The sequence below is a fragment of the Centruroides vittatus genome, unplaced genomic scaffold, assembly GCF_030686945.1.
Source record: "Centruroides vittatus isolate TY-2023 unplaced genomic scaffold, ASM3068694v2 contig_82, whole genome shotgun sequence".
Taxonomy (NCBI): Eukaryota; Metazoa; Arthropoda; class Arachnida; order Scorpiones; family Buthidae; genus Centruroides; species Centruroides vittatus.
In genome coordinates this window covers 760,399-865,655 of record NW_027122533.1, presented here as the reverse complement: position 1 = coordinate 865,655, position 105,257 = coordinate 760,399, and the positions used below count along the sequence as shown (strand labels likewise).

At 34.3% G+C, this 105,257-nt stretch overlaps 3 protein-coding genes and 1 long non-coding RNA gene across 4 annotated transcripts; all 4 read right to left on the bottom strand.

The window, feature by feature from the left end:
* Positions 1-5,553: 5,553 nt before the first annotated feature.
* Positions 5,554-9,423, bottom strand: LOC136982329 (uncharacterized). The gene has a single exon (XM_067278804.1). It carries the CDS (start codon positions 9,421-9,423, stop codon positions 5,554-5,556), a length of 3,870 nt encoding a protein of 1,289 aa, XP_067134905.1.
* A 1,971-nt stretch (positions 9,424-11,394) lies between these two features.
* LOC136982328 (ATP-binding cassette sub-family C member 4-like) lies at positions 11,395-73,925 on the bottom strand. Its single transcript, XM_067278803.1, has 12 exons — positions 73,808-73,925; positions 65,446-65,532; positions 63,703-63,894; positions 57,168-57,262; positions 53,537-53,623; positions 53,379-53,475; positions 49,105-49,278; positions 45,578-45,750; positions 44,250-44,530; positions 26,892-26,971; positions 17,378-17,528; positions 11,395-11,576 (listed from the first exon to the last, which is right to left on the bottom strand). The coding sequence occupies exons 1-12, from the start codon at positions 73,904-73,906 to the stop codon at positions 11,395-11,397; spliced, it is 1,698 nt and encodes a 565-aa protein (XP_067134904.1). The 5' UTR covers positions 73,907-73,925.
* Positions 73,926-73,974: 49 nt separating this feature from the next.
* On the bottom strand, positions 73,975-77,285 carry LOC136982314 (uncharacterized). Its single transcript, XR_010881876.1, has 3 exons — positions 77,207-77,285; positions 74,327-74,452; positions 73,975-74,057 (listed from the first exon to the last, which is right to left on the bottom strand). It is a non-coding gene; the product is annotated as an uncharacterized lncRNA (long non-coding RNA).
* A 22,859-nt stretch (positions 77,286-100,144) lies between these two features.
* Positions 100,145-100,750, bottom strand: LOC136982326 (protein FAM200A-like). The gene has a single exon (XM_067278801.1). It carries the CDS (start codon positions 100,748-100,750, stop codon positions 100,145-100,147), a length of 606 nt encoding a protein of 201 aa, XP_067134902.1.
* Between the last annotated feature and the right edge of the window lie 4,507 nt (positions 100,751-105,257).

Genomic DNA, 105,257 nt, shown 5'->3' with positions numbered 1-105,257 from the left:
GTGTAATTTTTCTACAAGTGGCCAGTTAGTGCATCTTATGATAGTGTGCTTACAAGAGAATTTAAGGCATATTGCAGATTCAGTTCCAGATGGCTTTGCTGTAGGCAGAAGTGATTCTGGATGGATGATAAGTACTACATTTTATGAGTATGTTGCAAATGTCTTCTACCCCTTGCTTCTGGATAAGGATATTTTGTTTCCTGCATTATTGCATCTTTATGGACATTACTCTCATATAAAAAAAACTGTATACTTTCTGTGTTGAGAAAAGAATTATACTTTTTTGTTTGTTGCCAAATGCAACTCGTATTATCAAGCCTCGTGATGTTGCAATTTTTCGACGGCTTAAATGTCAGTGGAGAAATGTCAGAAAGCACCAGCAAAATCATCAAAATCAGTTTCTAAAACTAACTTTGCAGCTTTATTCTTTGAAATTAACAAGAAAACTTTGCAATATCCAGTATGGTAGCTGATTTTTTCTCACTGTGTATGTATGTTTCTTTAATAAATATTACATTCGGTGGACTATCACAACAGCTTTCAGGTTAGGTACTTCTTTTATTGTTTTTCCAAATGCATTTCGGGCTTATTTAATTTCTAAGCCCCTCTTCACTATAATACTAAAAAATTTAATAAAAACAATTAGTAATAATACAAATTTCACGCGTGTAGATCATATTTACAGACATAAAAACTATCATACCAAGAAAAGGGGGTGACACCGACTTTCCAATTTCACTCATACAATACTTCTTGGTTCTGTTTGTTATAAAACCGTGGGTGTATATCGCAAAAATGATTTTCATACAATACAACAACATTTACAAAGGTAAGTTTTCCTTTTATAAAAACAGCCGTAGAGTTACTGAAATAATAGTAATATTATTACAAAATATTTAACCACGTTAAAGGTTATAATATATAAAAAATACATACCGAATTATCATATTCCAACACGAATAAAAAGAAAAATTTCGGAAGTACAATTTTTTAAAATTCTTATAAAAATGTTGTGTTTTCTTAAACTCTTTACTATAACTGAAATTATAGTAATAGTTTATTACAAGTTATTTACATACGGTGAAATCAATTATTTAAAATACAAAGAGAATTTACTCACATTATCATTACATTACAGTGTATGACATTTACATTACTTTTTACTTCCCTGCCATGCCCTCTATCATACTGTATCACTCTTGATCAATTTGCATACCATTTGCAATGTTTATTAAATTTTTACTATTTTATTTTATGATTTCAATATGTTCTTTAAATTTACGCCTGTAAATGTTTTTTCGGAATAAAGTATTTTTATGTTATTTCTATAGATCTGGAAATTACTATTTTTTATATGATCAAACCACGGAGAATTATTATATTTTAATCGTATTGCTGCTTCGTGTTCTTTGATTCTTAACTCTAAAGTCCTACCAGTTTCACCTATATAATCTTTTGTTTTTTGGCAATTACAATTAATTTTATATACCACTTCTGATTTTTTCAGTTTTTCTTCACTAGTCTTGTATTTTTATTATCCTTATGAACGTTGGGTGAAATTTTATTGGTCAAAAACCTATATATAAGTATTTTTAAAAATTGTACTTCTGAAATTTTTCTTTTCATTTGTGTTGGAATACAATAATGTCAGTATGTATTTTTTGGTTAATGTTACCTATGGTACAGTGGCGTGCCGTGACATTTGATGATAGGGAAGCTGTGTTTCTGTAAAAAGCCGACTTCCAGGGGAAATCAGTTAATTGCGCGTCAGTGATGTCTAGGGTCCATTCGTAAGTGCGTGGTGGCAGAAGAGACGTATCTGACAAAAACCGACAAAAAAGAAACATAAAATAAACATATACTATGTACTGTACAAAATAGTTTGCTCAGCCGTTCGGACATCCTGGGCGTCGATGTGGTTCTTCGATGGTCGATCGAAGGTGGCCCTGGGACAGTGGCGTTGACAAGTCTGTAGGGCACGGAGAGACTTCGTCTGTTGGCGTCGGGGACAGGGTCTAAGTCCGAAGTGGCACGAGTTACAGGTTACGAAGTGAGACGAGAAACTGCTTTTATTTTTGTACGTTGACACACGGCGTTTTGATTATTCGGAAGGTTAACCGAGTGCCAGGTGTCCTCGATTGTCGGAGAGTATCTCAATCTCCGTTCTTTCTTTCATCCATTTCAATTGGTCGTTCTCCCTCAATCACGCTTCCCGAGTGGTTGGTCCCTGGTTACTAAACGTAACGAGACTCTTACCTGGAGCGGGAGAAAAGTCAAAATCGAAGACGAATTCGATCTTCCACCGATCATTGGACGACTTCTTCCGTGATTTATGGTTTCTACCTGGCAGTTTGATATAAACCATGAGTGTCCGACTACAAACGACTGTTTCCTATGTTTTTTTAAACTAATAAATTTTTCTCTAAATTAACTGTTTTTTCGCGTCTAAATTAACTCTTTCGTGACGGGGTCAGTCCTGTCCGGTACATGACATTTCCATAAAAGTTTTTAAACAAATACTGGAAATGACAAAAATAAACAATTTATGTATTTTAGTTCTTAAATATTGATACAAATAATACATGCATAATACAAATTGATATGATACAAACAATGATAGAAAAACTTGTTTTTTTAATTTTTATAAACTAACTCTATTCGGCGATTTTTTCGGCAAAGTCCTTAATTACTTTATCATAAAAGTCGCTGGTCGTCGACTCCATCAACGTACAGTCAAACCTGTTTTATGCGCTCTTTTTATGTGCGATTTTTATTTGTGCGATTTTTTTAATGCGAATTTTTAATTTGTGCGGTATAGTTGGCGACTAGTCTCGTGCGATTCGTTATGTCTCACGTTGACTTATTATAGCTAAATAAACTTATTATAGCATAAATGCACTTATTATAGTAATATTATTGCATGAATATGCGAAAAATGAAATAATTTACTTTAATTAAGTCAACAAAACACCACCTGGACAAAAATATGTAAAACAGACGATAGACCAGACGATGCAGTCAAGTGCTGACATCTGTTGTCAATAAATTCTATTTCGTACGGTTTTGAGTTATTTTCTATGTGAGACTTTTTTTATGCGGTCCCTGTTGACCGCATAAAAAAATATATTTTTTAATTGTGTTGCGAAAACTATTATTTACAGCCATTCGTGAAGTTTCGTGAGATTTTTTTTTAATGCGTTTTTTTTAATGCGGTCCCTATCCCCCGCATAAAAACAGGTTTGACTGTATTTAAAAGTTCTTTTTCTATCGAAAGCAACGCTAGCGACCGACTGGGTGTTCCTGGTCAATGTATGAATTTGCTTCGTGGTCGAAAAACTGCGCTCAGCAGACCCACCGGTAGATGGTACCGTAAAAATTCATAATATTAAATCATATAATTCTTTTAGTACGTCTTTGTTCGGATCGACATTAATTATAATATGTTTTATGTCTAAGAGTTACTTGTCAATATAGTCTGGACACGAATATAAATATTGCGATTCGCTACGTAATTTAGATAAATCAAAAAATTTCCCATAAAATTTACTTATTTTATAGAATTAAAACACGCTTGGAAGAATTGTTTTTCATAAAATTAAAATTATTAACATCTAAAAGTGATAAAAATTCTAACGGTTTTATGTCTGAAAATCTGTTGATATAATTACAGTATAACTAAAAGAAAATTATAGTTAAATATAACTTTGCAAAGAAACGTACATAAAAATAACATTGAATACTCTTTACTTTTTAAATCTTAAACAATTTACTTACTCAGATAGCTCCCTACCAGTGGCTAAGGGATAGAATCGTTGGAAGCGTTACACGTGTGTAGCTTCCACCAGCTAAACCGGGTGAGGTCAGTGCTCTGTAAAGCGCATGCGCAAATGCCTATAACCTGGCTGCTTGGAAGCAGACCTGACAATACAGCGCTTCCATTCTGCCACTGATATTCGAATATACAATAACAATCTTATCGTTTTTTTTCCACATGTAGTATAGAAATTTGTAATAAGGTACGTAATGTGGTTATAATAAAATATTAATTAATTCAAAGCACGTTCAAATATGAAAATAATCGCCCAATATGAATTTATATTTTGGAAAATACAAGGGAAGCGGCGCTTCCACCGCTTCCAATGACGGCACGCCACTGCTATATGGTAGCAAACATGGCGGCTCGTCTCTGAAACAGTGGGGACGCACGTTCTAACCTAACCTATTCTAATAAATTACCCCTATTCTAATAATTTGGTTGGCAATAATTATGGTAATTTATTAAAATAGGTTAGGTTAGGTTAGAATGTGTGTCTCCACTGTTTCGGAGACTATGTTTGCTACCATAGGTAACACTAAAGGTTATAATATATAAAAAATATGTTAATGTGGTGAAATAATTTGTAATAATATTACTATCATTTCAGTAACTTTACGGCTGTTTTTATAAAAAGAAAACTTACCTTTGTAAATGTTGTTGTATTGTATGAAAATCATTTTTGCGATATACACCCACGGTTTTATAACAAACAGAACCAAGAAGTATTGTATGAGTGAAATTGGAAAGTCGGTGTCACTCCCTTTTCTTGGTATAGTTTTTATGTCTGTAAAAATGATCTACACGCGTGAAATTTGTATTATTACTAATTGTTTTTATTAAATTTTTCAGTATTATAGTGAAGAGGGGCTTAGAAATTAAATAAGCCCGAAATGCATTTAAAAAACAATAAAAGTAGTACCTAACCTGAAAGCTGTTGTGATAGTCTACCGAACATAATATTTATTCGGATTAAAGAGACATACATACACACAGTAGCGTGCCGTCATTGGAAGCGATGGAAGCACTGCTTCCACCTTCCAAAGACCTTTCCTTGTATTTGTAAGATACCTAATGCAGTTATAATAAAATATTAATTTGAACGTACTTTGAATTAATTAAAATTAATATTTTATTATAACCGCATTATGTATCTTTTACAAATTTCTATACTACATGTAAAAAAAAAACGATAAGATTGCTATTGTATATTCGAATAATTCAGAAACGGAAGGAATGTCGAAACCTGGTCAGTTTCCAATCAGCCAGATTATATAGGCATTGGCGCATGCGCTTTACAGAGCACCAACGTCACGGTTTAGCTGGTAGAAGCAACACACGCATATAGCATCGAATTTTATATCCCGGACCGGTTCTGGGCTGTTAGCCGCCTGCGTGCTAGATTTTTAGCCACCCTCGCTTCATTATGTGAATCATGAGTAGACTGGATCAATGGCGGGCAACCCCCGGCCCGCGGGCCAGCTACGGCCCGCGAAAAGTTTCTATCCGGCCCGTGAGATCTTTAATAGATTATTAAATTGGAAAAATAACTAATTAATAGTTATTTTTCCAATTCTTTGTAATTTTCGAAAACGATAAGAGAAATAAATGTAGTAATTAACTTTTTATTTATTTACTAGCTTTTGCCCGCGGCTTCGCTCGCGTAAAGAAGTATTATTATTAATTAGGTATAGTTTTTGCGGCTTTACTTTTGTTTAGCATGTGTAAAAAATTAGGGCCTACAAAACTTCTTTGTACACAATATTCTTAACTAATCTGTCATTAGGCGCTAAAACTATCAAGCTATTGGGTGAACTCACTCGTGAGCAAGCAACATAAAACTGTCCATGAGAGAAGCAATGTTCTCTCAAGTCAATATCCGCAAATTTGAGAGTTTGCCCCTGAGACTTGTTTATTGTCATGGCAAAGCAGACTTTTAGGGGAAACTGTAATCGTTTAAATTCGAACGGGATATCATTAGGTATTAATGGGATTCGTGGTATAAATACAGTTTCCCCTTTCGCACACCCAGTTAATATAGTGGCTTCCACTATATTGCGATGTAACGCTTTCACTTGCAGTCTCGTACCGTTACAAAGTTTTGGTGGTTTTAAATTTCGCAACAACATAATTGGAGTGCCCACACGCAGAATAAGCTTATGATAAGGCAAACCTGGCGGTTTCAATGAATTTAAAAATTCTACAGGGTAATTAGTAGCGTCATCTGTATTGACCACAGTATCAATCGAAGTATAGACCTTTTCTTCGCCCTCAAACGACATGAGCAGGATATCGTTGATAGCTGCTGCTTGATCGTTCTTTGGAGTAAGTATGGCACGCTCACATAACCATTCAATAGGCTTGTCATGTATATGAATAATGTCTGGATAAACTTTAGACAGCAATTCTTGAACCGTAGTAACAACTGTGCACAATTCTTCCGGGATGGTTATCATTCCATCAAACGATGGAAAATCACCATTACCGATTTTAAAAAGGAGATCTGAAAATCTACCAGCAGACTCATCCCCGCCCAAATGTGCTCTCATATTTTTAGAGAGCTTAAGAATATTAACCTGGGGCCACAAATTAGATTTCTTAATGCATGACTTTACTTCGTCAGCTCTGGTTCCTTTTGGCACGACTGGTAGAGTCTGCCGAAAGTCTCCGGCCAGCAAAACTGTTACGCCACCCATTAATTTTGTATTACCCCTTATATCCCTTAGTGATCTGTTTAAGGCTTCAATACCACCTTTATGAGCCATCGTTATTTCGTCCCACACGATTATTTTTGTACTCTTTAAAACTTCAGCAAAATTACTTTGTTTGGAGATGTTGCAAATGGGAGTCTCGGCAGTGATTAAATTGAGTGGTAACTTAAAAGTAGCATGAGCAGTTCCACCACCTTCGAGTAATGTAGCAGCTATGCCGGACGACGCCACAGCCAGGGCAATGCCGTGAGTACTTCTTACTTTCGCCAAAAGTAAATTAATAAGGAAGGTTTTACCAGTTCCACCTGGAGCGTCTAAGAAGAATATTCGACCGTCATTTGCATCTACACTTGTGATAATTTTATTGTAAACTTCCTGTTGCTCGTCATTCAAGGATGCTTCATTTTTTCTTACTGCGTCTTCTAAGGCCACTGTATCGTAACTGGTCTCCTTCACGTACTCTCTATTTTCAAAATGTATTGATGTTATTGGCTGAGGTAATCCATACTCTTTAAGAGGACGGCCGCCTAATGATAATACGGCATCCTCTAATACCGACAGGCATTTGTTAAATATCAGGTCCGATGAGTGCTCTACATCCACGTCACCTTGCCTTTCCAGTTGTTTTTTAAAGTCTTCAGAAAGGTATTCTTTGTATTTTTCCCAAAGACATAAGGGGTCGGAAACCTGGCAGAACAATAAAATGATAGCAAAAAGCTCTCGAATCATATGCGGTGTTTGACAAAGTGCTGCCTCTTCAAGAGCTGAATCCAAATGCCGATCATCTTCGAGTAGACCTAGAGCCTTGCACGCGGATTGGAAAGTGGGATGTAAGTGACCATCTACAGTTTTCAACGCTTCAAATGAAATTGGGCCTCTGATCTCATGTAGAAGCATTCGAAGGTGGTAGCATTCTGTATTGTTTGGATGAACAGTATAAACCCTACCTAGAACGTATTCTTTTTTGACCCCTGACCATCCTTCAACATTCACTCCTCTCTTCCTTCTCTGAAACGATCGCTTGTTCCAAACGTAATACACAGGGACTTCCGAGTATAGCAATGTTTTTGCAAAGTCATCCACGTTACACAGATCGAAAAAGGAGAGGAGTGTAGTTGTAGGAGGACTACTCAATTTGTCGCACAAGTTCTGCTCATTAAAATAAATTCTCTGTCCATTTAGAAAATGGACAGCAAGGTGCACTACAGGTGGAAAACGCTCATGTATTGGGAATTCAAGGATTCGCCAAACTGCTTCAGCTGAACTTATATATCGACCACTTGCGTAGGTTGTAACTTCATCCTTCCCATCCTTCCCGTTCTCTAAAGTAAACGTAGCCTGATCTGACCCTTTATTAACATATTTGCAAACGTATTTGATTGACTTCACTGAATGGCAATACTCTACGTTCACGTGAGCGTTACATGTTCTTAATAGCACTGGATTATAAGGAATCACCCAACGATTATCTATTGCAACACCCTTGATATTGACAGAGAATCCACCGTCATCCAGAGAACGTCTCCTGTACTGCGGATAACCATCATCACCGGTTTGAGTTTCCTTAATAAGAGCCTTAGGATAACGTTTGCTGCACGAATTATCTTTCATGCATGGAGAATTTCGGTTTAAACTTCCACAGGGGCCATGTATCATATTACTTTTAACAATTTCGTAAAGCTCAGGATCACGATCGGGGTTAGGTATTTCAGCACAAATAATATTGTCAATTTGATCCGGAGTGATGCGATGTTGAAGCCATAAAAGTATATGAATATGCGGAAGACCTCGCTTTTGCCATTCCGTCGAATACATATAGCATCTCACTTCACCGAATATTTTTCCTTTTATCAACAAATCCATGACCTTTTTTACCTTTAATCGAAAGACACGCGAAATAATATCGTATCGATCATGAGATTTTTGTCCTGAAAGTAAGTGCTCATTTATGTCACTCCAGCGTGGGTTACATGTAAAAGTAATAAAAAGGTCGGGACGACCGTAATGTCTAACATAGGTCATGGCGTCTTGCGTTTTTTCGTGCATGTATCTTGGTCCACTAGTAAAAGATGATGGAAGTACTACCATTTGTCCCAGCTGATTTGCTTCAGTATCTTGCCGTCCAATTGCATCTTTTAAATGAATATAATTATCTGCGCGCAATTTGGCTTGATTGTTTTTTATGTAGTTTAGTCTTTCAGTTTCTATTTTTGCGTATTCATCTACCAAATATTGACTAAAAAGAGCGCGATATTTAACCAAAAAGTTATCTTCTCCTTTTCTGATCATTATTCTGTATGAATAAAAACTTACAGCAGAGACTGTTTTTTTCAAGGGCAACTTAGTTGTGGGATCGCATTGTGGTATGTTGATTGAATAGCCATCATCCCCCCAGCAAAACATCAACGGGTATTGCAGCGCGTCATAAGCTGGATGTATCTCACTGATACGCTGAAGTGAGTTACTTCGGCTTTCGAGAATAATGTCTCTTCGGTCAAAATGCTGATCTACCAATACAACAGCCACTTCATTTGCCGTTGGTGCATTAAATCTGCCTCTGTGTTCTCTTTGTGGTTTTTTATCTGCATGTATTACGACCTTGAATGACTCTGAAGGCGATATTTTATCAATGGCTGTTTTTAGATCTTTTATGTATGGGTTCACCTCATGTAACATAAGCTGCAATTGTTTGATTAAATTTGGTCTCAAATCAGGAAATTTAGAACATCGAATATTAGCTTCTCTATCATCTTCACCGACGAAATAAATTTGCAGAAACTGTGCATCCTGCCCAGGTTCCGGTAATATACTTCCAATTAAATGATAGACTTGTCCTTGAACTTTAAAAGTTGGTGAAAAACCGCCTTCTTTTATTTGTTTTCCACCAAAGGAAGTCATTTGAAAACAGGCATTATATTTTCGGATATTATCCATGAAGTGTACATGATTTGGGTGTAAATCATTAACCAGACTGTAAAGTGGTTCAGGCAGTTGTTTAAACGGCTCAAGTTGTACTTTACCGGCGCTACAACACATGCCAGGTGTCTCATCTTTCTACTTCAAGGCATTACACCACTGACACTTGTACGTCATAGAACCTAAGACTACACTGCTGTCAGTTCCATAAGCAATATCTGGGTCATACGCCAAACCCGAAAGCAACTTGCTTCTCCATACACGCTGAATTGCATTTTCTCTATACCGTGACTGAATCACTCTATGCACATCGGTATTACTGACCTGATATAGTGCAGCAGATTGCCTATGTTTTTCAGTGTTTGCAGCCTGGTAGGTGGCGACAGCTTGCCTGTGTTTTTCAGAGTGTGCAGCCTGGTAGGTGGCGACAGCTTGCCTGTGTTTTTCAGAGTGTGCAGCCTGGTAGGTGGCGACAGCTTGCCTGTGTTTTTCAGGGTGTGCAGCCTGGTAGGTGGCGACAGCTTGCCTGTGTTTTTCAGGGTGTGCAGCCTGGTAGGTGGCGACAGCTTGCCTCTGTACATCAGGGTTTTTTTTCTTATATTCAGACACAGCTTTACGGTGGGATTCAGGTAGAATCTGTCCATATTTTTTTTGTGCCTTTTTTATTTGATTTTTTCGTGTGTAATTAGTAAACCTTGCCCTACGTTTGTTTTTCTTTTTTTCTATTAATGTCACAGACTCAGATTGGGACAATAAACTTCTTATTAATTTTTCATCATAATTTATTGAAGATACAATAGGTGAATGTTCACGCTCTAAAACAGGTACCTCCTGACAACCCTTATCAACTTTAAGTTGCGAAGGTGTATTAATTCCAAAATCATGTTCTTCTACAGCTACCTCCATACGACGCCGAGTAATTTTCTGTGCTGCTATGGGAAGATAGGCATCAAAATGCCCACTGGACAAATCTTGGCTGAATCGTAATCGCCTTACCGGATAGTCGTTAGATCCAGATTCCGTATATATATGAGACCGTTTCTATAAACTTCAAACTTAAATGGGAATATTAATCCTGCTGCTATTAACTCACAAAATCCGCCATAAGTAGCATTTTTCATCATATCAGCAAAATATTCGTCAGGTGTTACGTAGTTATCACCATTCCTGTCGTGGGTCATAATTGAAAACTTTCTCCAGTCATTAACCACATATCTGACAATTTCTGAACGCACCTCCATCGCTCTATCTTGTGTTCCGTACATTAAATAAGAGAGAGCACAAAACAAACATGCACCGTCACCAACAATAGGGACGACAGTACATTCTTCAACTTCTCCATTAACGTTCAGATTTTCTTTAGCCATTTTAAAAAAAGCTAACCGACAAAACCTACTAACGCCATCTATTGTCAACATTTAGAACTAAAATTATTTTGTTCGTCTTAATTTATTCGTTCCATTAGGTACTGATAGGTTCAAACTAATACATTTACATCCTCCATCATCCCTTATTTTATCTCCATGGGGGTTGAATTTATCAAAATCCTATTTAAGCGGACGTCTTCGTCATAGTAGCTGCAATCTTTAATTTCAGTTCAATCAGTCGAATATCTAAGAAGATTTATACAAACTTTCATCCCCTATTTTATCCCCTCAGGGGTGGAATTTAGCAAAATCCTTTCTTAGGGGATCCCTACGTTATAGTAGCTTTATGCATGCAAAGTCTCAGCCGGATCGGTTTCATACAAACTTTCATACAAAGTTTCATACAAACTTTCATTCCCTATTTTATCCCCTTGGGGGTAGAATTGATCAAAATCCTTTCTTAGCGGATGCCTACGTCATAACATCTACCTGCATGCCAAATTTCAGCCCGATCCGTCTAGTGGTTTGAGCTGTGCGTTGATAGATCACTATGTCAGTCAGTCAGTCACCTTTGAGTTATATATATTTAGATTATGTGACCGTATATAGCAAGCCATCGATTTAAAGCCACGTAAAGGAACCACGTTGCAGTGTGCTTATCCTGATACTTATTAAATATAGATTTAAATTTACTTTCAGCATTAAATGCTCTAATTGTCGTCAATCCGTAAAGAGATACACTCAGATGAGAAAATACTGGACTTCTCACTGTCAAAAAAATGTCAGTTATCAAAGAGAAGATATATTAAATGTAATAATTATTAACTTATTATTTCTAAAAATGTACCAGAACATTTTTACCTTCATCTAACAAACTACTGATCACAATTGAATAAAAGTTAAAACGCTAGCAAAACTTTGTCTATTTAGCAAAAGAATAATTGAAAAAGAAGACTTTTATCTAAATTATGTCAAACAAAAAACCACAAAAAGTACTAAACATTGTAATACATTTTCACAGAAAAAACACCAATACGTCAGGTGATTGATTTCAGTTTTCACTTTTTTCACAACAATAATTCATGATTATCAAAACTTTGAGAAAGGGTTGAAAAGAGTTTTGTATGAAAGAAAAAGCCTATCCACGGTCGAAAGTACATTGAAACTGCTGATCTCTTCTGATTTGAAGCTAACAAGACACAACTTGTAAAACAAAGCATTTCATTATTATACGAATTTCAACTTGTGGATCATTATCGGTGCCGAGTATCTTTACTACAAAGTATAGAACGAGTTACAAACTTTTCCCGTAGAAAAATCTTTGTGTTTAAGAAACGCTAAAGTAATTTAGCAAAAACTTAGAATTGTGTTTGGCAGTATGTGTTAGAAGATTCTATTTTAAAACCATTTATATTAGTCTGAAAAAAATGCTTCATGTGGGTTAGAAAACAAAATTTGGTATGGTAATTTGTTAAAAACTGGCATTGATGCTATTAAATTTTGATAATTAAAGTAAAGGAAGTAGGGTCATCTCTCGAGGAGTAAAGTGGAATTTTGTGGAAATTTTACTCGTTATTATTATAATTCATGATTATCAAAACTTTGAGAAAGGGTTGAAAAGAGTTTTGTATGAAAGAAAAGCCTATCCACGGTCGAAAGTACATTGAAACTGCTGATCTCTTCTGATTTGAAAATTATATTCATAAGTCTCATAGCTATCCTAACATTAGTCTCGTTCTGAAGTATTAAACAAAATAGATGTCGAAACAAACACAAACACAAAAATTCACAAACACACAAATACACACTCCTGTATGGACGAAGATTATTGTCCATAAAACACAGAAACTCAGAAAAATCTGAGATAAGTTTATAAGTTTTTTTTCGTCTTTACTGCATACAATGAAAATCAAGTGATTTTTCAACATTTAGTGATGGAAGATTGAAATTTTAATAAAAATATATAAAATGTGATGAAACTGCGATAAAATCTTAGCTATCTCTTCTGCTATCCCAACTCTTCATTTAAGTTGAAATGTTGTAAACAATAAACTGGTGTTAAAAATACTTTAAAACTATTACTGTTGGTTATTTTTTGTTTTTTTTTTCTATTATATGCATTTCGATCTTTCGATCTTCATAAGTACTGTACATTCACAGGACTAATTTTATCAATTGTCGTTTTTATAATATATATATTTTTTCTATTGCAACCAATGCAATTGATTGCAATTCTCTGTATTGATGTACAAACACATCAATGCAGAGAACAGGAAACTAGAAACACACAAAGCAGGTAAAAGGTAAGACCATATCATTGCAACCAAAGGCAAGTTTAATAATAACGTTCAAGGTTACAGCGATACAGAATGTCAAGAAGCTATTGAGTATCTTTTAGAAAAACAAGAACTAACAAGAGCTGCTCCAATAAGAGAAGATAAACAACCATGCCCGTGTTATAATAAAACAACACGCCAACAATAGCAAATTCAAGTGAACAATCTTTAATAATGCACAGAAAATAAATGGAAAGTAAATTTTAAAAATCTCTAGAATTTACCGAAAACGCAAAGTTGAAAAAATGTGATCGTCCACCATAATGTCACTCTTTTAACAAAAACGGGTGTCTATACAATTAAAAAATTACAGTTACAATGTAGTTGTGTAAATCATGTCTCTTAGCGAGAGGATGCCAAAACTTGAAAGCATCAAATCCGCAAGGGTGTTTTCAGCTGTAAAGTTCAAGACAATGAGGACTATCCTTGTTTTGCTAGTTTATCGAGGATAGTCAATACCGTTTCGATACATATATTAATCAAAGTCAAGGAGAAGATATACACGGAGCTTTCCAAAATAGAAAAGGGAAATTAGTACTGTGCTGTCCAAGTGCACCTTTCTAGTAGGCAGACTTTTTATAAAGAGGGAGGTGAGCAGAGAGGTGGAAGAGCAGTGAAGGAAGAGGGCCAATAGCTGAATAAAAGCTACTAGTTAAAGTACTAAAATAAACTTAAATAAAAGCTACTAGTTAAAGTACTAAAATAAACTTAAATAAAAGCTACTAGTTAAAGTACTAAAATAAACTTAAATAAAAGCTACTAGTTAAAAAGTACTAATTAGCAGTTGTCTCTTCATCTAAGTAAACACGCGGATCAACATTTGTTTAAATTATGCCATTTGGTTTGACTTTGTACCTCAAACCAAATGGTCTAATTCAAACAAATGTTGATCCGCGTGTTTACTTAGATGGAGAGACAACTGCTAATTAGTACAAAGGTCGATGAAACCTTGTTAACATATCAGGTAAATAAGAAGTACAAATAATTTACTGACAACGAAAATTCTTCGAGTTTTAATTTACATTGCATTTTCTCTATATTTTCTTAACTGTAGTAAATTCTAGATTTTTCAAAAACTTATATACACTTATTAAACCAGAAGCAGAGAACAGTTACCAGGAAAATTCCATTTAATATTGTTCATTTCCCAATATGCATTTCGAGCCTGTCCAGTTCCTCTTATATCTAGGAATATAATTTATTTGTACGGAAATTTAAAATCTTACTGAAAATATCTAGCAACAGTTAGTTCATCTTTACCGGCAGCAATTGGGTGCCCAATATATTTCAATATTTTATTTAGAAAATTTTATATTATTACTAATATAAAATTGGAAAAATACTTAATTTTGAAGTTAGCAATAGGTTTAATAAAAAATTGTAAATGCTAATAGCGAGTAAAATCCTCACTCAGTGTGACCCTACTGGAGATATCATACACGATCCCCTTTATATCGTATCACTTTAACATTTAACCAACAAAATTCAATAGCATCAATCCCCAAATACCCAATTCACCCTGCAAAATTTCATAGAGTTTTGACAAAAAGCACAGGATTTATTAAATTTCAAACAGTAAACAAAATCATGACTTAACGAACGCACGCACTGACATTCATACATACAGAGAAATTCCCCAATTTCTTGCATTTCCTAATGTACCAAGGTTCCCTGAGTTCAAAAATGTAAAAATCGAGGTGGTCGTTGTTTGTCCGATCACCATAAATTTCCTGTTATATATAATAGCCGGAAAAGTGAAAAGAAGACATATTGTCTCACCTGCTATGCAGACATAGTTATAGTTTTAATTGTAAAGTTATGTAGCGGTTTAATTTATTGCTATTGACATTTTCTTCATTAACAAATTAAAAATAAAGCACGACACATACTACTTAGAATTTGAAGGTTAATGAAATTTTGGTTTCGCTGTGGTGCTGAGCAGCTTGCATCTCAAGCCTTAAGTAGTTTCTGATAAAGCTGTAATTGGTAATACATTTTGTTTCATTAAACATCCAGCAGAATAAAAAGCAGGCTATAATTTGAAACACTTGGTATTTCATTCACTCAGACAGGCTATACAAACGAGATCGAGTACGGCAATGTCTTCAGTTTAAAATTGTAAACAAACAAGAAATCAGTTTATTACATTCCATGTCAATTTATGTAAATACTTTCATTTAGCAGTATCTGAAACAATCGCTGGTACAGTTGCTATTAACACAACATATATATTCGTTCAACTGTTAAATCATAAACATGGAAAATTGCAACTTAAATTAGTGTTTGACAGTCTCTCCACAATCCCCATTTTATGCTGTGCAGAATCCAATACAATCACTCACCACTTAAAATAAACCGCACAGATAGAAATCAACATGATTTTTCACTTTTCCTGAACAAATAGTGTAGAATTTTAAATAATCGTCGTATTGGTCCTGGTTTTCTTCGAAATACATTTACCGGATATATATGCATTTCTAGAAAACTGTAATCGATAGACGTTCAGGGGGAGGAAGAGCAAGCAGGCATACAAGAATGACCAACTAGGTATCAACAAGGAGTACGTGGGTGTCACAACCAGGAACGTAAACAAAAGCATCAAGGAGCATAAGTATGACATAAATAAAAGACACTACTCAACAACGTTATCGAAGGTGGCACAAACAGATGGGTCAATAGTCGAATGGGCAGATGCCAGAATCGTTGCACCAATACACTTACCAACCCTTGCGTTAACATTAGAAAAGTGCGAAATATATAAACCTAGCCTGACTGGAAAATGTTTGAACTATAAGGATGCCACAATTTTGCCTTCAGCTTGGAAGTATATAGTTAAAAAAAACTCATAATTTAATGCAGAGCATGTAGTTGATGTAGAATCATATATTATTATATTTATTTTTTATTTTATATATGTATTTTATTGTAATTTATTTCACTATATTTATTTTGTTTAATTCTAATCAGACGGTTTCTATTTTGTATATATTTTTGAATTTAACATAATGTTCGAAACAGTTTGAATTTAAATTCCCTAGTGATCCGAAAAGAACTATTGTAAATGTTAAATTAACATCAATAACCTAACGATGACCCCTTAAGTGGGTAAAAACGTTTTTTCATCGTAATAAACAGTCTCTCAGAAATAAGATGTGTTTGTTTTACAATATTATTCTAATCTGAAAACATTGCTCTATTCTCTCTGTTTGTTTTAATCTCTCTGAGAAAATGAAATGCACAAAGTTTAAAATTTTAACTTTTGTTTGTACTGTCAGAACTTCAACAAAACCAAAATTTAATCTTCACTGACACCTTTGTCACAAAGTACTTAAAGCTTGAGATCAAACGCACGGAAAGCTACTCAGCACTACGACAAGCTGAAGTTACGTAACCATTCAAAAATTGCATGGGACTTCGTAAACTGTTTTAATTACTTTTGACTGAATGAAAAATAGAATGCAGAAATTTTGGCCCATTCTAAAACATTATAACTGGAACTGTAGTTCTCTGCATAATAACGTCTGAAATAACTTAACTCGTCATTTTAGCAATAGGAGAAATTTATTGATAAAATTCTTTATATCTTCAGTTTACGAAGATATAAGGAATTTATGCTATTAGTCATTTCGAAAAATAAAATTTGTACAATATTTATAAGTAAGAATTATATCTGAACTTTCACGAATAGCTTGTGACTTGTTATAACTTTTTCTGTAAATAAATCAACGTTGTTTATTTGAATCGAGGGTAATTCATTTTTTCATATCTAGTCGTGGAAAATCGAGATGATAAACTGAAAATTTGTAATTATATATTTACTGTAACTTATGTTTTGAAATTGACTAGAAGTAATTTAAAACTTACAAGTTATACTTTTTTCAATTATGCTGTGAAATTTTTTATAAACAGTTTAAAACTGTAATTGTGATCTAACCTGTTTTATATGTAAGTGATAATCTGGCAATTGTCAATTACCATAAAACAAAAAAACCTGACATGAGTAAACCGTTTTCGTAATCACAGAACTAATACATTATTTTGTCACACTAGTTTTAAGGAATTCTTTAGCTTATGAAATAAAATAATTGTTTTTATTGTTTTTCAATTTAACTCGGAAACTTTGAATGCTGTGTTTACCGAGTCTCTTCAACTTTGTTTACGAAATTTAAACGCCATTATTCTGCACGCGATTAACTTAAATACAAGAAACTGTTCTATATCCGAAATACTTACATTTTCCTTCTAAATGTTTTACGCTTTTCAACACTCGGCTAAAGATCGTCCATAAAGCGTAGAATATTAATAAGAGGACAGCAATCAATATAAGCAGATAAGGACAGAGGATTGCTTGAAGGACACACATGCCGATAAGATTACAATGTCCCTAAAGTTAAAGAATATGAATTAATAATAAATGATTTGAGATGTTAAGTTTTATAACTAATGTATAAAATATATTATACAAGTGCATTTAAAAAGTCTTTTTTTCTTTCTTTCGTTAGTTAATACGGAGATTCTGGCCGGATCGCCTTTCCTCCGAAGCGCTCTCTTCCGCGGTTAGGCGAAGCGGTGTGCGCAATATATGACGCGCTCGAGGGCCTCCACGTGATGTCGGAGCGAGAGGTCTATTTTCGCCCAATATATGAGAGTTAAATTTTGGACGACTGTGAAGTCTATCATTAGAGTACGGCCGAGATCTTGGCGGGCTTCATTATACTGCGGGCACGTCAACCAGAAATGGGAAGATGTCTCCTGAGTGCCACAATGTGAGCAGTCTGGCGAGGCACGAAAGCGTCTAGAATAGAGGAACCCGTTTAATAGGGCCGTGTCTGTTCTAAGACGGGCCAGAAGAGTTTCCGCGTTACGTGAGGAAGCATGCTTGTATGACCAGGGAGCGAAGGGTCTGAGGTGTTCTCGCCCTTTTTGCCGAAAGCTGGTTGATCAAGTTTCCGTAATCGCTGTTTTTTGTGATTCCCTGAAAGCCCGGATTAAGTCGCGGGCCATTAAGGGCCTTCGCCAGGAGCCAGTCGGTGCGTCTGTACGCGCGGCTCTGTCTACCGTCTCGTTAATGTCTATCTGTGGGGATTTCTTTTAACCGTGAACGAATCAAAAGATGGGATAAAATTAACAAGAACGTTTATTATCTTACGTATATTCGACTTGGATCTTACACAAAAAGCATCTACCCAACGTGAACAACCGACAAGAAAAGTGTACATTACATTAGACAATGAACCAAGACTTAGTATGTAAACAATTTACCTTTTGTATATACATGTATAAACGACCGACAAGGTTATGTCTCGAGTTATAAACAAACGGTCTTTCGATGGCCGGCGTGCAAAACAAATGGACAGATAGCTCCTAACTAAAGTGCGGTTTACAATGACGAATATGATTAACCCTAACACTCCTCCTTAATCATATTACAGCGTAACTTTTCGAATATTACACGATTCAAAGGTTTTGTTAGTATGTCAGCAAGCTGATCGGCGTTTTTAATATGTTGTAGTTCAACAGTCGTGCGAATGTGCTGCTGAATAAATTTTCTCTGAATCTCAATATGCTTTTTACCCTTGGTGATCCTTCCTTGGTGAGCGTATTTAAGCGTGTGAATTGCCGACTGATTGTCGACAAGTAACGGGGTGGTTCATCATTCTTTAATAATCTCAGTTCAATTCCTATTCTTCGTACCCGACAGATATCGTCGATAGATGAAACTGCCGTACAGTACTCGGCTTCAGCTGTTGAGTGCGCCACGAGACGCTGCTTTCTTGAATACCATACAATCGGACCTCCTCTCATGATTAGAACTCCACTCGTCGAATGTAGACTATTGGCGTTTCCTCCGTAATCTGCATCTGTATATGCTATCAATTTCGGATCTCGGTAAAAAAATATTCCAAAATGTGTAGTTCCTCTTAAATACTGAAAAATTCTTTTAATTATCTTCCAGTGACTTTTCATGAGTCGATTACTGAATCTGCTCAGATAATTGACGGCGTAGCTTATATCTGGGCGGGAAATTGTTGCTAAATAAAGTAAGCTTTCGACGGCTTCGAGGTAACGATTTTGTTTTTCTAGTGGCTGGTCATTGAAAAAATTTTCTGAATTCGTTTTCATTCCTGGCTCCATCGGTGTATTCATGGCATTCACTTGATCATACCTAAATCGTTTCAAAATCTTTTCTGTGTAATTAGGTTGATTCACAAAAATTCCCTCAGACGACACTTTGATCTTCATACCTAAGTATGTCATTCGTGATTGTAAAGTCTTTTTATAAGTAATTTCAAACTTGTCATTCAGTAACTTCAGAATCTTGAAAATATCCTCCTCGTTTTGGGCGGCAATGAACCCGTCGTCTACGACCAATACTATTATCACACTTCTGTCGTTGTTATAATAAACGCACGGGTCGTCGTCGGTATTAGCGAATCCTATCGTGAGAAAAAAGTCAAAGACTTCGTTGTTCCAATCTTTGGCGGCTTGCTTTAAACCGTACAGACTCTTTTCAAGCTAGCAAACATTTTTGTCCCATCAGAGAATCCCTCTGGTTGGTTCATATATATCTCTTCTTTGAGATTGGCGTGTAGGTAAGCTGTCTTGACATCAAAAGCTGTTACTTTCACTTTACTGGATGCTGCGTGACTGAGCACGAGTCTGATGGATGCATGTCAGGCCACGGGACTGAAGGTATCCGAATAATCAATGTCTTGTCTTTGCTCGAATCCCCTCACAACAAGTCTGGCTTTCATTTTTCCATTCTGTTTACAACGTAACACCCATCGGCATGTAAGAGGTTTTGCATATTTTAGAGGTTCAACCAGGCCCCAAGTCTTCAGTTTGATCAGGCTGTCGTACTCGTTCCGCATAGCCTTATGCCATCCTTTGTCCTTCAAAGCCTCCTTAACAGAGATATCCTCGGTTTTTCCTATCATGGCATAGTTGTGAATAAGTCCCATCTCATAATCGTTGAATCTATTTGGAGCTTTTAGTTTTCGGCGATCTCGTAAACTTCGTTAAATTTCCTCTGGTTGTTCTGGTCCTTCATCGGTTTCTTCTGAAGTGATGTGTCGTGAATGACTTTGTGAACATCTATCATCTGAATTTTCCACGGTTTCTTCTTTAGTCTCAGGATATTCTATCTTCTCTCCTGTTCATTTTTCTTTCATGCAGGTCTCGACTTCGGCAATGCTTCCTTTAGTTTCAGACTTTTCATTGAAAATCACATTGTCAGAGCAGACGACCTCCTTTTCATCTGGCAAGTAGACTCTGTAACAGGGTGAATCGAGATCATACCGACGAAGATTCCTTTCATAGACTTTCTCTCCATCTTTCTCCTTTTATGATCCTCAATCAACACAACATTCACAGCCAAAACTTCTTAGTTTTGAGATGTTTACCATACGTCCAAACCAAAGTTCGGCAGGACTTTTATCATCTACAGAGCTTTCTCCGGTTTGATTAATGGTGAATACAGCGTAGTTAATAGCTTCAGCCCAAAGATTCTCGCTTAAATTCCTAGCATGTAAAATAGATCGAGCTGATTTTTCTATGGTGCGCATCTCAACTTTCTATTCATCCATTTTGCTGCGGTGTATGTGTTTGTTCTGGTATGTAAAACTCCAAGCTCCTCCAATAACTCTCTGGTAGTCGAATTTTTGATTTCTGTCCCGTTGTCAGACCTTAGGCTTTTCACTTTTCTTCCAAATTGATTTTCAACTAATTTCATGTATTTATCCAATGCTGCAGGGGCTTCATCCTTGGTTCGTAAAAAAAATAATCAGTCCTAAAATGAGAAAAGTCGTCCTTGAATAAGAGAAAATATCTTGCCTTTCCCAGAGATAAGGTGTCCATTTCACCTAAGTCAACATGTATCAGATCCAATATTTCCTTCGCTACCTTGTTATTTCTTGGATGAAAGATATAATGTTGTTTGCCGTAGACACAACCAATACAAACGTTGTTGTCCCAGTCATCAATGTATCTTATATTGTTTCTGTCCAAAATACTCTTGTAATACTTCACATTCTGATGTGCCAGTCTTTCGTGCCAGACTTTGATTGAGTTGGCCATCATACACATTCCTGCGACCTCTCTACGGAACATCATTTGATATAATCCTTTGAGTCGTGCTGCTGCTATTTGCTCCTTTTTATCGGCTGTTTCGATAATTGAAGTGTTGGCATTGGCAGTCTGAATAAATCCTTTAACCAACATTTGGGTAACCGAAAATAGATTGAATGATATATTAGGAACATATAAAACGTCTTTCAGGGTGGCTGGTTACCATTCCTTTCCATTAAAGACCTCGAGCTCGACGTCACCTACTCCGATTCCATTGATTTCTGGTTTGTTCCCGAGTATCAGCTTCATATACTCCTCCAGCGCTTTGTAGTTTGTCAGCCATTCTTTCTTGAAGGTCATGTGCTGTGTGGCAGCACTATCGTGATGCCAAATATCCTGTCGATCTCGTCTTGAGTTCTTGTCATTTATTTTCGTAGACGTCAATCCTACGGTGACAAGAGCTCGTCGTTGTCATTTGGTCTTATCTCCTTCGTTTGATTCGTCTGACTTCTCATTGTTACATTCCCTTGCGAAAAGGCCCTTTTGATTGCAGTTGTTACAATTGTAGGTTTTCTTGCAGTATTTCAAATATTTCTGACACGGCTTATTTTTGCAATATTTCTTTACGTGTCCCTTCTGTCCTCATTTAAAACATTCGACTCCTGAACTTTTCTGCTGACTTCTGTCCTTGTTAGCTTGCGTTTTCTGCTTTGAAGTGAGGGCATTCTATGCAGTTGATTTCTTCTTGTCGTCTTCCTTCAATCTGTCTTCTTTCAGTCGAAGTCGCTCAATTAAAGTGTCCATGTTCTTGTCCGTTGGATTAGCATTATCCCATGACCTACTGAAGTGATATAGTTTTGGTGGCAGTATTCCGAGCGTTCTTGTTATAATCCAGCTTTCCTTAATTGTTTCTCCTTCAGCTTTTAAATCTTCTGCATATTGTTGAACTGATAAGCAATTCTCCACTATAGACTTGCTTGAATCATACTTATAATTAAAAAAATTTCTCTGTAACCCTTCAATTGTGAGATCGGACCTTTTACCATACAAGGTTTCTAATTTGTGTACCATAATATATGCAGAGGTGCAATTTGCAATTTTCTTTGCGATATTACTGCCCACATTTAAACCTATACAAGTTTGAGCGTCTAAATCTTTTTTAATCCATGCTGCAACATTTGCCGCATTACTCGCATCTTTAGGTTTAAGAATAATTCCGTTCGCAACGTCATACAAATCCTTCGATCTCAACGTAAGACTTAGCTTAAACTTCCATGAAATATAATTAATATTTCCCTGCGAATCTTCGGACAAAGTTTCCATTTGAGATTTCACGATATCCATATTGACAGACTAAATAATTTACTTAATTAGTTTTGTGTCTTATCTAAATACACTTACGGTGATGACGGGTAGGAATTCACGATCACTTACAAACACTGACGAGGTTGACCGACGATTGAAGCTCGTCAAAGATGACGATTGCAGACGACGAACGAAGATGTGGCTGACACGTGTCTCGACCCAACTTGCGGTTCTCAATTTATGCGTTTTCCTTTCTCTCAGACATATTCGACTGTTGAGATTCGTTCACGGGACATGGGCTCATAACCTGTGGTGATTTCTTTTAACCGTGAACGAATCAAAAGGCGGGATAAAATTAACAAAAACGTTTATTATCTTACGTATATCCGACTTGGATCTTACACAAAAAGCATCTACCCAACGTGAACAATCGACAAGAAAAGTGTACATTACATTAGACAATGAACCAAGACTTAGTATGTAAACAATTTACCTTTTGTATATACCTGTATATTACGGACGATAAGACGTACTTTTTTCTTAGAAAAATTGCCTCCAAAATTCAGGTGCGTCTTATAGTCCGTAGCGTCTTATAGGTATTTTTAAAAAAAAAATTGCTTAAAAATTAAGGTGCTTCTTATAGTTCGTAAAATACGGTACATGTATAAACGACCGACAAGGTTATAATTCAAGTTATAAACAAACGGTCTTTCGATGGTCCGGCGTGCAAAACAAATGGACAGATAGTGCCTAACTAAAGTGCGGTTTACAATGACGAATATGATTAACCCTAACACTATCCCCATATGGCCGGGGTCCACGCAATTTCAATGGGATTGATGTGTTGACTAATGGTGTCCGCTATGTCGATTAATACAGCCGGGGAAGAAAAAGAGACGTTGCCAATCGCCTGTATGGCCGACCTACCTTCGGGAACATGTGACAGACGGGCTCAGGGTCAAGGCGTAAGGTACACATTTAAAACAAATTCTTCTCTTTGTTTAGATATATCTACTGGTGTGTCAGTAGTCTAAACAATAAGTGTTATGTATATACGTTCTTTTTATAGGTGACGTGGCGCTCGATAAAAAAAAAATAATAAGGTTTATTTATTTTCGCGATAAAGACCCTCTGTCAGTGAGAAGTTGGAAAGACGTTTTGATTTTTATATTTTTCGGGAATTTACTCTATTGTATGACAATAGAAAATTAAATTTAAAAAACGTTTACCTTTTCCTCGTAGTTCATTTGTCATTGTATGATTGTATGCTCTAGCCTGTCGGCTTGTTGTCTTTGTCAGTATCCTTGTTTTGCAATAAGTTAACTTTAAGTTAGTAAATTAGTACGGGGTTTCTTTATGCAGCACTAGAGAAGCGCTCTACAGCGAACCGTTTCTAAATGTTTGCTGAAAGAGATTGCTGCAACAAAGATAAAGCAGCTTTTACGTCCGCTACACGTGTAAAGCAAAATGGATGCTTGTGTGTCTTCTTCTTCTTCTTCTTCCTCAGCTTTTCCCACTCTATGTAGGGTCGCTGTTTCTGATAAGTCGCCTCCACTGCTCCCTGTCTTGGGCTGCCTCCACATTCAGATGCCTCCCTCTCAAGTCCTCCGCCACAAGATCCATCCACCGTCTCCGCGGTCGTCCCCGCCTCCTCCTCCCCCTCACTGACATCTGCATAACCCTTCTTCCCACATACTCTTCTTCTCTTCGTACCACATGACCAAACCACTTCAACCTTGCCTCCTGTATCTTTGCTTCTATGTTCGTAACTTTCACAGTCCCCCTCACACATTCATTTCGAATGTGATCCCTTTTCGTAACCCCACACATCCAGCGGAGCATCCTCATCTCCGCCACCTCCATCCTTTTGACATGGGTTTTCCTCAAGCTCACAGTCTCAATAGCATACAGCATAGCTGGTCTCACCACCACCCGATAAACTTTCCCTTTCAACCTAAGCGGCACCCTCTTATCACATAACACACCTGACATATCCCTCAAATTCCTCCAGCCAGCCTGAATCCTGTTTGTCACCTCCTTATCCACACCTCCATCCTCCGCCACAGTTGACCCCAGGTACTTAAAGGTATTGACTCTGCGAAATACGTCTCCCCTCAACTCCAGATCCCTCTCCCGGGCACCATCCACCTCCCCACTACACATATACACTGTTTTACTCCTACTCACCCTCAAGCCCCTCCCTTCCAACGTGCCCAACCACCTTTCCAATTTAACCCTCAGCTCCTCTTTAGTCTCGGCGCACAGAACGATATCATCTGCATACAACATGGTCCAAGGCGCCTCTTCTCTGACCCCGTCCGTGATTACCTCCATCAGCATGTTAAACAAGAAGGTTGAAATTCGTTGAAATTCGTTCGAAGTGAAATTAATCGATTTTATCGAATATTTATTGCCTTTTACGCAGCCCTGAAAATGGCTGTTGCCAGTCCCAAGCCCGGATAAAGGAGGAGGGTTGGCGTCAGGAAGGGCATCCGGCCGTAAAACATTTTGCCAAAACTACATGATGAGTCTCAGAAACTGAAACTATGTGTATAATACGATATTATGCTGTCGAAGTGATTGTTGATAAAAATATTATGTAAAGATTAAAAAGAATTAAATTTTATAAAATGATTCTGAAAGTTATCTAAAAAATAAGAAAATACTATGTTTTAAATATAATTATACATCTGCAATCTCTTTACTTCCTTGACATTTTCGGAAAGAGAAATGCTCAATTCTTTATATCTCTTTCAGTGGCGTGCCGTCATTGGAAGCGGTGGAAGCGCCGCATCCACCTTCCAATGACCTTCCCTTGTATTTTCTAAAATATAAATTTTCATATTTTAACGTACTTTGACTTAATTAAAATTAATATTCTATTTAACTGCATTTTGTACATTATTAAAAAATTCTATAGTATAAAATATATACTATATGTGAAAAAAACGATAAGATTGCTATTGTATATTCGAATGGCGGAATGGAAGCGCTTCCGAGACAGCTTTCAAGGCGAGAATAACTGAATGGTGTAAAGCAGCAAGAGGGCATTGGCGCATGCGCTTTACAGAGCACCAACCTCAGCCGGTTTAGCTGGTGAAAATTACACACGTGTAACGCTTCCAACGATTCTATCCCTTAGCCACTGGCAGGGAGCTATCTGACTAAGTGAATTGTTTAAGATTTAAAAAGTAAAGAGTATTCAATGTTATTTTTATGTACGGTTTTTTGCAAACTTATATTTAATTACAGTATAATTAAAAGAAAATTATAATTATATTGACAGATTTTCAGACATAAAATCTCGAATTTTTATCACTTTTAGATATTAATAATTTTAATATTATGAAAAACAAATTTTCCAAGCGTGTTTTAATTCTATAAATTAAGTAAATTTTATGGGAAATTTTTTGATTTATGTAAATCACGTAGTGAATCGCAATATTTATATTCGTGTCCGGATTATATTGACAAGTAACTCTTATTAACACGTAAAAACACGTAAACAGATAATGAAAATCTTCTTTACTCGCCATGTCCAATCACCAGGAACAAACTATTTAGACTGTTTTACATAATTTGGCAGAGGCGTGGCCTCTAAAGAAAGGTCGTCTCTGCTGTGGAGAATAGTTTGTTCCTGGTGATTGGACATGGCAAGTCGGCTTCTTACAGAAACACAGCTTCCCTATCATCAAATGTCACGGCACGCCACCGATCTCTTTATTTAAATATTGTAGTTCTTTAACTAAAGCGCTACTTTTGGCTATAACTATGGAATTAAAGGATAGATTACGGCATCCATGTTTAGCTCAAGCGGAAAGCGTTTCTAAACTATGATGCAGCGACGTGTAGCGATAGCTGCTCGTGACGTCATTTTCGCTACACTCTCTCTGCATAAAGAAATGCGGTCTAGGTTTAACTCACTAATAATATTGATTTAAGATAACTAAGTTAATGAAGTAAAATTTAAGTTACCGGTGTATTCACTGTTTCTCCTAGTTGTTTCAGTAAAGTTATTCTCCTTTTTACAGGGCTCGCTAGCTTAGTTTCTGTATTATTTTAATAGAAGTTTGAAGCCATTACTGTAGTTTTAAACTTTAAACATTACTCTGTTTAGCTTTTATATAGCTGCAGTACTTATTGGTTGGTGTATGCTACAAATTCAGGTTTTTTTAGACCCATTAACTCTCACGCCAAATTTTATCGTAAAAGGAGTAAAACCTTAGATACACCGCTCAGGGAGATTCCTTTCTATCTCTTCTATTTCTTCGCCCTCTTTCTTCCTTCCTTTCTTCCCTCCCTTTTTTCCTGCCGGCTAAACACTTTTGTACTGCCGTTGTCTTTCATTAAAATAAAGTATTCAAAATAAACTTACTCTTATCAAAATGTAAGCAAAGAGTGGTATCACAGCATCCATAGTGCTAACATCTTTGGAAAATCGATTTAAGATTTCTCCTGAAAAATATAAAAATGAAAAATATTAATTAAAATAAATAATTATGTAAAACATATTCATTTTGTTATTATTAATTGTAGAAATATCCTTCAGTATATCTGTACGAATAACGTTTTCCGGAATTTTTACAAATAATTCACTGTACTTGGTACATTTTTATCCACATAATCATTTAAGAGAAGGAAAATGTGATTTTTATAGTATTAAAGTACTTGATTTTTCTAAATTAATGACTGAATTTAACTCTAATTATCGGGAAACTGTAGTTTTATAAATTGACTCCTTATCAAAAGAATAAAACATTAGACACACTTTGGAAATATGTATATATTAAATAGTGTGTCTGATATTATCTGATATTACACATATGTTAATACTCGATATTTAAAATACGAAAATCTACAGACTTTGTTGCATGATATGTTAATCAGAAATGATAAATTGTGAAGTTTAAAACTATGATGTAATGATTTTAAACTATGACGAAATAATTAAAAATACTTTTCTTTTAAATTCTATAAGCGTAAAAATCGTTCAATATCATGCAGGAACTAAAATGAAATCTCAAAGTGTACCTGCCCCAAAGAGACATAGAACTAAAAACTAGTCTGCGGTGGTGCCATTTACGCTGCACCGATAATAATTCTTTCTTCCTGACATAGGTAAAGTAAAAGTAAGCCAAAAATTGTAACTTATTACACGACAAAATGTTGCATTGGCATCTATCAACTGTGGTCGAATCATTTGTCTTGAAGGAAACCACGACAATGGCCTTTGGTAGTATTTTTCTCGTTTTGAACCTCACTGGGATCAATGCTCTTGTATTACACAGGGAACGTACAGTACATTCATTTATACGTTGCATATTACGGATGCAAAGTAGGCAAATTGAAACATTACCAGATTTTTCCTCATGTTTGTTTCTATTGAAATGACTCAACATTACGGGCTTAGCATTACTACAATAAAATATTGGCCTAAAGAGCTTAAATAAAAACTAAATTCGGAATCTTCATCAAACACTGTATTTAGAAATCAGCCATCTGTAGATGTCCCAAAACGACAACACAGATGACACGTTTTCAAAGTATATATATATATATACGAGGGTCATTCTAAAAGTAAAGAACGTTTGTCTCTCTAGATATTTTTATTTAAGATAATGAAACAAAACTTATTTTACAACACATACGATACCTTAGCTATTTTTCTGCGTAGTTTCTATACAAATTTAAATATTTGTCATATCGTTTCACCAGCTTTTCTATGCCTTCTGCACACTCAGTTACCGCCAAGTTCTTGAACTAGTCATTAACGGGCTCTTTCAGTTTGTTGTCACTTCCATAGTGATTCCCAATCAAAAAAGTATTCAATTTGGAAAAAAGATGGTAATCATTCCGAGCCAAGTCCTGGCTCGAAGTACAGCAACATGAAGATGTGCGTTATTGCTGCTGCGTTGACGAAGAACTTGCTTATGCAGATTGTGTAAAGTTTTTGAACATTTTCCTTATAGCCAGGACTTGGCTCAATGTGATTACCATCTTTTTTTCCAAATTGAAGACTTTTTTGATTGGGAATCACTATGGAAGTGACAACAAACTGAAAGAGCCCGTTAATGACTAGTTCAAGAACTTGGCGGTAACTGAGTGTGCAGAAGGCATAGAAAAGCTGGTGAAACGATATGACAAATATTTAAATTTGTATAGAAACTACGCAGAAAAATAGCTAAGGTATCGTGTGTGTTGTAAAATAAGTTTTTTTTCATTATCTTAAATAAAAATATCTAGAGAGACAAACGTTCTTTACTTTTAGAATGACTTTCGTATATATATATATACGTGATACGATCCAAAAATTAGGGGAATGCAGTAATCTATGACAACAAAAGCATGTATTTGAAGTTACAGCGTATGAAATGAATTCTACCAAACCACCTCTACGTGTTCAGGTTAATTTCACTCATGTGGTTGCCGGGAGGCGGACGGAGTCTCGTTCCTCCTTTTTATCGGCTAACAGGTCCGTGAGACCTGCCCACGTCGAGATGGCGGTTCGGATGAGTTACGCGTTTCGCGTTACGCGTTTTTATGCGAGTGGAGGAAGTGGATGGGGTCGACGGTAGAGCGGCGGATGATAATATTCGAATAAAAGACACTACAACGGATAATAACAACAACAATGATTTATTAAAGCTAACATGACAATTACAAAAACGGCGAGCGTCTGTCGCCTGAGTTCGGATTCGCGGAGGGAGAGTTCACAGGAAATGGGGTCATACCTCGTGATCCGGGTCGGTCCTTCCTCTAGGTCAAGGTATCATCGGCAAGGTATGCCTTTCGTTCGGGCGGGTTCCGTCGGGACTCGGGATGCACACGCTCTGTCTAATCGACACTACGTAACCGACCTGGAGTCGATCGGACGGACTCTATGTAACCGACCCCTCTTTCTTCCCTCGTCGCCCTTTTATCGTCCCGGTCACGTTGTTCAGCTTCACCAATCCGCACCTTTCGTCGGTTGTTCCTTCTGATTCAATTTTTCTTTCCCTTTGACTCATATCCCTTTTCCTTCTACACGCGCGGAAAAGGATGTATCGTTACCGGCTTAATTCCGGTGGGTTCGAACTTTCGAAAGTTCGAAGTTCCGGTGGGTTCGAACTTTCACACTCATGTCATGTGATTAAACCGAAAGCGCTGCTGCTTTTTCCGGTGATAGTTACCTTTGTCCTGCGACGTAATCAAAGTGGAGTTTCAAGAACAACCTCCAACGTTAAATTTTGTCAGCGTTTAGGTAAAACACCTACGGAGTTTTTAAAATTGCTAAGAAAGGTGTACGGTGATTCTACGGTGAAAGGTCACGGTGAAGTCGAAATGTTGGAGGTTGTTCTTGAAACTCCACTTTGATTACGTCGCAGGACAAAGGTAACTATCTCCGGAAAAATAGCAGCGCTCGCGGTTTAATCACATGACATGGGTGAAATTAACTTGAACACGTGGAGGTGGGTTGGTAAAATCCGGTTCATACGCTGTAACTTCAAATACATGTTTTTGTTGTCATAGATTACTGCATTCCCCGAACTTTTGGATCGTACCACGTATATACATACATACATATACATTTACTAGAATTTACTGCTAGTCAAAAATGAATTTGCGTTAAACCTAGTTTTAACTAGACAAAACGGGTTTTAACAAAGACATCCAGCATAACCAAGTTTCAACTAGTTAAAATATATATATATTTTAACTGTTAAAAACATGTTAGTTAAAATATACATATATTTTAAATATATTTAATATATTTTAAAATATATATATATTTTAACTAACATTTTTTTAAACAGATTACAGTTGTGACTGTAAAATATTACACAGTTCAAAATAAGAACAAAGTTCGTATTATAAAGAAATGCATGTATGACGACCTACGATTAAAATTTACTTCATATGAGCATTTATTGATAAAAACAGAGCGGAACTGAAGCGTATTTTCGTTCTTTAATATATTTTTATTTATAATGTTTAAAAACAGGTTCTATGGCCTTACTCACAAAGCGTGTATCTCCAGTGCGCAGATGATTTTAACTAATCTTGATTGATTATTTTCTTTCCAGAATACAGGTTTAACGGAATGACTAAGCTGTTTTAAGTTGACTTTTTCAATAATGCATTCTGTCAATCTAACTTCAAAGACTGTGTGCTTCAGATCAGGTATAGGTAGTCATTGAATTGTTTTGGTCACATAATTATATATCGTCATTTATTCAAATACTACGTTAAAAAATTTTGTGTATCGTTCAGCTTTAGTAAATATGAGTCAATAAGCCACTGCAGAATTTAATTCAAAATAGCGATACTGTCATTCTTATTAATGAAATTAGTGCCCAAATTTTTGCAATGCGAACGAAAATTGTACATAAACAGTCCATAAATAATGTTTACATTTCATATATACAAATTATAACTTATAAATGAAAAAAATTAATCTATATGTTAAATATGTTTGTGGGCCAGATAAAGAATCTGAAGTAACAGATTATACTGCACTTTGTGAACATCACTGAATTTCTGGTTACCTTGAAAAATAAGAAGTTGAAAGATAAACGTCTTTCGTCCCATAACGTAGTTCAACCTATCAAACGACAATGGATCATCGAAATTCTTTAAAGCTCAGAGTAAATATTTTAAGAATTATGTAAATCTGGTTGCATCATTTCACTCTTAATTTTATAAATTTTGACTTAGCTGTCAACTTTTGTAATAATTTAATTGTTCATATTATAGTACAGGATTATATGAAATTTTAAATATCTAATGAAAAATGTTAACTGTAAAAAACCTATAACGTATATCTTTGATACAATAAATGTAAGTATACAAAGCATCCGAGTTACGTAAGATACCAGTTATCGAAAAATTTCTTTCCGAATTTATTTGAAACTAGCAGGTAGGCCCGGCGTTGCTCGGGCAAAAGTAACGATAGCGAAGATTAAGATGATTACATTATAGTCACAAAAAAAGAGTAATTTCATCAGCAAACTAAGTTTTTCTAGAGAAAAGTCGAATTTGAAATTCGAATGTTCTAATATTGTTCGATTTTCACGACGTCTTTTGATTATATCGTTCGATTTTCCTGAAAGGTCAGGAAAAACCGAACTAATCTGTTTAAATTTGAAAATCGACTATGTTCCAACATATTATTCTTTTTCTTTTTTTTCCAGCGCCCGTAAATCTTGCACGTCGCTTTCTCTTGTTCTCCATTGTTACTTAACACTTTGGTACTTAAATCTGGTACCCTAACTGTGCACCAAATTTCAACTTTCAACTCCTAACCGATTGTGCTCTTAACATTTCCATTGTTACGTAACACTTCCATTGTTGACTCTTCCATTTTTACCATTTCCATTGTCACGTAACACTTACATTGTTACTTAACATTTCCATTGTTGATGGAAGTGTTAAGACTTAATCCTGTCCCACTCCCCCGTAGGGAGGAATTTCGAAAAATCCCTTCTTAGTGTGCGTTCTCGTGACGTACCCTTACTGTGTACCAAATTTCAACTTTCAACTCCTAACCGTTTGGGCTCTGCGCTGATTATTATTATTATTATGTTGGGTTAAGTGAGATATACTCGGTTAACACCGGTGGCTGTGTACTATGCCGGTCCAAAGTCAAGGCATAGTAACCAAAACAGAAATTAAAGAAGTGTATCAGTGTGTGTGTCTGTATTCAGGAATTTTCTCACAATATGACATGTATTCAATATAGTGGCCTTCTGTAGTGTGATGTATGTGTTTCTATTCAATTGTAATGTGCCCAGGCTTTTGTGTAGTGTGTGTGGTATGACACCTATAGAGGAGAGAACAACAGGTACAATAAGCACCCTATCCATCCTCCACAGATGCCTTATTTCCTGGGCGAGTTCTGTGTACTTGCTAATTTTTTCAGGGCATGCGTTTTGTATATTGTGAGTGTTTGGAATGGATATGTCTATAATGTATGTGATTTTATTGTGTTTGTCAATGAGTGTGATGTCTGGTCTGTTGTGGTAAATTGTTTTATCTGTGATTATGGCTCTGTAGAACATTTTGTGCGTGTTGAATTCCAATACTGTCTGTGGAATGTATTTGTAGTATTGTTCGTTGATGTCTACTAATTTGTGTTTCCTTGCAAGCTCTTGGTGTATTATATTTGCTACTTGATCATGTCTGTGTAGATAATCTGTCTGTGCCAAGAGCTTGCAACCAGAAGTGATGTGTTGTATAGTTTCTGGCTTAATGTGACATTTTCTGCATGTGTCATTTGTGAGTGTTGCATCTTTGAATATGTGTTTTCTGTAGTTTTTAGTATTTATGACCTGATCCTGTATGGCGATCATGAATCCTTCCGTCTCCCCAAAGAGGCATCCCCGAGCTAACCAGGTGTTTGACGCAGTTTTGTCAACAAAATTCTGGGCCAGATCGTAAGGATGCCTGCCATGGAGTGCCTTTCGAGCCCACGATTGCTTAATGGTGTCTATGCTTTTTATATGTTGTGTTGTGTCCATATGATGTGAGTGTAAGTTTAATGGTGTGTTATTCGAGTCTGCTAGAGTTACTGCTTTATGTAATTGTGATGTTTCTTGTTTCTTGTAGTAAAACTCTCGCAGTGACTGTATTTGTTTGTAGTGAAGGTTAACTATGTCAATCAGGCCATGTCCGCCATCTTTACGTGGAAGGGTTAATCTTTCTTTGGCAGATTCAGGATGATGTTGTTTATGCTTAGCAAGTGTAGTTCTTGTTTTCCTTTGGAGTTGTCTTCCTTTGGAGTGTGAGTCCAATGTATAACTCCAAAAGAATATGTGAGTACTGGGATGCAGTGGCGTGCCGTGACATTTGATGATAGGGAAGCTGTGTTTCTGTAAGAAGCCGACTTTCAGGGGCAATCAGTTAATTGCGCGTCAGTGATGGTCTAGGGTCCATTCGTACGTGCGAATGACAAAAATAAACAATTTATGTACTTTAATTCTAAAATACAAATAATACATACATAATACAATTATAGAAAAACTTGTTTCTTTTTTTTATTTTCTATAAATTAACTCTATTCGGCGATGTTTTCCCGCAAAGTCGTTAATTACTTTATCATAAAAGTCACTCGTCGTTGATTCCATCAACGTATTTAAAAGTTCTTTTTCTATAGAAAGCAACGCTAGTGACGACAATCTTTCCTCCGACTGAGTGTTCCTGGCGAATGTATGAATTCGCTTCATTGTTGAAAAACTACGCTCAACAGACGCACTGGTAGATGGTATTGTAAAAATTAATGATATTAAACCATATAATTCTATTAGTACGTCTTTGTTTAGGTCATCATTAATTATAATATTTTTTATGTCTAAGAGTGACTTGCCAATATAGTCCGGACACGAATATAAATATTGCAATTCACTACGTAATTTACATAAATTAAAAAATTCTCCATAAAATTTACGTAAAGCATTAAAACTCTCTTCGGGAAATTGTTTTTCATAATATTTAAAATTATTAAAATCTAAAAGTGATAAAAATTCTAGAGATTTTATGTCGGCAAATCTGTCAATACAATTTTGTATCAATGTATCCATTATTTCATAAAACAGACGTCTATATAAATCCTTTTTAGACTCAATATCAGTATGTCTCATTCCTCTTTTTGGTTGAATTTCTAAAAAAGTTTCATCTTTTTTCAAAGCGTCCCAAATCAAATCAAAATCATTTCTTTTCTGTCGTAAAAAATCAATAAAGTGATTTATTCTAGTAATACAATATGCTATATTAAATTTTTTTTTTGTAATATATCAAAAAGGATATCTGAATGTGCAAATATTTGATGAAAAACTAGTAATAAAAAGTGAAAATCAAAATCTATTAAATAATGGTATAATCCTCTTGCGGCAATTGTAGTATCAGAATCCCATTGTTCTGGACTTTCAACCATATTCAACAACAAAAGTTTTAATTCTTCTTTATACTCCATAACGCAGTTTACAATCCTGCTATTGTAATTCCATCTAATAGGTGTGGCTGAAGGAAAACGCTTATTGACTTCTAGGTCTAAGGCGTGAGATCTTTTAGAAGATTTAGAAAAAAATGAAGAAAATCCTGTCATAGTTTGAAAAAATATTTTACATTCTTTTATATATCCAACAGATTGAGAGAAAACTAGGTTCAATCTGTGAGCATAACAGTGTACGAAAATAGCATGTTTGGATATTTCTTTAATTTTAGCTCGGACACCATTATGTTGTCCGGCCATTACGGCAGCACCGTCGTATGTTTGTGCCACTAATTTTTTAGTGCATTGAAATTCGTCTAAGTAACTCTTAATGTGAGTGAATAACGAATTTGCGTCTCTGTTCTCACTCACATCAGTAAAGCCCACAAATTTTTCTTCGACGTTACCGTTTTCTTTCACGTAACGAAATACAGTCGACATCTGGGCTCTGTGGCTAATGTCCGTTGTTTCATCTACAATTATAGCAACAAATTTTGCGTTTTCAATTTCTTTTTTAATTTCTTGCAATAAAACGTTTCCTAACGAATTAACGAGCTCATTTTGAATTTTGTTCGATAAGCCAGTAAAAACTGTAGACTTCTCTAAATGCATTTTTAATTGATTATCTGACGTACTTAATAAAGAAACGAGTTCAATATAATTACCTCTGTTATTAGATTCAATACATTCCCTATGCCCTCTAAATGCCAATTCTTGCTTTGCTAAAAAGCATGTAATATCTATTAATTTAGATACAATATATCTATTAGCCGTAACTATCTTGTTATAATTTTCAATATTAATTTTATATTGTTTACTAATGTTAAATTCTATTCTATTTTGATTTCTAAATTGCTTCAATTTTACGAAAGAATCGATGTGACATTTACGATTTTCGTGTCTTTTTCTAGCTTTACTCAAATTATTTAAATCGTCAAAGCCATTCTTATTCCACACACTAATTTCATTTGAAAATAATAGGCAAGGCCAACAAAACAATTTTTGCATTTTTATGCATCCACAAAGCCATTTTACGTCTTGATAAATTTTATCGTGAAAATGTCGAACAAATTTTTTTGTCGAAGTACTTATATTTAATTTAGGCGTTGGTCTTTCTCTTTTAATAATGGCTTCTTTTTCATTATATTGTATTGAGCCAAAACTTTTTTTAAGTAAATTTTCAATATCACAATTACAGTTTAAATCGCTAGCCATGATATAAGGGCTAAAATTAAAAATAAAATTATTAAAACTTACTTAGTAAAATAAAATTTGTGATGGATATACAATTATACATACCTGGTACAAAATATTCAATTGTATGAATATACTTTTGCGAAGAAACGTATATAAAAATAACATAAAATATTGTTTATTTTTAAATATTTAAACAATCCACTGAGTTAAAATTGCTCCCTGCGAGTGGCTCACGAATGGAAACAGAGACGATTTTGGTAGGTGTACAGTGAATGCATGCATGACAAATCCTGAGGGTGCCGATACCGGTCAATGTCAAATGCCTCTTTTGTCGCATCACTAGTATATCTCAAAGGACGCAACAGGGCCGTTGTAAATTTTAAACGTTTCTCACCATAGATGTAAATATGTTAAACTTAATAGTCATTTGTTTTCTAACTACTGCAATTCGTTTTAGTACCAGGTGTACACGGAAATCAGTTTCCCACTGTACTAAGCTAGTAATTGCTTCGGTTAAGCTTTTGTTTAAGTCAGCAGGGTTTTACTTATGTCACCATTCCCTAATCTCTTAATTATTTAACTACTTCTTAGTAGAAATAACTCGAAACCAGTTACTTTGTACTCGAATATCTGTAGTCTTGGGAAAAAAGTGGAAAGAAATTTTTATGACAACCGATACTTAGATCGTACATTTAAGGAAAATAAATTCTAGAGCATTTTTTGTACCATTGTACGTCTCATTCATTAAATTTGGTTGTAAATAATGATGCCAAAGTAACAGTTAATTTTTTAACATTATACAAGAATTGTACACGTTTTTTCTGCATTCCCTTACAGATGGGACATACTATAATCGTAATATCACCGGTTTAACATTGAAACCCGTAAGTAATATAAGATGGGAGAGCGGAATAAATATATCAAATATTTTAATGGATTTTTTAAAACTCCCGTCAACTATACAGAACTATCATAAAAACATGCCAGTAAACTCCTATCGGTTGGGTTAAGTTATAAATCTAGTCTAGGGTGGGCAACCTTTTTTATAACACGGGCCAGAATAAATTTTACGTTTTTCCGCGAACCGTAGTAGTTAATTGACGCCTTTTTGTGACTCGTAATTTTTTTAGTCTGCAAATATGAAATAAATAAATAAAAAGTTTACACTACATTTATTTCTCTTATCGTTTTCGAAAATTACAAAGAATTGGAAAATTAACTATTAATTAGTTATTTTTCCAATTTAATAATCTATTAAAGATCTCGCGGGCCGGATAGAAACTTTTCGCGAGCCGTAGCTGGCCCGCGGGCCGGGGTTGCCCGCCGTTGATCTAGTCTACTCGTGATTCACGTAATCGGGCGAGAGCGGTCGAATATCTAGCAGGCAGGCAGGCGGCTAAACAGCCCAGAACCGGTCCGGGATATAAAGCTGTACTCTTTACGAGTGTGTTGCTTACCCGGTTTAGCCGGGTAAGCTAAACCGGGTGAGGTTGGTGCACTGTAAACCGCATGTGCTAATGCCTATATAATCTGGCTGATTGGAGACTGACCCGGTTTCGACATTCCTTCCGCCACCGAATTATTCGAATATACAATAGCAATCTTATCGTTTTTTTTTCACATGTAGTATAGAAATTTGTAAAAGATACATAATGCAGTTATAATAAAATATTAATTTTAATTAATTCAAAGTACGTAAAAATATGAAAATTTATATTTTATAAAATTCAAAAGAAAGTCATTGGAAGGTGGAATCGGCGCTTCCATCGCTTCCAATGACGGCACGCCACTGCTGGGATGACATATGTGTTTATTGCTTTAACTGTGTGTTTTGCATTTAACTGTGTTCTGAGAATAGCATTTAACCTACTTTGGTATTCATTAATTAATCTTTGCTTTATTTGTGTATGTTCTGTTAGTTTGGCCTGTTGGAATCCTAAATACTTGTAGAATTCGCTCTCTTCCATGGATTCAATCATGTCTCCATTTCCAAGCGCAAAATCTTCTTTCTTCAGGATTCCTTTTAATGTGAAGTGTTTTGCATTTATCTAGGCCAAATTCCATTTGTATGTCCTTGGTGTATGAATGTGTGATTTGTAGGAGTTGATGAAGTTGTTTTTGAGTGGATGCATGAAGTTTTATCATCCATGTACATGAAATGTGACAATGTAAACTGTGTTGTTTTTTTATGCCTGATATTGTAGTCATATTGTGTGTTGTTTACATGTTGGATAATGGGTTCAGGGCTAAGCAGAACCAGAGAGGACTCAAGGAATCTCCTTGAAAAATTCCTCGCCTAATAAGAATTTGGTTTGTTTGTATGGAAGTGTTATGAACCCTGAGATGTAGTGTTGTTCTTCAGTGCTGCATAGTATTTTGAAAGAATGCAATGAGTGATGGATGTATTTTGTACATGTGTAGGATATGTAGCAGCCAACTGTGTGAAACACTGTCGAATGCTTTTCTGTAGTCTATATATGCCATGTGTATGTTTCTGTGTTGTCTGTGTGCTTGCCGTAGAATGACTGAATCTATGAGTAACTGTTCTTTGCATCCTGTGATTTCTACGGCAACCTTTTTGTTGTTCCGTTAGAATGTCGTGTTCTTGAATATGTTTGTATATTTTGTTTGCGATACAGGATGTCAATAATTTGTAGAGTGTTGGAAGACATGTAATTGGTCTGTATTGTGTAGGGTCTGTGGTATTGTTGTTTTTAGGTTTCATGTAGGTGATGCCTTGAGTAAGAAAATTTGGCATGTCTTGTGGATTGATGATGATGTGTGTTAGGTGTTTAGCTAGTTGCTGGTGCAGTGATGTAAACTTTTTGTACCAGAAATTGTGAATGTTGTCTACACCAGGTGTCTTCCAGTTGTGTGTTCTGTTAACAGTGTATTGGAAATCATGTATGTTTATTTCAGCACAGGGCATAGTTGGTATGTTGTGCAAGTTTCTGTTCTCCTCCTCGATCCAGCCTGCATCAGCATTATGCGTGACAGCACTGGACCAAAGAGAAGACCAATATGTTGTGAGTTCTTCTTCTGTTGGTGTGCCACTGTGCTGTGTATCAGTGTTTGCTTTGTTATTAATTTGTCTGTAAAAAAAGTTTTTCATTGTTTGTAAATAATTTATTTTGTTGTTCTCGTAGTGTACATGTTTTGTATCGTTTGAGTCTATGTGCTTTGGCAGCAAGTTTTTGTTTCAGTGTATCAATGTATTCTGTACTGCGTGTGTTGTGATGTTTGTGTTTTGTGTGTGTTTTTATTTCCTTGAAAATGTTTTTGAGCTGTTTCCTTAATTTGGGTGTTATATTGTTTTTAGTGTATTGTCAGCCTGCCTAATTGCTGTCTAATGTCATTTATTTGTGTTTCTATTCTTCTCTGCCAGGCAGGCTTGTGATAGAATTGTGTTTTCTGTGTATTTGTCTGTGATTGTACTTTCAGTCCATGGTGTGTCACTGCTGTGACTGCCCCAGCATAAACTAATGTATGAATGTCTGCGAGTGTAGAAATTGAATGAATGTAGTGTGGTAGTAAGTGAGTGTTTATATAATTTAGTGTTTTTCCTACTACTTTTGACGTGTGGATTTTTGGTATTCGTGGTCATTGTGTGGGATCTGTGCCTGTATATTTAGTGAGTGTTTCCTGAAATATAAGTGAGAGCGTATTAACTAAATCCATGTCTATGTCATCAGTGATGAATGAGGAAGTGTTTGTAGTATCAATAGTGGTACTTGTTGTGTGTGTGCTGTAATCAGTGCTTGTTGCTGGATTATCCTGACAGGTTACGTGATCTTCATTAATGTTAAATGTTTCTGTGTGTTGATGTATTTAATCAGCAACATGTTGTTTGATCTTACCCCTTATCCCATAAACAACATTCAAGTGTTGTTTGTGGAATAAGGTTGTTGTGTATAATTGTTCTTTTTTGATCAACAACCCTTTGTTCGGTGACAGTGAGATGAGGATACTGTTGTGTAAATCTATGGTGTAGTTGTTGTCTGTATGCTGTCATGTTTGTTTCGAGTTTTGAGATGGTGTAATAAGTACGGATGATAAACTCGCTCATTTCCGTTGTCCATTTCATCCGTTGGCGTGGTTTTCCAGCCTTTGTGGTCTGTGGATGCATTGCCACAGAAACACCAAGGCTAGTTTAGTTCCTCACATCTGTTGAGGGCATTGCAGTAGCCATGCTTGGTCCGGTGCTGCTTTCGCCACTGGTAACCAAGGGAGACTGTGGCCTATTTTTCGAACGTGAGCCTCTGCCTAACCCACGAACGCGGACCGTGTTAACCCGGGCGACGTCCGAGCCGGTATCACATTTAGATCTGGTTACTACCATGATACATATCTCCACAGAATGTGGGTGTGGTCACTCTTAGCTTCATTTCTCCCCATAGACCTTACTGGCATGGGTGTCCCTACCAGGAGCTTGTGCTCCAGCCTGCATTGCCCTATGGATCAGTAAAATTAGTGGTCTCTCCCACCACGACCAGTTGGTGACCACAGGAGAGCTATTATTATTATGTTGGGTTAAGTTAAATATACTCGGTTAACACCGGTGGCTGTGTACTATGCCGGACCAAAGTCAAGGCATAGTAACCAAAACAGAAATTAAAGAAGTGTATCAGTGTGTGTGTCTGTATTCAGGAATTTTCTCACAATATGACATGTATTCAATATAGTGGCCTTCTGTAGTGTGATGTATGTGTTTCTATTCAATTGTAATGTGCCCAGGCTTTTGTGTAGTGTGTGTGGTATGACACCTGTAGAGGAGAGAACAACAGGTACAATAAGCACCTTATCCATCCTCCACAGATGCCTTATTTCCTGGGCGAGTTCTGTGTACTTGCTAATTTTTTCAGTGCATGCGTTTTGTATATTGTGAGTGTTTGGAATGGATATGTCTATAATGTATGTGATTTTATTGTGTTTGTCAATGAGTGTGATGTCTGGTCTGTTGTGGTAAATTGTTTTATCTGTGATTATGGCTCTGTCGTAGTACATTTTGTGCGTGTTGTTTTCCAATACTGTCTGTGGAATGTATTTGTAGTATGGTTTGTGGATGTCTACTAATTTGTGTTTCTTTGCAAGCTCTTGGTGTATTATATTTGCTACTTGATTATGTCTGTGTAAATAATCTGTCTGTGCCAAGAGCTTGCAACCAGAGGTGATGTGTTGTATAGTTTCTGGCATAATGTGACATTTTCTGCATGTGTCATTTGTGAGTGTTGCATCTTTGAGTATGTGTTTTCTGTAGTTTTTAGTATTTATGACCTGATCCTGTATGGCAATCATGAATCCTTCCGTCTCCCCAAAGAGGAATCCCCGAGCTAACCAGCTGTTTGACGCAGTTTTGTCAACAAAATCCTGGGCCAGATCGTAAGGATGCCTGCCATGGAGTGCCTTTCGAGCCCACGATTGCTTAATGGTGTCTATGCTTTTTATATGTTGTGTTGTGTCCATATGATGTGAGTGTAAGTTTAATGGTGTGTTATTCGAGTCTGCTAGAGTTACTGCTTTATGTAATTGTGATGTTTCTTGTTTTTTGTAGAAAAACTCTCGCAGTGACTGTATTTGTTTGTAGTGAAGGTTAACTATGTCAATCAGACCACGTCCGCCATCTTTACGTGGAAGGGTTAATCTTTCTGTGGCGGATTTAGGATGATGTTGTTTATGCTTAGTAAGTGTTGTTCTTGTTTTCCTTTGGAGTTGCTCAAGATCAGTGTGAGTCCAATGTATAACTCCAAAAGAATATGTGAGTACTGGGATGACATATGTGTTTATTGCTTTAACTGTGTGTTTTGCATTTAATTGTGTTCTGAGAATAGCATTTAACCTACTTTGGTATTCTTTAATTAATCTTTGCTTTATTTGTGTATGTTCTGTTAGTTTGGCCTGTTGGAATCCTAAATACTTGTAGAACTCGCCTTCTTTCATGGATTCAATAACGTCTCCATTTCCAAGTGCAAAATCTTCTTTCTTCAGGATTCCTTTTTCTATGTGAAGTGTTTTGCATTTATCTAGGCCAAATTCCATTTGTATGTCCTTGGTGTATGAATGTGTGATTTGTAGGAGTTGATGAAGTTGTTTTTGTGTGGATGCATAAAGTTTTATGTCATCCATGTACATGAGATTTGACAGTGTATACTGTGTTGTTTTTTCGTGTCTGATATTGTAACCATATTGCGTGTTGTTTAACATGTTGGATAATGGGTTCAGGGCTAGGCAGAACCAGAGAGGACTCAAGGAATCTCCTTGAAAAATTCCTCGCCTAATAAAAATTTGGTTTGTTTGTATGGAAGTGTTACTAACCCTGAGATGTAGTGTTGTTCTCCAGTGCTGCATAGTGTTTTGAAAGAATGCAATGAGTGATGGATGTATTTTGTACATGTGTAGGATATGTAGCAGCCAACTGTGTGGAACACTGTCGAATGCTTTTCTGTAGTCTATATATGCCATGTGTATGTTTCTGTGTTGTCTGTGTGCTTGCCGTAGAATGACTGAATCTATGAGTAACTGTTCTTTGCATCCCCTGTGGTTTCTACGACAACCTTTTTGTTGTTCTGTTAGAATGTCGTGTTCTTCAACATGTTTGTATATTTTGTTTGCAATACAGGATGTCAAAAATTTGTAGAGTGTTGGAAGACATGTAATTGGTCTGTATTGTGTGGGGTCTGTGGTATTGTTGTTTTTAGGTTTCATGTAGGTGATGCCCTGAGTAAGAAAATTTGGCATGTCTTGTGGATTGATGATGATGTGTGTTAGATGTTTAGCTAGTTCCTGGTGCAGTGATGTAAACTTTTTGTACCAGAAATTGTGAATGTTGTCTACACCAGGTGTCTTCCAGTTGTGTGTTCTGTTAACAGTGTATTGGAAATCATGTATGTTTATTTCAACACAGGGCATAGTTGGTATGTTGTGCAAGTTTCTGTTCTCCTCCTCGATCCAGCCTGCATCAGCATTGTGCGTGACAGCACTGGGCCAAAGAGAAGACCAATATGTTGTGAGTTCTTCTTCTGTTGGTGTGCCACTGTGCTGTGTATCAGTGTTTGCTTTGTTATTAATTTGTCTGTAAAAGAGTTTTTCATTGTTTGTAAATAATTTATTTTGTTGTTTTCGTAGTGTACATGTTTTGTATCGTTTGAGTCTACGTGCTTTGGCAGCAAGTTTTTGTTTTAGTGTATCAATGTATTCTGTAATGCGTGTGTTGTGATGTTCATGTTTTGTGTGTGTTTTTATTTTCTTGAAAATGTTTTTGAGCTGTTTCCTTAATTTGGGTGTTATGTTGTTTTTAGTGTATTGTGTTAGCCTGCCTAATTGCTGACTAATGTCATTTATTTGTGTTTCTATTCTTCTCTGCCAGGCAGGCTTGTGATAGAATTGTGTTTTCTGTGTATTTGTCTGTGATTGTACTTTCAGTCCATGGTGTGTCACTACTGTGACTGCTCCAGCATAAACTAATGTATGAATGTCTGCGAGTGTAGAAATTGAATGAATGTAGTGTGGTAGTAAGTGAGTGTTTACATAATTTAGTGTTTTTCCTACTTCCTTCGACGTGTTGTTTTTTGGTATTCGTGGTCGTTGTGTGGGATCTGTACCTGTATATTTAGTGAGTGTTTCCTGAAATATAAGTGAGAGCGTATTAACTAAATCCAAGTCTATGTTATCAGTGATGGATGAGGAAGTGTCTGTAGTATCATTAGTGGTAATTGTTGTATGTGTGTTATTATCAATGCTTGTTGCTGGATTATCCTGACAGGTTACATGATCTTCATTAATGTTAGATGTTTCTGTCTGTTGATGTATTTGATCAGCAACCTGTTGTTTGATAAGTTCAAGTGTTGTTTGTGGAATAAGGTTGTTGTGTATAATTGTTCTTTTTTGATCAACAACCCTTTGTTCGGTGACAGTGAGATGAGGATACTGTTGTGTGAATCTATGGTGTAGTTGTTGTCTGTATGCTGTCATGTTTGTTTCGAGTTTTGTGATGGTGTAATAAGTACGGATGATAAACTCGTTCATTTCTACTGTCCATTTCATCCGTTGGCGTGGTTTTCCAGCCTTTGTGGTCTGTGGATGCATTGCCACAGAAACACCAAGGCTGGGTTGGTTCCTCACATCTGTTGAGGGCATTGCAGTCGCCATGCTTGGGCCGGTGCTGCTTTCGCCACCGGTAACCAAGGGAGACTGTGGCCTATTTTTCGAACGTGAGCCTCTGCCTAACCCACGAACGCGGACCTTGTTAACCCGGGCGACGTCCGAGCCGGTATCACACTTTGATCTAGTTATTACCATGATGAATATCTCCACAGAATGTGGGTGTGGTCACTCTTAGCTTCATTTCTCCCCATAGACCTTACTGGCATGGGTGTCCCTACCAGGAGCTTATGCTCCAGCCTGCATTGCCCTATGGATCAGTAAAATTACTGGGCTCTCCCACCACGACCAGGTGGTGACCACGGGAGAGTTATTATTATTATTATTATTATTATTATTAACTCTTCTCGATTATATATATGGACTCGTTAACTTAAGAATAAAGTAAACTGACAAGTGAGACATTTTACATACCAACAGGGTTGTAATCCAAAAATGATATTGGAGTTCGAATGATACAACGAAACATATTGTTGTGTAGCTTGTAAGAAGCAATTGTAAAGAATCTGTATAACAATAATCCGGATGGTAACGTCGTTATAAATACAGCACATATCAAACCAATGTAAACATACATGTCGAAATATTTACTATGGTAAAAATTTTTAACTTCAATTTCGTTAAAAAGGCTTCTATTAGATGTAATATTTTCGAGATTTTCTATATTTTGGCTATAGATTCTAAGATCTTGCAACCTGAAAACATGAAATAACAATTAAAAATTGACATTTTTAATATGCGTTCGATAGTGACATACAACTAAACTAATAATTACGGTCATTAAATAAAGATAATACATATAAATAATGTAAATCTACCGAATAAAAAGGTAGCAATACAACTGCATAAATATATGGAATGATTTCAATGAAAATCCAAATAAAGTCCTATAATTTATTGTGACATGTCGTCGCATGTGACATTGTGAACGTCGTCGTTATACGATTGACTTTACAGCAGATGAAATTCATCATAGAATCATCGAAGTGATTGAAACATTGCACACACTTTGAAATATTTCAAGTTGCATGGTATGCAGAGATTGAAATGTATTCATTCAAAGATTGACACTGGAACAAGATATAACGTAAATGAGATATCTTTTTCTAAAGTACTTAGTTTCGCCTGCCTTAATGAAGCACATAGCGAAGATGACATTATTATGGATGTTTAATGTAAAAAAATGTTTAAAATATTTTCACGATTTGAATAAACGTCTTCAGAAAAGTCCTCAAGTATGTTCCTATTGTTGGCTTTAAGTTTTAAATTTAAATTAAAATAATAAATTTATCTGTCTAAGATATGTATATTTATTATCTTATTGTTGTGTATAATTGTTCTTTTTTGGTGTTGGGATCAGGTAAACCCTTAATGCCAGGGTTTACCTGAACTTCGTTGTCATCCCCTTGCACCGGTTCATATCTAGTGTTCTTCATAAAAATATGTATATAATATATACATATATTATTGAAAGAATTCATGGTATTGATTATGTCTTATATTTAAAAATTTTATTATGGCGTTTATTTTGATGGCCACATAATACGGTAAGTTGAAATATTAAAAATGGAAAAATATGTATTTATTGCAATTGTTTGCTCATTAATAATACAGTATTCAAAACTTGTTAACATGCTAAATGGAATATGAGTGATGCAATATAACTGTGTTTTAATTAAACATTTTATTTAAAAACTCAGTTTACGTCTTGAAGTATACAATAAATTATAATAATATCATACCATTTGATTAGCCAATAGTCGCTGGCACTTGTAACGGATTGCGATATAATTAGCGTGGATAAAATAACAATCTTGAAGAAAAGTCCTGCTCCAGCATTCACGTATGCTTTATAAACTGAAATGTCTGGTTTTCTATCTTCGTTGTCTCGTGGTGTTTGGTTATTTTCAGCTTCCTACGAAAATTAATTAAAATTTATACTTATTCCTTGAATTTTTCTTAAATCTGGAGCAAATATTTCATTACTTTATAAACCAAAAGAATCTAACATATATTTTTTCTATTTAAATACAAATTATCGTACTATTCTTAATTCATACAAACTTATAAAACTGTTTATTGTTTTTTTGAACATTAGTTCATAATATAGTAAAGAAATAAAAATTACATACGAGAAAAATAAGAAATATATTTCAACGAACATTATCATTAACGGTCGACGAATGAAGAACTCACTAAATGTAATTACTAAAATCGGTAAAGACTGAAAAGAATATATTCCTGTCGTAGTTTTTTTTTTGAAAAGATTTTTAGAATTATAACTTTTACCTTTTTTTTAAATATAATCTTTTAACTTATAAAATACATCGGTTCCATTGTTTAAATTTTTTATGAATTCTTTTATACAGTAAATATAAATTTTTGTAAAAATGCCATAAAACTTGTAATCCAAAACACTGTTTTTAGAATTATTTCCTAAACTGAACACAATTGCAGTCCTGGCAAACACAGGGTATAATATAACGCAATTGTTACTTCTGAATATTCTTTAAAGCATAAAATCTATTATATCAATACAATAGCTCCTGAGTCGGACTCAACAGTAACATACGAACTTCTGCGAATGTTTTCAACTCGTTTTATGTTTACGTTGAATTTATACAGCTGAAAAGTTTAAGATGAACTAGAGTTCATCTTAAACTTTTCTTAACAAGCTGCATTACAGATAATTTATAAGAACACGCGCTTTTACGAAAAGCAGTGTTGCCTTTTTAAAAAAACAACAAAACAGATCTATTAAATTGAACAAGAACAATACAAATGATTTTACATCTTTAATCGAATTATTGTTATTGGGCAAGAAAATCTGGTTACAGTATTTTGGAAACTGCTGACATCCTCAACTTTTTTGATGCAACAAAACATTTGTTGTTCAGAAAATTGCACAAATTGCGTGTGTTTTTTTTTTTCATTAGGAAGGCAACAACCTGAAAGATTGCAGCTCAATGTAATCAAAGTGCAGCAAAATAATGTTTTAATGTATAACATGTCTGATCATTTCCGAGTTGGGTTGAAGAGCAGAGGCCATTAACGGCGCTTTCGCTATCAGAAGAACATAGGAAAGTGTGCCTGCTGAGGGTCGAGGAGTATTGTAATTCACAACTTCATGAGTGGAAAAACGTCACTTGTTCCAACGATTCTCGTTTCCTTCTTTATCCGGTTGATATCAGAATATGGCACCAACAGAGTGAATTCATGGACGCACTAGTCAAATGTAAGCCGTACAAGATGATGGAACTTAAATAAAATTCTGAAAAACGCTTACCTGGGAGACATTTGGTCGCTTTATAGCCCTGAAACATCCCTTAATGCCAGGGTTTACCTGAACTTCATTGTCATCCCCTTGCACCGGTTCATATCTAGTGTTCTTCAATGAAAACTGGACAATGCACTGTTACAATGCTCGATTTTTCTGAGATTATTGCAATGAACATCAATCTGAGTTTCATTTTGCTCCAATCGATCAGTCATCTGATAACACATTGTAGAACAAGGTTAAAGTATACATTCAAAGCCTGAAAATGCCGCTATTCAACTTCAATCAAATAAGAGGTGCTATTACGTTAGCATTTGCTAATATTTCTGTTTAACAGTTCAAACATCACATAGAATCTCACCTAGAAAAATTACAGCTGTGATCAAAGCTAAGGTGGAACCAACTCATTATTAGCATAGTCTCTCCAATAATTTGGTCAATCAGTGTATTTATTTATTAATTGTGTGCATCGTAATCAGAAGAAATATTAACAATTTGCATTTCTGCAAAGGAGTACTCTCCATGGGAAAAGTTGTTTTTGTAGGTAAAAATTGTGTCACTGGTGATTGTAAACTATAGATTTCTGAAGTCATTTTGAAGTCATAGATTTCATGTATTTTATATTTTCAAATTAAAATATTTTATGTTGCTTTAATAAACAATACAGTTATAAATATAAATTCTGTTTGTCTTTTAAATTTTTATAAAAGTTTATTGTTAAAAAGTTTTGAGATTATTATTGAAAATTCATACCCATTGTATCAGAACATATCTAATGCACTAAATCATAAATAGGAAAAAATACATCATTTATGAGAAAAATACAGATTGCTTAAAATCATTAAACTTCCATTCAATTCATAAAAAATTCTTGTAGACTAGTCTCTTTTTAAATTTAGTATTGTATTTGTGAAGATTTAAAACTGTGCGATAACGGGCTATTATTTATAAAATTTAACAATTGAGTTAGATTTAAACTGTTAAACAAAGCCAAAAATCAACAGAGAACACGGAAGTTCATGAAATTTTACCTCTTCATAACACTTCCTTTCGAATTGCTTCGTATAGTCCTATGATTTCGATTCACCCAAGGAAGTTCGACAAAAAATTTCTAGGATTGGATAATAATCTCACTCTCTATCCGATTTTTCGAAATTTTGGTATGAAGGAAAGAAGAATGATATAAAAAGGGAGGATAAGAAAGGTCTTGGAGTACGACTCCGAGATCTTTCTCCGACCGCCTTTCCAGGAAGACCCCATTGCCTCATTTTCCCAAGTCATGCCAGCATATCACTGGAACTGTACCTTTTCCAAGGACTATTGTTTTATATATTTGCCGAGCTATCTTTCCAAGAAACAAACGAATCAACGAAGGTACTTTCCAGGACGGTTATGTTAGATTAATTTGTCGACCCGTAATAAATTTCTAAACTTTCCCTGTCACCGAGATAAGTGCTTTAGTAGAATTATTCTTTAATCATTTATATTGTACTATTCTCATATAATAGCAGATAAACTATGTGGATAAATCTGGTTTTTGTAGTGTACCTGGATAATCGCTTAAGCTTTAATAAATCTGCGTTGTTTTGTATTATATTCATAGTAGAGTGAACCACATCCGATTTCTTAATTTCGCACACACCGCTCCGGCTCTCGCGCTATATCACGGGTTTCTGTGTCTCGAATGAATTTACAAGTAGTGTCAGATCCGCAGCCGGGGGATTCTGTTTATATCTTATACGAAATGATGGCTCAGCAATTAAAACATTAATGCTTATAAAAATATAATGATGTAAGTATTATTCAATCGAAACGTTTTTAAATCGTTTATAATAATTAATTTCTAAAATCGAATAATTTTTGATGTAACTAGAAACTCTTTATGTACAATAGTTGATAACAATCAATTTAAGATTAAAACTGCCAAATTTCAGTTATTTTACTCTATAAATATTCACTGAGATAATTGTCTAATAAACAAGTAATTCTTACCGCATCACCGTGGTCACTATCTTCCTTGTCATCATTTACTTCAGATTGACTACTTCCGGTTATTTCATCATCATTGAAATTTGCAGTTTCTAAATCCGTGATATTTTTAGCGACTTCTTGCTTTGGAAAAATTCCCGTAAGCATTTCTAAATTTTCAATGAATTCACATTGTCCCTGAAATTTATAAACACAAGTTCACAATTGCTTTTGTATTTTTAATATATAAAAGTATTAGTATACGTAAATATGTATGCAGACAAACATCTTGAGTACGAATATCTATTATGTTTCATGTAACTTTTACGGAGTTTAATAAATAAGACATTTGTTTCCGGTAATGTTTACAAATGTAATTTTAAACTGCAAATGAAATTCCTATTCTGTATTTATTGTTACGAATAGGAAATAAATCTAACTGCTTTCACATTCACAAGACTTATGTGAACGATAAAAATCTCAAACTACAATATTTCGTGAGAAATTTGTGCTTGTCCCAAATTCTGGCCAGATGCAGTTTAAAAATTTTCATCACGTGTTTACAGTGAAATAACGATTATTTTCTGAAAAACGATTTCTTCTTCCTCTATATTGTACATATTTGTAATCATATATTATGGGCTATATGGACTATATGGACTCTATATGGACCAAAACATTGCGCTATATTATAGGGCAATGTTTTGGTAGTTTATTTACCAATCCAATCAAATTAATAACTTTTAATTTAAATTTGAACTTTACATGGTTACAACTCGTACATTGTTAAAATAGATTAAAATGTATTTTACTTTATTTAAAAATCAATTTTCTTTAAAAAAATTCTTTAAAAAATTAAAACTTTAAAGGTTAAGACAAATTAGATAACCGTTGTTTTTTTTAACAATAACCGCATTTTATAAGAGACAAAACAATATTAACGTTTACAAAACGTTAGCACTTATTATTATGCATTTCGGATGCAAATTTTTGTTTCTTTTGCACCCCTCTTTAGGTAATACAGATATAAACTAGGGAAAGCATATAGTTAGATCAAAGCAATACAACAATTAAATAATTCACATTGTACAGAGTGGTTATAATTAAAGTTGCCCTACTCAGACCTGTCAAGAGCCCGTTCTCGTGAACGTATTTTGATGAAACTTGGTATATATGTTATATGGACCACAGGGGAAAAGGAAAATGCAAAAAACTATCTAGTTCGAATTTTTACCACTAGGTGAAAATTCGAACTAAATATTTTTTTGCATTTTCCTTTTCACAATGTCACAGCATGATTCCACTGACTTTCCAAATGCCATTGTCAAACTTCTAGGCTTAGGGAAAGCGGCGCTGAACATCCGACGTACATGTTTTCGCGCTGAAAACTTCGTCCTCAACCTCGCTAATAGTGCGATGTTCACTTTCAATCGCGAAATGTTCCTTTAATCTGCCTAAATATATATCTTTCTCTCTGTGAGTTACTTTAACATCATTCTTTTAATATGACAACCTCATTTATTACAATGATTTGCCCGTGGCAATTGGATATCTCTTAAGCGAATCGTTATTTCATATTCTCGTTCTCTAACCTTGGCCTGTCTTCTTGTTTCACCTATGTAAGTTACAGGCTTTTTACATGTGCATTTTAACTCATATACTACTCCTATTTCATCAGATTTTTCTTTATGTTTAATTTTATTAATACTAACATTATTTTTGATTTTATTTCCATTATCCATTTTTCTAATAATCTACTGGAGTAATTGTTTAATATAAATGTATTTATTTATTTACTTTGTTGTTTTTTACTACCTTATGCTTAAGACGTTCTAATCCATATCTTAGATAACGCTATCACAAAATTATTTCCTTTTATTACTAGAGGACAATACGATTCATAATTTAGATTTTTATCCACATTACAGCTTTTTAGAGATGCAAAATAGATATACAGTGTTTTTTTAAGTGTTTTTTTTAAGAGAGGAGTTCACATTAACAATATTAAGCTTACCGTAAATCTATTTCAGCAATCATACAACGTACAGACATATGGGAGATCGAAAGAGAAATCATAAAATCCGCAATAAAATTTAAAATTAAAATCATTTTCCTGTTGAAGCGACAGATGCGAAGATTACAAGTAAGTATAGGATCAGTTAAAGAAATAACCGACTGTCAATATAAGAAAAGAAAAGGTTAGAAACTACAAAAACTATTCGGATATCCAATGCCAAGTGAAAAAAGAAAGTGAGAAAGTAACTTAATAGTTAACTGTGGCGTGCCGTCCATGGAAGCGGTGGAATTGCCGCTTCCCTTGTATTTTCTAAAATATAAATACATATTTTAAAAATCTAAATTATAAATCATATTGTCCTCTAGCAATAAAATGAAATAATTTTGTGACAGCATTATCTAAGATATGGATTAGAACATCTTAAGCATAAGGTACATAAAAACAACAAAGTGAATTAATAAATACATTTATATTAAACAATTACCCCAGTAGATTACTAAAAAAATGGATAACAGAATTTACAAAAAATAGATTTAATGTTAAAAATAAACAAAATGATAATATATACATGTCATTCCCAATATATTAAAATAATATTCGAAAAATATAAAAATGTGTTCAGAAAATACGATATTGTACTAGCAGCCAAACTAGAAAATAAAATCAAAAATAATGTTAATATTAATAAAATTCAAAATGAAGAAAAAGCAGATGAAATAGGAGTAGAATATGAGTAAAAATGTACATGTAAAAAGCCAGTAACTTACATAGGTGAAACAAGAAGACAGCTCAGGGTTAGAGTAAGAGAACATGAAACAGCGATTCGCTTAAAAGATAATGGACAATTCATTGTAATTAATACGGTTATCAAATTGATAATAATGATGTTAAAATAATTCACAGAGAAAAGGTAAGTATTTACGTAGATTCAAGGAACATTTCGCGATCGAAAGTGCACATCGCACTATTAATCTAAATAATGGGATGAAGATGGTTTACGTGTGGGCAGATGTGGCGAGGTTAAAATAGCGCGAAAACAGACAAAGGCTGGTAAAACGATGCCTCTAGGGTTGGTAAAACGGAGCGGTTTGTGTTTAGCCTAGGAGGTTAGTTTGTACATTGTGAATCATTTAATTGTTGTATTGTTTTGATTTATCTGTATGTTTTCCCTAATTTGGATCCGTATGGGTGCAAAAGAAACAAAAATTTGCATCCGAAATGCATAGTAATAAATGCTAACGTTTAGTAAACGTTAGTATTGTTTTGTCTCTGCAGTTATTGTTAAAAACAACTAATAACATCTTAAGCCCGATGAATTTATATCATATCACCAAACCAACTTTTATTCCAGAAGGTCCTAAATTATTTAATAATTTATTTATTTAATTATAATTATCGGGATACTATAGATTACCACCTATGGAATTTCGGGCCTTTGAGTATATATCTGAACTCAGGAGACCGAGACGAGTTGAATGATACCCTACTTTTGGACCGGAGACAAAAATAATAAAGTTATCATACTTTTTCCCAGCGATCGCACGATGATAGGGTGTCGCATCGCTCACTCCGCTAAGTCGGCCTCGCTATCGCGATCGGGAGTCGCGTCGCTTGCCGTTAAAATTGCCTTTAGTAAACGTTTTCCCTTTTTATTTTACTTTGTTCAAGAACTACCGTGAATCAATAACTAGTGACGTTTAGCACATGGCGGCCTGCCGGCGGCTCCCCTCCGGGAGGTCAGTCGAGAGCACGAACAGTCGGAACGGCCACGTCCGCTGCCATAAGTAACATTAACCGAAATGGCGATCGGAAGTCGCGTCGCTCTTTCCGCTCCCGTATCGCGTGTTTAACCCTAACTTTTTCGTCTCCGGTCCAAAAATAGGGTACCGTTGAACTCGTCTCGGTTCTCTGAGTTCAAATATATAATCAATGTCCTGAAATTCCATAGGTGGTAATTCCATATTTGGTACCATAGGTGGTACACCTATAATTATTAATTTATTTAAGAGATGGCGCCTAACGTCTTGTCTAGTGACAAATTACTTTATGCTAATCATTTAACTAGCAATATTATAGCCCGTTATTTAGGAGATCGTTTGGTGATATATAAAAAACAACTATCTAATTTGTCATAACCTTTAAAGTTTTAAGTTTTTAAGATTTTATAAAACAGTAAAAAATCCCCACCTTAAATATATATTTTTTACTTATAAAAGATATGTTTTTATTGTTTAGAAAATGATTTAGAAAAGAAAAACTATTAAACAATTCGTGTTTTTACCTTTTTTAACACTAATATTTTACTTGATGAATTTAAAAATTGTATTTGATGTGTAACGAGAACGCAAATTTTGTCTTTTAAATATTCCATTATACATCTGAAATAAACAAAGTGTTCAAATATATTAAAATATACGAAATCATTACTTAAACATTTACTTTTCGAATATATGTTTTGCCACTGGAACATCAACAGCACTCAGTGGATCATCCAGAAGGAAAATATCGGCATCCAGATATAGCGCTCTGAAAAATATAAAATTTCAAAATTATCCTTAAATGCAAGAAATATCACCTAAGCATTACATTGAATCTACAATTAATTTATTACATTGTTACATCTATTGTAAGTGTTTTCTAATCTTTACAGCTACTGTCGTTCTTACGTGAAACTATGTGATTGAAATTTGAAAATTTTTTTAATTTGCGAAAATTTATCGTTTTCCAAAACATTAATAAAATCATTTTTGTTTTATATTTAATAGAATTTTCGTGTAGCATTTTATCATCTAACTGAAGAGACGTCAGTAAAATATAGAATAAGGAACACGATGCCGCTTCTACTAGGTCTCAAAGTAACCAATCATAGATAATACTACCTCATAAAAAATATATTTCATTTATTTTTAATTTTATATTATTTACAATATTCATAAAGCCCTGCCCTGTATCGTTGAGAGGAAGCCTTAGCAAAAACATTCCTAAGCAGTGAAACGAAGTAACTGAATGAGACAAAAAATCTGAACTGAGTTTAAAGCATCATAACTTTTGAATTCAAAAAGATAATTTCAAAAATTTTCTTGCCAACAATACGTCATAGCACACTCTCTGTTACAGCACGTGAGAATTACAGACTTTCGCGAATGAATTCGAAAAATGGCTTGAGAAAAAAACATATTAAGAGTATGCGTTGTACCAATGTAGGAAAATAAAGCGAACCACTCTAAAAAAATGGAGTTGAGCATTTTTTTGCCAAAGTCAATTGCAAATCATCTGTATATAATATGTTAAAAAAGTGTGAAATAAAAGTTTGGATAAAGGAAAAACAGGTTGTTACGAATGATAGAAACCGAATAGCATAGCGAGAAATGCTTGACAATGAACATGTTGTTATTCATATGGAAGTACTAAAAGTTTGATTATCACCGAAAATACGCAAGACTCTTAAAGAGATGGGCCTACAGAAAAAGAAAGAGCTCCAAAGAAACACTTCCGAACACATTTTAGAAATTCGATCATGATGCAGATGGCTGGTAAGAAATCTTGAAAAAGAAACTGATTTAATTTCCAAAGGCGACGAGAAGTACTTTTCTTTCTTCTGTACGGAAATGCCAGGAAATTCAAACTTACTACGAAAGGAAAGAAAAAAAGCATCTCCGGTAGTGAAGTACAAATTTAAAAAGAACTTTTAGGCAAAATTCATGCTGTACAGTACATAGTCATTTCACTCGCAGACATTTTCTGAAATGGGATTCATTGCAATTAATGATGAGCCTACCATATCGAATATCTGAAGAAAATCTAGTTTCTTTTATTAATGATTCCATCTTTTCGCACGAAAATCCTTTAAAGCGAAAATATTCCTTTTGTACCCAAAGAAAATAATCCGTCAAATCTGTCATAATGACGATCAATTGAGGATTTCTTAGGATATTTGGTAATAATATATGAGGAAGGTTGGCAATAAAAAATTTCTTACAACTGATCCGAAGAATAAGACTCTGACTTAAAAATACACCACGACAGCGTCCAATGTGTTACTTGTCTATCAAGGGAAACTTATGGCGGGTCGCTAACCATGCACCCGACGATCGCATTCATTTATTCTGTAATATTTTAAATAAATTTTCTTTAAATAATATATAGTATTTAATAGTTCAATGTTTCCATAAAATATTATTTTATAAATACAGTCCTTCCAATAATAATAGATCACAGAGTGATTGAAAAATATTATTAAATACCTTTTTGCTGCTGAGATTTATTTTATATGGAAAACGTTTCTGACCTATTGAATAGGTTATCGTCACGCTACTTATTTTTTAAAACATCTTTGCGGTTAAATATCGTTCCAAAATAGAATACAATAAAATAAAAAGAACACTTAAGTACACTTTAACTTTCACGTGATAGAGCAAACGATGTCTTATTATTAATACGTGATGAACTCGTGCCACTTCGAACAACTCGCGGACTACAGTTTGACAACTTTGAACAGCTTTTCTTCTCGCGGAAGAAAAACTGCCAGGAAACGCGTCAGAGACCTAGTCACATGACCGAGTGACGTTGAAATTGGGGCACGTGACATGCTTCGCGTGCATCCGCCGTCCAGCGTGCACCTCCACGAGGACGGCAAGCTTAAGCAATGGCGTCTCGAATGGGGCACAATTGGTAAGTAGTCCTATGAATTTTTGTTTATAGCACTTTATGTACGGGTCGCCCGGAAAAATGTTATGCGTTTTCCGAATGACTATTAAATATACATTCTTCTTAATTTAACATAATTTAAAAAATTCATATTCCTTTAAACTATATAATTGCACGCGATTGATTACATCAGTGGTTCGAAGAAGATTTGGCTGGAATTTAAGTATAAGTTTACGCCTATGGGGAACTGCTGCCTCGCGGCTCGCTTCTCTCACCACTTCGGCTGCGATAGGCATCATCTCGGGGATTGAACCTGCGATGCTCACACACCTCATTGTCGCTGCGTCGGCCACGTTGTCTCGTGACCTCAGAACACACGAGAAACATTCTTGATTATGTACGTTAGAGGATGAATCACTAACCTGAGGGAGGTCCGTCGGGAGCACGAACCAAAATTAAAAATTAACAACAATTATCGTAATAATTAACAAAAATTTAGGAATAAATTTCACCTAAATACCTTGGTTGTTTAAAAATCGTACATAAAACTAACGTAGGGTACACACAGCATGCAACGGCAAACTTCGCGCAATCTACTAATTTGCATATTTCCATGAAAAACAGTCATCTACTAAGCCATGATTCCTAATTGGCATATTTGCGCACAACCACAATTCACGTTGGGTTTTTCAATTTTTCATATTTTGTAAAACGTGTTTTCAGAGATCTCCCTCTATCAACATTTTCATCAATAATTTATCAAAGAATTTAGTCTTCCTACATTTTTTATGATGACAATTAAACAGTAATTACCATTGGCCAAATTTTCCTACTCGTTAACTTAAAAAAAAATATTGTACAACCTTTAAAAAATCACGAACACCATTCGAAAACATAACAACATGCACCATCTGTCTAGACCATAACCGAACTCGAAATACACATAATTCCTCATATTTCCCGAATGGATAATTTTAAAGAAAATTTGCATAAAAAACCATCAGTATGCAGCGTCGTAACTAGTCTTTTATGCGCCTGGTGCAAGCTGCTGTAACTACGCCCCAAAACGATGATATAAAACTTCGTCCAGATCATTTCTACGCCCTGTGCCTGGGCACCGCTGGCACCGCCCTAGTGCGGCACTGTCAGTACGATATGCGCCATCTCGAAATCACTTGTAAACACTCATGCCATCGAGATTACCGGAAGCGCCGCCATATTCGATACCTGAAGTAACATAACCTATTAAGAATATAGGTTTCTCAGTAACGTATTTATTAGGATATCATAATTAATCTGAAAATCAATATGCATATAAGCATTAATCGAATTTTATTTAAACGCATTTATTATTACACTACATCTGGCTTATTCCCATTAAAATTGTATTATTATGTTTGGACTCCTAGAAATAGAATCTTACCTTGCTAGATTAATTCTTGCCTTCTGCCCTCCGCTCATTATCACGCCTCTTTCTCCTACAATTGTCAAATCTCCTTTAGGAAATAATCTAATATCCTAAAATAAATATAAGAAAAATGCAAGACAATTATTTTGTACATAAATGCATTGCATGTTTTATTCAAACTGAACGTGACTTGTAAAGAAATTCATTGAAACGTTAGGAAATTAAAATTAAATACAAGAATTACTAAACGTCATTAATATACATTCATTGCCATAAAAGTTGACGTACAAAGGAAAAGTTGTCAAATCAAATAAAATTGTACGTGTATGAATGGAATGGAGATACAAGTAAGTGATTAAAAACGAAAGCAAATAAATCATTTATTGCATGAAAACATATAAACGAAAGGAGGTTCCAGCACCCTGTTGGGCCACATCTAGCGTGAATACTCCATGTGATGTTGGCGGACATGGAGGCATATGGATGCCGTGTGGTGTCCTGCAGCATCTCAATTCACATTTGTTGCAAGTGATTTTATAGTTTGGTCAAACTCTAAGACTGTCCAACTCGGCGTTCCATGTGATCCCAGACATATTCGATTGGTGACAAATTACGGGATCGTGAATGCCAGGAAAGTGTTGTAATAGAGGCAGTCCTCTGACACTATTGGCAAGTGTGTTCGAGAATTGTCCTGTCAGAAAAAGTCTCTTGAGAGCCCTGCCCTGAGAGACAATAATGTGGACTGCAGGATGTCGCTAACATACCGCAGGGCTGTCGTGGTCCCTTGCATCTGTACTAGAAGTGACTGGATGTTGTATGTTATGGCACGCCAGACTATCACACCGACTGTGGAGGCAATGTATCGCTCCAAATTGTAGGCAGAATTCAGACATTCGCCGCCCGACCTACAGACACGAACACGACAGATCAGTGCCATTCAGTAGCTGTCCTGTTTTCTCGGGAGCAACAGAACTCACAACGGAGGTGACTGTGGGTAGTGTCAATGCAACTCATGTCATGACCGCTGCAATAAAAAATATTTCTTATCCAGGAGCCTCGAAATGGTGCTGACGGACGCAGAGTCCTGTAACAACGGCGCCACCTGTGTCCAGATAGTAGGCAACAATACGGTTGGCCGTACCGTATTGTCATAGGATCGGGGTCCTCTCAGTCTTGTGGTCTGCCGAGGCTGTCCCGAGTCTGGGTGCTGTGTGTGCCTGCTCTGTCTTTTTCACTGGTCCTAACACTTCTTCATAGTGTTGTTAGAACGGCCTGGATGACTGGATATTCGACGAGACGACAATTTGGCTTCCTTCGACCCAAAGATCCTTCCTCTCTCACACTAGGTAAGTTGTTCACATTGTCTTCGATTGTGACGTAAAGGCAACTGTAGTGATGCGTCGTTCATCCTCAACAGATAAACAGGATTATTTTGAACGCTTCTTTTATAGGCCAAGGAAACACACTTTTTAACACCCTCTGTTGGCATTATTCAATGAGCCATCACGCATACCCAGTGGTGATATTCGAAATAGTTAACAAAGGGTTCGCTAGCAGAAAATTTTTCCCTGACAATCACCGACAAATGTAATGGAAGTTTTTAATAGAAATAAATACAATACCTTTTCTTGCAACCGTATATCTAACAATCAGTGGCGTACTTGGAACGTAACGAGCCATGGGTGAAGGGAAGGTAACGATAGTATTTTAGGGCTGTCGACTTTTTTTTTTTTTTTTTTTTTTTTTGGCAGGAGTAATCTTTACCGCGAAATGGCGCTTCTGGAAATACACACGTGTCATAATCTCTCGAAATACATTATACTTTTTCTTTCGCTGTCCATAGCCCGACACGTGTTCGACAGCCATCTTGTATTATCTCGCGCGCGTGGCATTCTGGGATCTCTCTTATCACTGGATCTACTTTCAAGAACTCTCTTGAATCGATCGCGATTAAACCTCGATTGAAACGGTCGAAAGAGATCGCACCAAGACATACTCCCTGACCTTGCTCACAATCTAGATTGAAATGCTCGGTACAAACGGAGTATAAGGCTCTAGTTTAGTAGTATTACAGAGTATAATACGCATATTTTAATATATTTTTTTAAACAAAACCCACTGAGAAATGTTCCGTGTGTTTAACAAGGTTCGGGAAACTGAAAATTTTAACAACGGGTTCGGCCGAACCTGTGCGAACCCGCCGAATATCACCACTGCGCATACCTGTAATACTTTTGTTGTGTGCTTGGGACTTATCTGCATACCAAGTTTCGTATCGATAGGACAACTTGAAGAGCTAATTTTTATGGCAAATAGTGTAGAATTTACGAGTACATTCAATAGACGAAACACTGATCACTTTTACACTTTGACCAAGTGTTCGCTCGAAATGAAATAAACTAAACATTTTGTAATAATTTCCAAATACATGGCCAGTTATTAATCGATATATGAGTTTTTCGTTAATTTCGTATAATAAGGATAGAATTCGAAAATATATAGCAATGAATTACCGAAATTTTTTGGCTATACGTTTTTGCGGTAAGTAATTAATCTAACAATTCTTCCTTTATCTTTCCTTTTTGCTATTAAAGAATTTCACTCTTAAAACAAAAAGTGAGCATTTTATTCACATCATGGTCAGGCGAACATACAATGGAGGAGAGGCCAATTCGCTTGTGCCAACGATAGATCTGACACCTAGCGGTATTAGCACGAACTACATAATGGCGGCTGCTATGGGTATAAAGTAGTTTGTAAGAATAAAAAGTGCTTACCCTATCTAATATAGGCCATCGTCAGGTTTAATATTATAAATGTTCCAAAACGGAACGTACCACTTTCGAATATTTTACATATTTAAAATTCAAAAAAATAATTTAACTTTAAAATAAATTGAAAGAAGTGTGTATATTAAAGAAATAAATAAACAAATAAATCATAGAAAACAAAGCTAAGTAGAAAGAAATGATATAAGGGTTTTTTAAGTGCCATTCTTTTTTCTATTGTATATTTCCTCGCTGTTGGAAGCGCATTAGCATCCATAGCATTTAGGCAACGGTTTTTCATTTTACTTTTATAAATTTCCACCTTTCCCATCTCCAACGCAATGGATGGAGAGTGCACCGTATAAATGTCTTTAGCCTCTTCCTATTTTACAATCGTTCCTTCAGTCTGTGCTATAATTGATAAAATTGTGTTGTTGTGTCGTTTGTCAACATTGTATCAAATGCTCTTTTTCTTATAAAAATCGAGAATGATCTATAAAGAAGCACCTAATATCTGTAGCTTGCTACGGAACGATAAAGACACCGTAAAAAAGGAAGGTAAAGCTGAGGTATATAAAATTCTATTTGAAAATCAACAGTTAGGAATCGAAAAAGATTATATGGGTGTGACTAGAAGAAACCTGGCGGTACATCTGCGAGAACATACATACAATTTTGACAAAGGACACAACACTATTAGCAATTATGGCACAGACTGAAGGAGCAATTGTAAAATGGGAAGAGGCTAAAGTCATTTAAACGGTGCACTCTTCATCTATTGCGTTGGAGATGGAAAAGGTGGAAATTTATAAAAGTAAAATGAAAAACCATTGCCTAAATGCTATGGATGCTAATGCGCTTCCAACAGCGTGGAAATATATAATAGAAAAAAGAATGGCACTTAAAAAACCCTTATATCATTTCTTTCTACTTAGCTTTGTTTTCTATGATTTATTTATTTATTTATTTCTTTAATATACACACTTCTTTCAATTTATTTTAAAGTTAAATTATTTTTTTGAATTTTAAATAAGTAAAATATTCGAAAACGGTACGTTCCATTTTGGAACATTTATAATATTAAACCTGACGATGGCCTATATTAGATAGAGTGAAAACATTTGTATAAAAGAATTTTAAGCTCAGAAAAATTAGCTGTGGTGAAACTGAAGTGAATTGTTTGCTGAGAAAGAGCTGGATAGATGTGAAATTATCAGTTTTGGTATTTTCTCTCCTTCTGTAAGACATCTTTTTCGATCAGCCATATATTCTAAAATGTCACAAAGTGCAATCATCGTGACTTAAACAACTACGAAATCAACTAGGATGAATGTCGGATACAAATGCGAATGAAACGTTTTGACTACAGAGAGAAAAATTTTTAAAAAGACAACACACAAGAAACTCTCGTACGTTGTCAAGCACGCTATACCCTTTGTGGCAGCCATTTTGGTCGGCTCATACGCCACCTATATTTACTGGCACAAGCGAATGGAGAAAGTGAAGATTTATTGAATGTAAAACTTTCATCGAAAATACTTTAGGTTCCTTATTTTAATTCGCATTCGAGTCAATCGGAATGCAAACTTGTAATTTATCCTGTCGATAATTCGGCATGCATAAATTGGATATAGTAAAGTCACATTAAATGTAAAAATTAAAAATTAATATATAATTAACTTATAAAGAAGACGTATGCTAAAGACAAAATGTAAATTTTAACACGAAACAACAAATGTTTCAAGACAGACTACATTGCAAACTTCACTATCTTTGCATTCTAAAGTGGAATGTTTGCCAAATTTTTCCAAAATTCTTTGATTTGATACATTTAGCGCCTACTATATTTCTTCTGTCAAAAGTCTCTTCGTTTCTTAACGCTGCCTATTTTTATAAACTGAAAAGTTGAGGACAAAAAACTTTACTCACTTTCCTACAATGTCATTGCAACCAGACGTCACACAGGAGACGGCAGATAAATACGCTTCTTTGATCAATAAATCAAATAATCAATCAATAGTTTATTAATGTACAGTACATTGCACATGCTTGGTATCGCATAAAGCATAACCAAGATACAAAACAGTTAAGGTAAGACAATAAACTAGACTGGACATTACATCGAGATAATACATAAATCAGGTAATAGTGGGCAGTAATGCATAAGACAGATAAAATACTTAATATACATGAAAAATACATAAAACATGAAATGAACTACTGGTAATAAAACACTGTACAAAGTAGTAATAAAAAATATACACATAAAATTATGCAGGACTTGATTGAGGTGATTAGTAGGATAAATATTACAGCAAAAGTACACAAATTGGGTTATAATAAGAAGTTATGCATGAAATAGGTAAAATACAAAAGATACATAGAACACAAAATGAAATATCTCACTTAAACCTCAAATTTGAAAACCAATTTGAGGATTGTGAAAAACATCATGTGCTTTTTTTGTGCATTTGCAAAGCCATTCGCGGTAGACGTGAATTTATTACCAGGAAGATTACAAATGAAACATTGTGAAATGTGCTGTGAAACACAGTTAATGGAGAAATTCCATCAAGTTGGTTTGGAAGAGTTTTATAAAACGTATTTGGACAAGGATAAATATCGTGCATTTTACAAACATGCTCTGTTCATGGAATGAATTCCATTTGGAAACACTTATGCGTGTGAACAGCTTTTTAGTCGCGTGAAGCACATCAAATCACAAGTGAGAACATGAGTTACTTATGTTCAATTGGAAAACTGTTTGCGTGTAGCGACAACATCAGTCGAGATCAATTTTGATGCACTTAGTTCTGTAAAACAAAGTCAGATGTCTCACTTTTAATATTTTTAAATTGTCTAATAAATATGTTTGATTGTCAGTTATGTTTTATTTTCTTAAAAAAAATAAGTATACCTACTGTATTTCTTGTTTTTTTCCACATTAAACTAGGCAAGCGTTTGACTTCGATCTCACCTACTAGGAAGCGACAATGTGGTCGAAGCTGTAGCACGCTTGCTTGTTTACTTTAAGCAACAAAAGAAGAAAAATTAGGTGAATGGTCCAGCAGGAAATATTATTTCTGAAATTTCGCCTGCCTGCTGAAAAGGTTGGCCACTTCTGTCCTATCTATTATCCGATATTATCCGAAATCTGCGTGTAGAATGCACGGCTGTGTAACGAAATTCTATAGAATACATGCATAGTGACACTACCGAATTCATTTTGTTCTCTTTGGAATAAGGTAGGCAATAATGGTGTTTAGTAGTTTTAAACTTCATTCTTAATATATTTTCAACAAACTTTTATTATTTACACCAAAATTATACCAGGACAAACTTACCATTAATGCAAAAAAAAAACAAAAAAAAAAAAAAACAATTAACTTCAAGAGAAAATTTTATTTTATATTTTATAATGACTAATGATTATTATTCAATATACGTTGCGCTATTAATACATAGTATAATCATAATTACGAATGCTATTGCACTGTGTTAATAATTAATGTATTTAACGTTGCTACTTTATTGACAGTTAACAGAAATAAACTCAAATATAAAATCCAAATACATCATTTATACTTTTTAGTATTTTAACCTCATAAACCATGGCCCTTTTCTAAGAAAAACCGCAATAGAAATACAATTTTAATGTAATCGTAATGTGATAAATAAGGGATCGTTGTCGTTTTACCTTGCAGTTGCGATTAAATAAATTTTCGTCTAGAAACGACGTAAAGATGCGAAAGTTTTAATAATAAAAGCGGAAATCATCTTACCTTTTCTAAAGCAGTTATATGCAAGATTTTTCTATATTTGTCTTCTTGATATTCTTCTCCGAACAAGATATTATCTCTGACAGTTGCGTTGAACACCCAAGCTTCTTGAGAAGCGTACGAGATCTTTCCTTTCACAGACACTTCACCAGAAGTAATTGGAATCTCTCCCAACACGGACATTAATAGAGATGTCTAACAAAATTAATGTAATTTCATTATTTGATACGAAATATTTTACATAAACAGTAAGCATATAGATATTTAGAAGTACTAAAATATCGTTCTAAGAATATTATTTCAATTATCAATTGCTTTATTTTATACTGCATATATTGCAAAGGGTTAGACAACATATTTCTTCAATTCATAAGAATAACTCAGAGATTACTTTTATCAATTAATACAATTTTATCTACAAACAAAGTTTTGTATAGAAATACACAATAATTAAATAATAACGAAAATCCAGTTATACATGCACAATGTTGTTGTGACAATGTTAGACGTGTTCGTGAATACATTTTGATCAATGCCAAAAAAAATAATAATAAAAAAATTATGATATGAGAATCGGAACTTTAACAAAAATCGGTCGTAGAGTTCGTCACACCTGCAAGACAATTGATGTCATCTTGTGAGAACAACTCGATTTGCATTTTCTCGACGACGAAGGCGACGCTTTCCCGTGACTCTTTGACCTCCCGGCAGCGCCTAACTGATTTGAATGTCGTAATTGACGGCCTAAAAGGCATTGTCGCCACTCCCTCTAGGATTAAAGTCATCGAAATTTTCCAGTGTCAGTGCCAATCGTACTCTCTCGGATTTTCACGTTACCCTCACCCTCAACTTTACCTAGTAAAACTTTCCCAATTCAGACCTGTCCTGAACAATCCAAAACCGGACAACTTCGAGACTTTAGACATCCCGAGACCTCATGAAATCCAAATCAAGAAGAATCACTATCAACGCATATATTTATAACAACCCGCGATTTCATGTGAACTCTGTCATTCGAAAGAATTCATTCATATCACACTCATATTCAATGTCTAATTGTCATACTACTGTTAGCCTGTATACCCAGTACGAAAAATAAACAGGTATTTGTTTTGTTAACATAGTATCTAAGTGTCTTGCTTCCAACGCTATTTCACTCGCCTCCATCCGAATCCGATCGCGCCATACGGGACCGCTCCGTGACCTACGTTTTAATTCAAATCAATTTCGCTGCTGCCGCTTCCGTGTCGCACAAGACACAGTAGTGTCAGTTTTGACAAGGTACCAATTCTTATTAGTACCTTGTCAAAACTGACACAATAATATAATAATAACTGGAAAAGATCGTATCTGTTAATATAATAACTGTTAAATGTTTTACTTTATTGTGTCTCCAGTCACAATAAAGTAAAACATTTAACAGTTATTATAGTAACAAATACAATCCTTTACTCAATTTCTCTCCGATGTATTTTCAAATTTTACACAGAATATAATCGTACGGTTTTGTATTTTAAAACTTATTCGTTGATAGTAACAAAACATGTTTCTTATTTTCATGAATTCAAATAAAATAAATATAAAATCAAAAGCGAATAAAATATTTTATATAAGACATGCAAGTATTAAAATTTGAAAAGTATTTTATTATAAACAGATAAATCGTTTAAAAATTACACAAAATGTAACTATCATTAAATCCTGGAACATGTAATTAATTTTAAATTGTAAAATCAAGATATTTACCTTTCCTGATCCGACAGGACCTATAACAATTAATAATTCTCCAGATTGCATATTTAAAGATATCCCATTCAACGTTGGTTCTGTTCCCTTTTAAAACAACAAAGTTACTAAAACTTGCAAAACAAATCTTAAACGTTAAAAATAAGAAATGATAATATATTATAAATTAATTCATAATAGATGTTAAGAAATTTAAAATTAATTAATGTTGATTGGTTTTAAAAAGAATTATCTGTACACTACATGTCGTATGTAAATTCTATGTACCGTAACGTTTTAATAACCTGATACCCTCTGAAATTTAGTCGATAAACCGGAATTTTTCAGATACAGTTTAATGAATTTTCTTTTGTTATGTGATTAGTAACAGCAACAAGTTGAAAATATCACATGGTAAGAATTCGTTCAATCAGACCATTCTCTGAACGTGTTTGTGACACGGACATTCCCAACATGTCAAGTTTCTAGTCACATGACACAATACTATACAACTTAAATTCTACTGTAGTCAAATTGGAGGTATTTTGTCAGGTTTTTACATTTATGATTCAAAAAGGTCTTAATACTAATAACCGAATCTAGATAAATACATTCTTTGACAAAGAACTTGAGACGTTCCCCAAAAAATAGTCCAATTGCAATCAAATGTCATATTCAATTACCTTACGAATAAATTCGCAAATGATAAAAAATTAACACACAATGAATGGTTTAAGCTACAGTAGATTGGAGGTACACATCACGGCAATGTGTGTACATAAAAAGAGATATTTCTTCGAAGGAAAGAACTCCTGTTGGTTACGAATTATCTTTAAAAATGATTCCTCAAAGACAATATATACAAATATGTCTTTATTCCAATCCAATCCTTTCAAACGCACATTTGAAGAATTAAAAATTTCACGGCGGTGTTGACCTTTCTTTATAGGCTGCTCGTCCGCTTCTAAATGTAAAACAGTTAAAACATTCTTCTAACGGTGGCACTTCAAGTAAAATTAAAAATACATTTGAAATAAAAATATATGGCTAGGACGAATTTTACACTAGGACATTACAAAAAACATTTAGGACATTTAGGACATTACAAAAAAAAAAAATAAATAAAAATCTTTAAAATGAGAGGACTGGATTGGAATGAAGACACAGTTGTATGGATTGTCTTTGAAGATTTTTTTAAAGATTTTTTGTAATAATTAATTCGTTCTAGTCATATATTTTTATTTCAAAACTTCCATCAATGATTGTGCTGATCGTTATGGTTATCGTATATTTTCAACAATGCCTCGCCATCAAATTCATGCAGACAACAACCATATGACGGAGTTTGAAAAAAGATATGTCATCAGACTAAAACAGGATGATTGGACAAATCGACATATCGCTCAGCATTTGAATCGGAGTGACGATGCAATTAGATAACGCTGGCATGAATCGGTCTCAAATGACATAGTCCAGAGAGAAACAGGCAACGAATGGTCTAGAATGACGATAGAATGAAACGACAGAGCGATTATTCGAGCAGCTGTAACGGCACCAAAGTCATCACATCACATTGACCATATAACATGAGACCAATGCTAAAGTGACAATCAAGATCATTACTAGACAACTATACTAGTAGATTCTACACTCAGGATGTCCAATACGCCAGCTGTCACTGACACACGTATTGTCAATAAAGATTGTAGTGTGCGGAGTTAAATTAATGTGGAAGTGTTCTGATTAGGGATGAATCGTCTTCAGTGATGAGTGCCATTTTGATCCGAGTCCTGACAACCAGCACAGATGTTTATGAAAACATTTTGGCTATTACGAATTTAGACTTTTACTGTCAAACACCACGAGGTTCAACAACAGCTCTGTGTTTTTGACACAGAGTTATGGCTTGAGGTGTCATTTCTTTTTATAGCTGGTCTTCTTAGTGAAAGTACTTGGCCCCCTCGCAGCACAGCAAAACGTTGATGATTCTGAGACCTGTTATGATACTGTTAGTTTCTCAGCACACAAGGCAGCATGCTTTCCAACAAAAACAATACCTGGCTACACAGGGCAAGCATCTCATATCAATTTTTTCGTGGAGCAATAGCTTTTGTTGGCCAGCCAGAACTCCAGATCTCTCTCCTATTAAGCACATTTGGAGCCTGATCGGGCATGGCCTACAACCATCGGGGAATATCGATATATATTAACAGACTAACTGAACGCTGTTTGGCAAGAAGTCTTTTTGCATTCAATCAGAGATATAGATCTTTATATATCAATGCTACCATGCCAATGTCTACAGACCACTTAAGAATATTCTAAAAGAAAAATGGCGAAGAGAACAGAAAACTAAACAATAATATTTTTAACAAGAAAAGTAAAGGGGGATACTATAGATTACTATCTATGGAATTTCGGGACTTTGAGTATATATCTGAACTGAGGGGACGAGACGAGTTCAACGATACTCTACTTTCGGGCCAGAGACGAAAAATAAGAAAGTTATCATAGTTTTTAGTTATTATACTTTTTTAATGCTTTCATACAGACGGCACCGTAGTTGCTAGTTCTGCCATCTCGCGGTAAAGTCTGCAAACAAATTTTAAAAAAACACGCTGAAAGACAAGAAATTGCACGAACAGTCGAACGCCACTTCCTTTTTTTTCTTTTGTTCATGAACTACCGTGAATCAATAACTAGTGACGTTAGACAATCGTCGACTCCCCTCCCTGGGGGAGTCCGTCGGGAGCACGAACAGTAGTAGAACGCCAGTTCCTGTTTTTTTCTTTTGTTCAAGCATCGCGACTCCCCATCGCGATAGCGTGGTCGGCTCGTAGTACTAGCCTACCGCGAGCGATAGCGAGACTAAGGGCTGTAGCCCCCAAGATCGACTAGCGAGGATGTGCGAAAAGGTCTTAACTCCAACTGTAGACGATCAGTGTGCTCATGGATCAACATCTGCCACTGTTGAAGGTATATATGGCCGACTTGCCGGACTGCCTGTTAAACACGCGATAGGCTTAGCGGAGAGAGCGACGCGACTCCCGATCATCGCGCGATCGCCGAAAAAGTATGATAACTTTCTTATTTTTTGCCTCCGGCCCAAAAGTAAGGTACCGTTGAACTCGTCCCTGTCCCTTCAGTTGATATATATAAGTCCCGAAATTCCATAGATTGTAATCTATAGTACACCCAAGTAACGTGCTCCTTGTCTACTTATTTATAAATACGTTTCCTTACTTTACATTTCGATAGGTCACAAATAATTTTTTTTGCGATTCGATCTCTTAACTTCTTTTTCTAACTAAAATCATACTCCTGGTCAAGAAACATTTCCTCTTGCAATATGTTAAGCGGTAATGTTTGGTAAATTTAAGGGAAATACGTACAAAACGACATACGCAACATAATTCGAATTTGGCGGTCTCAAGCGCGCAACTGACAACGACAGCACGTTATCCGAGCGGCTTTTACTAACCTGTCAAAACGTGGACGCACTCCTCTCATTCGCCGGGTGCCATGACCGACGACAAGCGTTGATACGTTACGAGTTTTTTTTGTGTAGATGGTAAGTTTTTCACTGTTTTATCTATTTGAGTAGCATTTATTTCAACCCTCAATAATTTGTTGTTGCCCTTCAATAACTTTTTCCATTAAAAATATCATCTTTGTATTTATTTTATAATTTTGTTTTTTTATAACGTTATGTGGACTAAACGACATACATAGCAAACGGACATAATGACATAGGTATGTCATTTAGTCCATAAGAGCTCAGTCAAGGAACTTACCTTAACCTCTTAACGTTTTATCAATTATAAAAAAATAGTTTCCAAAAAAATCTTTCATTATTTTTTAAAAGAAAACATCTGTTTTATTTGAAAAAATGGTGTTTTTAACTTTTTCCATGCGTCGAACTGGGTTCCTAAATTGCTTTTTTCCCTTTGAATAGCCAACTTGATTCATTTTCGCTTCCTGTTTCCAACATTCTTCAGGTTGCTGCAACTACACAACCTCGATATCAGCTACAGAGATCCCGTGCCGTCACATCTAACGACAATAATACAGCTGAAATAACAGCACCTACCAAACAAGAAGCCGATAATTCATCTCAGGTTCCATCTTTTTCTTTTGTACGTAAAGTTCGTTATCGAATTGAAATTATTTTGAAGCAGACAAATACTAAGCAAGAACTTTTTTAACTCATTCAATATCATTCATTTGCTGCTACTAAAGAACATCTGTCGTCCTCTACTCTTGGTGTGTCTATTGAGGAGATTTCCCCAGTCCCAAAAACGACGTTTTATAAGTGGTCAAGGAAAACGTAAGCCAAAGACTCGACAAACCCTTTTAGTTTTAACTTCTACTCCTAAAATGAAGGCGATTAAATCAAAAGATGAGCCCAAAGCTCCGCCAGAGAAAAGAAGACGAAACGTTACTAAAACGTTGCTTGAAGAAGACAGTGACGAAGAACATTTTCCTGAAAACTCAAGATGATGAGGAGGACTGTTCATGCATATATTGCAATGATATTTTTTCCCGATCTAAGCCTGGAGAAGACTGGTTACGGTGCTTAAATTGTTTGCGTTGGGCTCACGCTTCTTGCGCTGACGTTTCTAAAAGAACCAAGCTTTTCATTTGGGAACTTTGTTAATTTTATAGTTTTTTACGTGTATTTTTTACGTGTATCATTTTGTCCTTACCTAATGGACATAAGGACAAAATGGATTTTGGCTGATCTCAATTAAACTAACAATATATTTTTTTCTATTATTTTTATATTATAAATGTTTATTATATTTCATAGGTAAAGAACCAAAGATGATTGGTGTAGAATATGACAGCGCTGTGATTTACCAATAAAGAGTTATGTACCTAAAATAAAACCATATGTCATTTTGTACGTATTTCCCCTACAATATTGCTCGTTTTAAATAAGGTTATGTGTATACTTTTTATTGCAGTGAAGTTAATTGAAGTAAAGTTCGTTATCGAATTGAAATTATTTTGAAGTTCAAAACAATGTAAACTCAATATAAATATACATACCATTGAGGAACTCTCAAAAAAAGGATATTACGATTAATGTGTAATTATGTATAGGATTAAATAGAGTATTTCGGTGAATAATTTTATTGGTATTATTTACCTCTTACATAATTATAAGTTATAGTTTGCATCATTGATTAATTTAATATAATTTCCTTTATTTGTTTTCTAGAAACATTGTGTATTCTTAATCAAGATACAACTATATATTAAAAAATATTTTCAATACATATTACATTAAATTGTAGTCTTACATCGCAAGGCATGCAGTATTTTTCATATTAAAACAATTTAGATATTCATAAAAAGTATGTAGGTTAAATATGTGTATGAAAATAGAATACAAACATTTCAGCTTGTATGCAAGGTCGTTTTCAATTGTTCTCAAAACAAGCAAGATCGTATTAGGTAAAATATTTTCATGAAATAAATCCACAAGATAAAGAAAAGTAACACAAGAGTCATCTTCAAACATAGCAATGACTTTCTATAAGAAAAGTTTCTCCAATTTAGAAGTTACACACATGAAAAAATCCAGAAAAACTGCATGCGTCCAACTGATCGGTCAGGTGTGAACCCAATTGCAACCAATAGTGTTCTGCAGTGTTATTTACTTATGAACTGGTAAATCAAAATGTCTCTTACTTTGGTTCAAATCTTAACGGACATTGCTAACTTTTACATTTTCAAATTTAATTTCAAAAATATAGATTCAGAAACCCAGTAACGATCAATCATTCTACGACAAAAGCCTTCTATTTCATGATACATCTACTTAAAATTATTGAATTAAAGGAATCGCGAGAGATATGATTTTCATTGCAAAACTTATATTAAATTGTAAGCTATGACTTACTTTTTTCCATTTAGCTGTGACACTATCCATCCGTATTTTGTATTCGGGTAAATTTTCATCATCATCATCAGTTTTGATTGCAATGTTCTCTTTTTCGGGAAGGAGCAGGAAATCCTAAATTAAAATTTCCGAAATTATGTTGTTATGAATGAAAGTTTATACAGATGAAATACGCGGCTAAGGGGCAGGGCTACCACTTTCGGAATCCAAAATCGACTTTGGGTCATCAAAAACACTCGAAAAGTTTTTAAAACACAATCAGTTTCAAAGATGTTTATCTTTATGAGAAACTACCCGATTGCCCCTAATATTTGGTGTAGCTAAACCGTTGATTTATGTTTAAAAAAAAAGCAGAACGAAATGACTAGAAAACAAAAGTCATTAGTTTTGTAGATAAAATGATTATAAGGTATATTTTAAATCTTCAAATAGCAATATTATAAACTCATTATTTAAATTATTCTACGCTTTTTACTCATTTCCAGATTTTGTTTTTGTACGACCGATACATGTTCGATTCTCTCACTAATACTATTGTTTCATTACACGTATACTATATAGATTTCATGGAATTGAATATATGGTTTCCATTCGAGTCTTATGTAAACCCGATTCTTCACTGATAAAAAACAGGCAAATACCTGTGTAAAGCAGAGTTACCCGATATCGACTTAATCAACTGTGGATTGACTATATTTTACTAATATTCAATCCGCACTTGATAAGGCTTTACCCGTTTAGGCCTCGACCACGATATCCTTATCGAATAAACTTAATGCCGAATTGTCTAAAATATATTTACATCTTAAAAACTTTCTCACCTGACTTTTACAGACCGGTGTAGCCCGTTCCTGTTTAAGTTTACCCCTCCTCTTTAAACGTATAGAACATTGTGAACAAATATATATTTATAAATATTTTAACGGTTTAACTTTTTCACACTATATTCACAGTCACTTTTAATCCGTGTTTAAAAGACAATGTCTTGCATTCATACTCCATTTTGCCGTTTGAATGTCATTATTCAATCATTTTTATATAGCCAAAATTAGGAAATCGAAAATCCAGTTATATCCAGATCTCCACAAATTTAAAGCCATTTATAAAAAATTTTTTATTATATCTACTGTTTTTAACGTTCATTTATGCAATTGTATTATTATTTTATTTTTTAATTTTTCTATATTTTTATTGGGTATGTTATCTATTTATTGCACTGCGGGAAACACTTATTGTTGTCTAGGAGACACTGCCATTTTTCTTTTAAAATAAATAAATAAAATAATGTTATCGATAAAAAACTAATTCGTTGACTAGATGTGATATGAAGTGCGCAAGCACAGTTTTATATTTTTTCAAATAAAGACGTTTGCCATTGTTCAGTGCAACTTGTGTTTAGTACTTGAATGATATGTCTTCAAATATAATTCGTATGAGCTCATAGGGTCAAATGAGATTGAGCAAGCTAGTGCAAGAATCAAAAGAAGTAATATTTTAATTTTGCAACCGCCAGAATGTATTTAAACAGTCTGCCTATTATTCTGAGGAATGTTAGATTGAACCCAACCTAACTAATATCCAATATTTTCTTTATGAAGTAAGCTATTGAGAAATCCCCATCACTAATACCTTTCTACCAGATCGCTGATATCGTGGGCATGGCCAAACTATAAGCATAAAATGTGCCGTCTTATTGCCGAAAAGAGAAACAGAGTTTAAAAATAAAAAACAAAAATATAAACCTTGAGTCGGTCTTCAGATGGGAAATTCTAATCTCATAACAGTGATTTTGATATAAAGAAATTCTGTTCCGATTTTTCAAATAATTTTTCTCAATTTTTTCAAATACTGCGTGCTGCTTAGTTACGACTTTCTGCATACAATGCATGCTGACGTTGCTGAGTAACTTTATTCTCATTCTATTCAAAGAATTCTGGTCTCAGAGACATATTCGAACCCTGTAAGTTACTAATTCTTAAGAGTATTCAATTTTAAATGTAATTAATTTCAGCTAAGACTACAATTACTACTAATATAAACTTATATCGATCGGGATGTCGTCTTCAGGTGACATTCGTTTATCTGAAGAAATTCGAACTTATTCTCAGAATACAATTTTCTTAATGTACGGTGAAATTTGAAAAGAAAACGATTTCGTTTATAATTGGAAACTTAATTTCAGTCATTATTCAGGTTAAATTAATTCTTCATTTCTAAAACTTTTTCGTATTCGCGTCAGGATTGTTGTATAATTTATAACAAAGTGTCGTCTATTCAGTAGATTTTTCCTGCTTGTTTGAGTTATTCAGCTTTCGTTGTTGACAGGGGTAAATATATTATAAATATGTAATCCAGGATATAATTATCCTGGATTACAAAAATATTATTAATTAAATATTGACACACTCGAATAATTTCTAAGTTGGGATTACAGTAGTTATATTTCAAAACGATAAATATGAAACTATTTCTTACCTGTATCCTCTTCAATGAAACCAAAATTTCTGCAACAAAACTCATTGAATGAGAATATAAAGAAAAAATGCCGGTGAAAATGTACAAAGAATAAATCATTGTGACGAATACAATCTCGGCATTTAATTGTCCTCCATTTAAGAAGAATGCGAGATATGTGAAAAGAATAATTAATTTCGATATGGGATACCCCAATATGTATGATAATCCCCTTACATATAAAAACATTCGAATTTTTTTCATTTCTTTCCTGAAATATAAACAATTAAACAATATTAATTGTCAAACTGTGAAAATATTTATTTAAAGGTTAACAGATTAGCATATAGAAATTATAATAAAATCTGTGTAAACCGGAATCGCATGTTCTCCAATATTTCTGTCCAGTTTGAAAGTTTATATTTTGAACAGATCTTTTTAAACAGAAACGTGCTTCTGAAAATATTTTCCATTTTTTGAGGCACTCGTCTTATTCATATTCCGTTTTAGACAGGTTTTATTGTATTTAATTGCACTTACAGTCTGATTTTTTCTATTAATTCAGCATACGGCATTTCCCAGGTGTACATTTTAATTAATCTCATATCAGCAATCATCTCGTTCAACAAATTCAATCTTTCGTCTCCCAAAATAGCTGCTTGTAATCTATTATGTAATTGAATTTATAAACATACGATTTTGAAAGTTATATAAAACTAAATATTAAACGTGCACATTATATTTAAATACAATCTTATATTAACGGATAGACCTTCATTTATCAAGTATTGAACATTACAAATGGAATTACATTACAAACTTTTTACACTATTTCGATCTTAGAGTTAGTTCACGTATTTAAATTTCCTATAAGTAAAAAAACTTTATCAATGTTTTTAAAATTTCTAAAAATTTTTTACTTTATACTGTACTGAAAATTGAACTGTTTAAATCGTATCTTGTCGATTGGAGGACAGAATGGAAAACAGAAAACATATTTTTTTTGTGCAAGAATATCTAATACTCGTGAAATAATTATAATATTGTACAAAATTCAGAACTAATACTTATATTCTTTTTTGAGTCTAAGATATTAATAAAGAAAATGACACGAAACGACAAAACACGTTTTAATATACACAACGATTATTGTAATTTAAGTAAATAAAGGGCACTTCAATTACCTTTTCAGTTTCATCCTAAGCACAATAACTGCAAATTTTCCAACACTTTGTTTGCTGAGAAAAACTTTAATCTTTTACGAACGTTTTTGGCCCTTGGAACAAAATTTACATACAAATCTTCGAACGTATTATCAATTGAAATTAAATGAACGACTCACAGAAACAAACGATTGTAAGTAAATGAACAAACATCGAAAAATAAAGAATTCAATCACAATAATGAAAAAGAAAGTTTAATTTCAGTTGCAAAAGCCATAAAAAGTTAAGTTATCATATTTTAATTTTCTTTTTAACCATTAAGAAGTCTTCGGCATCTCTAACGTTCTGTCTTTTATCTACTAACCTGCTTTCTTAAAATCTCATCCTTCTTTGTGTTTATTGCTAAAATTTGTGCGTGTATTGTTTTGATGACGTCCTCCTCCTTCAATCTTACGATTGAGCCGTCGGTTTAAGTCATCTTATGCCTGACAATTTTGTTGTTATTTCACATTGTACCAGTGTTCTTAAATTAAGGCGTACAACGAAGTTTTTGTTTTTGACAGAGATATATTTCTTTTTGTGGTCTAACTGATGTTTCTAATACGGTATTCTAAACAATCTTGCTTGTTCATGCTTTCTTTATTTTCTTTTCGTCCATACGTAAAAGGATGTACTGATACATCTCTTAAACTGGTGTGAGTTATCTTACATAGGTTAGAGAAGAATGTCCTTATTTGAGTCGTAAATGACATCATACTATATAAAGGATATGTTGATGAAGTTTTCAGAATTTGGACAAACAGATTTTAGCGTGGTTAATGTCATTCCGCATATGTAAAACACAGGACTTATAAAAATTCTTGTGTGAGATCCGGAAATTTCCCTGAACGTAAAATTATAATAATTGTTTCCTATATTAAATTGAGAATTTTCCTATTATAAACATCTTGTCTAGAAAAGATCCTGGCCGAAAAAATATGCGTCCCTGGCCGTATAACTGTCAACTATTCATTGTTCTTAAGCTGTGTACAGATCATCTTGCAACTTAAGTTTATAGTTAACATCCGAATTCGTCATATATTTTTGGTCCCGGGAATACCTATGACCCAAATCGCCATCAACCATCGATCACGTGACCAATTTTCCCAGCCTAAAGCTATAAAAGCCACTTCTTTCCCCCCTCAGGGGAGTCTCTTATCATCTGCCGGACCAACGCCATCGCAGGTTGTCCGTGTGAGATCGAGGGAGGTAGGAGGAAGTCGTATCTCCCCTTTCTGGCAACAGGTTGTTAACCTTTCACTTGTCAAGATGGCTAAAGTTACGATTCGGTCCCGAGAGTCGGGACTCTTCTTGTCCAGTGAGTGGATGGGAGGTGAGATGAGGTCGACGATAAGGCGAAAGCGATATTCGAGTCAAAGAGGACAAGATTTAACAATTAAAACAAGATTTATTGGAATTAAACAAAGGACACAATTACAAAAATTGACTAATTTCCCTAATTCGCGTAGGGTTCGAGAGAGAGCTTACAGGTTTAGTTCATACTTCATTATTAGTTTTCTTATAGAGTTAGCACTTTGATATCCAAGAAGTGTAAATCGGTATCCGGGAATGGCACAGTTTTATAAAGTCACGACTGAGCGCGGTGACGCTGGAACTTAAGTCCAGAGTGGTGACAACCTGCGATGGCATTGGTCTGGCAGATGATAAGAGACTCCCCTGAGGGGGGAAAGAAGTGGCTTTTATAGCTTTAGGCTGGGAAAATTGGTCACGTGAGCGATGGTTGATGGCAATTTGGGTCATAGGTGTTCCCGGGACCAAAAATATATGACGAATTCGGATGTTAACTATAAACTTAAGTTGCAAGATGATCTGTACACAGCTTAAGAACAATGAATAGTTGACAGTTATACGGCCAGGGACGCATATTTTCTCGGCCAGGATCTTTTCTAGACAAGATGTTTATAATAGGAAAATTCTCAATTTAATATAGGGAACGATTATTATGATTTTACGTTCAGGGGAATTTCCGGATCTCACATTCGTTTTGCTTGACATTATTCTTTCACCTTAGCTGTATTAACGTCTCCAATGTGAAATAATGTAGCATAGATTTCGACTAATATATAACATTTTATGGATTTAAAATACATCAATTCGGCTTCCATTACTTAATGACTATTAAATAATGAAGAACTTTTTTGTGTTATTTACAGATTATTATTTACTTTACAATTATATAATTTAGAGTAAAAATTACCTCAATTTTGAATATAGTTTACTCGAAGCAAATTGTATAGGAACGAAGAGAAATATGATTAAGAATCCCATTAAAATAGTCCATCCGTAATATTGCCACAACATCACTATCGAAATAATGATGAAAAAAACCGACGTAAATAGATTTGCAACAGAAAAAATTCTCTGTAAAAAATAAAACAATTAGATTAAAAGTAATATAAATTTTAGTATAATTATTTTAGGGATCAAAAACATATTAAACACACAATAGCTACTGTTATTTTTTAAATAGATGGTATTTCTGCCACCGACAGAAACTATTGCAAATTATGGAAAATGGCGGATTACCGATTCTTTGCATTTTCGACGACTTCTAGAAGTTATGAGTATTCTAAATGATGCAGATATTGCTATATATTTTGTATCTGTGTATTTTTTTATGCATTTTTCGTATATCAACGTTTTTTAAATCCTGGAAACATGCTAAAAATCGTTATCTCAAAAAATTTCTTCAGGACTCGCAGTGATTTTTGTTTTATGGCATTGATAGACTAAAATGATGACGAATTACAAAGTAAATAAAGTATCCACAATTGTACAGGACAGGTGTCCCTCGATTAGCCAATAGTTGAACAGAAAGAAAAGTTGGATAGATAAAGAAAGCAGAAAGACTTTCTTTGCCATTTCCTAGGATGAGTAGTTTTCTATCGGAAGATTTGTCAGCTATAAAGGAAGTGTTACATGTGAGAAATCTTGCGAAGTTTCTCTGTTGACTTTGTTAAATAAAATAATTTTCTCTTTCTTTGGAACAATAGTTAAATAAGACTAAGATCAACCAAGTAAAACCTAGCCCAGTTTCTAACAATAGTGTACTTTTGTTAACGTTTGAAAACTAACCCTACGTACTATATAGCAAGGGTTCGCGCAAAACGGTACTTTTTCGGAACGTAACTACCGTGTTATACGAGAGATACCTATATTTAAATTTATGTTATATTTTATGTTTCACCACTTTAAAATATTCTGGTAATTCTCTTCTTTGAGCCAAATAGTGAATGTCAAAGCCCAATGTACCAGAATTGTGACATGGTTTTAACTAAGGTTTGCAACTATAGATCCGTAACGTTTTCTGTTTCTTTTTGTGCTTGCAGCCAGATAGGTGCTCGTAGGCTAAGCACGTTCTTGTTTTTTATCATTTTGCACAGGTGTCGGATGTTTGACTAATTCATGCGATCTTCGTAATGCATTTTCAACATTCCTGCAATGAATTGCTATCGTTTTCGTGCTTTGTTTGAAAACAATTATGCCACAGAGCTCAATAACAGGTGCCAGTTTAAACACACTTATTGCCTACCTGTGATGTGACGAATTTTTGACAAAGCTGTATGAGAGAAAAAGAGATACTTTTCAATTCTACTATTTTTTAAATAAAATTAAAATAACTGCAATAAAAATAAATGTGGTAGTTTTGAAATAAGCTTACAGTAATTAATCGAATAAAGGTGACATTAAACTATTTATAAAAGTAAACATTTATTATATCGTTAATATAAATTCACTAATTAACATTATATATTTTTCTGTTATAAAATTTTAAGAAATTTTATGAAAATTCATATCATTCTCAATTATAGCGATTAAAGTTTCATGCGATGTTTAAAATTCCGATATTGACTCACGTTTATTTCAATACCGTATTTTACGGACTATAAGACGCACTTTTTTCTTTGAAAAATTGCCTCCAAAATTCAGGTGCGTCTTATAGTCCGTAGCGTCTTATATGTATTTTTTTTTAAATTGTTTAAAAATTAAAGTGCGTCTTATAGTCCATAGCGTCTTAGAGTCTGTAAAATACGGTAGTTTCTATCGCATGAAACTTTAATACCTAACACAGCGTTTACATGTAAATCAGCTTCATACAAACTTCAATACAGTGTAACAGTGTAGTAAATTTTCCTGTATAACAATTAGCTTTTCCTTGCTTTGTTTAAACTGTCGGCATACAGCTGCCTTTCAACTTTGTTTTTAATTGTTTTTTTGTTTGTTTTTTGTGTAATTGTTTGTTTAATTCTTTTTCAGTATAAATTCGGTTTAGCTTGGTTGTAAGTTAGCTTGGTTTCCGGTTAGGTTATGATAGATTAGATGAAATTAGATTCGGGTTTGTTAGCTTGAGTCGTCTGGTTAGGTTCATCCTAGGTTACGGTAGCTTAGTTTAGTTAGTGAGTAAGTTAACGTTTAAATAAATAAATATAAAATTTTGGGCTCTTTCTCGTTTGTCTCTGTCGTCTTGTCTAGTTTGTCATTGTGTTCGTTTGCTTTTCGCGCTGTCTGTCTAGCTGTTAAGTAGTAGTAAGATTGACAATCGCGTTCAGTTTTATTAGTATTAAGTAGATATAAGTCTTTCTACTACAGCCACTCGGCACTAACTTCTACACTTTGCTATTCGTGGCGGCACTCAATTATTGGTGTTCTTTACACTCAGAATTTTTTTTACACCCTTCGGGGACTACGGCCTTGCTGTCTAAAAACTGCACGCCAACAACAAACATAAAGAAAACTGTAGCCTTGTGTAGCCTTTTCAGAGGAATCCTACTTTTCACTACTGTTATAACTATTATTGACGATTACTTACACAATGACTGGATGCACATTAACCACTACATCACTCAATTCCTGACCGGTCACGGAAAGTTTTATTCATACCTCTATCGCTTTAAACTACATCATTCGAACTTGTGGCCCACTTGCAGCGTCCCTGATAGAAGTGAGCATTACCGCTTTAACTGTGTTTGACTAGAGAAAGAGAGAGAGAGAGAGGACTGTTCCTAAAAACATCAGTAGAAGAAATTGGAGACGTCTGGAAAGAGGGACACAAGAACCTCCTTAAGAAACAAAACTATGAATACTTCCATGACTTGATTAAAAAATATTACATCAGCACTGTTCCGTGTCTGAGACATTGAACTTTACTTATTGGCTACCGGTTCAGCTTACGTGCGTTCTTATTCAATCGGCAATGTAGCATCAATGCTTCTTACGCACATTCTGCCTTTAACCGTACATTAAAGTTCCTATTCAGCATTATACCGCTTAATGCATAATGTATATTACTGGTATAGTATTGTTATTCATTATCATTATAACTTCTATTATAAATAATAATGACTGTTGCGGCTTATTACCTATTTTCAACCATTTGTAATTTCTCAACTATGTTACTTTCATTTAAATTAAACATCCTACAATGTATTATACTGTATCTTAAGCCCAGTTGTGCTCAGGGGTTCTGGCATTGTACTGTACATTCTACAGACTGAATAAAAGTATTGTATTGTATTGTATGGTCTATCCCTTTTCTCTCCTTCTTCCCCTCCCCTTTCCCTTACCCTCTTTTCTGCCGGTTAAACACTTCGTGGACGGCAGATGTCTTTCTTGTATGTATGCATAACAGATGTTATTGTTAAATTACAATTAAACGATAACACTTTTTCTCAGAGCTATATATTTCACCAGTTATCATTTTTGGTTTAATGCGAAAAAGGAATACCAATAACAATAGTTTGATTTTAATGAAAAATAATCCCAATGAAAAAATTTTAATGGATGCTGTCAATTGCCAGAATCATTCACCGGCGATTGTCAAATTCCAAGTTAGTAAATTTCAGTTGCCAATTTGCCACATTAAATAATACGCATTATGTAAGATCCGGGTGTGTGTTTGTTATCGTAAAAATTTAGCAAAAACCCGAATTGTAAAATACTGTTGTTGAAGAGGACGTCTAATGCAACGAATCCCTTCTTCCTCTCATCGACATGAGAAAGTTCGAAATAACAGCATAATAACTAATTAATAACGTGTGAGCAGGCCCGCCGTAAGCGGGCGTGCAAGGCGTGCACCGCACGCGGGTGGCACGTCCACGGGGCGGCAAATTGGTATCGCTGGCAAGCTCAGCGTAGGTAGTCGTAGTTAAACAGGGGCGGCATAATCGGTATTGCACACGGGCGCTCAAACAGCTAGCGGCGCTGCTGCGTGTGAGATGGTTAACTTCTATAGAATTCACGGGGAGAATTTAGATATAATCGAAGGAAAGAGTAAACTATCTGCCCGAAGTAGACTAATTCTTACCACCTCAGACGGACCGTCGATGACACAGAGTGTCATGAATACAAACATACGGTCACCTGATCGAATTCCCACGCTTGATGGGGATATAAAGGCTGAGCATCCGCTCTTCGCGCGATCAGTACGGGGTATCTTTGACTAGTGAAGGTGCCTTCCAGACCATTTCCCCAGCTCCCCAGGTTTTCGCCTCCCGAAAGGTCTCTCTCTCCTGATCGCGAATGAAGATACACAGCCTGGTAGAAAACGGATCGGCTACAGAATTGTTTTACCTTTATATCGTCAAGTACACGTCTTAACGTGTAGACACACGTCTAGTTCAGTCTTTCGTCATTTTTCGATTCACAGAACTGAAATAATTGTTATGTTTTATTTTATTTTCAATGGTATTTTATACAGTGAACATGCCAGATATATGGGATTAATGACATGAACTTTTTTTATTGAATTCATTGAATTATATTATAGTTATACTTGCCTATGGAAAGTTAAGTCAAAAGATTACAGTGATAGAGACAAAAAGAATCAAGCATTTGTTTTATTCTGTCACTAAATAAAATTATTGTGGAGCAAGAACGATAAGATTGCAGAAAAGTCAACCTTTTTCGTTCAGTATACCATAAAGAGATACTAAAAGTTAAGAAGATCGCACTTTCTGCAGTGGTGCAGAGTTTTTACAAGCCTTCTTTCCATATTATATGTTGGTCTGTTTAAAATAGAAATGGAGAATTTCATCAAAGCCTTCAAATGAATAAATTGCAGTAAAACTAATAAACAGTATTACTAGCCCCGTACTGGTGTACAGTACCTTCCAAACAGCAATTTCGAAATGCCACAATATTTCCTTTCCACATATCAGACAGAGCCACTGGAAGCATTTTTTACCAACAGCCAGCTATGTAATATCCATGTATCACGTGTACAGACATCTCATGCTTTGATAATTCTGATATTGCATATCATACTCGGTTTTTTCAACTTTTGATACATCTCACTCATAATTTGTAATGAAACTGCATAGTTCGATTTATTGTGTGCTGTAAGGTCTCATTTTTATTTATAAGATAGATTTAGAATATTGTTACAATATTTTTACTGTTGATTTACTTATCATTAAGTAGTAATTTTTCAGCACTTTGTATATTGCTTGACAAATTTATGGAATGATTTGGCAAATATTACAATAATGTATATAGTATCTCTGTAGGTTTTATTTGCCGCTAAAAATCTAAACATAGAAGCCAGTCTCTCACAACCTGCGAGACATGTTTTCATTGCTATGTCTTCTCTTTGCATTTCTAGTGTAACTAACAATATTAATTTAAAACAAGTGTTGATATCAATTCGTAAATAATTTTTCCTATCTGCAGGTTCATGACACAATTCGCGAAGCAAATTCACATGATCGAACCTTCCACACTTCTCAAACCATCTTGTATACTACCGTTAGCGAAGAACAATTTTTTCGTTCTTAATTTGAAGAGACAGTGAAATAATGCTTAATTAATGGAATCGATGCTTTATCCATGGCTGTTATAAAACTTAAAGAAAGGTGAAAACAAAATAATGTATATGGTAGGAACAAGAGTTTTCATTCAGATTTATCTGACATTTTACTTCATTAATTTAAGTAACACGTCCATTCAGACATCATGTGTAGACAGGGCATAACTGAATCCATGATACAGGTAAGAACTGTGGTTTATTAGTGCCACAATGTAAAAACATTAAAATGAACACAAATACCTTCTCTCAGTGACTTAGTCTTAATTTCCGTATAAGGCATATCTAATTTGGAGGCTAACAGCAGTATCAAAGGGTACAAGTTATAAAGCAATGTCTGCAATATTCGAATACCATACAAGTTATGGAAATTAGCGAAAGTGTAAAAACATACGGAAATCCGGCATTTTTTAATAAATCTGCTATCCATTTGCAATTATCTACCAGAATAAATTTAAATGAAGACTGAAAGCAAATAAAACATTAAATATCAACGATTCTGAATAGTAGGGAATACAGAAATTTCTTATTGCAATATGTATAAAACATAATATTTTATACATATTTTAATATAAAATATGTATAAAATATATAATAATATATATATACTAGCTGACCCGGCCACGCGTTGTTGTGGCTCAAAATGTATCTATTATAAATGTATAACACTTCCCCCGTGGGGGAATTTCAAAAAATCCCTTCTTAGTGTACATTCTCTTGACGTACCCTATTAAAACGCAATCAAAAACGCATCTAAAATAGTATAATAAAAGCCGAGTTCTTCACAGTAAGCCTTAATCCCGTCACTTTTCCCGCTGGGGAATATCGAAAAATCCCTTTTTAGTGTATATTCTGTTGACGTAACCTATTAAAACGCAATTAAAAACGCAAAAAACGCATGTAAAATAGTATAATAGAAGCCGAGTTCTTCACGGTAAGCCTTAATCCCGTCCATCTCCCCCCACTGGGGGGAATTTCGACATGTATATTATATAAAAACACGTGCGTATTCGAATGCAACGTTGTGTCAAAATTTCAAAGGAATCGGTAGGAACAAACGAACGTTATATTTTATTTATATTAATATTTATATTAAGTAATAATTTTAATAAAATAGGAATAATTAATAGTTATTCTCCTAACCTCACTCAGACTCTATTACACTGTAAGACAACAACACCTTGATGCTGAGAACCTTTAACTTTAATCATAAACAAACGTTTTCGGCCCATTCCATGGCCATCGTCAGGCTAACAACATTCGAATACTGTTCCGAATAACCAATTTCAAATTTAAATAAAATACAAAAGAACTCACGCGCGATGCTAAACAACGTAAACTAAAACTAATATAAACAACATAGAAAAGAACAAACGAACGTTATATATTATTTATATAGATAGATAGAAAATGATCTGCTTCAGTCCATTCTCACAGAAAAGCATAATGCCTGACAGAAAAGCAAACTTAGTTCGTCGGAAGGTAGCGCCATCTGTTGGACATAAAAGCCTTAATTTATATATAAATATATTTTTGAAAGGGGGGAGATGGTGTAGGGGTATGAAAAATAGATAGTAGCCGATTCTCAGACCTACTGAATATGCATATGAAATTTGGTAAAAATCGGTAAAGCCGTTTCGGAGGAGTACGGTAACTAACATTGTGACACGAGAATTTTATATATAAGATTATTATATATAATTAATAATATATATATTATTAATATATAAATTATGTATAAAATACAATATTTTATTGTTCCGTAAATTCAAGATACATAACAGCATTAATTAATACAGTAAAAATATTATTTTAAACGATTATATGAGAAAAACACATCAAAGTATGATCGTCATCAAATAGATTTAACGATCCGTGAAAAGACAATTCTTACAAACTGTTTCTATTGAATTTCATTCTGAAATGATCAGTATTGCTTTAAAAGAGGTCTGACTAAAACCATGCTTCATTGAGCTTTTCTCATGCCAGAATTACCTTTATTTATTATTCTAAACCAGTTAATACTGATTCAGCCATTATAATATTTTTACAAAAATACGGGTTTACGAGATGTACGGTACATTAAATGTATTATAGTTTAGAAAATTATTTTCAACTTACGTTTTCGAATTTGCCGACGTCATTGGCTAGAAGATTTACCATTTGTCCTACATTTGATTTTTCCAGAGAAGAAGGACTTAACCTAATTGCCTGCATATAAAGGCTTTATGTAAAATAAATATTTTCGGAAAACAATTCAGGATATTATATCTGAATGAAGAAATACGAGTATAATTCTCAGTAAATTATCCAAACAAACTAATGGATTTTATTTTTTAGTACTTACGTACTCACTTTTTAGTACTTAGTATTTACTCACGCAATTTGATAAAATTAATTTAATCACGTAAGAAAGTATTTAATTAGCGCATTAATTTTAAGTGAGATTTGCTTACAAGCGTTCCTCTAAATGGAAGTGTCTATTAATGAAAACTTTTATTTAACATTATTACTCAATACTTTGACTTTTCTTACTTTAGTGGAACAAGTAACAGTGACTCGGAGTGTATGGAGCAATTGTAGAAAGTGTTGAATTTCTATGCATCCTTTTTCGACTTTTACATTCAATTTTACTTAATTTTAATATTAATTAAAATATTTTCTAGTTTACATGTTTATTATTTTTCATTTTTAATATTTAAAGTACTGTTTTATGCTGATAACTAATTATTTGTTGTTTTAATATTCCATTTATAAAAATTTAATAAAAGAAAAAGTGTATTGTTTTACAATTTTTTAGTATTGTTTCCTCATTACATACGATTACAAGTAGTTTTACATTTCATATAAACATTTATTTGTTATTAGCAATAGTACTATGTAAACAAGAAAATATTTTAGCATTTTAATTATTTTTATAATTATGCTTTAATATTTTTTCATTTCGTTGAGTACTTAGATTATATTTCTTTATCAACTTTTTTAATGGCATTTATCTATTTAAAATCTTTTGAGAGTTATTGTATAATCTAATATTAATACTCAGCATTCCATATTACTCTTTTTATAACTAAATACTACTATGTTATCTATTACATTTTTATAACTAGACTAAATTCTTTGTTTTTTTTTACACTGCTCAGGGCCAAGATTTCAAAACAGTTTTCAGCAGCAAAAGAAGAGTCGAGATCCAAACTGCATGTGAAATATGTCAATTCCGTGTGCTTTATTTCGTTGTCCTCTTTTTGATTCTTTCCTGTGTGATAGGTTTTAATTTTATCAAATTGTGTGATTTAAGAAAAGCAATGATTGATATAATTTTCAGTACACTTCACTAATATTTTATAAAGTGTATGTATTTAGTACTTAAATAAATCATTAATAAATTAATAAATTATATTATATTATATTACGAAACTGGCAATTATTTATTGTGACATCATCGCAATGCCGGGCTACTATTTCTAATCATATTTTTTCAATTATTTAATTTAAAACATAAGAATCCAGTAATTTGAAGTGGAAAGCATGTCTTCGTTCATACTTTTCCAGTTAGCAAGAATCGTGTTTTCATTTATCTATTTACTTTCCAAATTTTAATAACGTGAATTCCAATTTGAAAAAGATTATATAAAATTAGTCGGGGTTTCTCTCTAATAAAGTTTCCATATCTGGTTTCGGCAATCACCTATCTAACTTTTTTCTCAGGATTAAGAATAGACAGTGTGATGAATGACAGTGAAAATTTATAGCTTTAGAATTTTTTCAAACTGCAGCCCAGTAAAAGATAAAATATTAATTCTTTGTCGTAAGAGTGACTAGTATTATTGAATGTACGCAGTCGATCGAGTCTTTATTATCGATGCGACTTTAAGAAGGAAATTGTCATTTTACAGCTGTATACTAATGTGAGAGCAGTGACTTATATAAAAACAATTTATTTAAAAGGCGTTCTAAATCGAGGAAGAGAAACAACGTAAATATATTCTACATATTACTAGGATGAACTTGACTCGTTCTGCTTAGGGTGATAACACGACAGACTTTTCTTTATCATGTCACTATTGTATAGAATGGGACAGAGAAACGAGAGATTATAAATGCTTAATAACTCAAGGAAATAATTTACTTAAAAATTACCGGTATATTACATTAAAATTAATTAAAAGGCATTTTATTTTTAGTAAACGACACCCTCGAGGTGACGTCAAACTCTACAGAAGGATTCCTCTACTCTTGGGTGCATACCAACCATTAAACCCTGCAACATTTCCAATGGTATTCTGGTAATTTTTTCTCTAATTCCGAGTTTCGGCTCAGCAATATTGTGCGATAGGTTAATGTGTAGGCCTACTTGCTTTTCAAATATCGTCACAAAAATCACATGGCAACAAATCAGGCAATGTTTTGAACAAAAAAAAATCAATATTCTTAGTGATGACAACCGGAAAATAACTGTCTTACAGCAGTCATAGATATTTTTGCTCTATGAGTGGCATTTTGATGAAACCATTTTCTGATTATTAACAACAGAAAATCTAGTTAATTCTTGCGTCAAAAATGTCAAACTGCAAGGTAAAATGCAGAGAGGTGTGGACTATCTTGATAGAGGCCCTCACTTTCGAGATATTTTTTTGGGGAGTATGTCTGGTTATTGCTGCAATCGGAAGCTTCTTTAAAGTGGAATTAGTTTGATTAAAGTTCTTATTTCATGTCATAATCGCATAATTATTTAATAAATGTTAAACTGACGACAAAATCATTGTTTAATGGCCATAACACAATCATTATATTTATGAAATGCCTTAATGGTTAACGACATCAATGGTTCCATAATGGTAACGACATACAATAGTGCAACGTTTGAATTCTCGGTTACCTGTTAGCTAGATATCACTCACAGAGGTAAACTAAAGCGAAGTATTACTGAAGTATTTTTATGAACAAAAATATTTTTAATAGAAACATTAGCATAAAATGAGGGTTATTGAAATTTTTTAAGTATATTCAGTAATATTTTATTTCTTCACAATTTTCCTCAAATTAATTTCAAAGAAAATAGAAGATCATCGATTGCTAGAAGAATTTCTTTTGTAGATAGCATTTTTTAAAAATTTCTCCGATCAATCACAATACTCCATATATGAATAACATAAAACTAATACTTTACTTAAAATACATTATAATTGTTACTCACCTTTCTATATATAAGAGTACAGAAAGCTACCTTCAATTTCATTGAATATAATTCTGTCGTAAACCCATTAATATTCTGTGTAAAGGAGTAAATCGCAGTAACAGCAAGAAATCCCGCAACTGTAACATAAACGTTGTATTGATTCCATTCCTGTCTGTTATCAAAATAACGTATTGTTAATCCTAAAAAGTATGCTTGACCTGTAACTACAGCTGTATCCTGTAAATATGCATAAATATCGGATATTTCGATTATTTCACTACTAGCTTTATATTTTTGAAATCAGCTATAATAATACCTGAAGTAGTACAAGCAATATTACAATCAAATACTTCCAACCAACAAAACGTAATAAAGCTTTCAGTATGCTCGAATTTTTCTTCGGCAATTCCTTGTCCCATTCTCTGAAAAAAATTTCGATAAAGCATGCAATTTAAAAACAATATTTTAATGAATGATATGCAATTTTTGTTTAGTTACGTTTAGTGCTTTTATAACCTATTTTGAAAATATGTAAAAAGATTTTTAATGTAGCACCAGAGAATCTGGAATTACAGTAATAACTGGTGCTAAGTGCTGAGCTAATCGGAATGTTTTTGAAACAAGTGGTTTGTTAAGATCTCGAACCACAACAAAATTATCGAATGCTTTTGTGCAGGTTAATATACGACAAAAGATGGATATAATATTAACACAGTATAGTCATATAATGTTTCATTGTAAGACTGAGTGAAAAGCACGCTTATACGAATCACAAACTTATGCAGCATGTGCTGTTAAATATAGTCTTATGTGGAAAGATTACATATAACTTACTGAATTTTTGCTAGATACTAAAGTCTGTAATATTTTCACATTTTATAATATAATCGAGATGGGTTGAGAATAATGATAATGACAATAATAATAACTCTTTCATGGTCACCATTTGGTCGTAGTGGGAGAGTCCAGTAATTTTACTAAACCATAGAGCAATGCAGGTTGGAGCAGGAGCTCCTGGTCGGGAAACCCATGCTAGTAAGGTCTATGGGAAGAAATGAAGCTAAGAGTGACCACACTCACATTCTGTGGTGATATTTATCATGGTAGTAACCAGATCTAAATATGATACCGGTTCAGACATCGCCCAGGTTAACAAGGTCCGCGTTCGTTGGTTAGGCAAAGGCTCGCGATCGAAAAATAGGCAACAGTCTCCCTTGGTTACCGGTGACGAAAGCAGCACTGGCCCAAGCATGGCTACTGCAATGCCCTCAACCATTGTGAAGATGGTCTCAACCTAGCCTTGGTGTTTCTGTGGCAATGCATCCACAGACCACAAAGGCTGAAAAACCACGCCGATGGCTGAAATGGACAATAGAAATGAACGAGTTTATTATCCGTACTTACTACACCATTACAAAACTCGAAACAAACATGATAGCATAGAGACGACAACTACACCATAGATTCACACAACAATATCCTCACCTCACTGTCACCGAACGAAGGGTTTTTAATCAAAAATGAGCAATTATACACAACAACCTTATCCACAAACAACACTTGAATGTTGTTTATGGGATAAGGGGTAAGATCAAACAACATGTTGCTGATTAAATACATCAACACACAGAAACATTTAACATTAATGAAGATCACGTAACCTGTCAGGATAATCCAGCAACAAGCACTAATTACAGCACACACACAATAACTACCACCATTGATACTACAGACACTTAGTCATCCACCACTGATAACGTAGACATATATTTAGTTAATACGCTCTCACTTATATTTCAGGAAACACTCACAGGCACAGATCCCACACAACGACCACGAATACCAAAAATCAACACGTCAAAGGTAGTAGGAAAAATACTAAATTATGTAAAAACTCATTACTACCACACTACATTCATTCAATTTCTACACTCACAGACATTCATACGTTAGTTTATGCGGGGGCAGTCACAGTAGTGACACACCATAGACTGAAAATACAATCCTTCACTCATTGCATTCTTTCAAAACACTATGCAGCACTAGAGAACAACACTACATCTCAAGGTTAGTAACTTTTCCATACAAACAAACCAAATATTCATTAGGCGAGGAATTTTTCAAGGAGATTCCTTGAGTTCTCTCTAGTTCTGCTTAGCCCTGAGCCCTATATCCAATATGTTAAACAACACGCAATATGATTACAATATCAGACATGAAAAAACAATACAATTTACATTGTCATATCTCATGTACATGAATGACATAAAACTTTATGCATTCACACAAAAACAACTTCATCAACTCTTACAAATCACACATTCGTACACCAAGGACATACAAATGGAGTTTGGCCTAGACAAATGCAAAACACTTCACATAGAGAAAGGAATCCTGAAGAAAGAAAATTTTGCACTTGGAAATGCAAATGTTATTGAATTCATGGAAGAGGGCGAAGTTCTACAAGTATTTAGGATTCCAACAAGCCAAACTAACAGAACATGCACAAATAAAGCAAAGATTATTTAAAGAATACCAAAGTAGGTTAAATGCTATTCTCAGAACAGAGTGAAATGCAAAACACACAGTTAAAGCAATAAACACGTATGTCATCCCAGTACTCACATATTCTTTTGAAGTTATACATTGGACTCACAGATCTCGAGCAACTCTAAAGGAAAACAAGAACAACACTTACTAAGCATAAACAATATCACACTAAAACAGTCACAGAAAGATTAACCTTTCCACGTAAAGATGGCGGACGTAGCCTGATTGACATAGTTAATCTTCACTACAAACAAGTACAGTCACTGCGAGAGTTTTTCCACAGAAAACAAGAAACATCACAGTTACATAAAGCAGTAACTCTAGCAGACTTAAATAACATGCCATTAAACTTACATTCATGTTGTATGGACACAACAGAACATATAAAAAGCATAGACACCATTAAGCAATCGTGGGCTCGAAAGGCACTCAATGGCAAGCACCCTTACGACCTGGCCTAGGATTTTGTTGGCAAAACTGCGTCAAACAGCTGGTTAGCTCGGGGATGCCTCTTTGGGGAGACAGAAGGATTCATGATTGCCGTAAAGGATCAGGTCATAAATACTAAAAACTACACAAAACATATACTCAAAGATAAAACACTCACGAATGACACATGCAGAAAATGTCACGTCATGCCAGGAACTATACAACACATCACTGCTGGTTGCAAGCTCAGACAGATTATTTACATAGACACAATCAAGTAGCAAATATAATATACCAAGAGCTTGCAAGGAAACATAAATTAGTAGACATCCACGAACCATACTACAAGTATATTCCACAGATAGTATTGGAAAACAGCACAGACAAAATGTACTACGACAGCCATAACCACAGATAAAACAATTTACCACAACAGATCAAACATCACACTTATTGTCAAACACAATGAAATCATATACATTATAGACATCGCCATTCCAAACACTCACAATATATAAAGCACATTCACTGGAAAATTAGCAAGTACACAGAACTCGCCCAAGAAATAAGGCATCTGTGGAGGATGGATAGGATGCTTATTGTACAGTACATCACACTACAGAAGTCCACAATATTGAATACATGCCATATTGTTAGGACATTCCTAAATACAGACACTGAAACTGACACACTTATTTAAGTTTAGTTTTGCTTTGGTCGCTATGCCTTTACTCTGGTCTGGCATAGTAGGCTACACAGCCACCGGTGTCAACCGAGTATAACTCACTAAACCCAACATAATAATAATAATAATCGCAGAACCCAAACAGTTAGGAGTTGAAAGTTGAAATTTAGTACACGGTTAGGGTACGTCACAAGAATGTACACTAAGAAGGGATTTTTCGAAATTTCCCTCTTCGGGGAGAGGGAAAGGATTAAGGCTTACCCTGAAAAACTCGCTTTAACTGTTCTATTTTAGATGTCATTTTTTTTTGCATTTTTGCGGGAAATCGAACATATTTTTAGACTCTTCTAAAAATTATTAACGGTTATTTCGTGCTCTATCGTATTCTAAGTCGACACAAAGAGCGCATGCGCATATGTTCGCTTTATTCAAACTCTTCGTCTTAATGTTCGATTTTATGTTCGAATTCATATTTATGAATGACTCTTAAATCCAGCTTATTTTTGGAATTAAGTAAACCTGAAGAAGAACCCGGAAAGGGTTACGAAAACGTTCGTTATTCCTCAGTGGTAGTACGCATCGGTTAGTGATTGCAGTGAGTCTTAATTATCGTTATCCCGGTGTGGTAAGCAGATATCTAAAAATTCTGTAATTACACTCGGAAGAGGGGTGCCTAATTCTTGCACCCGTTGAAACGGTGTAAGATCGATTATAATCTAATAATCTTAATCTTTGCTATCGTTACTTTTTGCGCGAACAACGCCCGGCTCATCTGCTAGTTTTGGATATTTCATTTATACTGTAAATGCTTACGAAAGGGATTGACAACCCTACTACTAATTTAGCGAACTACACTTACCACTCTACTTTACCTATGAAGTTTTTGAATTGTCAAAACTATAATTAAGATTCTTATAATTTATAAATTTTCAGTATTATTATTATACAGGTTAATAATGCTTAAGCATTTTCTTGTTTTCAAACTTTTTTCTCTATTCTGTTCTGTCTCGACAATCCTCCTCTGTCAGTCCTTTGTGCTCCATAGCTTTTGTTACTTCCTCCATCCATGTAGTCCGCGGCCTTCCTCTCCTCCTTCTGCCTGCTGGAATCCACTTCAATATCTGTTGTGGTAATTTACTTTCTTTCATCCTCCAAACATTATCATACCAGGTTGATTGATTGTTGAGGATATAATCGACTACAGTGATACTTCGGTTTTCGTCGACAATCCGTCCGAAAACAATCGGCGAAATCCGAGGTAATTATTTCAATATGAATCAATGTAAATCCAATTAATTCGTTCTAGACACTCCAAAATACATACCAAAAACATATTTTATAGATAATTAATATAGCGTTAAATACTAAAAGCAATAAGAAATTAACATAAAAGACTAATTAGCATAAAGATAAAAGCATTAAGATTAAAGATAAGATAATTAGCATAAAGATGAAAACAATGAAATTGTTCGGATAGACACGCGGGGTAATGTCTTGTCTTGTAGAAGCTAATTGGACACGAGCTTCTAGCCTATATCGCCCCGTGATAAAGTGTGACGTAATTGTCATGTAATAGTAGTAGTATGCGTTTATGATGGTCGTATCGAGGGGAATAATGCCTTCCGGGAAATCCGTTTAAGGGTAACTTGATCCTATTCAGTCGTTACAGACGTGGAGAAAATCCGGAAAACTTTATGTGATCAGCCCTCCCTGACAAAGTGCGAACCCACGACCGAACTCCCAGTGTTCAGGGAACAAAACCGTTGGCCAATGGTGGGCCGTAGCGGGGTAATGTTCACACAACAAGAAATAATGCCACATTGCGCTGGAAAACGCCTGGGTTGCCCTTTGTTTTCGCAAAATTAGCTGCGAGGTCACTTGAGCACGCCAACGAAATCCGAGGCAAATTTTTCGCGAAAAACTCGACGAAAACCGAAACCGACGATAACTGAAATCAACGAAAACCGAGATATTACTGTATAGAGTTTTGATAATCCATTTTTCCCCTAATTTCCTCATTTCTTACTTTATCTAGTTTTGAACATCTAGCGGATCTTTTCAAAAAGTCTATTTCTGTGGATTCTAATTTAAATGTAAATTTTGAATTTAATACCCACTTTTCTGCTCCATATGTTATCACACTTCGAACTAATGATTTATTATTGTTGTTTTAAAGATTTATTTATCCCATAAGATTCCATTTAACATTCTTATCATAGATCTTCCTTTCATAATTCTGTCTTCAATTTTCATTCAACCATCATTAGTAATTTTTGTTTCTAAATATTTAAATTCATCACATCTTTTAATCAGTTCAACTTTTCCATTTTTCTCTAAAACTAAATCATGTATGTCTTCAGTTCCAATTACTATATAATTATTTTTTTCCCGTATTTATATTTAGTTCCCAGTTATTGTATTGTTCTTTCAGCTTTCTTGTCATATATGTTAAAACATCATAATCTTCAGCTATAACTAATTAGTCATCTGCAAATAATAATGCATATATATTAAGGGAAGGAGTAAAAAATCCCCCCCCGCTAAGGGAGTAAAAGATCTGTAGTAAAAACATTTAATCACGATAAATATAAGGAAATTTTATTCAATATGGAGCTAAGACATTACCAATACAGAATTAAAAGCAAAACTCATGTAGTAACAACATATCTACAAAATAAAATCTCTCTTTCTTCATTATACGACAAAAAATTCATTTTAGATAATGGAATAGATGTGGTATCATTTGGTCATTACAATTTCTACTTTTAATTTTACAGATATAATATCATCATTATCATCATCATCGCAATATGGCTTTTTAATAGTATACAAAAGAAAAACTACTTACCGTATTTTACGGACTATAAGACGCACTTTTTTCTTCGAAAAATTGCCTCCAAAATTCAGGTGTGTCTTATAGTCCGTAAAAAACGGTATATAATACATAGCATTTGTAGTAAAACATACCCATGTTTAAAATAGACGTATACTAAGGCAGCATCGTTAAAATTGCCAAATAATAGACCATATAAATGTAAATTTTTCATCATAAAAAATAAAATAACATTACCGATATTCAATGAATATTTTATAAGATGTGATTGTATGAAATGTAATAATAAATGAATAGGCTGGATGGCCGAGCGGTCAAGGTAGCAGCCTACCGCTCTGGGGGACCCGGGATCGAATCCGAACGGGTCGAATAATCCCCAGGAATTTTTCGGGGATGGTCCGGATATGTCGGGCCCCATCTCTCACCACCCGGTCACCCCATTGTGGGCCTGGCTGAACCCATAATGGGCCTTCTAAAAGAGGCCCTCTTAGTGCCCACAGGGCGGAAAGAGTAAAAAAAAATAAAATAAATATTTTATTTTCTAGAATTTGTATATTTTAAAAAGATATCTGTCAATATAAAAACCCCCAAAAAGGTCTCTATGGGAGCAGCTGGATATGATCTATTTTGTACCAACAACTTTAAAATTAATCCAAATGAACAAAAAGTAATATTTACAGATTTGGCTATTGACATGCCAAATGACTGTTATGCTAGAATAACTCCAAAATCTCCTGTATCTTTGAATAACATTATAATTAATGCTGGAGTGATAGGAATCTTTATAAACAGAACAATTTTTTATTTTAAAAATGATATACTCATTAAAACTTTAAAAAAATTATTTACTCAGAAAATTAATTTTTGTGCCCATGTTTTATAAACAAAATCTTATATATATAATTCTCCTGTCACAATTTTTGTCACCGTACTCCTCCGAAACGGCTTTACCGATTTTTACCAAATTTTGTATGCATACTCAGTAGGTCTGAGAATCGGCTACTATCTATTTTTCATACCCCTACACCATTTCCCCTTTTCAAAAATATATTTATATATGGATTAAGACTTTTATGTCCAACAGATGGCGCTACCTTCCGACGACCTAAGTTTGCTTTTCTGTGAGGCATTCTGCTTTTCTGTGAGAATGGACTGAAGCAGATCATTTTCTATCTATCTATATAAATAAAATATTTAATATAACGTATAATACGTATAATATAAGTATAACGTATAATATAAGTATAAATAAAATATAACGTTCGTTTGTTCCTACCGATTCCTTTGAAATTTTGACACAACGTTGCATTCGAATACGCACGTGTTTTTATATAATATACATGTCGAAATTCCCCCCAGTGGGGGGAGATGGACGGGATTAAGGCTTACCGTGAAGAACTCAGCTTCTATTATACTATTTTACATGCGGTTCTTTGCGTTTTTAATTGCGTTTTAATAGGTTACGTCAACAGAATATACACTAAAAAGGGATTTTTCGATATTCCCCAGCGGGAAGAGGGACGGAATTAAGGCTTACTGTGAAGAACTCGGCTTTTATTATACTATTTTAGATGCGTTTTTGATTGCGTTTTAATAGGGTACGTCAAGAGAATGTACACTGAGAAGGGATTTTTTGAAATTCCTTCCACGGAGGAAGTGTTATACATTTATAATAGATACATTTTGAGCCACAATAACGTGTGGCCGGGTCAGCTAGTTATTTATAAAAATTAATTTCTGTGATTAGAGTGTCATACCTATACTACTCTTCTTCATTTATACTTCGTTCCATTAAGTTTTTACAAATTCTAAGTAACCTGACAGATCCACACTTAATTAGCTCTTCTGGTATTTCACCAATGGCACTAGCTTTATTATTTTTTGTAGATTTAATTATACTTCAAAAAGTTTCATATCTATCTGAATATAGTCATCTTTCATATTATTTCGCACGTCCTCATTCTCTGTATTATAAATGATATATTCATTTTTGGTTAAAAGGTTATTAAAATAGTCCTCCCATTTATTTAGTGATACGTACTGAATAGTATTAATTCTCTTATTGACATTTCTTAAGTTTTTCAAAATTCTCCATACTTCAGTATTTTGTCTTCCACCTATATATGTTTGTATGGTATTACAAACTTTCTCCTAATTGTTATTCTTTCCTTGCGATGCTTTTCTCCTAATAATCGCCAGAAGTTTCTTATACTCTAATTTATCTTCTATATTTTTTGTATTTAGTCATTTCAAATATAAATTTCTCTTGATCACCATGTATGGGATTTCGTATTGTGTTTTGTAATTATATTTACTTTTACCGGATATTTTATTTATATACTGTAGTTGTATTATGCACGGAAAGTGGCGTATATGTTCTGATTATTATTATATCATGTGTTGGTTTTTGCATATAGGAATTTCGATTTTGTACAAATTACCTTTTTACTGTCTTATATTTACTGTATTTGTTTGTTATGGAACGATGTTTGTTGGGTATTTTCATTTTTGTTTCCCGTACAAAGAGTATTTTCTGAGATTTTTCGGCATGTGATATACAATTTCTCGTCTCCGAAAGTGGTACTCTGCCGCCGCCTTAACTACTCAGCTATAACCCATGAAAAGATTTGAAAATCATCTGGATATTTTCAGCGGTTGACTTATTCATTACTAGCAGGTAGGCCCGGCGTTGCCCGGGCAAAAGTAACGATAGCGAAGATTAAGTTATAGTCACAGAAGAAAAAGAGTAATTTCATCAACAAACTAAATATTTCTAAAGAAAGGTCAAAGTTGAAAATCAAATATTCTAATATTGTTCGATTTTCACGACGTGTTCTGATTATATCGTTCAATTTTCATCGAATGTTCTAAAGAAGAAAAGTCGAGAAAAACCGAACTAATCTGTTTAAATTTGAAAATCGAATATATTCTAACATATTACTCTTTTCCTTTTTTTTCCAGCGCCCGTAAATCTTGCACGTTCTTTTGTTCTCCATTGTTACTTTTAACACTTCCATTGGTACTTAACACTTTCGTACTTAACTTTGAAATTTGGTACCCTGTGTACCGAATTTCAACTTTCAACTCCTAACAGTTTTAGCGAATATTAAGATTATTACGTTATAGTCAATCTTACCCGTTTTTACAGAATGCAAGAATTGGGACCCCTGTTTCCAGACTAATTAGAGAATTTTTAGATAGGTCTAAAAATATGTTCGATTTCCCGCAAAAACGAGAAAACTGCATCTGCGTTCTGCACGTCGCTTTCTCTTAACACTTCCATTGTTGACACTTCCATTGTTACTTAACACTTCCATTGTTGATGGAGGTGTTAAGCCTTAATCCTGTCCCTCCCCCCCGTGGGGAGGAATTTCGAAAAATCCCTTCTTAGTGCGCGTTCTCGTGACGTACGCTGTGTACGAAATTTCAACTTTCAATTCCTAACCGTTTGGGCTCTGCGCTGATTATTATTAATTATTATTATTAACTCGTCTCGATTATATATATAGATTGCGATAAAACAACTCAAATCACGTGTTTTGACGATTATTTTGACTTTAAAAAAATTTGAGTGATAAAATTTTAACAAAATCTAGACAAAGTTAATATTGTTGTAGTTTTAAGAACAAGGAACAGTTTACCATGAATCAAATAAATACTATGAATTTGGTAATAAATTTTTATACCGTAAAATATTAAGTTCAGTGTTTCACTACGGCAGTAACAATAAGTAATTATAATGTAAAAATTAATAAGATAAATAACACAATATTAGTTTTTTCGCCTATTTATTTAGTTAATTTATGAAAATCGTAAATGGTGATGAAAGTATTAGGAAATAATAACTGAAAGATAGATATTCACAACTAAATAACAAACTTACTTTTGAAGTAGATCTCCGAGATAATCTGAGGTGTGATATTGCGAAGCTTCGTGTAAATCTTCTTCTTTCAAAACTCGCTTTCTTCCTATGTTTATTATAGGAAAAATCCAACTGTAAAATAAATAATTTATTTATTAATCTTGTGTATCATAAGTTTTTTGTACTTATAATTTTGAAATTACTAGCCAGGTTGAGGCCGAAGTTTTAAACACGAAAACGTGTTCAGCGCCGCTTTCCTCTAAGCCTAGAAGTTTGACAATGGCGTTTGGAATGTCAGTGGAATCATGCTCGACATTTCAAACGCCATTGTCAAACTTCTAGGCTTACAGGAAAGCGGCGCTGAACGTCCAACGTACACGTTTTCACGTTGAAAACTTCGGCCTCAACCCTCGCCATCGTCTTACTTAACTTACAACGCAGCTATGATTTTTATCTATACAAATCATTTATCGTTATCACTGTAATTGTTTATGACGTACGAATTATCAGAAGCAGGTTAAGTAAAACAGCGTTAATGTGAGTATAATATATCATTACTAACTACTATTATTACAAATGTGTTTGACACATTTTCTGGAACAATAAGATATACTTGCTTTGTGGTCAGAATGAATATACAGTATATTATATGCTAAACCAGTGTTTATCAACCTTTTTTGGCCATGCTCTACCAAAGCGTCTTTAAAATCCCAATGTCCTCCCTGTCACAAAAAACATGGCATGTTTGAAAAAGAAAATTAAAAGGAAAGGACAGTTCAAGTACTGAGTAGAAAATCATCAAGAAATTGCTAATAATAATAACAATAATAATACGAAATGATATGAAAAAACAACAAATAAAGTTTCAGAATTTATATATAGAACTGAAGTGCCTAAATTAATATAAAATAATTTTAATTAGAGTTTTACATAGAGTTTTAGTTTTCTGAATTTTTTTTTCTTTTCTTTCATTTTATAAGTGAGCCCCCACTTCAACGCTACAAAAATCTCCCTCCCTCCTATTACAATTTTTATAGTTAACAAATTCTGAAAAAAGAATTGATGGCAGATTCAAATAAAAAATGCACATAATCAATACTATTTTTAATTTATTATTACGTAAGTAAATATGTATGTCATGTTACATGTACAACTCTGAAGAAAATGTGTAAAATAGTGCGATCCTTGTGTTTGATGTGTGCTGCAAAGAGTGTTTATGTGAGGTAATAATTTGGGCAATTTTAGTCTTAAATCTCCACGGTCTTAAATATCCAGACAATTTCTTTTTTTTCAATAACAAATCACTTACAGTGCTAAACCCGCATTCAACTAAATATGACGATGGGAATGGCAACAGTAGTTTTCTTGCTAAACTTGTCATAATTGGGTATTTTGTTTCTGTCTCGACACACAGCCATGTCATTGTATTTTTTTATGTTGAATAGTGTTTTAAAAGATTCATCATTTTGCAATTCTAAGAGTTCTTTATGATGTTGCATGGCCACATCAGTTATACAGTATCTACCAACATCAGTTGAGTTATCCAGGTGGGAAAGCAGTTTCTTTTAAATCTATAAATCTGTGATTTAAGCCACAAACCGTTTTATTTAAATGATCAACAATAACGAGCATAGCAGAATCAATCACCTCACACTTATTTAGCCAATAAAATTGTTCAAATTTTTCGTTTAAAACATTTTTTCTATACAATTGCAGATGTCTGATGAAGCCAAATATCTTATATTTTGCATCAATAATGGTCTTGTTTGCTCCTTGTAGTTGTTTATTTAATATATTTAATTTTCTGTCAAATAACTCAGAAATGCTTGACTATTAACTGATTTTAAGAGTATCATTTTAAGTTTGTCATTCAAAAACTCGCCAAGAAAATCAAATAGCTCCAGGAATCTCTTCAGGCAATTCCCCTGTGACAATCTTATTTCGGTATGAAGCAATAGCCTGTTGTGTTCAGCATTTTTATCCTCACAAAACAGTTTGAAGAAACGTTCATATTTGGCATTCGCTTTGATAAAGTTGATACATTTTATAACTGAATGTATTATTTCATTTAGTGAAGGTGAAAGCTTTTCAGAAACTAAATTTTCTCTGTAAATAACACAATGTGCAAGCATCATCTCTGTGTTGTCATCTTTCATTAATTTTAAACAACCGCATTTCTTGCCCATTATAGCAGGAGCACCATCTGCACATGATGTTATATTTCTCATTTGTATTTGAGTTTCATCTAAATATATTTTCAGTTTATTGTATATATCAAAGGCAGTAATTGTGGTTTTCAATGTTTCACAGACCAACATCTCTTTATTGAATTCATCATTGTCAACATATTTTACATAAGTCATCAATATAGTCTCACTGTCTCTTAAAGTTGATTCATCCATCTGTATTGAAACGTTCTTGCTCTCAACTTCTCAATTAGTTACATTTCTACATCCTTAACCATTTCATCTATTCTTTTACTAATAGTGCTAGTGCTTAGTGGCATTTTTTTTCACAACTTTGTCATCTTTTTCCAGAAATTTTTTGAGAAAAACTAATATAGCTAGCTTAATTAAGTCCTCCCCTACAATATAACTTTCTCCAGATTTAGCTATGAGCAGAAAAATTTCGTAACTACAGTAGTTTTAAAAGTATGACTTTTGTTAGCATTTCGTCCAGAGAACAATGAATTTACTCTTATTCTTTTTTCAAATTTCTCCTTTAAATTCTTAAATTGATTCAAATCACAAGTGCTATGTTTCGTCTTCAAATATGCTTCAAGTCGATCCTTTTCCATAGATTCGTTGGTCAAAGTATTCTCACAACAGACAAAATGGTAAAGAACATCATGAGTAGCTAGTAGGAAACCGAAATTCAAATACTTATCTGAATACTGACGAACTTTTTTCTTGCTTTCATTGCTCATTTTGCGCACGGGGTTAGGAACAAAATTAAAATAAATTTATAAACGAGAATCTAATACAACACCCTCAAACACATGAATTAACTGTAATTTTAACACGCACATGTTGGCATTTGCACTAGTACTAAGCAGAGTTTAAAATCTGATACTCATTAGCACTCCTCCCCATTAACTCCACGTCTGCAATCGTTAAGAATTCGGAGAACTGAGGGGTCACGAAGGGAAAGGAAGAGCTTGGCCTGAGATAGAGGAGAGAAAGATTTCCACCTTTTACCCAGGACATGTGTGGAACGGACGTAAAATTCATTTGCTTGATTACCTTTCTTTTTAGTTCAATCATTGTATTCCTAACTTTTCATGATATTACACTAGTGTTGCCATCATTTTCTCAGAAAGTCAGAGTTGCCATATCAAAAAAATATTTTCGACAAATGAGATTTTTTATCAAAAAAAAAATCTAACAAATATTTAACATTTGCGTATTGTCCCTCAAAACATTCAAATTGGCCTCTGGTGGGGCGTGCGCCCCACGTTGAGAAGCACTGCTCTAGCAGTATCTGTAACAATTACAGACTGCTCATCCACATATTTTAGAAGGAGAGGCATAAGTGTGCTTTCCTTCCTATCTGCTACTCTAACTAAAAAGCTTTCCCTACTTTGCCTGCATAGTCCTCCAAAAATCCAATCTTGTTCAGATATTAAAACCCTGCCTCTGCTGTACTTCCTAGTGCATAAATGTGTTTTATCAACCTCTACCGTCTAACCTTTACCTCCAATTTTTTTCAAAATTATTTATCATCGTATTACACACACTTCCCTAGAGAAACTGTGTTAGTCTATAGCCGTGGGTTTAGAAGTGTTCGTATGTAGTGTAGCCTGTGTAACAAGTAATCGACAAACAAAACAAAAAGTAACTTGTAATATTTCTAACACGGTTAATTTTGTCCCCAAAACCAAGTGTTTTCTAAAACCGAAACTCTATTATTACATTTTATTCCATCTACGCTATTATTACAAAAGAATCTGTCACCAAATTTGGATGATGGATGATTAGCAATTCTCATATTAAACATGGTATAAGTAAGGTAGAGTCATGGAAATCTGGCATAAAGCCGAGTTTAAAACATATGTCTATACAGTTATTTATCATCATTAAAATTTTTACTAAAAGTAAAAAAAGTTAAATCCTGAAATATTGACTCTATTCTATTGACTCTATATAGTCATCCATTATGAAATTCTAAATTATAATCCTAAATTTCAAAAGTTAGGCCCTATATGCTTTCTTATAATTTCTAAATATGAATACAATTAAAATATAACTCTAAAAGAAACTAAATCCTATATATTTTTAATCTAAACGTTATAAATCTTATTACTTATTCTATTTATTATAAATGTAACCACTAATTACTGTCTAAAGATAGATCAAATTAAAATATGAAATAAAAATATAATGAAACAATTTACAATTGAATATATTAGGTATTACTAATATTAATATATATTGAATTTAAATTATAAATAATATAACATATATTTAATAATCGTTAATGTTACCTATAATTCCAAGATGGCGGCTCGTCTGATTCCAGCAAGGAAACAGTGCGGACGCACGTTCTAACCTAACCTAACCTAACCTATTCTAATAATTTTGTTTGTAATAATTATGGTAATTTATTAGAATATGTTAGGTTAGTTTAGAACGTGCGTCCCCACTATTTCCTTTCTTCTATTTGCTGGAATCAGAGACGAGCCCCCATCTTGGAACCATAGGTAACATTAATTAACCTAAATAATATATGTGGCAATATTGATCGAAATAGAAAACTACAGAAGTAGATTCCAGCGTTCGGCTAAACCTTCAAACCACCTTCGAACCGTCTCAAAACTGGTCTTTAGTCCTTTTCGCGCCCTTTTTAACCATTGTTTGCCTCACTTCATCGTCTTTTTACTTTCCGCAAAATCTTTAAAATCATCACTGCCTAAATCGCAACAATTCAATCTTGAATATAATACCTTGGCAACAGCAATTCTTAGAGCGTAGGAAGAAAGCTTTAATGACGAGTGTGTACTATATGTATAGTTAAACCCCTAGATGGGAAACAGTGAGGAAAGATTGCGTATAAAACGCAATTATAACTGCAGATCTTTCGCTTTAGTTATGATGCTAGGGTACAGGACAACCGATATCTGGAGATAGAGCTAAAGACGTTAATGTCGTTACAAAGTAACACGGGGAAAACTAAATTTGTTAGTAAATTTGGATTATCTTTTAAATAATCTATATATATAATCGGGACGAGTTGATAATAATAATAATAATCAGCGCAGAGCCCAAATGGTTAGGAGTTGAAAGTTGAAATTTGGTACACAGTTAGGGTACATCACGAAAACGCACACTAAGAAGGGATTTTTCGAAATTCCTCCCCACGGGGGAGAGGGACAGGATTAAGTCTTAACACTTACATCAACAATGGAAGTGTTAAGTAACAATGGAAGTATGAAGTAATAATGGAAGTGTCAACAATGGAAGTGTTAAATGGAAATGTTAAGAGCCCAAACGGTTAAGAGTAGAAAGTTGAAATTTGGTACATAGTTATGGTACGTCACAAAAACGCACACTAAGAAGGGATTTTTCGAAATTCCTCCCCACGCGGAGAGGGACAGGATTAAGGCTTAACACTTCCATCAACAATGGAAGTGTTAAGTATCAATAGAAGTGTTAAGTAACAATGGAAAACAAGAGAAGGCGACGTGCAAGATTTACGGGCGCTGGAGAGGAAAAAAAAAGTAATATGTTAGACCATATTCGATTTTCAAATTTAAACAGATTAATTCGGTTTTTCTCGACTTTTCTTCTTTAGAACATTCGATGAAAATCGAACGATATAATCAGAACACGTTCGTGAAAATCGAACAATATTACAATATTCGATTTTCAAATTCGACCTTTTATTAAAAATATTTAGTTTGTTGATGAAATTACTCTTTTTCTTCTGTGACTATTACGTAATAATCTTAATCTTCGCTGTTATTACTTTTGCCCGAGCAACGTCGGGCCTATCTGCTAGTATATAATAATTATATTTCTTGTCAACTATTTCTGTTACTGCGCACGTCTGTGTAGGAAAATGTGGAAGTGACGTCACGCTCGATATATTCTGCACCGGTCAGGAAATATTTCTCTGTATCAGTTGTCTCTACACGGTTGACGTATGTACGCATATTCGCGTGCTAACACTATTTTAGCATTTTTAATGTCGCTTTTTCTCGTAGATGGAAAGAATTATGCTGAATTAAAATAATTCATTTTGTTAATATCGATGAGTGTCTGCGTATTTCTTAATAAAATTGTTCTTGAACGAAGCAAATAGCCGGAAATAAAAAATTGTTCGTAACGTTTAAACGGTTCATCATAAGTAATTGTTTTTAACACCAATCGATTCAGCGTGTCAAATTACATCTAGATATATCTATCTCAATTAGCTAATATTAAATGTAAGACATTTTTAAAGCTGGATACTTTTTGCTTTACTCTAACCGAAAAAACAAACTTACTCCTACAGAATTATGATAAACCATTATGAAAACAAATGTATGTAAATTCTATAGGCACTTCGCATCACTTGCAAAAAATTAAATAATTAAATAATTCCTGGATTAAAATCACCTGTTTCTTTACAATATTATTCATAAATGCTTAAATAATCATTATTTTAATAAAATGCGTTATAATTTAAACCTCAAACACAAAAAAATGAAGTTTAAACCGATCTTCTACTCGCCATGCTAGACGTAGCGAACGCCATTATCAATCTTCTAGAATTGCTAGATGGCGGCGCTCGAACGTCCAACGTTCACGTTTTGAGCTGGAAACGATGGCTGCATCCTCTCTAATACATTGGAGAAAAATATACCAGAGAAAGCACCAACTGTATCGATCGGATTACTTTTTTTTGCCTCTCCATTCTTTATTCATTTAC

Excerpts from the sequence above, each read along its gene's own strand:
- LOC136982329 (XM_067278804.1), bottom strand. The coding sequence starts at position 9,423 with ATGACTTCCTTTGGTGGAAAACAAATAAAAGAAGGCGGTTTTTCACCA.
- LOC136982328 (XM_067278803.1), bottom strand. The coding sequence starts at position 73,906 with ATGATTTATTCTTTGTACATTTTCACCGGCATTTTTTCTTTATATTCT. Across the intron at positions 26,972-44,249 it reads TTTGGATTACAACCCTGTTG|GAGAAATCTTAAATCGATTT; the intron begins GTATGTAAAATG and ends TATATTTTTCAG. Across the intron at positions 17,529-26,891 it reads TTGCTTACATTTTGATAAGA|GGACATTGTAATCTTATCGG; the intron begins GTAAGTTTATTT and ends CTTTAACTTTAG.
- LOC136982326 (XM_067278801.1), bottom strand. The coding sequence starts at position 100,750 with ATGGATGAATCAACTTTAAGAGACAGTGAGACTATATTGATGACTTAT.